The sequence below is a fragment of the Apteryx rowi genome, unplaced genomic scaffold (assembly GCF_003343035.1).
Source record: "Apteryx rowi isolate R43461 unplaced genomic scaffold, aptRow1 scaffold_552, whole genome shotgun sequence".
In the NCBI taxonomy this organism is placed as follows: domain Eukaryota; kingdom Metazoa; phylum Chordata; class Aves; order Apterygiformes; family Apterygidae; genus Apteryx; species Apteryx rowi.
Window position 1 is genome coordinate 316,280 of NW_020450819.1, and position 144,179 is coordinate 460,458.

The 144,179-nt window shown below is 36.5% G+C and overlaps 1 protein-coding gene across 1 annotated transcript; it reads right to left on the minus strand.

Annotated features, from left to right (window-relative positions):
• Positions 1-25,420: 25,420 nt before the first annotated feature.
• SIPA1L2 (signal induced proliferation associated 1 like 2) lies at positions 25,421-118,428 on the minus strand. The gene is made up of 20 exons (XM_026081536.1): positions 116,942-118,428; positions 111,643-111,776; positions 110,072-110,260; positions 103,909-104,083; positions 98,980-99,083; positions 92,095-92,252; positions 89,906-90,482; positions 84,166-84,440; positions 64,368-64,625; positions 60,668-60,763; positions 58,975-59,075; positions 58,445-58,548; positions 55,250-55,638; positions 51,687-51,911; positions 48,764-48,917; positions 45,686-45,905; positions 39,235-39,366; positions 31,283-31,406; positions 28,460-28,541; positions 25,421-26,660 (listed from the first exon to the last, which is right to left on the minus strand). The coding sequence occupies exons 1-20, from the start codon at positions 118,404-118,406 to the stop codon at positions 26,514-26,516; spliced, it is 5,109 nt and encodes a 1,702-aa protein (XP_025937321.1). The 5' UTR covers positions 118,407-118,428; the 3' UTR covers positions 25,421-26,513.
• Positions 118,429-144,179: the final 25,751 nt, after the last annotated feature.

The following is a 144,179-nucleotide window of genomic DNA, read 5'->3' on the forward strand; positions in this document are numbered from 1 at the left end:
GAGGAGGAGAGATCCCTCTGGGCCTTGCTTTGAAAGAAATAGCTCAGAAAACACTGGAATAGAGCAGGACAAATGACCTCAAAGGTGTCCAGCTCCTACACGGGGGCAACATCAGTAGGAAGGAGAGGGGAGAATGGGAAGAGTGTGGGAAGAGCTGAAACTCTTTCACACTGTGTTTAAGTGATACTTGGTGCCTCTGTAGCACCACATTTGAAAAGTTCAGAGGTCTTTGCAAGTTTCCCACCATTTGGGTGGAGTAATTATTGCAGCCCCCATTGCTGGCTGCATAAACACGGATGTGATTGGGCTGTATGTAGCTCCCAAGGAAGGCAGTGAACAGAACCATGTTAGCTTCCTGGGCTGTGTCAAGCCCGGAGGGATAGCAGAGCCTATTCGGTATAGCTGTGCTGGAGCAGTAGTGACAGATTTCAGACCTATCATCCCCGGCGCCTTCCAGCATTGTTACCTCTCCTTGTTGGGAAGGACTCTCATGGTCTCTCAGACTAAGGCCCAGGCTGAACTTAATGCTGCACCAAGCAGCACTGTAGTCTTCCCTGCAGTGTGGCTGCTTCGTGACCCCTCTGAGGCTCAAAGCTGGGATACCCGGCTACATGGAACTGGCTGATGTTATTCCTTTGTCTATGCATGCTTGTATTTGCATATTTATGTGTGTCTTCAGYCCAGAGCGTATTAGGTGCCTTTGGCAACACTAAGGTGCCTTTGGCAACCGAGAGAGCGTAAGGGTTCTTACAGATGCTCAGAAAGGAGCAACTGAAATTAGACTGAAGAAGGACAGGCAATAGCAATTTTGAAGAAAAACAGTAATAATTTCAACAGCAGTTGATGCCCTGTTAGGAAAGATGGTAGAAATATTTGTTATCTTTTCTGCCAGAATGGCCAGGTGCTGGTTTATTGATGTTATCTTGAAGATGACAGAAAAGCATATTAATCAACCTGAAATGAGACTCTGTGCTTTGAGAACAGCAGTTGATGCCTTCTAAGGGACAGAGTGATTGAAATCAATCACATTTTATCACTCACAGCAGTCAGTTTCTGTAAGCAACTCAAAGACCCAGCTACCCTACCTCTACCAGTTTTCCCTCAATGGCGACAATCCAGCTGACAGAAATAGCTCTTTAGCTTGGTGTTATCTTTGCAGTGATGGTGGCAAATGAGCAAAAAAACATTTGGCTCCACCACACAAACATCTGACCAGATGTGCACGAGTGCAATGGGGAAGAGCTGACTCAAGGTTTCTCAGGCACACAGACCAAACCATTTTTCATCCCAAGGCCAAGACATACAAGCCGAGGTGCCCCTGACACAGGCTAGAGGAAGGGAAAGAAAAGGGACAGAGACAAGCAGGGTATTCCAGATGCTACAGGGGGAATGGGAAGTGACAATCTGAAATACAGCACCAAGCAATAATTCCGGTTGAAAGGAGCCTCTGGAGCTTGTCTAGCCCAACCTGCCACTCAAAGCAGGGCCAACTTCAAAATGAGAACAGTTTACTCAAGGCCTTGACAAGTTGACTTCTGAACATCTCCTGCAGGGATGTAGGTCCTGCAGCCTCCGTGGGCAGCATGTCCCAGTGCTGAACCACTCCCATTGTGAATTTTTTTTTCCTAATATCTAACCACTATCCCTTGCTGCAACTTGTGCTGGTTTCATCTTGTCCTTTCTCTCTCTGCCTTGGAGAACAGTCTGGCTCTGCCTTTTCTATAACCCCCATCAGGTAGGGGGACACTGCAGTTACTCCCCACCTTAACCTGCTCTTCTGCAGGCTGAACAAGCCTAACTCCTTCAGCCTCTCCTCATCCGTTATATGCCGCAGCCCCCTGGTTGTCCTGGTTGCTCTCTGCTGGAGTTGTCCCATTCTGTCCAAAACTGGACACTACTGCATATGTGGCCTCAAAAGTGCCAAACAGAGAAGGAGAAAAATCTCTTCTCTCGGCCTTCGAGCTGTGCTCTTGCTGACGCAGCCCAGTATGTGGTAAGCCTTCACCTCTGCCAGAGTGCAGTGCTGACTTCTGTGCCACCTGCTGCCCCTAAGGGCGCCCCAGTCCTTTACTGCAGAACTGGTCCTGAGGCAGTTGGTCCCCAGCCTGTGCTGATATGAGCTTGTCCTGTTCCAGATACAGGACTTYGTTGTTGACATTTGTGAGTTTTCTGTCAGTCTCATTCTCCAAACTGTCAAGGTCCTTCTGAACAGCCTTCTGAACCCTCCAATATACTGTCTGCTCCCTGCCTTGGTTTGGTGTCATCCACAAATTTGTTGAGGATGCACTCCATCCTTTTGTCCTGGTAACTAATGAAGCTGTTAAACATTAGTTCTAAACAGTACCAACCCCAGTATCAACCCTTGAGGACCACCACTCATAACCAGCTGCTAGTTAGATTTTGAACTGTTGACCACTACCCTTTCAACCTGATGGTCCAGCCAGAAGAAATTGTCTTAATGCCCTTATCTCCCTTCTTTCAATTTCTATTTTCCTCCCTGTGTAGTCTTTTTCCTGGTTAGTGTTGCATGTGAAGATGAGGAAAATGACTGACAGAATGTGAAAATTTATCCCAACATCACACATTTTTCCTTTAGAGTGACGTCTCCATCCGTATGTCTGGCAGCACTGCTTGTGTAATTCCCTTCCAGTTTATTAGCACTATTGGCAGAAGACATTGAAATTCCTAAAAGATACAAAAAAACTTCACAGTTATCTCAGCAGGCACAGGCCCCACATGCATTGCACATACTCTTTTCTATTACTAAGGCCAAAAAGGTACTGGTTATTAGTTCTTATCAGTTTATGTACACAGATCATACAGAGATCCAGCTCAAGAGACTCAAAGAATGACATCACTGTTTATTGATAGAAATGGCCAGTGGCGGCAGAAAATCCCTTCCAGCATGTCTCAACTCTGACATCAGGAGACTGTCTAAAGCATTCAGCTCTGTGCTCTGCAGGGTCCCCTGTGCCCCGCTGGGGTGGTTAATAGGTGCTGCGTATCGTGGTGACGTGAGCCAGAGCCAGGGAGAGCGCGAGTGAAAACAAAGGTGCCAATTAGTTCCTGGTTGACGCGGACACCTGTCCACAGTTATGAGGACGGAGGCTTCATTCCTGCTTGTCTGTTTAAAATGTTGACTTGTGCTATTCGTACATACAAAACCTGTCTTCCTGGGCACGCTGATGGCTATCTGAGCCGCCTGCTGTTGGATGTGCAGCTGCAGCCTGAGCTGATGGCTGTGATACTGTATCTCTGACTCCTTCTGTCAGCATAAAGTGACAAACACAGAGTCATGGTAAAATCCAGAGCCTTAATGGAGAGAAAAAAACACCACCTTTGTCTGATATATTTGTATACAGCAATTCTTTACTGTATACGCTACCATGACTGTGCTTCTGAAGTATAAAACATAGGGGTGTTAAGCACGCCCATTTTACTCTATTTGTTCCTCAAACTTCTGCTCAACAGAGATACACCTGATTTACACCAGGCTGAGTTTGGAGTCTTAGAGGGACTAATTTTCAGTTCACACTGTGAATTGGTTTTGAACTAGCAAAAGCCCCCTTATTCCAGTCCCCTCACCCAGGATATGTCCTGGTGAAAAAATGTCTAGAAGAAATACAGATCCAGAAGTCTCCCCACACCTGGTCTGCTCAGCTTTCACCCTGAGGAGTCCTCTGCAGCTGGTGGGGTCCCTTACTGTGGAAGAACGTGGTCAAACATAACTCTGTCCTCAGCTGTGTCAGCTTTGGGCCGCTTTGATGAGGCATGCTGGAAACTTAAAAGTAACCAGCTCTGGGGAGAATATACTAGGGGATGCAAGGAAAGTAATGCAGGCATCAGCATGATGGTGCAGCTGCTGCAGTTCGAACCTCAGCCAGCTCAAATTCACATGCCAGCCTGCTGCACATACCCAGTTCTGAGAGAACTCCTTTGAGAGAAAAGAGTGTAATTACTGAATTAGTCAATAAAAATACACACTTTGCTATTGTTTATTGGTCAGTAGTCATCATATGGAGCTATAAATACCCAAAACCACTAGAAGGATACTACTAGAAAGAACAGACCCCATCCTATTTGTCTTGACATTGGATTGACCGTCAGCCTCAGTAAAGATGACATCAGGCTTAGGAATTTCTACATCTCTGCATGGCCAGCTGCTTTGTTTTCTGAGAATCATTGAACAAATCCAGACCTTCACTTTGGGGAGATGCTTCATTTGCATGTAGATTTGTTTTTGTCAGTCAGGCTGGATGCCTTGCAAACCCTCTGGAATGCAAAGTAGTGCCCAGTCCTTCCTTTSCCTTGTTGTCATTGACAAAAGCATGCATCTGGGGATGTCATGTCCCCACCACCTTCCACCACTGGAGCTTAGTGAAATGGATCCAATCGCTCCTCTGTCCAGCCCTCCCATTTCCACCTGCCCAAGGGTCAGAGGACCAGCTCTGCAGCTGGGAGCTTCTTAGAAGGTAGAAAAAAATCTTGTTATTTTATGCCCTGATGCTTCACAACTAAGGCTGCAGAAACTAAACATTTTAATCCTTCCCATTATCTTTAGCTTGAAGCATGTTGTAATATTCCAGAATGTGGTTCAATTTAGATAGGAACAGCATGCTCATGAATGTGATTCTTCTTGTGCTCTAATGCACTCACTCAATTCTAATATTTAGGGAATTGAGTAATATCAGCAATGTATAGCCCTAATTCAAACTATAGAATGTAAGGGGAATCTAAATTGAATTTCTGAACCTGTTCTTCATTAAATGTAGCTAGGACCAAATGGAAGGTGCTGGCGCATGGCCAGCTAACCAGCCCAGAACTTGGTTTTATGAGTATTGAGTTCCCTTTATCAAACCCTTAAGTGCACAGGATTTGTTGACTCTTTCCAGATCAACACTGGTTATTGTTTGCACTCAGCATTTTCTGATGAACTTATTAGGCCCATGGTATCATTTTTAATATATGACTTGATTTTTTTCATAACTTTGTTTTTGCCTTAATAAATGGAGTTGATTACATTATTTATGGTTCAAATTCAGCCAGAGTTCTTAGTGTGTATTACATGGATTTGGTACACAAAATTTCCCTAATAATTAAGTAATTGCTCTGGATGGGGCATGCATTCAAATGCAATGCTTGCAGTACCTCTGCCCTCTTTGCATGACTCTTCATAAACATGTCTTGTCGTACTACATATCAGAAATGGAAGATGTCTGTACAAATTTGGAAAGGGGATGTCAGGCTGTCATATCATCTCAGGCTCTGAACGTGGCAGACACTCAAACCAACTGCAAGTCATTGGGCCTAAGGCAAGAGACATTCTTTGGCCCTGTTTGACATGGGAGGTCAGACACGGTGAGTGCTGTGCTCCTTTTGAGCCTGATCGTTTATGAATCAGCTATTGTTCTCTAAGGAGAGCCAGATCTGATTAGTACACAGAGGGAGAACCTCTATAAAGCCACATTAGTGACTCACAGGAGATGACTCCCTCCCTCTGAGAACACAGGTGCCCTAATGGAGATGGGGGCAGCACTACACCAACCAGCAGCCATAAGGTCGCCAGAGTTTGTTATACGGCAGCACCTAAGGAGGAATGCCAGACCCTACAGTATAGCTATCATTGAATGTCTTCTGCATCCATAATCCAGGGTAGAGCTGGATCAGAGACACAGCATGCCCAAGTGTGGGTAACAGATTGTGGTACGTGATTATGTGAGAATCACCACTTTCTTTTTGGAAAAAAAACAAGGATTTTTTTTAGCCATGCCCATTACTCAGGGTGGCAAAGGAATGTAGCCAGCAGTGCCCTGCAACCAGTCTGCTGCTTTTTATTTGAGGTGCTTCAAATTCTAAGCCTGACCCTCAATTTGCATACCTACAATCCCTTCCTGACCCCTATTGCAAAAATCCCCCCCCAAATCCTACACTCTGCCCCTCCCTCTCTTCTAAAAGGAGGATTGAGGAGAGCCCAAACAAGCTAAAACAGACAGAGCTGCCTGGGGGAGTTTTCCTGGCACAGGGAAAAACGTAGTCCCTGGGACCTGGCCAGACTGAAAAGCAGAGCTGTATACAAGGGTGAATAACTCCTCACAGCCAAAAAAAAAGAAAGGCATTCTGAATCAGTGAAAGAACAAAATGAAGGCCCTTAAATTTATTAAGATGCATGATTAATTGTACCTGCAAGGGATTCACAGTGATTATATCTATTGTCCCACTGGTATCACTTCAGGTGCTGCATAAGAAGCTACTTGACTGAGAAAAGATGATTATATTTTGAGATTATTCCGGTTATTTCATCCACCTTATCATACTACATGCTGTTAAGCAATGTTAAAGCAAATCATTAATGTTGCACAACAAAACCAGCAAAAGCTAAAACAAAACACAAATTCTGTCCTTACCAGTGTTATTTTTGCAGTTTTACCTGGCCAGCCACTGCACTGTGGGAGGGAGGCAAAAGGTCCTGAGACAAAGCTGTGTGTGACCAGACCACAAATGCATCCATGTTTCCAACAGGGCAGAAGCAACCAAAACACCGGCTATTCCTAACTTCTGGGAACCCCATTAGCTTAAACATGCTGTTTCGTACATTTTTAAACAGAAGAGGCTTCAAACAATTTATTACATAACACTGCAATGAGCCTCCATTCCTTTACCCTCATCAGCCTTTTAGGACTGAGCTCCCTTATTCAGTGGCAGAGAAAGGTGCTCTCAGGATCTTTGCACTGACTGCAATATCCAACTGCAGCAAAGGCTGCTGCCTTGGAAAGGCAATCCAGATGTTCATACCATGGYCCAGCTTCCTGGAAGATCTAGGGGAGAGCAGACAGGCTTTGCTCTTTCTCCATCCTTCGCCACCTTCTATACATACAGGTGCTGAAACCTGCACCTTGTGATGCCATGATCACTTCTTATTTTGGAACACTGCCAATATTTTATTGGAGAAGGTTAGTGAAGGAAAATAACATCCATAGCAGCGTATAAGTGAGCTAATTCTAAAACAGATTTTTCATGGATGAAGACAAGGTATATCTGTAGATCAACATCTCTCCAGATGCCAGATTCTAACCATCTGCTACTGGCAATGGTGGAGCATAATCTTTTAAAACATCTCTAACACAGGAATGCATGCCACAGCCCAAATATATAGGTAGCTATCAGCATCCCCCAGACTATACCTTTCAAAACCGAATACAGGGAACTGAGGGGGAAAGCACTACACAAAGCTCTTGTTTTATTTTAGTTCCTGCTTGTCCAGTTCCAGCTGAGACGAGGCAGGAAAAAAACTGTGAATGAAAAGTAACTTAGACATTTATTTAAAAAAAAATACAAGTCAAGTTAGCGAATGTGTTGTTTTTGCTGGCATACAGATATTCCAGGGCATTGTCAGGGGGATTTGAATCTTTCATTGCAGCCCACTGGCTCTTTTCGGTAGCTTTCTCTTGAGTGACGTCCACAGCTATGTACTAAATGACAGGCAGTGGAAATCCCAAATAGGCAGTACTCCCACATGAGTGTTGGCGAAACCACCCTGTGGTCTACAGAACTTGTGTTGTGCGCAGTTATGACTGAGGACAGGATCCACAGGGCTGAACCAGAAAGCTGGAGATGAGCTCTTCAGGCTGGCACTGAAAAAGACCAGAAAAACAAATAAATACAAGGAAAGAAAAAAAACCTGCTTGTGAACTGTATGTCACTAAACATTTAACAGTGTATTTTTAGCAAGGAGTCCTATGATATATTTGTGATAGTCAGCTTTCTGCATATCTCCCTCCCAACATGCACATACATATACTTTAAGATATTCAACAGTATACAGCTTTTTTGTGTAGTTGTCAGATTGCATTGAAGATTACAGCAAGTAACTTTACTAAGTTATTTTTATTGCCGTTATTCAAGCCACTCCTTCTTTAGAAGTTATGAAATATAGATTATGAATAGAATCTCAAYAAGCACATATTTTCTTTGTTATGTTAATAGCCTGGATGAATTTCATCAAAAGAGGTTTGTGTTGGTTGATGGTTTTGTTTCAAACCTCTGGATGCTTTGTATATACAGGCTAGGAAGAGGCCATTGTGCACAGATCCATTCATCTGATGATAACTTGCTCAGGACAGTAGCCCTGTTTTAAAATTATTTTTGATCAAGACATTCTTACCTTACTGAAAACAATCTAATAATTGACACTTGGAGAAAATTTCTCCTAGTAATAGGCAATGTGAGAGCTGTCTTTGGGCTCCTCCTCCTATAAAACAGCTTATTTCTTATGTTTTTCAAAGCCTAATCCAGTGACAGGAGATGCATCAGTAAAGTTACAGGATCACATGAATGAGCCAACTACTCAGCTGTTATAGCTTCTGTGATGTGGAAACTTGCCCAGACAATCCAAATACAGTTAAAGTGTGAGCTAAAGAGATGGGTGAAATTTCTAAAGGTTGTTACCTAAAATCCCATCAAGCCATGCCCACCACCTTGGTTTAGGAAATCTGCTAGAAATAGAATATTGTACAAGGTTCACAGCATTTTTGGCCTGATTTGAATAACACAGCAGTGAGATTGGTATATCTCAGTATCTCCAAGTCTCATCTTGGTGTCCTTCCATTTCAGCTCTTCAGCTGATCAGCATCCAGGAATATAATTGCTTTTTCTCAGACCCCAAGCTCTTAGGAACCAGACAAAAGACCAACATGAACAGTTTTTCCCAAGAGGGAGCTGGTCAGACAGTATGCCTGAATCTCATGAGAAGCTCAAACACCTGGAAACAGAGAACGCATAAGGTGGCAGAAGTAACAGTCTTTGAAACAGTAACAGTCTTTGAAAATTACCATGAGGAACTGAGATAGTTTCCTGAAGTGTTCAGACAGGGCAAGGTCTTTTCATCCACCAAGCAGTCTAGTGAACCCCAGCCATCTGCTACGGTTCTGGCAATTTGCTTCAGAAGAACTCACAAGCTCATTGCATACAGCTGAATTAGTAGGAGAAGCTACTCAGATAATTCCTCTTGAAACACCTAAAGTTCACCTCTATACATGCATTTACAATGAACCATCATAAACATCTGATCAGAGCCTTCTGTTCCCAGTGGTATGTGAATTCAGGTTTTTAAATACACCAACAGCCTTCACTTTTGTTTTGTTGACATGAATTTGGAGCTTGTTCCACACTGCCAGCCCTGACACAGGAGCACTGTGCACGTTCACACATGTGGAGCTTGAGCAGCCAGAGCATAAATTCTCTTACTCAGTGCCATGGCCATATTTCACATCTGAATGGAAGGAAGCACATTTGGGTTGAGCATCCCATCTTTAATGCAGCTTTTTGCCTCTCTTTCAAGACTGACAACAAAAATGTCCACTAGCACCAGTTGTGGTATTAATAACTATTAGAGACAATTCTAAGTGCCTAACTGAACTATGACAACATACTGCCTCACCACATCTAGGCCACCAAACCCCTGCTGCTTTCTTCTCTCTCTGAAGCACAGGGAGGAGTCCAGGGAGTGGGGTGGGGAGGAGGAGGGAAGACTGCTGTTCTAAACATGTAAGGTACAACCAAACCTCTGAATCCTCCCCTTCCCCTTTCCTGTACTTTATCCTTGAGCCAGAAATAGTTGCCATCTTTCTGAGCACAATGTTAAGTCATCAAAGGTGTTGTGCCTGCCAAATTACTCACTGGAGATGGAGTTCCTTTGACTGGTGCTCCTCTGGAGCCATTGCCTCCTCAAAGCACAATGCTGACACCACACCAGGGAAATAAATAGGAGAACTAGTTCCCAGGCTTTGCAAGCTGTGGGATCTGGCATCTGACTCTGTAAATCAAAGGTAATGCACATCTGTGAATGACCTTGGACCAGGGCTCCCAAATGGAGACATTCTACCTTGGCTCCTAAAAGGAGCGGACGCAAGCCCTTGAGCTATAAAAGTGCAAACCATTTGGTCGGTTCTCACATATACGTTTCAAAAGACATAAATACAGCCCTGCAGTTTCACCTCAGGGCCAGCCAGAGCCCCTGTGTTCAAGGGAGGCACCTGGAAGCGTGTTAGCAGGAGAGATGAGGCTGGTGAGAGTGAACCGGGTTAGACATTTTCCCCAAAGCAAATGCTATCTGCCGTGCCAAGAATGCTGCTTCACCTGCCATGTCCTGCCTGCCTGCCTGCTCTTCTGTCCTTGCAAGATCCCAAGCTTTCTCTCAAAGCAGGCGCTGGCAGAGGCAAGTGAAACTCTCTGTCTGAGCCATACTGGGGGAGATAAGCTTTCTTCAAGGGAGTTATTCTACTCAGAGACTCTGGCAGTTCTGTAAATCACAAGATTAATGTTCATTGTAAATTAAGGCAGAACCAGCCAGGCAGAAAACTCCAATGGCTGAACATTTCACGCGTTATAAATAGGAGTAGCTGCCTTGTACAACATGAAATAACCAAGAAACAACATGATGTCCCTTACATTGTAGCTACAGAGACTCCTTCTATGCACCCGGAGGAAGCATGCACTGTAATAATGTCATTTATTTTATGATCAATACTTATGCTTCAAAGAGAATTTCAGCTCCTTTTTCTTGACTACTCTCGGGTGAAATTGAGTTTGTTGTTGACTTCCTGCACTACAGAAGGAGCAAAGCCCTATGCATTGTTCATCTTTTAACACCATGGAAGAGAAATAGACATATGGATTTAAATTTAACATTTCCCTGGCTTCATTTCTTATCAAAATGCTATTGAACATGCTATCAGACTGTGGCTTAATGACATATTTACACTAACAGAACCACCCAAATCAGACTCAAGGCTTCTCTGGAGTCAAGAGAGCCCTACAGACCAGGCTTGGAGCAAGCTGTCAGCAGTGTACATGGTAAGGATGGCAGTGACTCTGGCTTCCAGGAGGGTCTCCCCATCTTCTGCTCAGTTTATCCTAGTCCCGTCTCCCAGCAGAACGAGCCTGGCTGCCCAGGGCTATAGCCCAAGCAGAAAAAACACTGAGGCAACACTTGTTTTAACACCATCACTCCCACCCATCCTATCCCAGCTGTTTGTGGCTTGAGGCAGCAGAAATCAGCTGTGTAGGAAACAGATATATCTCTGGAAGGAAGTCAGATGTCAGATGCTAATGAGTTGTGTCACTGTTTTTTCATTCTTAAAACAGAGCAAATGGTCCTTGGGAGACACCTGACCACAGCAGTCTGTGTGTTGGGCACTCCTGGATAGTGTGACAGCCTGCCCCACTTGGGACTGAAAGCCACATGGGACCACCAGCAATGTAAAAGCACATTAGCCCAGTGCTCCAAGAAGAATAACTGAACAGAGTCTGTTGGTCCCACGCTCCTCGCTTTCCATCAGATCCCTACTGCTGTAGCTGTGCTCACTTCCTCACAGCCGCCACCTTCTCTTTTTCAGGGTGCTCTAGAGGTTCATAGCCAACTGCCTTTGAAACTCCCCTGCCCTTCCCATGCATGCACAGCTCTTGCTGGCAACTGAAATGATGAAGTCAATGGTCTACAATGTGAGCAGTCAAGTCAGAAGTCCTCATTGCAGCAGTTCTAGTTGAAGTCATAGGAAAATGCCATTCCTGCCTGAAAAATGTCATTCCTCCCCATTCTCCATAGGGAGATCATTGTCTCCGTGTTTCTAGGGATTCTCCGTATTTTCTCCTCACTTGGCTTCTCTTTATGTCCTAGATCTCCAACTTTTGTTGGAGACCATGGACAACAATACTCAACCAAAAGCATGCTCAGGGTAATGAATATAGTGCTTTGCTCTTCTTGTTGGTTTCAGTTTGCAGCTTTTTAATTTCCCACAGTTGACAGCAACATCAAAGGGTCTCACATTGTTTGCAAGCCTTGGGTGAGGTCCACAGTTTGAACTGTACCTTTTGATACACCCACAATTTAGCTTTGAAATGAAAACTGACCTCTACCAACCCACACTCCCTGCTAACCACTGGGGTCTTCACAAAAGATCCCCCCAAATCCACAAAAAATTGTGTCTTCCATCTGTGAACCTAAGAACAGAGTTCAAGAAAGTTACTAGCAAGCACAACACCAGCTCAGCAGATATAGAGGAGCACCCTACAGATAGGCAAAGTGGAGACAGCGTCTTTGTTTTGTAGAATACCCAGACAATATGTAAAGATGAGTCTATGCTGGAGAATCTGCTATGATTGCCCATTCGTGTTTTTAGTGGACTCTATCAGTTCATTCAGGTTGTCAGCTGGGCCCCATATCTGAAGAACTAATGTGGTGTGTGAGGGACCTCAAAGTTACAGCAACCAGGGAGGTACTCAATTCCACTGCACTCAGTGGGGGTTAGGCAAGGGGGACTATGCAGCTCAAATGCTCCTGCTGTAACGTGCGATGTAGCTTCACATGACTCCTCATGTATGACACAGAGTGCCTTAGATCTGTTAGCCAACAGATGCAGTGAAGTTACGCACCTGGGGCCACCACTCCGTTTTGATTGGGTGGGCTGTGGAGCTGCAACGGCAGCATGAGAATTGGACCCCTGCACCCTCCCACAATATGTTAATAGGAGAAGTGGAGATTGAATCTTCTATTTCTCCTCAGTAAATCCCTGTCTAATCATTTACAGATTCATAAAGCAGTTTTTTTATTATTATTATTTTCACTCTCATCTTTGAGTATCCCATTTGCCTCAGCAGCAGTGCCACTCACTCCAAGACTATTGATGAATATTTTTAAGGCCTTGGGAGATGAAGTCACTCTGCGAAATCTTGCAGCCTTTAAAGCTAAAAGGACATTTGAATATGGCTAATTTAGAGATTGTTATAAAACATTAATGTTTGGTCCCACATCTAGTCTTGGGAAACTCCTGCATTCATTCCCTAAAGGATGAAAAACAAATATAGACTGGAAATCAAGGACAGCTTGGTTTTCCATTCTGAAAATAGGACCTCTGTCATGAGACCAACACTACGTATTTGTACTTCACAAGAAAATCTTTTTTCTGCCATGGGAACCCAAAATATAGTATTCAGGCTTCAGCTGGATTGGCCTTCTTCCACAACAGTGCTTGAAACAGCCTTCTCAAAATGGGAAATGGACATTTGCTCAGCAATGATCAAAGAAACTCATTGTTATTTCACAGAGACATTGTGACTTTGGCTGTCATATGTGTATAACATGGCAAGTAATAGAAACAGCATTTCTTCTGCCACTTACATTTTCAATATGCGACTGCATTCACCTTACATCATCCCCTATATATTGGCCCTAACACAGTTATTTAGAAAATCTATGGAAAAAGTGTGTGACCAAAAACCTGAAATGTAGCATAATCCTAATAACGCCTTGATAACCTTACACAGCTCTTATCACAATCTTCTCTCCACTCATTTGATTTTGCTACTAAACTCCTCATGCTTTCCCAAGCAACGTATCCTTGAAGGCTGGAGGTCAGGTTGCATCCAGAGTGGCAGATTCTGCTCTGATAGCATGTCCAATATGAGAGAGATTCCCTACCTTCAGCAAGTTTTTCAAATGAGATTATTGATTTCACCTTGCAACCGAATCAAAGTAGATCACATGACTAAGCACACTGGGATTTCATTTGTGGGGCAAGGAGAAAAGGTGAAAGTTTTTCTGTGGAGTACCAAGCAGAACAAACAAGCAAAAAACCTTCTAGTTTTGAAACCCCTAACTCTGCCTTAGGGGTTATCAAGGAAAACAGGGAGTAACAGAAACTCCAGTTCTTTGAGAAGTCCGTTGTGATTGCTTAAAATGATTTAAGATTTTCCTTGAGACATTCACCTAGTATAAGATTACCCTCTCTGCACTGATAATCTGATCTAGGATCTGAGACCACTAAGTCCAAAATGGCCTTCATGTTTGAGTATGTGGAGCACATGGAAGAAAGGCCAAATCCAAAACTAATGAGGAGACTTTTCTCTGAGATTTAACATATTAACTTTTACACTGTCTCAGAATGTTGCTGTTCCTAAACCCTGCCCTGGATAAGTTACTGGAGAAATACATATAAAAGAAGGCATACTCACAGGTGGATAAGCGGAGGCTTGCAGAAAGGAACTCATTTTGGAGAAACAAATATGGTTGCTTTCACAGTGGGTACCTCACACRCTGTTCCCATAATCAGATTATGGGTTATGGATTATGCGTCATTTGTACCCCCCAAGCCACTGTCTGCCACAGGTGCATTCATCCTGGGCTAATGGGCTCTGTCAGCAAAACAAAGATGCTCTGTTCTCTGGTTTCTAGAGAGAGGTAGAAAACTTTATGCTCCCTAGAGCTAGACTAGTTTTCCTGCTGCAGAATCACTGCAGCATCAAAGGCATAATGTTCTCTCACTCCAGATTGAAGGTAATGCCTTTTGACGGCTGCTTCTGTTTGAAAAGTACATGTATTTTTCTCCAGGCTCTGAAGAATGGAGACTTAACCCAGCAAGYGCAGCAGCATGGCCTGCCCAAAGACAGATCCACATTACCAAGTCAGAATAACCACATTCCCAGCCAAACTTTTCTATATTTTCAAGTGGGCAAGGGTTGCTCAGTTACAGGGGACTTCAACCTCTGCACAGATCAGTGGCTATGGCACTCCAGGCTCTTAGGATTCAAACCTATGGCACATATCCCAGGCTGCAGCAAGGGAGCCCAGAGCATGGAGAGGGAGAGGCAAGCAAAGTTACCTCTTTCAGCTACCCTGGCTCTTGAGGCCCTGGCTCTGTTCCCCAGTATAGTTTATAGTACCTTGAAGAACGATCCAAACAACTCCAGTAGCATGATCAAAAGAGTATAAAAAAGACCCAGAGGTGATTCAGGATGTTGGTGCCATGAAGGCATAAACGCACTGACATATCTCAGTCCTCCACCTTCTCCCCTGCCTCCCACACAGCTGGTGGAGCCACCGGAGGGGCTTCTAAGCACCAGCTCCCTTTGCAACAACAGAGGCGACCGTTATTAGAAAGTATAACTTCCATTAAGATATTTTCTACAGTCACTATATTTGGCCACTAACTGTCCCCTTTGGCAAAGGCAAACCCAGAAATGTTGCAGTGTTTCACATTCAAATGTGTTAGAACTAACATCTTCTAGAATGGCAGTAATTAATTTCCACACAGCTTATTGGGGTTTGTTTATTTTTGCTCTTTAAAAACTTTCAGTTGTGGAGTGTAAGATAAAGATCTCTGTTATCAATCACTCTTTTGTTTCATGATTCTTCTGCTGTGCTGTTACTGTCATTTTAAAAATGATCAGAATAATGAATTTATTTATTGGCTACTTGAATCATGTAACCTATTAAGTTTCATTACTGTAATCTGGAAGAAATTTATATTCAGATAAGCCTTCATGGCATTAATGTTCAAGGATCAGTTTGGCTCACAAGATCAAAAAAGGTCAGAAATTCAATGTAATGTGACAAAATTCTATTATTCCACTTATTATTATGGCAACATGCACTGGTACCACTAGTGTTAAGGCTTGCATCAACATTTCCATTTTAAATCTTATTTATAGAGATCTGTAGCTCAGTCATAGAAATTTGCTGTAGGCAGAACATGTCATACAAAATATTCATCTTAGAACTAATTTTCTTTAACATGTTTTAACACCTTCCAAAACAAACAAACAAGCAAAGACTTTGGCACTTTTAAAAACAGAGTCCTCTATATCTTAATCTAAACAAAGGGCTTGATTCAACGATGAGCTGCTCTAGTTTGAGGCTAATATAAAGTATAATAACATTAAGTGAATTGAGTTACTCTGGAAGTAAACTAGAATAACATACTGGTAGGTCAGGCTCAAAGACTCTTTGTCTATTGGAAACTCTATATACCTTTAGCAGATTCTATTTTAACATCAACCTGAAGCCCGCTGATTTCTGCTTCTCACAATAACTATTCAAAAAGGATAGAAATCCTGCTTTATAAAAACCTGTTTCCAGATGATCATATAGCATTAACTGAGGCATCCAGCAACACTCCAAACTTGTCTCAGGCAAGATAAGTTAGGTGAGTGCATCTCACATCTCCTGTTTTCATTTAGTCATGATGAAAAATGACTTTTGAGGGATAATGCTTGTATAGAACACAAAACAAGATTGACTTCAAATAATCTGAACATTGATCTTACTTCCTAGGGAGATCAGGATGTTTTTCATTTCAATCAAGATGCTCATAACAGCTAAACATTAAACAAAACAACAGAAAAGAACAAGTAAAAACACTAGAAAACAGACTATACTGCAGAGATCTACATCTGAGTTCCTTTTTGATGCTGCTTTTATATTGAATAAAGAGAAATAGGGCCTGTCAGAGGGTAACTCAACTCATAGAAGCTACATGATATAGGTCAGCTGAAACACAGCCTGTAAACATCTGCTTTTCTTCTTGCACTATAAAGAGAACATACATGATTAGTTCAAATGCAGGAAGCTTCATTTGGACAGAAGATCTCTGTTCTTGGGAATCTGTAGTAGAAAGATAAGTGAGATGATAGCTACCCAGCATCCTACTTAGCTTAGCATAAATAGTTATGGTGTGTTTGAGAACTGCCTTAAACAAAAGACAAGATTACATTCCTTCCAATAACCACACTGCTTTGGGGAGTTTTAGCTTACGTGGATCTCACAGAAGGTGTACGTACGTGGTTTTTTTACTTTTTACATCTGTCTGACATGAACATTTCTGACTGTGTGTATCAGGACCATGTGTGCATCTGTGCTTGTCTTTACCCTTGTCACCACCTCCATTGATGACATAAATAGCAAAGCATCTCCTCTTCTCAAACCCTAGCCAGACAAAATCCCAGATGTGACAAAGCCCCCTCATTGCTACATCGCCAAAGAGGATTAGGATTGGTGGGAAATGGATGGAAAATCGTAGAAACCACAGTACCACATACAGTGGCAGAAACTGCTGTGCCCTGCATATATTGGGTAATTAACTGTACTGGTGAGGTGACACCTGGAGTATTGTGTTCAGTTTTGGACTCCCCAATTCAAGATGGACGGTAATAAACTGGAGAGAGCACAGCAGAGGAATACTGAGATAGTCAGGGGCCTTAAGCACCTGGCAACAAGGGACAGTTTACAGAGTTGGGCCTGTTTAGTCTGATAAAGAGGAGACTAAGGGATGATTTAATAGCAGCCTATAACTATTTGTAGGGTATTTACAAAAATGACAGAGCCAGACTCTTGTTAATGCCAGATGATAAAACAAAGGGCAATGACCACAGATGGGGGCTTGGGAGATTCAGGTTGGACATTAGAAAAAAAATCTTCACTGGGGGGTAATGTAGAATACAGGTTGTCCAGGCAGGCTGTGGAATCTCCACCCTCGGAGGTTTATGAGACGTGGCTAGACAAAGCCATGCCCGACCTGATATAGTGCTGGTGATAGTCCAGGAGGTTGGACAGGATGACCCCCAGACATCCTTTCCAGCCAAGGTTTCTTTGACAAATTATAAGCCTTGTTAATTGATAGTAACTGAAACAACTTCAGAAAGAAATGTGGTTGCTCACAAAGGAGAAAAAAAGTCTATGCATGTGTGAAAAATGGACTCTGGACCCTGCAAATCCATCCAGGTGAAATGAAGAACATGTATTTAGAGATGAAGGACAGCACTTGTGTTTCTGGCAAAGTTGTCTTAGTGGAGTTTAAAGTCTTCAGGTAAAATGAATAAAACAAAGCAGTTTCACTAAAAACTGGAATTCTTTGTATTTCCTGCTGTGAGTTGGGATATAAAGTCCCAGCAATCTAAGGGTCATACTGGAGAGTTTTTTTAGAGAATATAATACCCTATATATATTGGGGTTAAAGATTTCTTCAAAGGGATGGAAGCTGTACAGCTGACTGCTTTTGAATGCCAGAAAAGATACTTTGCACACATTGAACATAACTCCTGTGGTTACATCCAAAATAACTTAAGAAGCCTGAACCAATTTGTTTGCCACTAAGTAAATTTCTACAACCAAGTTCTGAACTCTCTCAAGGCTTCTGTGATAGTTTATTAAAAAATAAAACCACATTAAAAAAAAAAAGGCCTATTTAGCCTGTGAAGATTGGCTGGCTGAGGAGTATATTTTTTACTCAATATATCTGAAGTTTCTTGAGCTCCTTCTCCCTGTTGATGGATTTAATGAGACCAAGCTGTTTACATTTTTTCAATCCCACTTTATTTCCTGCATTTCCAGCTGCAATCTACAGCTTGTGCTTAGTACTGGTAACACCAGATTTTCCAGAGTTATCACTATATGACTACAAGTAAATGTTTCAAAGACACTTAGGTAACTGGGAAGGTGGTATCTGTTTTATTTGCGTGTTCACTGTTTATTGTATGTGCATTGCATTCTAGGTACAGTTTAAAAGGCTGCAGCTAGACAGCAGAAAAGAAGGCAGCAGCTGGCACACTTTCTGGCATGCAAGCAAGGAGCTTGCTGCTTCACACAGGGCAGGTGAAAACCTCTGGAAGAAGGGGAGGGACAGAGAGCAGGGAGCCTGCAGGCTGACTAGAGGCTTCTGAAAGGAACAGGAGGCTTGCTTGTGACGAAGACTCATAAACAACCTTCAGGCTGCCAGCCAGGGAAAATGACACTTTCCTGGCGTGTCAGATGGGACYGCGCAATCCAGGAAGCTGCTCAAAGTTTCACAGAGCAAGCAAGAGAAAAAAAGAAAAAAAAAAGTCTTCATGGGCAGGGAGCAAAGATTTATTTTTGAACACTGAAAAAATCTCTGTCCTTCAGAGGATCGGAGTATCTCTGTCAGAATTTGCTCTCATCTGTATTCTAATTAAATCCAGCATTAGAGACTGAAAGCCCTTTTGGTATTTCTGGCATACTCCCTTCAAGGAAAAGGTGTAGGAATATCTGCCTCTAAGCTCTGAGCATCTTAGGATCCTGTCAGAACAGCTTAGCAATCTAAGTCTTATTCATGACTCTGACTAAGGGGTTCAGGAACTTTATACCATTAAGAAGAAGTGAGCATTTCCACACCACTTAAAAAATGCAGCTTGGGTATTTCTGAAAACTTTCCTTGAGCTGAAAAATAGTGGAATTATGGAGGGAATTTGTAATATATTTCTTCTAAAACATGTGGACAAGTCATTAGTATCAGACTGTTACTCATTTACTGTAATGTGGTTTGCTGTCTGCACGGCTTGGGAGAACATGTGGTGCATTCAGGAATTATCACTGGCCTGTTCAATACGCAAGCCTAGTTATTCCTCCCTTTTTCCTCTCTATGAGGATTATTAAAACATTACTGTGATATTATAAAATATTTAAAATGGATGCTCATCTGTGCTAGTCTGAAAACTGATTTCACTTTCTCTCCTTAGCTTTCTTTCAAAGTCTCTTCTATTTCATGTTTGTTTTATAACAAAAAAGCAGCAGCTGAACTATGCTGGGTTGCTTTGCAATAACAAACTAGGACAGACTTGAAAGGAAGGTACCTATACACAGTCTTAGCAAGAATTCACACTTTGAGTTTCCAAGAGGATTTTATGCATGAACCTTAATAAGGCTATTTAGAGATGATGAAACTCTCTTGTCAGCATCCCTTTTCTCAGTATAAATATCAACAATCTTGCAGGACAATTGGCGAGACCTTAGGAGGTTTACTGCATGCTGTGCTGTGAAGCTCTCTAGTTTTAAAGAGCAAATGACTCATTTAATAGATATGGTTCTGTTGAAAGAACATTCTTCAGAGCTTAGTAAGCAGTTTAAACCATATTAACATTAGAAATCAATGAGCCAACAAACTGTGGACTACCGAGGTCATGGTTAATAAAGAAAGACTTCAATTTTATTTTCATATCCTGTTTTTGGATTAATTATTTGACCTCATTTTTAAGCAGGGTTTGGATATAATTCACCATTCCACACAGAGACTAATTCTTTTTCACTTGTGCCAGTTTTACTCTCTTCAGTAATTTCAGTGATATTAATCCTGATTTACAACAGAGGAATTGGATGTAACAGGGAAACTGGATTTGCCTACATGTTCAAAGAAATCAACCACCCAGTACATACAAGCCCACAAAATACAGTCCAGTTCAATGGTGCCATTTGGAGTATTTCTGTCTAAACAATATACAGCTTCTGCTGACTGCACGACATTAAAATACATAGTAATGAGCCCATCGTTTGCTCTCTCCTTTGAACGGCAGATGCTTCATTCCTCATTGTCCAAGCCAAAGTGGACTGGAATGGATAGAATGGCATTTCCCTCACTGAAAACAAGGTTGGCTCTGGCCTGTATGCTGACTGAAAGAATGTTGAACAACTTTTTATATTAATTAGTGCCTATATTTAGGTCCTCCACTCATATACAAGTATTTAAGTAAACAGGCTTTGATTTGTTGAAGTGCTGAGCCACTTTGAAGTTCCTCTTTAAGCTTCAAGACAGGAGAATGTATAGGAAAGAAAAAGATGTTCATATCCTTAAAAAAATGTATTGTTCACCAAGTGAAGACATTCCAAGTTTAAGTGAAGCAGCTTTTTGCTGCCCCTACTGTAGCCCCTACTGAGAAACTCTTAACAAAGGAAGGGAAGACCAAGAATTGGAGAGCTGTGTGGCAGAATATAGTTAACAGCCATAAATTTCAGATACAGATTCATTTTTAAACCTATTAGGGAACAACCTAACCTACCTTGTGCACAAACAGCTTAAAGTTGCATGCATTTTGCACTAGTGGTAAATTATAGCTCCTGGAGCACTGTTTTTGCACACAAAAGAAACATTTCTTGTTGAAACGAAACACTGTTTATTGGGTTTGTGAAAGGAATGTCCATCACCTTGAATAAAATGCCAATGTAGAAGGAGAAACATGGGACTGCTCAGAATGCAGGTATCTTTCTTGTTTCCACAAAGATTTCTTAAGAAAATATTATCTACCAAAGTTCCTTCTGAGCTGGAAGCGAGACTGCAGTGCTAGTGGTAATGAGAACCCCAAATGGCTAGATTAGTGCTTAGTACTGGGCCACCCTACAGTGTGTTATTTTTCTGTTAGTCACTCAAAAAGTCACATACCTTCACAAGCTTCAGATAGGAAACAAAGTTGGTAAGCAGCAAACTTCTAACACTTTAAATGCAAGTTCAGTCTGACCAAGTACCACTGCTTAGATATTAAGTCCCAGCTCTATGGAAACCAAATTCTGTCAGATTTCTGGTCAGTGCTAACTCATGACAATAACTTTTCCTGAGGTATTCCCACAATTGCTTCCGGGTTCCAAACAGTGGGTTTACAAAAAATAAACAAGTTACATTATATATGTCCAATTTTATTAAAGTTCTAGTGTTTTGGTATAGATAGAGTCATCCCTCATTAATAAAAGCACAGCTCAATATTGCCCATGATTTCCAGTGGTGTATTTCACATCCCCCACTTTCTGACATAACACGTTCCTGCCTCCTTAATCTCCATCATCTTTCCTCCAATTTTTTTAAGCACTCCCAACTGATGTCTAGACACAAGGACATTTGAACTGATATCAACAGCATATTCAATAATGCATTGTTTTTTATGACACTGTTCAGAAAAAGTCCATCCACGTTTTTCTCACCTTTTGAGATTTAATGATTTACTATTGTATGGCAGGCACATAGAAACAAATTTATAGCCTTTTTTGCAAAACTAACTCCTTTGTTTTATTCATGTATCAGCCTCAGTTTGTTCCAGTTAGGACAAGGTCAATGTGACTATTACTAGATTAATTCTGTGATGCTATATAGCAAAGCAGCCTTTAAATATTGTTGTTCAGCAGAGGAAAAGGCTCACGTTTTTAAAAATGCAATAAAGGACATAAAACTATTTCCCTAGAGAAGTCAGTAAAGTAAATAGGATTCCAACACTGAAATGTTTGATATCTTTGAGGGATTTCTAAAATGGAAGGATACAAGAAATTTTGCCCGTTCATTCCAATTTCTGGTCCTGCTGTGTCCCCATAATTTTCTGCAACAGCTAGCAATGTTGTTTGCCTGTCTGAAAGGAGAAACAAGACAAAACCTAAGAAAACGTGCTCTCTGCACTTCCCTCCTCCCCTGTTCTTCCTTTCATTGCTTCCCTGGTAAAGATTTCAGAAAACTGCTTGCTACAGTAAGGCTGGAAAAGCACATTCTTGGCTGGCAGCTTTACTTATGACTAAAAACCTGATTCAGAAATCTAGCACTATGAAAAGACAGTAACATAAGAGTCTGCAAAAAAGCAAAGATCCACATTTTGCAAGGTTAGATTGAATTGTACCTGCCTTGCTTTCTGTTCCACAGCCACCATGGAGAATTATATAGAAGCAGAGACTACAAAATGTTTAGGACCTGCCTCTTTATGGCTTTGTCTAATCCCACACAGACCTGGTCCCTGGCTGTCCAGATCAGGGATCTTTTGGAGCTCACTAAGTTTTCCTTCTGGCTCACGTGCTTGGATTCTTCCCAAGAGAAAAGCAGGGAAACAAGGGGTGGGGAGTAGAATTTTCTTTTCACTCTGAGGAAGTGTGCTTCAGGGGGAATAGAATGAAAAACACAACCTGTGTGCATTGAGAACAGTGCACAGATTAAGATTTATTTTCCTGCCAAAGTCTTTTCCAGGATTGCTAAAGTCTGTATTTCCCTCTCAGTTTGCGTAACCTGCTCCCAAGCATCCAGAAGCAAGCTTTTGTCTGCAAAATGTTACTTCTGAGTTGAAATTCTTTTCCTGCTAGTCTTTGCAGTGAAAGAGAGAAGCTGGAGTAAAGAATAGCTTGTCTGGCAACAATTTGATATTTCTGATGCTTTCAAATAATACAACACTAGCTCCTGCATTTCACTGAGCTTCTTCGATGTTAGAACCAAAATTACAGCATAGAGCTCAAGAAATGCTGCAATAACAGTATAATGCATGTAACAACCCTTTTCTTTTTTTGCAGACTAAAAACTGCTTTCTATGCAATTGCCCTACAATAGCCTAGTTTGTTTATATTRCAAATACTTTAAGCATTTTTTCCCAAACAACCGGATTTTGGGCACAAAAAGATGAAGAACTAATTTGGGAATTTATATTAAGTAAGGCACAGAAGATGTATAAAGCTTCTGTATAAAGCTATCACATTTCTACTAATAGGCATCTACAATATGATTATGTTCTCAGAGATAGAAAAACACCAAAAATTATCTGTGATCTTTGTAATAGCAGTCTCAGAAAACAAACCATTTACTAAAATATGGTCTACATTGTGAGAAATGTCTGTGAACCATTTCAGTATGGATCTGCATGGAAATTAAGGGTCTCACTTTTAAGGCAGAAGCAGAGCGTTTCATGATCTTACCATGATTTGTACTTGTCCCTTTTACAGAAGTAAACGCCCGAGTTGGCTCACATGTTTGGTTTCTCAATCTCAGTACTTCACAGCATGGCCTGTTGTGCTGGAAAGGCTTTGCTGACATTTAAAATACTTCCATATTACTGTTTTAGTTCAGATCAGGAGCATGTCTTTGAAGTGAACTTCCCAGTCACCCCCCGCTTAATATGCTTGGGTTCATATTGTGGATTGGCTTTAGAGCCCAGATTCTTTTCAGATGAAATTAAACCAGATCCCACCTAATGAACCACTCCAACCACTAAAGGGTTTTCAGTCATGGGAATGGACAAGATAGTCTGAAAGAACTCCTCCCACCCCCCAAAACTGGGTCCTCAACACTCTAAAGTTTCCTCGTGTTCCACATTAGTTGCTAAAGTAGACAGCCTTTGCCTCTACTTCACTAAAAGAGGCCTTTTTGTTAGCAATAAGTTGCTCTGAGAGGATTATTCTAAAAAAATCAGATAACAGAAGTGCCCAACAAAATGCACATTACCTATGTCAAATCCAATTACGGTCTCTGATAAACACTGTATTCGCACATCATAAAAACAGTACCAGGCCAGACTAAAAACTCCTTCTCCCGGTGAAAGTTGCTTAAGGAAGAACCACTTGCCTCCAACAAAATCGCTTTAGTGAGTAACTGCTCACCAAAGGGACTAAGAGATTTGTAGACAAAGTTTTCTATCACTTTTGGAAACAAAATATTTCAAAATATGGGATGGAAAAATAAGAAAGATAACTACTGAAAATCCTTTTTGCATAGGTAATTATAATAATGTGTTTTCAATTACTGAAAGATAAAGAGACTAATGGTGAAATGAACATTGTACTAATAAACTCTAATACAAACTCAGTAGCATCCCTTCAGAAAAAGTTTATTCTCAAGTTTATTTCAGTAGTGCAGCTTTTCAAAGAGGATAAACCTATCCTCAAAGACACACGTTCACAGACAAATTGTGCAAGTTGTTCAGCACTGCTATTTGGCAAGGTCTCCAGCCAGATGGGTTTGCTAATGACTCTTGCAAGGTGTTTAAATCAGATTTTAGTGGAACACATGACTGCCATGTTTAATTACTCTAAGTTAATATAACTTAATGGACATTATTTGGTATTTAAGAGTCAGAGTTTTTGATGGAAAGTACAAAGACAAAATAGTCTTTTGCATTTGCTTCTGTACAAAGATAAACAAATTTGGCATTGTACAAYTGATTGGCTGGCTCACACCATACATGATTTCAATAGTTAAGCAGTATAACTGTTTTAGCTGAACATCAACTATACAAAATAAGGATACCAAAGCCTTGATTCCCTGCTTATTTATAACCCTTCCTAAGAGAAGTCATTCAGAATAATTATTATAGCAGAGGCAGACATTTGTTCAACTTACAAAAATGTTTCTTAGCCAATATATAGTAACAATGGATACAGACTATTATTTGTATCAGCTGAATATATATTTGAAATATTCTGTGATTTTCTTCAGCTTTGCCTGAATGCATTGAGCTACTGAAAGGAAACTGAGATCCAACCATAATCTTTAACTATTTCTTCTCCCAGAAGCATAACTTCAAAGATGCTCATTAGCTTCACTTCATCTTGTAAAAACTATACTTTTTGGCACATTACTATATATGAAACCGTAGCAAAATAAAAGGAATATAAAATAGTCCAAGCTATTATCATCCTGCTTTCACATCTCACAGATGCTAACACTGTAATCAAATCTTTGATTGCAGACACAAGTGGATGGCAAGCTACTTGCTGTTATGATTAATTTAAAATAATAAGAGAAAATCTGACACCTTTTGAAAATGTTTTCTTTAGGATATATTTTGGGGTAAAGCAGTTTTTCTCCTAGGTAACTAATCGATGCCTGCGAACACTCAAGATGATAGCTTTTGTCCCTTGACCTGTAAAGCTACCTCCTCAGCTGTATGACAGCACACAGCAAAGAGCTCAGCTTTCATAATGTGAACAAGGGAGCTCTCGAGGGCTGGACTCTCTCTGGACTGGGAAGCCAGGTAATCGGGATTCCAGGTGAAGGTGATACTCGCAGTGGACTGAGCAGAAACCTGAGCTAGTAGTGATGGCATTGGTTGTAGACAATAAAAGATAATGTAATTTTCAGATTTATATTTTTAACATTTATTAAAAAAGCAAGATGTATGTTCATTTCAAATTAAACAGTTAAAAATGTTAAAGCATACAAACAAATCAGTTGTGTACTAGCAGCATCCAATTGTTAGAATTTTCTAGAACTCCTCAGTACAGTCTTGGCAAGCTAAAAATATTACAACTTGCAACCAACTGACCTCACCATAGTGCAGATAAAACAAACTTTATAAAATTAACAATTTAAGGTTAAATAAGCTTAAATAAAGGTGTTAAATACAAGACACTTGATCAAAGCTTCTGTACAAAGATAAACAAATTTGGCATTGTACAATTGATTGGCTGGCTCACACCATACATGATTTCAATAGTTAAGCAGTATAACTGTTTTAGCTGAACATCAACTATACAAAAGTAACTGAAGTTGGGAGTGGGCTAACCCCTGTGAGCCATTTACAAGGCATATGCATCTTTAGAAAATCAGAACACTGTTTATATTCAGGCACCATTTGTTCCTGCAAATAAATAATCTCTAATGTATCTGCATCCAAACTAGTGTTAAACACATCAGTGCTAACATTTTATAAACACAGCTTTGTGACTATTCACTATACCTCCATTCTTATTGCTATGACAATGTGGACTGTGGAAATAAAACTACTGTACATACAAAAAATAGAGCACCTTTTAAACATTAAAGTATATGTCTGGTTATTCTTTTTATCTTACAATACTGAAGCCCAAGCTAATGTAAATTGCTTTAACATCTTCACCAATGCACCTGAAATGCAGGAACTAAAACCCCAAATATTCCTCTGCAGGCAAGCCCCAGCCAGAGCATCTTCTAAAAATGTCTAAAATGACACCAATAATTTTTACATTCATCTTCACACAAACAAACATCTGCTATTCTCTGCTTTCTTCATATGAATTTAAAGACAGATTACCACAGTTTTCTCTCCTGTTCAAATGAATGAAGCTGGATAGAGAATATAGCAGAAACACCTAAAATGGATTGTGAACACAGTGAAATTATTACCCCTCTAATTCAAAAATACAGCTGTTACACTGTTGAAGTAAGGATTTTCAAAGGGCCCAAACATTAGGATTTTTTGTCTATCGTATTGAAAAACCATTCTGTAAATTTCCTCAGCTGAGCAGCTGCCGTTTGAGACTCCTCTTGAAGTCTCATGTTATCTTGTCTCAGATGCTGTACCTCTGCTTGGAGAACTGCTTTGTCCTGTTTTTCCTGGTTAATAAAAGGTAAGTTGAATCAAGTGAGTAGCCATGATGACATTTATTTTTGTTGCTAATATTTCCGTGTAAGTCATACAGCTATATTTTGTTAAGCTCCCTAATCCATTGTGACAGCTACTAACCGCAATCTGAATTCCAAAATGTGCTCCAATGTTGTTTTGAAGAGAAAATATTGCAGGCTAAAAGAAAACTAGATTCTACTTCAATACAAGAATTTTAGAAGTTCATTTAACAAAAGACTCTAGCACTAAAAGAATAAGAAGCTCTYAGGTATCACAAATGATACCTGAGGGGTCAAGTCACAGAAATTTGATTTTAATCATATATTAAGTAGGAAATATAGCTGGTTTCAGAAATTTCCCTTACAGGATTATTTTCTTACCAAACGTGGTCTCTTCTAGCAGTCCTGGTACTGTTTCCAGCTCAGGAATTAGACAGTAAATGAGGCACAGGTCAAATCATTGTTAAATGATCAAGATCACAGAATCACAGAGTGGTTGAGGTTGGAAGGGACCTCTGGAGATCATCTAGTCCAACCCCCCTGCTCAAGCAGGGTCACCTAGAGCACATTGCACAGGATTGTATCTAGGTGGCTTCTGAATATCTCCAGRGAAGGAGACTCCACAACCTCTCTGGGCAACCTGTTCCAGTGCTCTGTCACCCTCACAGTGAAGAAGTATTTCCTCATGTTCAGATGGAACTGTCTGTGTTTCAGTTTGTGCCTGTTGCCTTGCGTCCTGTCGCTTGGCACCGCTGAAAAGAGTCTGGCCCCACCCTCTTGACACCCTCCCTTCAGATACTTATACATGTTGATGAGATCCCCCCTCAGCCTTCTCTTCTCCAGGCTGAACAGTCCCAGCTGTCTCAGCCTTTCCTCATAAGAGAGATGTTCCAGTCCCCTAATCATCTTTGTAGCCCTTCGCTGGACTTGCTCCAGTAGTGCCACATCCCTCTTGTACTGGGGAGCCCAGAACTGGACACAGTACTCCAGATATGGCCTCACCAGGGCTGAGTAGAGGGGGAGAATCACCTCCCTCGACTGCTGGCAACACTCTTCCTCATGCACCCCAGGATGCCATTGGCCTTCTTGGCCACAAGGGCACATTGCTGCCTCGTGGTTAGCTTGGTGTCCACCAGCACTCCCAGGTCCTTCTCCGCAGAGCTGCTTTCCAGCAGGTCAACCCCCAACCTGTCCTGGTGCATGGGGTTATTCCTCCCTAGGTGCAGGACTCTGCACTTGCCTTTGCTGAACTTCATGAGGTTCCTCTCCGCCCACCTCTCCAGCCTGTCCAGGTCTCTCTGAATGGCAGCACAGCCCTCTGGTGTCTCAGCCACTCCTCCCAGTTTTGTATCGTCAGCAAATTTGCTGAGGGTGCACTCTGTCCCTTCATCCAGGTCATTTACCACAAGGCAACACAGACGACAAATCTGGTGTTAACTACTCAACAATAGTGCCTGTGTGCATATTCCCATCCATTGTTAAATCCAAGATACCATAAATGAAATGGAGATAAAGTACCTCATATTCACTCTGGGATATGACTGTATGTGGGCTATTCTGGAGTAGTTAATGACCTGTAAATCTGTTAGCCTTGCAGCAACTTGTTTACATAACCATTTCCACGGGACCTTCTGCGCCTCAGTGTACTGACCAACCACTGAGCTCTACAATTCATTGATTATCCTCATGTTATCTAGTTTAACTGATGTATTTTTTTCAAGCCCTTGATGAACTCTGCATAAAAATATAGCTATTAAAACTGAAGAATAACAATGCTGGTAATTTTTTACCTTTCTCAGGTCAGTTTGTAGCTGCCGGAGGATCACCTCTAGCTGGTTTACTTTTCCAGTCAGAGTAGTAGGAGCGTGTTCCCTGTAAAGTAAGCGACTACCTTACTCTGGGTGAGTTAAAAACATTTCCCCCCTGCCAGGTTTTGCAGAATAATACTTGTAGTGATAGCAAGGGAAACAAAGCAGTTTAGGGATAGCTGGGAAAATACAGATGAAAACAGAAACAGTGGAAGCTGAAGCATAAACCATTGCTGCGATACCCTAAATATGACACTGCCTCTCATGCTACTCAGGGAGAAATTAAAATAATTTTAAGAAGGAATGTTTTAGGAATTATTTGCACATACTTTCACAGAGCAAGTCAAACCCACTGCTAAATCGTGTGCTCAGTACACTTGTTAACAAGCTGCTTTCTGATAAGGACTGTACTAATCTGAAGCAAGCTGCAGCAGCAGTTATGGCAAATCAAAAGAGCTGTTAGAGTTCTTTTGTCTAGTCTACAGTTGTGCCATTTCCAGTAAAAGATAAACCTATGACTTTATGAAGACAAACATTTTGTTTAAAGGTCAAAACACATGAAATATTGCCACAGGTTAATCAAATACATGACTGAAGGAAAATACTGAGAAGAGCTTCTCTTTCTGTATGACAATGAGCACTCTGGGAGAGAGTTTCATATATGTTATAGATGAAATTAGACATAATGTAAATTATTTTGTCTAGAAGAGAGAATATGTAGTTGTACACAAAGCTGAATCAGGTGCTTCATGCAAGTGTGCAAATAGGACAGGTTTGCCAATGTTAAAAGTGGAACATCTTAAACAGCCTTTTGCAATCCTTACTGCTCACTAGCTGGTGGAAAGATGTGGTCTTAAAAGTCATTAAAAGAAATGTGCTTTACCATGTAAGCAAGTTAAGTTGTGTAAAATTGGTTCAAATTAAAATGTGATAGTCTAACAAGCATGAAGACTAAAAGCTTTATTTTCCCTCCATTTCCTTTCTTCCAATCCTGCAGTTGAAAAGCAAAACTAATCAAAGAAGTGTTCTTCTTTTACGGTGTACTAATGGACAGATTCTACAGTTGAATCTCTATTTTTAAAACAAGTAAACTCCCCACACAGAGAAGATGGGAAAAAAAAAGAGTATAATTAATTCTCTCTTAGAGCACCAGGTGTGAGGAATTAGGACAGTTATGACACTAAAGTCTTCTTCAGCCCTCAGTCACAATTCTCTTGATTCATTTCTCTGTGTATAAATAGAAAATTATGGATTTGCAAGTAGTAATTTTTGCTTGAACATGTATTCATGTATTTCCTTGAACAGTTGCAAAAGTTAGACCTGTTGCACGGTCTGAGACATTTGCTACAGATAAGGTTATTGCATACTGCAGAGTTATAGGTCCTGTTCTCTGTTCTGTTCAGATGAAAATAGAAAAAAGCACAATACAAACTATTGTATAGGAGGAATACAATGAAAAATTCAACTCTGAGGTGCAGTAGATCAGTGCAAAGTGACCAGCCAAAATTCTGTGTACCTAACTGTACTCTGTATTAGAGGCCTATTTCAGAGAGAGCACTTTTTCTGGCTATACTGCAAAATTCCTRGATGGAACTGCTCTGATGCTGGTTGCAAGAGACGACATTTTCCAGAAGCAATTTAAAGGCATGTTCAGTCAAGGCAACAAGTCTATCAACAAATAACAGTGAAGTATGTATATAGACAATTAGACATCATGCTTTTGGAGATAAAACCCTATGACCCATTTTCATAGAGTTTCTCGAGAAAGCTTCCTGGTATGGTCATGTAGATGGCAAAAATATTTATGGGATATGTGGTTATTATGGTACATCAGGATTTAAGGAAGATGTGTTTGTCTAGTAATTCATGATCTAATTCTAACTGATTTCTTCATGATGTGACTTCATGATCTGCTTGCCTTGAAAGCAAGTTTTAGGAATTTTATTCTTACAGCAACTATTTTGCAAGACAGTCTCATTAAGTGGCTTTTTTGAAGCTAACAAGCTTGGCAGTCCCCTGTCAATAAAGCCTATCAGCTGATGAGCTGCAAAAGTCATTCTTAACTTTCATAAAGCAGTAGTTAGACCAAAATAATTCCACCCAATGTTCTATTTTCTTGACAGCTCTTCAGGTCTTACAGACATTGGGCTAATTTCTGAACAGTTTCAATCAAATTCTAAACTTTCCATAGTCAAAGGTCATGCAATAAACTATACAATTACATCCTGAAAAGGCTGTGTTCACTACTACCCTGCAAGTGTCATATCTGATGTCAGGACAATTTCAACATTCCAGTGTGCTGATCTTGAATAAGTATTTCTCTTTCTAATTTTCCTTATACAGAAAACAGAAAAAAAGGAAAACAAGAGCTTTTTTTTTTTAATGTAGTACATGTAATTTTAAAACCTGAACATTTTCAGAGCAGTAGTGCTTTTTTTCCTCCTCTCCTTTTTTCACATTATTGACATGTTGACTTTCCCCTCCCGTTTTGATTTGTCTGCCCATATTACCCATCTTTCYCAGTTTTGTCTCTCCACTTCCTTTCCTGTCCCCTCCCTTTTTGGGGGGGAGAGAGCATTTAATTTAGCGAAAAAAACATAGCCCATCTACTTTCTGCTGTTCTGAGAGCAGGATTTGCCATCTTCCAGCTGCAAAGGGAGTCCCTCTCTTACAGCTATTTTTCCTGTACCACCTCTACCACAAGGAACAGGAGGGGAAGAGAACTCCCATCATCATGTAACATGCAACATTAAGAGAAAATATTTTTTTCTATTTTTTAAGAAATTTGCTCTAATTCTGACATACCCAGTAGCCTCAAGGAAATCTTTTCCATCTGTGGGACTCTCATCCAATGGTAACTCTTGTACTCCCTCCAAATCCTGAGCTTGCTGCATATCATTCAGGGTACAAAAAGATGCTACTCTCTGATCTGTAAAAAAAGTAATGTAAGGATATGTGTAAATATGGACATATATACCAAACAAAAGCCTATATTATAGTTGCTTTCCAGGCACAGTTAGAGAAAGGGATGTAGGTTTCTACATCATAGTTTTGAAGATAATCAGCAGATATAAAGTATATTCCAGTTAGTTGGTTTCCCAACATCTGCATCCAAAGGCAACCTCAAAGCCCATTGTTTTGCATGTATCAGCAGAGTAAAACAGATTTGTTGCTGATTTAAAGAGTAATTTGGTCTTGATGAAATCCCTAGAAAATCTTTGAGAATTCAGGGCCACAACCAATGACAATAACAATTCAGTGAAAAGGTTTGCATTTTCCATGGATTCAAAACCACCAGATTCCTCAGAAATCTGCACTGTTCAGTTTGTACTGTTTTACTGGCTCAAGTATTTGCAGAACCTCCTGGTAATCTGCATACTTGAAAAACAATAAATTAATGCTGTTCTTATCAATTGAGTTTTTGTCATTATTTTACTACAACACACCATTCTCTACGTTGCATTTCACTGGAACATAGTCTAACAAGCACAAATATAATTACCCATGGATATACAGTGCAGTTGCCAAAATACACCAATCACCACATAATAAAACTATGCCATGCAGATCATCATTGCACAGAACAGGAGTAAATGATGCATTCATTATGATTTAAATTTTCTTCTATGAACAATCCATATTCTGTGGAGATTGATTAAAGTGATTTCTGTCAACAAAATCCATGCCTATAAGTTTGTATAAATTCTGTGCACAACATGCCTGCCTTGCCCTTTCTCCCCTCGCTCTGCCACCCCGCAGGCCCAAAGCTTGCATCACCATGCAAACGTGCAAACATAGCAAATATTAAAGAAAGTTTACAAAAGGTAAAAGTCATCAATCCCAGATCATCACCTAGAAACGGCGTGTAATGACAGAGCGGCCCAAGTTCTTCATCTGAGTCAAAACCTGGAATAAGATTTAGAACGTTCCTATAAACAAGATAGACCATCTCCACTAAAGTAGCTGTGGCCTTATGTTAAGTTCACATAATGGAACACTCCCAGTGCAGCTCATGCTGCCTGTCACCGTCCACCTTTCAAAAACATTTTTACACAACACCAGCATTACAGTAAAGCATGAGATTTCATGCCCCATGTTTCTTACATTAACACCCGGTATTGTAACACACAGCATGACAACTTGGCACAACACACAAAAAAACAACCCCCCAGACTCTAAACACCCCCCAAAAAAGTGAATGTAAGCCAGATCATCTTAACTAGGAAGAAAATTCTGTTTTAAAGGTTTTATCAAATAAAAATAGGAAAATAAATCACTAAAGAGCTCTTTAAGGAGATTTTTAAATGATCACTTTTAAGGATTAGCAAAGGCTGACAACTCATTATATAATAAAGCTAAGCTGCATGCCATTTTTTTTCCATTTTTAAAGATCACAGGTGATTTCTCCTCATTTTATCCTATTTCTGACTAGCAATGGATCTCAAAAAACATGAACATGACTTTTTCATATATATTGACAATAAGGCAAGAATATAATTTTAAACTCATAATCAATTACATAACTTTGAGAACTGAAACACCTTAGTTTGAATAGATTTAAGTAGTACAGATAAGCTAAAACTAGTTTCCCTACTCAAATGCAGTTTGTAGGCCTGAAACAAGACTGTATAAACAATCAGGCTGACAAAGGCATGGGGCATAAGTCTGATGTACACATCTAACTCTGTCTCATTTTTATACTTTGTTCACATTTTCATTACACTTGATAGAAGAAAACAGTCAGCAACAAATATTACACTACTGCTATTTTTTCTATGTTATGACTTCATTAATGGCCAATAATATGTGACATGCATGACACTGCCTCTGAGACAATTCTACTCCAATATAAAAACCTGAATTTTTCTCCCACTGCTGAGTAAGCTTAATTGAAGAGAATGGTCACTTGTCTGTCTCACTGCAGTTAAGAAATTACTTTGTCAGTTGAAAATGTTTTGTGAGTTTGTTCTTCCTAGCAGTATTTGAAAGTATCTTTTTCTTGACGGATAAAAGCATGGGCATAAAGGGATACATGCAGCCATTAATGAAATCACGATTAATTTTTTTAAACACAATATTTTATAATATTTTCATATTACTTCTAAGCACAACAAAAAAGTATAAAAACACAGGTGCTTGCAATGAAGTATAACGAAAGCATTAACTTTTTCTTTCTTGCATAATTGCTAATAAATTCCAACTGCACATCATTTAAAAATAATTAACACATAGAGTAGGAAATTTACTATTAAACTCTTTCTCTAATTTCATGGTATAAGTTTAAAATATTTTTCCAGTATTCAGTTCTTTATAAAATATGAAACCATATTCTCATATTCAGCAGGTGAGGAACATTGATGATCAGGTGAGGGCACTATATGGTCTCCTATCATATAATAAACAAGAGTCTCCTATCATATACTATATAAATTTTTGTGATGCTCCTCCAAGAACAGTTATTTAATTTTTAAAAGCCAGGTTAGTGTCAAATCTGCTCCCTCAACAAGTTAGTAAAAACAATAAACTGCTTTAATAACTAGCACATCAGCAAGATCCCTGAGTAGCAAAAATTTTTGCCTTTGAATAGTTTTTAATGTTATGGAAAACAGAAAAGTGAGCAACCAAATAGGATTTTTCCTAAGCATGTAGTTGAATGACACATTTTTTATTTTCAATAACTATATCAAGTCCCACTTATCTCCCTATAAATATTCACGTTTAGTAATAGTTTTACCAATTTGTCATTTACATCAGAACTTTTTTTAAACTTGAACTGTGGTTAAAGTTGAACTTGTGCTTCCATGAGCAAAATCTTCTTATAGATTTTGGTTTTATTTGTTTYTAACAGAATGGGCTTCATGTTCTACACATGAAAGTGAAATCAAAGCTACCTTCATTAACAGTTAAGGTTTTGAAAGAAATCAAGTCTGTTTCTGACTATGATATTACAGACATAAGCTCTGTTTTCTCCAACCTGTGAGGACATCTTCAATTCAAGTGATGAAGTGCAAACTAAACAGAAGAAAATACATGTAATCTCAGAGCTCTAATTTTTGTCCAGAACATCCTTGTAAAGCCAACAAGTAGGAACCATGCACAGAAAACTGAGAAAATATATTAGTGTTTTTATCAAAAGCTTAAGCAACAGATGACTTGTGAAAGACACAAAGATGAGACAAAATTTGTCTCACTTGAAGGTAATAGAATTGTATAGTTGTAACCACACAGAATTTGAGCCTGGATTTGCATTGTTTCAACCTACTAATAATAGGCCAAAAAACTTCAGGCAAATTTCAGGTACTGGAGATCAGAAAATGCTAAAATCAGTATGGTTTATGAAGTAGCCCTCTCATTATTAAGGCAAAGTCTACCCACAAGCATATACTGACTTACACACTGAAGCAAACACGAGTTATGCATGTATGCATTTGAAATGACCAAATGTAACCTAAATATTTTCAATTTCTATTTTTCTAGAAGTTTAACATACTAAGTTGGTTAAAATATCTATCTCTTATGTTGAATGCTTCACTTCTTCCTCATTATGTTTTCCGTAGCATTACTTGTATTACGCTATAAAGATTTTAAATGGAAATGTTAAAACAATATTAATTATGGTAGCACAGATGTTTCTGCAAAGATAAACTAGAATTAAGAAATACTGCATTCTGATTAGCATGACTAGTAGACAGTCATAAAAATAACCTGGAAAAAAATCAGTGGTTGAAACTACCTGTTTTAATGAATTAAATCAGGGACATCAGAGGGACTTTCTTAGGCTGTTTATCCCCATAGTATGATTTACRAAATACTTAACAGTTTTTTAAGCAGGTTATAACCGGTTTAAAGTAAGACAAATAGTACTAAGATCTATTTATAATAACAACATATTTGTTTGTGTCAGTCCTCTTTTCCTAGAATGACAGAAACAGCTATGGACATCTGGAAAGGCTTCTCCCTTTGCCCACCCCAATTTTTCTACACGATCCAAAATTAGCTATCATCAGCTTTAACATAACACACGTGTTCAAAGCCTGTCTTTCTTTCCTCCTAGCTTTCCAACTTAGAAGGATAATACAAAAAGAGAATCAAAAAAACATTGTCTCCTTCTCCCTTATTCTTTTCTGAGATTTCTTTGTTCTCCCTGCTCTCATTTGGCTCGCCAATTTATTCCATAAATCTCCATATCTTTATCTTTACTCAGTTCAGCATGTTGCTTTCTCTCTTGGTTTCTTTAACTTCTCCTTTAGCCCCCAATTTCCCTCCCCCAAACCCTGCCTTTTCTCTTTCRCTGCGCAGTCACACCCACTTCTCTACCTATTTTTTATTGCTTGCCTCAGGAGTGGATACAAAGGTATTTGCCCATTGAACTAGTGTGCCAATTGCTCCCTGCTGACTCTCTCTCTGTAGTCCACACCAAAATAAAAATAAAGGAACTGGAGTTTCCACTTTCACACTTTCCACATGTGAAAGAAATTGAAGGGTACCCCTTGCTGTTGACTGCATGAATGATAAAGATGATCTCTGTGCAAACCTTACAGGCCTGCAGTGGAAGGCAGTGCAAAGACTTAAGCAACATTGCACAAGGCTCCAGCTTATACACACTGACCCTCAGGAGAAACAGCTCAGACTCAAAACCTTACTCACGCAGCTTCTGGAGCTTGTGGAGCAAACCCCTGCACAGCTCTCCATTGCACTGTGAAGACCTGTCTTATGAATAATAAAGGATTTTCAGGAAAAGTTTGAAGATAACATTCAGCTCCCCACAAAAGTTCTTGGAAGCAAAAGCATTTAAAATGAAATCCTCACAATGTGAAAAGCAGTACTCTCATTGTGCCTTTAATGCAAAAAAGTCATCACAGCTTCTGGAGCTTTTTCAGAGCCACTAACTCCACCCTTGTGGACCACAGTTTAGAAACTTGTTCTACATAAGACCAAGGCTTCAGTAGGATGCAAGTCAATACTGATGAATAAACAACTTTCCCAACTGTCCAGTTGAGAAAAAAATAGCTAAAAATGATCCCCTTCTTGTCTCATCTGTGAGTAAATTCTTAGTTCAGATGATGGTTGCAAAAATCTTGCTACTGTATTTAATTCTTAATCAACTAACTCCAATATTATAAACCTCTAAAAAAAGGCTATTTATAATATATGATATTAACCTGGGTACAACTACATTTTAAGAGAGACAGAAGAAGATAGTGAAGTTTGCATTATGGATTTTGAACTGATAAAAATGTTTGGGTTGCCTGTATACAGACTGGAGAGACCGAGGGGCGAAAATCCTGACTTTGGAATCAGACTGGTAATTCTAATGAGCTGACATTAAGAAAAGACTTTTTTTACAAGGAAAAAGCCAAAATGAAGTTTTGTGTCCAGGTTCCAGCACAGAGCACAGCATTTAAATATCAGCTTGGTAAAGCCAAACTAGAGATAAATTCTAACATTAATTTATTAGCTCAGTATTAAGCCCTATCCATTTTTTGATCCTTTTTAATTGAAGGGATTTTTTGGTTATTTTAGGATTTTTTTTCAGACGGTCCAATACAAAATGTGAACACATTTCCATCCAGTTTATTAGAAAGATGGAAGTAGTTTTATATTCATAAGTATATGATCTTTAGGATCAGCCACTCTTTTTCACATTGATAGAATGCAGATCAGTAGTTCCAAGCTATTTTTAAATACCAGCTTCAAGTGACTCCTCAGTTTTGAAGGACAACATTAAAATACACAAGGAAACAGCATCTGCCAATTCATATCCAATTATTTTAAAAGCAAATCATAAGCCACATTCCCTTCCAGTGAATTTTTCATGATATGCCAATCAGTTATTCTTATTTAAATTACTTACTAATTGTGAGACATAGTACACAGGAAGTTGACCAACGGTGTAAAAAAAATTCTATTCCTAGTCAAAAGATTCAAATTGGCCTACTATTTAGTCAAAATATTTTATAAATTATCTAACATATGCACAGATGTCTCCACTGAAGAGTCCTAAACAGAAAAGAATTCTATTTCTGCATACAAAACTAGTGTATTATTTACTCTTCAAATTCTTCTAAGAATTCAAAAAAAAAAAAAAAAAATCCCCAGTAACACAGTTTCTATCTTGTGACTCAGGTTGTCAGTTCTTTGTTTTTAGTTACAAATATATCTGAGATATTTGCAATTAAAACCTAACAAGTAAATACTCCCTCCCTAAAATAGAGCACTGTATTTAGCTATGTTTTTCTACCTCTCTCTTATAAATTCAAATGGTAATTACATTCACATAACACTTTCAAAGTGAAATTCTGCAAACTGATTAAATGAAGGATACTTTTATTCTAATTCCAATATTAAGAAGTAAAAACAAATAAAATGTATTAAAGGTTTTTTTWWAAAAAAAAAACTTCTTGAAAACAGGAGCATAATTAGTGCAGAATAAGAGTTTTTAGTTAACTGAACTCTCAATTTTTATATATAGTAGTTAAAAATATTCTTCATGTACAAAATTACAAAGTCTGTCTTGTACGGATCCAAATCTATTTTCAGCTGTTTAAGATGCCAATAACAAATACCAGAATTTTCCCTGAGCAATTAAGCATACAAACACATGGGAACAGTTGTCAGACTCTCAGCTTTACAATACTTCCTACCAGCTACAAGCTCAACAGACATGTTTAAGTACTACTGAACAGAAATTCATGAATATAAAGTTAATCAGTTTAAGAAACAATACAGTACTTTAGATTGCTAAACATCACTGTTCCATAGATTTTTTGAAATGTTAATGTTGACATTCAAATTAGTATAGTAAGGTGATCTGAATAGCTTTTTATCAAATTGAAATTTAATCACTTCATACTTAGAGAAGAACTCATACCAGAAACCCGATTACCACGGTTGCTTCTAGTTGAAAAAAAACACAAGAACATCTCATCACTAACTCCACGAACAGTTTTCCTCATATAGGTAATATGTGCATCTTAAATGATAATATGATTGTGATAACATCACTGTTGTTATTTTCGGTTCCCTTTGACTTCTCATACCTTCACTAATGACAGTAATACAAGTTAACAAATGGCAGAGACTTTAGGACAGCACAGTGACCTAACCAAAACATCTCACAGAAACAACAAAACACTTAAACATATAACTGTATATATCCATATATACATTCAAACAAACATCCACCCCTCTCAGTTTATAAATTAAGTATGTGTATGTAAGTTTAGCCGTCAGAAAGCTGAATGAGGTTTTTTCTTTAGTTAGCTTGGTTTTATAATTTAATAATGTAAACTTAGTCTTGCACCTGAAATTCTACTACTGGAAAACATAGCATACATTTTTGATGTTTTTTGAGAGCTTATTATGAAAACTGAGAGGGACCCATTTGGATAACACATTCAAAGTTTATAAACACAACACAATAGACCCAGAGAAGTGTTATTCCCGGTCTCATTTTAAGTTTCTAACTTAGGTGCTTTGAATTGCTCCCTCAAAGCACCTGATTTTTCCAATTGATTATAGAGGGAACTTAGGAACTTTCATCCTAAGTGGATGAATTACAGCTAAGATAGATACTGAAAGTATCACCCCAAATTGTCAGTGACAATCTTCTGAATTGAAAAGTGATACTGCCAAAAGAACTAAAGAACTACGGAGACAAACATTGGATTTTGGTGATTCAAAATGTGGCTACACAATATATTAAAAAGAAAAGTTTCTGTATGGAACAGTGATCTTTATTGAAGTTTTCCTGTTACCTTCAAACGCTCGTGCAGCATCTACCAGGTGGGACCAGTCTAGCCCTGTGGCAGTGTCTGGCAGGGGCATCAGGCCAGGATCATTGAATTTGGCTTTATCAGATAAGGACCCATCTGAGAACCAGAATTCATCTAAACAATAAACACAATAATTAGTCTTCCTATAACAGTGATGTACAACTAATTTTGAAACTATTATAATGAACTGTTAAAATTTATAAGCAAAGCATGCTTATCCTCATTTTCTTTGTTTCCATCTTTTCCTGTTCAGTACTCAACATGGGTGGAACAATTGTTAAACTCAGGCAGAATAAGATGGGGAGCATTTTTAAAGATCTTTTTGTGCCACTTTACCCATGATGTGTTCTTTGCATTTTCCTGTGAATGCTGTGCGAGTAGGCAGCATCCGTTCTTAAAGTATACCATATTAAACCTGAGCACTGAGTAAAAAAATTGCTAGATATACAAAATAGTATTTTTAAGAAGGCTGTGAAACAACACCTGAGATTTACATGCAGAATTTTATATTGAAACTGAGACGTTTCAGTTCCAAAAGCAATTTCAAAAATATCGCCTGCTCTTAATATCTTTGTAATTTCTAGCCTATACTCAAACTCACTTTCACATTGAAAATACTACTCTATCAATTTAATATTTCTAACTGTACATCCAAGGATGTAAGACTTGTGTACTGATCTCTAAATTCCAGTGAGCTATAACTCACAGTATACTAAAGATACTGTGTACATTTTGATTAATGTACCATATCTAAAGATAATTTAAACACAGCTTTCAGTTATGCAGTCTTTTAGAAAGATACTATGCACATACATCTTAGCAGAGGAGAAGATTATTTTTATAACTACCTTAAATATTTTTTTACATTTTCCTTTTCTAGCTATACCAATCTTTGCTCGGATCAATGTGAACACAGTAAAGTGAATACCACTGAGTAGGCACATAGATGTTTTTAAAATTGAATCTAAAACAAATAGATTATATTTAATCAAACTTCATCYTAACCATAAAGTTAGTGATACAATTTTGTACTTTATTAAATACCACAGTCAGGAAAAAAGTAATTTTGCTTCAGATGTATCTACTTGTATTAAATAAAAAAGGTCAAAATAGTAAATTTTCCCTCAAATATTTCAGATATACAGGACTTTTTTCCTTCCCTCCAGTTATTCTAGTGATCCAGACTATAATACGTATGAAGAATGTTTCTTCCAGCAAAACACCAAACACAAAATCAGTGAAGGAAACACTGCACACATACAAGTGAAAGACGCATTATATTGTAAGAAAATGGCATGTTGCCATTGTCCTGATACCAGTGAAGAAGAATAGCAAAGTCTATTTGAATTAAAGCTTGCACACCTAAAAATCCAATAGCCTGTTATAGCACATTCTATTGCACAGAGCAATGATTAGAGCAAATCACATTCTTTGTAGAAAGTTTTTACCAGGAACAGGATAGTAAAGGAGGTTTGCAATCCTCTGTCAAAAATTGTGAGTCTCACAAATCAAAAGCAATGCAGAAGAGGTAGAAATCCTGTATACTGTGGAATTTGTGTTCTACAACTTATGTGCAAGATGCAGTATTGTTACGTTACAAATGGAAGTGGTTTGACAAACATCTAAAAATCTCTTTCTCAATAGCCACTCTTGGTATGCAAGAGTAGAGGTTATATATTAAATGAAAAATGCAGTATACAAATATATTCTACTTGTACCTCTGTACTAATATTTTATTTTCAGTTCCTAATAAACATACCTAAAATTTTATCTAAGGTCACCTTGAGATGAAAATACATTGGAAGCTCAACCACAGAGCATTCTGTGAACTTTTCTATACAATCTGGGATTTGTAAGAACCTTATTTATGCAAGTACAATTTTTTTATATATCCCTGTCATGGAAAACAGATAGAATGCCTTACTTGAAAGCTGGCGAGCCAGCTTTTGGTTCTAGACCAGTAGGCAGGCCCTAAGGGAGAGCCCTTGCTTTTGTGTGATCAGCCTACAGAGGCTGATTGTGAAATCTGTCAGGAAGATGTCTGTTCCCAGTACGATTCTGCTGGCTTTCCAAATTAGAGTGTAGGAGTGATATATTCACCAGTAGTCATCCTTCATTATGCATTGTCTTTGTGAAAACCTCAATTCACCTTAGGGTGGATCCTATTTGGCCCTGTAGAAGCTTTGACAGAGTAAGTCAACTGCAAGAAAGCCTGCCAGAGTAGAAGATTTGAATATTGATAGCTCAGAAAACTGAAGTGCTCATGCTGATGTCTGAATTATCAGCTGGAATAACTGAACAGGCATCAGTATGCTACCACCAAATAAATCATTTTCAAGATACGAATTGTATGTTCTTAGGCAACAGAAAAAAAGAAGGTTCTCTAATGATACAGGCCTCTTTGGGCATTCAAATTTCAGAGAATATTGTCTGTATTTCAGGAATGCTCTGGGTGAGGGGAATTATTTCTAAAGTACTGTATTTGCATTTCCATCCTGCTCCTCTTACCTCCCTGTTGCCTCCACTTTTTCTTTGTATGATTGCTACATCAGCAGCTTGGAGGCTGCCTATTGTTTCCTTTCTGATTTGTGCAAAGGTGGCAAGTTATGCTTGAGCATGCACACCTCTGCATGTCCAGGAGGGTATGCCTAATCTCATAGGCCACTGTCTTCATTGCCCCTGAGGCTGGTTTTGAAGCAATACAAATATATCCTTTATTTCCTTTGAGGAAACAAGTGTTATCTTTTATTTTTAAAGATTATTTTATTGTCTGTACTCCCTTTTGGCACAAAATCATTGATTTTGTATTTTCTGGTCCTTTCATTTATGCCACTCTCTTCCTGTACATAGGAATTTCATTTTTTTATTTTTATTATTGTTACAGAAAAGTATTAAGCGATATTAAGAGGCTATTCCCATTTTCACCAAAATTATATAGTAAGCTCAGTTTCAAACAGAGATTTCCTTAAATTGACTGTCATCAGTCCCACATACCTTTGTATTCAAAGAGCAACTAGTTATACAGAATGAAGAAAGATTCACCTGACTTAGCCTATGCCACTTGTAAAACAAGTATTTTGGTTCAACTGGAACTGCTGCTTCTATGAAGAGATCTTAGATCATGAAAAAAAATCTCTTAGCTACTCCTCACTTACTGCACTCATAAACTAGATATGGTTTCCACTAGTAAGTGGATTATACTCAAAAGATGCTGCAGCTTAAGGAACATTTCAAGTCACATGCAGACATAACTCCTGGTGACCACTTCCAATTCTTCTTTCCTGCCATCAGCAATTCTACCTCTAAACTCCTTTTAAACAACAGCTTCTGCCCTTACCTTCTTCAGTACTATCTAAGGTTGCCCAAAGTCTCCCTTCAAAGATGTGTAAATATGCTGGCCTGCTGAGAGACTTTCTCATGAAAATATGTTCATGTTACTGTTAGAATACTGGGCACCTGGCCCCAGTAGTTACTACTTTTCCCTTCTCTTTTGCTGTTGAAAACATTTTTATGTTCTGCTATGGTGGATTATTCACTGCGTGGGAGTCTGTAAGAGTCAACATATACACTCCTTTGGTTGTGTGGATCATTTAATCAACAGCCTGCTCACTGGCAAACTGACTTCCAAATAATTCAACCTGTACAACACTAATACACAGTGATAATTTTTCAGTTTAATATTGCTGCTTATCACTCAGGCTGGTTTGGGGTTGCAGCTAATCTGAGCAGTAAACCAGTATTAAGATAGCCATTCATCTAGTAGCATAGTTTCAGATACATCAATTGAACTTCTAGCAGCCTTTTCATATAGCGTGTATAATCTGAAAGCTTTTAGATTTGCTAGARTATCACTGCAAAACATTCCCCTCATTATGACCCTCTTCGCTGCAAGTATCCTGCACCTTGCTTCTTTCTTCACAGTGCTGCAATATCATGCCAGGTTATCACTCACACTTAAGCACTTTTCCTTCCCCCTTCGTGTTGTTTTTGACAATATGGGTGGACCACGGTGCCTGCAATCTCAGTCAAACTGTCTCCATGTGTGTTCCTGGGTTTCTCTGGCTTGTGTCTGTGTACTAGTTCTGTACCGGTAGTTCTCACTGTTTTCATTCTTTACCTTCTAGTTCAGCTACAATGAATTTGCAAGACAGGGATAGATTTGTACCTGCAACAGTATATACTATGTTAGAATCACTCAACACAAACAGTGCTGTCTCAGTTAGAGTATCTTCARTGTCCCCAAGGCAAAATTCCAGAGTTCTCAGCTACACACGTTCTGCTTTCTGTTTTAAGTTAAAAATAAGATAAAATGAAATAAATCTTTCTACAGTTGCATACTGTGTGCAATCAACAGTATTCAACTATCAGAACTTGCAGCATTTCAGGCGTTACTGAAAGCAACTCTCTTCTCACTTAATTTCCACCAGTAATAAAATAATAAATCCTGTAGCTTCGTTTTCTCATCTTCTTCCCACAGTGAACACCATATACAGTTTAAGATCCTGTTTCCATATTTGCAAGGTCATTTTGTTCAATAATTCAGAATTCATTGTAATCTGAAACTCTTCAGGTTGCCCACTGTGCTTTGTTTTTGATGCTACCTTGCTTCCATATTAATCACACTCTTTTCCTTGTGAGACGGTCTCGTGAGACTTGCTGCAGTATTTTGTGTACCACATGCCGCGTAATAACATGCAAGAATGTATCTTTCTTAAATGAATTCCAGCCAAAAAGAAACCACACTACCTCCACTGACTTCTGGAAACATTAAATATTGTTAAAATTTAAATGTTTTAAGAATGTAAATGTATGTATTTTACAAAAGACAATACTATGACAGCTAAGAATCTTGTTATCTGAAACAGCAACCTCAAGCTAAAATTACAAACTTCTTTCATCCCCATTGCAACTGAATGGGAATATGCACTTTGCACTGATTGCAAGATCCTTCCCAACTAGAGCCAAAGTTAGTTTCATATATGAAGATATTGCATAACATCTTTTTGAAAATAACGGTGGGCAAGTCATGTGTTTATTTTCAGAGGACAATTACAGATAAGCAATTATATCTTCCTCAAGACTGCCATCATAAAAGATCCTGTATCACTGGCATTGAAAGGCATTAGCGCTTTTATAATATAAAACCAAAAGAAGAAAATAGAGATTGGATATGAAAATAATGTGAACTACCTTGGATATCAACAGTACTAGTTTTCATGTTTTTCTCCTGTGATGTTTTTTCCCCTGCTTAATTATCCTTCTCTAAGAAGCAAGAATGGAAAATAACATATGTAAGACAGAACTAATACTCTAAACGCACTAAAATTTGACTGCTRGAGAGGAGCAGTATACAGCTTGAGTGTACACCATTAACTGCCTTGTGTCAATCTCCAGAATAAAAGCACACTGAAGGTTTGATCCCACTTAAGATTTATATTTACATCAAATAGCTCTAAAAACAGAGGCCTAACATAGTGTAAGAAGAAATACTATCAGGGAGCTATTTATACACAGCTCCTTCATAAACAACAAAAGCTACTGAACTAGTCTCAAACGAAACAAAATATGTTTTCATTCTCTATCACTAAAAACAGAAGGATCTTTTCATATTAAATTTATGGAAAAGAGTTTCACTATGATGGAAGAAGAATATTTTTAGAATAGCACAAGTTATGTCAAGCATGCATTCACATCTGAAGTGAATTTAGCACTTGCTTATGATACCAGTTTTAAATTAACCAGTGATTAGTGAAGGAAGCTCAATCTCATAGCTGAAGCCACTGTAACTAGAAAAGTGATTTTTCCATACAAAACTTACTTCTGAAAGTTCGCAAGTGATTGTTAGTTCATGAAGGACAGATCACAGAAAGCTCTATTATTATTTCTTAAGTCATCTGTTTATCTTCTCTCTGAACCGGTGCCCATAAATCTCCTTAATGTTTTCAAAAACTCCACCCACAGCTTCTTAATATGGGCTTTAGAGTTCATAGTTCATACCCCATTTATCAATTACATTAAAAATATTCATGAATATGTACATATTTCAATAGTTTGAATGCACACAAAAAATTAAGGCAATAAATACACTAAGACAAAGCAGGCCAGCTTGGCTTAAATAGGTCACCACTGGTTGCAAACAGGAAAATAAAATCAAAACAAGAAATATCTCCAGACAAATGTTTGCTACCCATCACTCGTATCATGAAAATTTGGAGAGGAGAAGTAAAGTGAATGCTGTTCCCAAATATGATAAATCTGATTTGATCACTAAGGCAAGCATACGCAGGTACTGCTTACCAAATATGCTTTTTACTAGGATATCTGGAACACTGGTTTGGAATTTCATAATTTTGCCTCTATTTAAATAGTTGGTGATTCATTTGAGTTTATTAATAGTATTCTAAACTCAGCAATAACAGAAACAATTACTTACTTCTCAGATTTCCCATTCCAGGAGTCACGCTCATTCTGGGAGGCAATGTGCTGTGATATGGTGGAGTAGTGCTGAACAAAATATCATTTGGCAAGGCCTGGTCTAGCATTGAACTTCGAGAACTAGCATATGAAGATCCTCTTCGATTGCTACATATACTCTCATCAGATAAGGTACGATAGAGTGTCCTCCGTGGAGAAAGGTTCCCATAAAATGAAAACTAAATATGAAAATATGAACATGGAAGAATATGTATTCCTGATTAAATTAATTCACATTCTATCATATCCTATCATCAATTCTTGGAGTATTTTTCTGGGCAGGCATTCTGGGATTCTTGAGCTAATAGAGAAGATCAGAGATCAATTCTACTGGGGCCTCAAAGGAGTTACTGAATTGGATTTTCATACATCTTCTTGATATTTTACAAAATATCACCATGAATTAATCAGATACTGTATAGATTTATTAATTCTGAAATGTTAAACAAAATCTCCATAACCATATGACAGTAACGGTTTCCAGAACCATATATAAGGTTACCATCTCTGGCAAAATTTATTCAAGACCATACATAGAAGTACTTGATTTTGATTTGAAATGACTGTGTTTTAATATTAAGCATTTTAAACTGATATAAGGTGCAATATAATTCATTTGATGATGAAAGTGATTTGAGACATTGTAGCTCTTCAGAAAACATGAAATAGGCTTAGAAGATAGAGTTCAGTGAAAAYTGTTTATGCATTTCAAAAAGTTACTTAAACTACAACCCAAACACCTACAGTAAAGTAACTAGTTATTGTATTGTAAAACTGGCCCATTCCACTTCATGACTCATTCTTCAGAACTGCAAAAGCAGTTATTTTTCACATCTACCAAGGCCAGATATTGTCTAAATTATTTTAACTGGTTTGTCTTACATATAACAGATTACTGTCCTATCCTATTGTCCTTGTATTTAATTATGAATTGCACACTCCCTGTGCAGAATGTATGCTTAGAAGCAGTAGCTTTTTAAAAGATCGAATATAGCATAGAGTTAAAAATATCTACATTGTTATATTTCTGACAAAATTTACTTACTGGCGATTACTTTTAAAAGGAATAGACAGAAATACTCAATCATGCACAGGCAAACATAGCCTTTACAAAATGGTTTAACACACATCATAGCTCTAGTTCAGGAAAGCATCTATCTTGAGGACAATAAAGAAGTATGCTTAATTGTTAGAATGCTTAGCTCTGTCCAAAAGAAAATTGAGGCAATTATTTGGATTCTAACCTAGGAAAGTATCAAAATACTTTGTAAAAGTAAAGTTAAAAAAAAAAGTAAAAAAAAACCCACACCAGGTTTAGAGATTTGACCAAAACAGAAATGGGTTATGGGAGTTAACATCAGACCAAAACTTTATTATAACACATACGTAAAATAATCACAATGACAGACATAAGCAGCATCTCTAAATGAATGGAAATAGGGTATCATTTTATAAGCAGTTAGAAGATTACCAAAAATCCCTTAGAAGATTACCAAAAATCCCTTAGACTTCTTAGGGACCATGTCGGGCAAAGGGTTAGAAAACTTCACCCTCTGAATCAAAGGGTCTCCCATCCTCTTTCCTACACTCAAGATCCACAATGAGCATCCTGTTGTAATCTTATCTCTTACTCAAGTCTCCCAACCTCAAACTACATCTTTTATCTAAGAAGGTTGGTCAACAGCTATCTAAAGATGTTAAAAGCTAATTGCTGGAGCTATGGAGTTTCCTTTCAGGGTGTGACAGAAATTAAACAGTGCCTATTCTAGAAGGCTCATAATTCCCTGATGCTATAAACAAGGTAACACAAAACAAAACCAAAGATGAGATTTGGTCCTGTACAATCTCACCCACTCAGAAAAATTCCTTTTTGGCTTTGCTGTCAAAGGCAACTGTTCAACCTGTACCAAGACTACTACCCTCTGCATAATTGAAGGCTGGACCCTCCTGACCCCATGGCCGTAGAGATCTTCTCTGAACCATGGTCTATGGTCTCTCCCACTTGCAGCTTTACTTACTCAACGTTTATTTGGGTGTCCTGGGAGGGGAAGGGGACAGCAGTAATTTACCTCAGGATGGTCATATTTCCTCACTCCTTGATGTTTCTTATTTGGGTAACCAGAAATATGGGCAGCTCTTGAAATTATCACAGAAAACCAATTATTGTATCAAGCATAGATCATAAAGACCTCTAAGACATTATTCCTAAGAATTCCAGCTCATAAAATAAATCCTTAACATACTACGTGTTAAAAAATACAATCTGAATTTTGAATTCAGCTCTGCACTTAGAGGATTCCTGTGTTACTTTTGTTCAGACATTATGATTATGCTATTTAGAACATATTATAAACATAGTAGGTTAAGATAGCATTGAGTTAATATCCAATTATAATGATTATCTCAGGTAATTCAATTGCTTTGTGCATTATTCCACACTAGGCAGAGAATTCAGAACCATTTATGCTTTGCAGAATATCGAATTTTAAGTTTTGTATGCACTTTTCATGAACTTTGTAATATTACTGATTGTCTTCATGTGACGAAGATCAGCTTCATGCTCTCCACTAGCACAGTCAATTATGCCTTTTGAGCAGTTAATGCTGGTATTTACATGAAATTGTGATTCAGGCTACAAGCAGAATTGCTGGTACTGAGTATCATGGAGCAGGAGAAAGCAGGCTATTTTTATTCATATGCTTAAATATGGTTTGAGGCATATCAGTTTAGGTACCCAACCTTGAAAATGTTACTCTAAACCTTTGAAATTATAATTAACTAGCCCAACCTTTACAGCTGAGCAGAGGCATGTTCAAACAAATACTGGATTTAATACATAAGCATCAAAATAAGTATCGTTTTCATATTGTGGGAAATTATATTATGGGAATTATGGTCAGTATTTATAGCCTCCCCATGGAATATATTTAGTTTATACAAAATTATCATGCCTTCTCTATACTAATTTTGGGAATACTAGTAAATCATTTCTGGAAGATTGTGTCTGAGTGATACAGAGCCAAAGAAAGTAGCTAACCTTTCTTCTCCCCTCCTCCACAGAGAAGTTGTCTGGCAACATCAGCTTCAGAAAATCTTCTTTGGACAACACTTGCTGGCTTTCGACAATGGCATTCCTCACAGAAGTCTGAAGTGGACTTGATGCAGACATGGCATCAATATCACCATACACTCTGTTGAGACAATTAGCATGGTAAGTGCTATTGGATTTGCAAGGCTGCATTTATTTTCAGTCACGAAATAAAATTCGTTAGAATTATCTTCTGGCGTAGCACACTGTTATTCAGAACATTTTCCAATCATTTTAGGTATATTAAACTGTTTGTGGGTCCAAGATGAAATTCTTAAACCACCGAAAAAAATCACTTCTTGGAAATTCTTCAGAACAATTTAAAAAACATAATGTTTATTCCTCCAAACTTGCCTCTTTCTTTTTTCACACTATACTTCTTTATTTTTGAACTTGTATTTAGATCTACATTTTCAATAATTCATCACAGATCAAAATATTTTAACTTTTACTTCTTTAGCAAATAAGAAAAATAAATATTTTGTGGTGTGACATTGTATCCATCTTTACAATCTGACAAAATTACCATGGTTATCATTGGTAGTATTTGAAGTATACTGTATTTGTAATCAATTGATAATATCTGAAGTATATTGTATTTGTAATCAATTGTACCATGTGCCAAGGGTGTTTTATTATCCACAATTTCACAAAGCTGCTAGATAAATAAAACAGCTGTCATCTTTAATTATCCACAGATAAAAATGTATTTACAGTCAACAAAAGACTGTCAAACTGAATTATCTTTCAGCTTTCTTCCAGTGAGAAGGGAGAGAGATAATTTTAACTGGTTTACTTTGGAAATGCAATTTAAGGAACTAGAGATTCCAAAACACACAGAACATACATTTGAAGCCATTACTTACTGCCAAGTGCAGCATAATTAGTGACTGTATCCTCAGCAGAGAGGTAACAGGCTTGGCTACAGTGAGTTGTAATTCTCAGTGAATTATATCCTATAGTGGCACAGCCTCCAGCAATTGACCTGATTTTCATCACCATTGCTAATTGGAGATATTATTTTATTCAATATAATTATCTACAGATAGAGATTTCCTCTCTGGGATGTACAGAAACCTTTCCTAGAAAGAAAGAGGTGAAGCAATGCTCTGTGGCATGGAAGCAAATGAAAATGTTTTCTGATACGTGAAGTGCTGCCATCTTCAATTAATATTTTTTAAATAGAGATAGTCCTTGAAGATGCTTTTCAAAATTGCTGCAGTTTTAGTTTAAATGCCATGCTTCATTATGCAATTTTGTTTTAAGGTTTTCATCCAAAATAAAGAAAAATTATTGCAGGAATTCATCAACTTCATAATGAGGAAGCTTGTGGGACCAATGAAGCTGCCACTTTTCTATGGCAGCTTCTACTATGCCTGAAAAATAACTGAACAATTTAACAGATGAAAACATTGGGGAAAAAAAAAAAAGGAAAAATCTATAGTACAATAACAAAAAGAACACTATGATCAGGACTGGAGGGTCATAGCACCTACTACTTCTGAAAATCAGGAATCCAAGAGCTTAACTTTAGACTCTTATTTTTTAATACGTATATTCTAGTCTATATTTTTAAATATGAATCTTACTATAAATATGCACATATGTGCAATACAAGATAATACAGACAAACATCTCATTCCCATTAAACAAAGAGTAAACCCACAGTACACATTTGAAAATCAGTTACTACATGCCACCTTGCCAATTTATCAAGATACACAGGGCCGACTACAATTTATGGAGAGACAGAACTAAACAGCTTATGCACAATAAGAAAGCAATGAGATTATCAGAGGAGATGATTTTGAAGATAACAGGAGTTTAAAAGCTGATTTTTAAACAGTAGATTCAAACATTATTTATTATTGCTACAGCACTGGGAAAGATGGAAAGTATCTACATCTGAGGTACTGCATCTTTTCCTTTGAGTCCAAGCCTTTTACTTCTGCCCAAGAACACCACATTCCTCATTAGCTATTCCTGTGTTAAGCTGGAAATACAGTTGTTCATTAGAGCTGATCAGAAAATTTTTGGCTAAGTGTCACTTGCTAAAAAAGAAAAAAAAAATGTAGTTTTGGTGAAGCCTACATATTTTGCAGTCTCTTGAAGAGAGGGTCGCATAAGTCACACTTAATCTTTCTTTCGTGGGATGATTAGAAAACCAGGCTGGAGTAAAGATGATATGGGTCCAAATTCCTGTTCTGGGTAATCTGGTTAATTCCTTTGAAATGGGAAGTGGAAGGACTTGAAAACTGGTACCTAATATCTGTCCTGTGTCCTAATCACCAGTTCCTATCTGTTCTTAAAAAACAAATTCAGAAAAAGATATTAAGAACCCACCAAACTACTTCCAACTGACACTTTTTTTTTTTTTTTTTTTAACTATCTGCCATAGACCGCTGCTAAGTTTTTGGTCATCTCTCTCAACTCTAATGGATTAGCGTGTATAATACATTACAAGGTTTAACAAAGAATGTCAGAAAGTTAGGTACTTTTTTCAATTAACTGTAAGGTCCCTGGGGATTTCCAGAAGAGTTCTTACCTTCATAAAGTTATGGCTTCCCAGTTGTTTTCTAGAGATTCAAGAAGGAAAATCAAAATATCTGACACAACTATAACTTTTTGCTTACACAGCAGTTTCAGTAATTTCCTTCAGTTTGCTTTATTTTAGACATGGGAAAAAGACACAATTGGATAGAACAGAGGAGAAACAGAATCCTGCAGTTATTACCTTTTTTGAGGTGAGAAATAAAAACCCTCATACATTTAAAAGTGAAAGGGAAATCTGTATTTTTTCGTTTTTCTATCCTATTTTAAAATTTATTTTCTTTACCCTTCTTCTCCAAACAAAGTTAAACAGACTTCTTACTCATGGCATTCAGAAACTTCAGATTCTTCAGGTGTAGGACTACCTTCTGATTTTTTCCATCCAATGACGTATTTACTCACTGCTCCTTGTCTGTGGTATGGTTTTGAAACTGACCCAGAAATCTGTTGACCACTATTCTGCGACACTATATAGACTTTGGAGGTATCTAGGGAGCCGCTCTTCTTAGAGCAATGTGTTGATGGGCTTCCTGAATGATGTGACCCACTGAAAAGGCAAAGAAAACATACAAAAGCAAAAATGAAATCTGCAGTAAAACAACAAATCAGAAACTCTTCACCTAATAGTCAGCTATAATTTTTAATGTTAAGTTTTTCTCAAGGTTAAGATCAGGCAACAATATCAATACAGTAATTTCTTGGATACCAGTAGCATATATATTAAAGCTCTGATAATACATACATGCACATACAAATGTGCACAAAGTTGTGATGAGTTTCTAAAATGAGTAATGTATATAATTCAGCTTGCTGAAATGCCAAGGCAAACTGATAGGAATTAAGATTAAAGAACTTAGTTTAATACATATATATGGGATAAGCATGTGTGCAGTTTTCAGTATATATGTACACACAGAGTATATGGTATAATTCCATTTATGTCAAGAACTACATAGGGAATTATTTTGGCCCCAAATCTCTCTCTAATGTTAAAACTTCCATGCCTTTCCACTTCATGTTAATTTTGCCAGTCCACATCAGTTTAAGCTCAGTCCTTCATTCAGTACTGTTGAGAATGTAATATTACCAGAAGTAAATTTTAGTTAAACAAAAGCAGTTTCCTGGATGATTTTAATACAGTCTTTTATTATGAATAGCAGCACTGGTAGACTCTAATGAAACCTTTTACTGAAGACACTAAAAATATTTTAAAATAAATTAATGCAAAGACTTATTTGAAGAATAAATTTCTTCTTTTCATCTTACAGGTGAAGTAACTGAAGTATTCATAAACCAAGTGTCTTGCCTAAAATCATAGGCTGGAACCTGAAGCTGCAGCTCCTAACTTTCACTGTTGTTTGCCAAATACCAAACACAGTGCTATATTTTATTTTAATCCCAAGAGCATTGGATTCATTCACAGAGGATCAGAAAGTGTTGCTGAAAGTGCAACACATATGTCTACTTTGCTATCTATGTCATTAGGTCAAATTAAAATTCCTACTGTGGAAGAAAGTTAGATCATTTAAGGCAGTGGATTAATAATTTTGATCATAGCTGGTATGAACATTTAGCTTAAAAACAACTAATTTTCTCTATCCCTCTTCCTCTCTCTTCCTCCCTCAAAAGTAAAAACAAGATTATAATTTTCTTGGGAAGGTTGACATTAAAAGCAATAAGGTTGCTCCTTTACTTGTTTTCCTTACAAATACATGAAGAAATGATGTAAAGACATCATGGTGAAGAAAATAATTTAGTTATGAAAACCTGAAGTCTAAAGGTTAAGCAAGCAGAATGTAGAATACATATCAGATTGACACCATGAACAGTATCCAGAGGATTTTAGATATCTATTTGTAACTAAATTTAATAAAAATTGAGCACCCAATGTTCCTCATACCAGTCTCATCTGCAGGCTTTAAATAAGGGAATATTTTTCAAAGTAAAGAAATAAAATGCCTACAGAAAACTGGTTTTAGTTAGTGAGGTCAATGCAACTGTCTGAACAACCAGTACATATTTTTAGAAACTAAAAAGTATTGACAACCTATGTAAGAAACAATGCAAAAATGAAGGCAATGAGGCTGTTTCAGCTACAGGAACCTGAAGGTATTTGATAATTCATGCGTGTAATGAATATACAATAGGAGAGATCAAAACCATTAATAACACAGCTGTGAGACAATGTTTTGCATCTGTCAGATCRATCCTGCAGTGTGAGATATTGTTTCACACAATAGGTTTAAAACTGTAGCCCTTATTCAGATACTACAGCATTAGTCTTTTCAGGGGGTTCTTTTATATGATGAAGTTCTAGGATCGGGCCAGTATTTCCAACCAACATCTTTCCTGTGTGTTGCACTTCATCTATTCAGTAAACAGAATACAATTTTAGTAAGGAAATGCTGCATTTATAGATCAACAATTTTCCACCAGTCTGTGGGCTCATTTCTTGAGGTTTTACGCTGTTTAGCTATTACAGAAGTTTACTATTTAACACTTCCAATTTTGAATAAATGCCTCAGTCAGGTTAGAACTCCACTGTTATAGATTATAAGCAAATATAAACTCAGTGTCTGACCAGTTGAAAAATATATATGGGATTTGACTGTAGATGTCACACTTTTGGCCTAATTTGAAGGACATGTAAGCAGAGTTTAAATAAAACAGTTGAGTCACATAACAAATTTGCTGTTTGGTTATTTTCCTATACTGGTTGACATTGAAAATGGAAAAATCAGAGGGAAAGAAGAATAAACAATTTCCTTCCATGCTTTACAGAGCAAAAACCTTAACACGTAGACGAAAGCTTCAACTTCAAAGTCACCGTAAAATGGGAATTAGGAGATAAAGGCAACCAGCTGTAAAAGTGTACTTTCACAGTTTGCTTTACAACAGATGTACCATACATACATTCCACTGGTAACAAAAAGGATGAGTGCAAAATCAATCATAAATTCCGTTCAACAAACTTGTAAAGAATACATCACAATAATTTAAATAAAGGGGAATGGTATGCAATGCTGCTTTAGTACAAGGAAAAAATGTCCATTGCAATTTCTTTGATTTCCTTCTACTTTAACTCCCAGGTGATTTGTTGCACTGTACTAAGAAGTATGCAAAGTCAAGTTCCAGGGACAAAAAAAGACATTAATAAGACTAACTGGTGTCAAGATAACATGACTGGGGTGTTTTGACCTATTAAACTCACTATAATGGGGAAATGGAGGAGGAAGTATTAACGCTAAACTCATGCTAATAATGCAAAGCATAATGAAAGCATGTTATGCTGATGCCTGCTAATTTACAGTTTTCTTCTGCAGTGATGAAAGTAAAGTTGTATGCTTTCTAATATTTTATCTATCAGCTGATTACTGGTAAAATAGCTTGGAACTGTCAATGATTAAATGTAGTATGTTTTAGTAAACTTTTCTATAATGTATGCCATTATAGTCACATGACATGATTTCTCAAATATGAATGAAATTATTCTTAAAACATCTCCCAGAAATAAATAGTGAAAAAAAATTTTTTTTAACATTATGAAGAAAAACAGAAATGAAGAATTTATTATACCACTTTGCTTTGACTTAGGAATGTTTCCCAACTTTGAAAATCTAAGCAATGTGCCCAAGGTCACATTTAAAGTCTTCTTTGGATTTGGGAGCAGAGCTAATTATGCTTTTTCATGCAGACTCATTAAAAATGCTTGAAAATTGCTACAGTTTCTCTATAGGTATTTAAATACAGCAAAAATTGAAATCAGTTAAGTGCACTTACAAAGAAAGGTAAACAGAAAAACAGGAAAAAAAAAAAGAAGAAAAAGAGAGAGTTCTCTGAATCTAATCTACAACCAAAAATCCCTGATTGGTAAGAAACACATACCTGGAATGAGAGGATATTTCACTTAGGTCTCCCATACTGCCTTCAGCTGTATGACTGGTAGAAATAGCAGAGGCATAGCTATGAACAGCATAGATTTTAGCTGGCTCATCATCTGGCCCAGGAGTTTYAGAAGATTCAGTCCACTGCTCAGTGCAACAATGTACTCCAGACCTGCTGCCAGCAAGGTGTAAAGGGGCCAGAAGCGGAGCAGGCATACAAGGAGCTGTATCAATGCCACTGTCAGTAGAGGCCCCTTTTATATACGTTAATCCAAGCAGTTCAGGGTCCATCAAATCTCCAGAACCAAAATGCTTTTCATCACTATTGCTGGATGTATTACTGGATAGAGTATTGCTGCTTGAGTGGCTGGAACAGCTTTTGTCTCCAATCTTAACGACAGCAACAACAAAACAAAGACACCCCCCCCCCCCAAAGTTAAATAGTACAATCTTTATTTTCATATACATTTCTGAATTTATGCTTTTCAAAGATGACTTAATTCTTGTTACAGTATGTTATAATTGCAAAATATGAAAAAGGCTAATTATACTCACCAGTTTTGATGAAGTGAATTACATGACTGGCTAGACACATTAGAAGTTGATGTCATTCCAAATAAAAGTGAATATTAGGTTCCAGTTACATCTTTTGTAGCAAATCCTAGTATCACACTTGAATTTTCTGATTTAGGTCTTGCTTAACATCCATAAAATTGTATTTCAGGACAGTTAAAATAAACATTTGTTAAAGCTAGAAGCATTGGTAATTATCTGTTGAAACAAGTTCCATAGCAAATCTGAAGAACACTGAAGACTGAATTACCCTTGGCCTTTTCTCAGTGTGGGTGAAATATGCAGTTTATTGGATCAAATCCAATTGGATGTGTGGCTACTTGAATCGAAGCCAAGTGCAATGTATGTGTACCAGCTGAAAGTAACTTGAGTCACAGGGCTCTAAGCTAGGCATGGCTATTGAAGTGGAAGAATTTTGTCAGGCATTTGAGTCAGAGGATGTTCTTTTTAAGAGGTTTTATAGAGAGTTGGATTAATTTAACTATGCAACAAAGCAGCCAGAAGAAGGGTAGATGGACCTCTGTTAGGTAGAAGGGAAGTGGGAAGGGAGACTAGCTCTTTTACGTGATCCTSCTTCTAGCAGATGTATATGAATATAGGTGTTGCTTACACATTAAAGCTGTTAGACAAGGCAGCCTTTCCAGAAGTGACACTTCTATTTCATGTAGGAATCAACAGGTTTGAAAGCTTAAGAAATTGTTTAAAAAAGGGGGGAGGGGGACGAGGTTACATTTGCATTCATTCTGAACCTTGCACAAGATGGTTCTCACCTTAAAAACAATAAACCAATTGATGAAAATGAGCAGCTTTTCCAAAGAGAGGGACTTAGGGAAAGGTGTTTGGAGAAAAGGGGCATCACTTTGTACTGTAAATGTAAAATGGAATCAAAGTGGAGTGAAAAAAAAGGAAAGGAAAAAAGGAAGGGAAAGAAAGGGAAGGAAAAAAAAAAAAAGAAAAGCTCAAAGGCATAAAATCTGCCTTGGAAGATATATCATGTATGAACCTTTCAAAAAATTTCTTGTATGCTGCTGAATGTACATGCCTAGGCACTTTCCTGACCCTGTAATCGGTAGAAAATCTGGACATCTATTGACACAGACATATTGAACTGTTCAAAGTTCACTATGGCCATAGGTTGGGATCATTTTACACATTTCCTTGTGCCAAGAGAAATTTTTATGTGAAGGCTCAGGTTGGCCCTGATTGTGACTTCTTGTTAAACATTACGTCATGGAGCAAGATTGAAAAAAAAAAAAAAAGTAAAATCAGCAGGAATATAATATTCATCCAAGGGGTCAGGAGAACAAAGAGAGCTTGAGGATAGCCAGTGAAATTTCCTCCCTCTCCCCCCACAAGTTAAAACAGATAACAAGACTGCAAAGATGTTTTTCTAATGCTTAAATATATTACAGAGTTCTTGTTCATTTGCAGTAGCCCTCAGTATGAATTTCACTGGCCATCCCAAAACTGGAAGAATCACGTGGCAAATTGGGCTGAGCAAAAAAAGGGGAGCACAGGAGAATGTTACAAAGACCTCTACAAGGCAATGACCTTTTTTTTTCTGCTTTACAACATATAGCAACTAAATAGTCTCATCTTGTTAGTATTATCTTTATAATGAAAGTGCTTTTGTTTTGTACAATATAGTTCTCTTGCACCTGTACTGCACATATGCATGTGCATGCAAACACAGGCTAAGTCTACTAGAAAATTTTCTATTGAGATCCCCACCATCTAAAAAGCATAAGAGCTGCCACTGGCATAAAAATCTGATTGAAGTTCATCAAAACAAGTATTTAACTTTGGTATTCATTCTGTATTTAATGCTGATTGTTACCTATACTGATTCCAGCTTCACATTGACTTTGACTTAACTTAATGAGAAAGAAAATACTTTTGTCTTCATGTGCATAATTATGTAGCATGATTCTGTTTATGATAGTACTTTTTTCAAGAAGTCTCAGGTTAGATTTTCTTAAGGTATCAATGTACACCAGATGAGAATCTGTCTCCAGAATAATATCAGTATAAGCTTACAAACAGCACACAGGTTCCTACTACGTATAACAGGATTCTCCTGTTACAATAACAAAAATAATAGAAAAGAACAATGCATATCATTAGTACTTTCTGTCTCTAAGTCACTGAGAATTTTGCCACTACTAACGACAAGCCTCTAATCTAGGTGGATCAATAATCCTTTCACCATTCCCAATATAGAAACTGCATTTTTACAGCTATTACTTATAATTACAGTACATGTGTATTTCATACAACATGATAGGAAGTGCTATGGTGAATATAATTTCTTTATTTAGTATGAGAAATACTTTGGAGATTAAACAAGCCAATATAAATGAAGCTGTAAACGGACAGCAGAGCATAGCCTATATTAGATAGGCTTTTATCTCCTCAATGCCCCAGACCCAAGTCTTCTTAAAGTTCTTAGTTTACAAACACAGATTAAGCATGTTCAATTCACTCCAGGTCTAGATGACCATACTCTTTGCCTCCCAAAACCTGCACTGGCTTTCCTAAACTATCAAAATATATTTTTAAGATACATTTCTTCAAGTCCAGATTTTTTTAAGAGTTTTGAATGACATCCACGTAAAAGACTTACATGTGAAAGTTTGTTTGGAGAGTCCTTGCCACTGCCTTCTTTTTGTAAAGCCCGGTCTTTGTAGGAACTCAGGATTTTGGTTGATGGTGCATGCCACTTGGTTTCTGCCATAAATAATTGTGTTTTAATTTCTGACTGCTAAAAAGATGAGTATACTGTACAAAGAAAAAAGGCACATGGCTTAGTGCTTTAAAGATCAGGTTTTAAACCTGTACACTCTTTGGAAACAGAGATGAATATCTTTACAGAATTTCCTAAGGTCTAGTTTTTCAATGATAATTAAACAGAGTTCAACCTGCTTTCCATAATTCGTGAGGCTTTCAGAAGTTCAGAGGTAGTTTGTTTCAAGTATTATCTAAACATCCCACAGCATATTCTGTTAGACTGTCCATAACAGTCCCTACTTTCACTGGCATATTATGTGCTGTTTGGGTATCAAACCTCCACATCAGAAGTGGCTGCACTTCTGATTCTGGTACTAGTACTGCATTGTAAAAAAACATTTTTAAGATATCGTATTTAATTATTACCAGAATGTCTGGTTCCTTCCAAAGTTTCCTCTCGTTCTCTGCCTCCTTCACACTCCAGTGAACCTGAACCTTGGTGTTCATGAAGTAAAGGGGATTGGCACCTTTTAACATAAACAGAAAATTAAGCTGTTGGGGTGGGGGTTTTTTGTTTGTTTGTTTGTTTGTTTTTAGGAGACTAGTTACATGATGAACACCACCACTTTTTACTCTTCAAAGCAAATATTCTGTGATTAAACAATCACACCAACCAACCCACCAACCTAGAAACATTTCCAAACACAGAACGGAAATATTTACATGCAATTTTCTCAAAAGCACACTGTTATGTCTTAAGTGTGAACAGACCAAAAGACACTAAATTTTAAGAAGAAGTCAAGCTTAGGGTTATATAGCCAAAGCTTTTTGCAGTGGGTGAATTATGGAAATGCAAGCTTAACTGCTTCATAAACCAAACCCCACTGAAAATGACTGTGCATGTTATTGCAGAGTTTCACATTCAAAACATGTATGCAAGCTGATACTAGATCTGTTGCTTTGTTTTTTTGCCATTTTTACTTAAAATTATGAATGATGCCTCTATTCACTTCAGATTTAAAAACTATGTGAGATTCTTTAAATCTTATAATCTGAACTCCAAATTATCAGGTACATACCGCAGAAGATAAATTATTTCACAAAGCAACACACTAAAAACAAGGTTGCTATTAGTAATTACCGTATTGGAAAAATGAAACCAGATGAATTTTCATGTGTTTCCTGTTCCAAAAAATTGCTACAGTTTTATCTGAATTATTAACATCTATCTAGCTGCCAGAGATTTGAGTGAATAATCTGAAATTCCTTGAGGTGGATCCAAAATATTTCTTGTATCTGTTACATGGGGTATTTTACACACAAACATACATGACAAAGCAATATCCTCCTTAGAAACAAGGAGTCAAAATGATGTTTTCAGTATTCATATTTTTCATAAAAGCTTCAAAAAACCAAGTGGCAAATCTGGAGAGCTTTTAGATTATGCTATGTAGATACTGCCATATCTAAGCATCTTATAACAGAAATGTTTTCAGCAGCTGTATTTGTACCACAAAGTGATACATTAAAGTAACCAGTAACCAGGAACAGATTTCTCACATAATATTCTTAAAATATGTACAGTATATTGGGGTGGTTTCTTTATTCACAAATAGTTAACTTCTGAAACCTTTAGCACCAAGGGATTAACAGGGATTGAAAAGAACCATCTGTATACTGCAACAGCTTGACAGGGAGAAGAGACTTCAGAAATACTGCTACTTTTCTGAGCAAGAATGGAGGCCACTGGAACAAGCACAGTAGGAAATACAGTCTTGTAACAACAGAAGGATCATTACCCTTCCACTGAAACAAAAGGAGGAGAAATGATAATTTTATTGTAGTTCTGAGTTACTAAGCTGATTTGTGTCTAGTTACTGGGAAAGCAGTGCATGTTATTTATCTGTAATGTAAAATAACTATTTGGTCCTAAAGAGTTAAGTAGTATAGTTTTAAAATTATATTGGCATACACATTACATTAAAGATTGGTAGATTTGTGCTTCTTAAAGTTTACTAATAACCTTTGCAAATTAGTCTATGATATATAGCATGCACATAACTTTTGTTTCAGAAAGATGATGCATGAGAGCTGCAGCAAGAAATAAAATCATCAGTACCCGTCACATCCCACTTGCTGTCTCCACTGGCTACTCCCGCTGGGTCCTGGGTCACTGGAGGAGGACTGGTTGCTTGGTGAACTTCTGTAATGTTGACTAGAATCATTAACAGTGCACTGAAGTATTTGTGGAGTTTCAGAATTGAATGGGGCTGTGTTTCTTTTACACAAATAAATCCAYGTTTACAATTAAAAAAGAGTCACACAGATGCAGTATGAATACTTAGTGTATATTAATTTGGGGAATTTATAGTTTTATCCTAGTTTCCTATCATTTAAGTGAGTATTTTTTTAATATTTATTTCATTATTAACAAAATATTTCCAAATAAAAATTTTTAAATGGGCATAAACTTTAAAAGGACAAAAAGATAGAGACTAACAGCCAAATCCTACTTTCCTTATATCTACCTTTACTTCTGAAAAAGTAGGATTACTCATGAGTCACAGCAGCTGGATTAGGCCTCAAAATTTACATGTGGGAATCTCTTGTAGTTAATCAGAAGTAATCATTAGTCTCTTTGCATGTATTCCAATTTTGAACATAATAATTTAGAAAAGGCACAACTGATACTTTTATTATATTTTGTTCTAATAATCTTTGACATAGAAGAATAACATGAAAACAGTTTCATGAATAATGTTATTTTGTGCTTATTATTTAAAATTTGAGCCTTATGTCTGTTCAATGTCTCCACAATTATTCTTCCTGGATTTTCAGACAGCTGAAATATAATGTTCAAATTTGTTCTTGATCACCCTCCTTTCCTTCACTTGTGTGCATATCAGTCCAGAACTCTACAACCTAATTTCCCTCTGCAGCTGTATTATCTTGAATTCCCTGTGTTTCCTTCTTTTTTTTCCATGTTTTTTTAAAAGACAAGGTAAAAATGARTTTGCGTACTCAGGCAAGACTTGAAAAGAGGTAGTTTTGGATTTATGCACAACATTTGCCCAAGGATATGACATTCAATAAGCATTTTTACTGTTCAGCTTGAAAATCTCCAAGACACTTGCTATTGTATTTTGTCTAACAGCCAAACACATATATATTAAGTAGATGGAGCAACGCCTAAATCTTGTGTGTGTTCCTCTCTAATAAGGATGGACAGGACTGAGTGTCTCACAGTCAAGTGAATTAGTCTATAGGCTACAGCTGAGTTCAGTTGTGTGTTGCTGCTTCTCATCACCAAGAACTCTGCATCTCTTCCTGCACAGCTTAAATCATCCAGCTTTAAGGAATGGGTAGAAGATGACCCGATCCCTATCCAGCCTCTAGACTGGGACATGGTGCTCAAAACTGAGACATTGGTTTGGACTGTTTTAGGCTGGGAAATGTCTAGATTCCAGGCCTTCCAATTCCTAGACAAGTGTCTAGCCATTAACCGACTAAATAAAAGGCATCTACAAAAATTTCCTTTTGAAACCACAGCCACGGAAGGCTAGTCAGAGAATGCCTCACACGGTTCCTTTACAGAACAGTTGCAGCTGCCTGTTCTCAGGAATGGATTCTGGACTCCAGGTGAACAGACAGACACTTGCCAACAACTCTGACTCAAGCACAAAAGTACATGGAGACTTCTTGGTGTGAAAAGCCAGAAAAGTGAATCTGACTGAAGCTTAGGTCTTAGGCATTCACGGAGAAGCTGTCACAGAATTAGGCATTTCGTAAAAACAAGAGTGGAGTTCAAAGATATCCTTGCATTTCTTGTCAACTAATTATATAAAACCCCTTGATCAGCGCAAGAACGTCCGGCTTGCGTTCTCAAAGCACTAAACTCTCCCCAGGAGCTGTACTAGGAGTTCAGGTGTTCAGGTCTCAGTTTTTGATTTCACTCCAGGGACTGGGCACCTAACTGATAGGTATCACAGTAGTTAAACTATTGCTGCTCAAGTCTTTTACTATATCTAGCCCACAGGTCTCTTACTTCTTCCTCTTTTTATCTCTGAAAATACCCATTATAAAATGACTTCAAAGTTAGTTCATTTTCAGGTCAATTACTGTAAMTTCCCAGTTTTATCTCCCTGCTTCTCCCTGCCTGCACTCCTCTCTGGTTTGTCTAAATTGATATTGGGTCTCTGACCCTTCTAAAATCTCTTCATCATTTTCCTAGTCTGAGTACATATTTTCACCCTCAGGAGACTATCTGTAATCAACCTTATTTTAAACTTTAAGCCATCTACTATGCCTCTTCTCATGTGGAAAGAGCTTGCCAATTAGATACCTTGCCTTTCATGTTTCAAGACCCACATGTCACAGTACATCATTCTCCTCCCTTTTCATTATTTGCACTCCATAGCATGTCTTCCCCAGAATAGCACTTTTGCATTGCACTTGTTTTGTTTAAGTGATACAGAAATTTCTTCATGACAAGGGATGGTCTCTGTCTTCTAAAGTTTTTTCACATGTTTCACTGAGTGTTAGGAGATGTGCAAATTATGTTCGTAATTTTTTTTTTTTAAATGAACAGCATGCCAGAAAGCTTTCTTTTTTTCCTATACATAGCATGTAATATGCGTAACAGAGCTTCATAAATCCTGAAGTATTTCTAGATGTTCAATATATTATCTACTTATGCCAGTATTTTACCAAGAATTTTGGGAACAAATCATTAGGAAATGCTTAAGTCCTGTAATGCTAACAAATGCACCTCTCTTTGCAGGTGTGGGGAGGGGCAACGGAGCAAGAGAAACAAGCAAAATACAAGTGATCTTAATTGGGAGTGTCCCTTCCCCAGACCATGATATAGACATATTTTCAAAGATTTGTTACTAGTAACTGTATATTTTTCAAGCAAAATCTGAAAAATCACTAATTGTTTTCTACTAAATTAAATAGTGTAGCAATGGCAGCATTTCATGATTTCAGGCAGAATTTTTTAAAACAAGTTAAGACTAATATTTGGATTTTGTATCAATTAGAGATTTCAGGTAAGCAATATTTTTGCCTTGGAGATTAGAAGAACTATATCATTTCAGAGAAAAGGGCATAAGCAGAAATAATTGCAAACAATAAAGAGTAAATTAAAGGACAGAGAGTTCTGTTCAAGACACATGGTTTTTCTAAATAATTCAGAGGTCAAATGTACATAGAAATTTTAAACTTGAAAACAAATCGTTCCCTTATGAAGAAATATGATTAAATTAGAACAGACCTACTATCCCATCATCTAATAGGTGTCATTTATTCAAATCACAAACTCCTCTTTGTTTAATTAAAAGCAAAGCAAAGCATAAGGACTGGTAATGAGTTACAGAACCCTTTGAAACTATGCCAGTAGTGTGGTAATGAGATTAAATCGTTCATTTTTAAAGGGATGAGTTCTTTTTATTTACACTCGCTATTTGTTTAAATATGCTCCCAAAAGATGGGGGACAGTACACTGTTTAGATTGAAAAGTAACAAGCCAGTTTTACTGATTTGGAAATAAAGGGGAAAGGTTAGCTGTCTTCATCATTAGGATCCTGAATACAGTGCGCTATCATCACAAACAAAAGTCACTTGTTTCAAGTAGAGGGAACCATGATCAGTGAATTTACTTTCATATGACCTCAGAATTAAAATTTCTATTTAAACTCAACAAAATAACATGAACATTCAAAAAAGGTTTAAAAAGTAAGCATACCAAAGGTCTAGAAAACAGAGATATCTAAGTAAGGCACATTAGGAAAATGACAGGAATTAAATGGAGAGTATATTACCTTGCACCATCTGGCAGTTTTCTATCAAAGGAAGTGCTGCGAGGAATGGCTGTCTGAGCCTGCTGGAGAAGCTGCTGGCACTGCAGTCTGTCAGATGTTCCTAGGATTGGAGAGGCACGAGAGAGAGGCTGCCCAGCGGGAGTCGGCACCCGATGCCAAGTAGTATTCCTTCTGAAAGGGGTTTTATACTCACATGGGGTGCCTTCACTGTCAAGTTTGTATTCCACCATGGGTATACGACAAAGTTCTGAACAACCCCTGCAGAACAAATAAAAAAGCTAATGAATCTCACTGGAGGGGACAGAAAAGAAATCTTGTTTCCTACAGCAGGAGTATATGCACATTTTTCTTCAAGATGCTTAAAGGTGTTCATATAGCATCATACTGCCATTTGAATGCTTCAAAACTATAATGCCATTCAGGAAGGAAACACTTCAAAATAAAGGATTTGCTGTCATGCCATCAAAGGTTTTTGAGCTTTCTCATTGCTCTTCAAAAAGAGAAAATATTAAGCTTATATAAATAAATCTGCATCTTAAATTTTACATAATAAAAACTAATACAAAYAAAGCATTCAGAATTCAGGAAACACCATGTCAAGTTCTTGTGTAACACCTCTACTTTGCTCAAATTTCATAAATTATTTCTTAATGTATAAAATTCCACATCAGAAATTATACACGCTTTTTGCATCCCAGCAATCTTAAAAGTGGTATTGAGAATTATCCTTTAGAGTCCCATCCTGTCCCAGCCAAATGACAGAATCATTTGCATCACACATGACACACATTTGCATCACAGTATATACGCTAAATGGCATCTAAGTATTTTTCTATTTATTTGTAAAGGGTACTTCCTAACCTCTCTCTTTCTGGGGACTTCTTTGCCCAGAAGACAAATGGTGAAGGGGAAGGACGAGACAAAACCAAAACTGACTGGCTGACGTCTGCTTGAAGCCTACAGTGTGAGTAATTTCTAACACATTCCCAGAAAGGTAGACTCAGGTGAAAGCAGTGACAATATTCCCCAAAAGATCAGTCTGTTATTTGGGACATTTGCAGACTCAGGCTGGACTTGAATTAAGGACTACTGTCTAAGCAGTTAGTTAACAGAGGTTTCAGGCCCACTTTAAGTCAGCGCTGACTATTATTGCAGACATACTTTATAGTCTCACAAACAGCAAGGTTATTTATCTGTTTCTGACAGGTAGTGCGTACTACATTAACTTCTATGAAAAAAACCACCCTAAGTAATTCTAATACAGCACATTAAGTGTAAGAAAGAAACAGTGAAAGAGTGCTTCTTTGTCTCAACTAAAATTCACTGCTCTGTCCCTTGAACTGAGTCTTAATCAAGCTTTGCTTTTGTTGAAAACTCAACATTCATCATTGCTGACTAAATTCAAAACACCTAGAGAAATTGTAAGAGTGGCTATAATGTGTTTACAATCTTATAATCCTGAAAATGCTTCAGCACAAGTGACTTCACACAAATGTGCAGTTCAATTAAATTGTATAGATTCTTGTATGTTAAATTACTGTGTCCTGAAGCTTCTGAATCAACCCCCAAAAGAACATTTTCATTGTCAGTATTCCAGTAGGCAGATGAAAAAGAAAGTATTATAAAAATGGTAACTACGTTAGTCAAGGTCGTTGAAAGAAGATCTGTGTGCAAAAGTAGCAACTATATTCTGTATTTTCTGTATGTGCCCAGTGTGATCGAGCCAATTGCTTCAGGCTGCTGAATTTTTGTGGCATTGGAATAGGCAAACTGTCAATCTGTAACATTAAACTTTAGTCCCTGCTGGCACTCAAACATATTAAAAAGGTAAAGGAAGTACTTCAGTCAAAATTCACAGGATAAAGCACTGAGAGTGGAGATTAGCAGTCAATGTAGGGCAGAAGATGCTGTGATGAAGACAACCTGAATAAAGGTCACTAGTATACTCCAAAAGAGAGCTGAAAATTCTTGATTTTTCAAGTTTTTTTTTAAAAAAAGAAAAACTAGAAGATCACGCTAAAACTGTACATTAAAAGAACATCAAGGTTGCAAGCTTAAGAACTCAGAAGGCAAGAAGTGTCAAAATTAACGTTACCCACGTAACTTTAATTTGTCCTCTTTCTGTCAGTGGAGTAAAATTCTATGCTTTCTCTTCTGCTTTTTGCAAAGAACTCTCTACCTCATGCCATGCATATAAAGGACAGCATTCATTGAAGAGATGCTATTCAATACATAATTATCATTATCATTTGATGTATGTCAGATTTCAGTTGCATTTTTCTGCACTCATTTCTCATGAGAAATTATTTGATAGCTGCCTACTTTCACTGGGTATAAAACTCATTTCTTCCCCGCTCCTCTTATCACACAGCATCAGAGAATTTCACAAGAATGATTTTCTGGTTTTAGCTTCCCTATGGAGGTAAGAAGACAGGTACAGTCTCCTTCCACATACAGAGAATGAGGGTATGGAGAAATCAATGTTACAGAATTACCACTTAATTTCAGAAGATCAGTTTGATATGTCTATAGACTTATTTTTTCAGACAATACCATGTTTATTCAGACCACTGCTTCAAACTACTTCAGTTCCTTTATTTTTTATTTATTTTTTTTAAACTGTTTTACGCTTCTGAAAATCATGAAATACACATAGTGAGCTCTTAGAAAAATGAACACAGTGGAAAGGCCAAGTTAAGTAAATTGCATAGAATCACACAAACATTTCTACYGCAGAAGCATAAATAGTATACACTTCTCCAGGGCACTATTCAGCTGCTTATATCCCAGGACCATTCTTCTCTTCTTAAGGCTCCCTGCCTCATTTGCTGTACATCTTCCAAGTTTGCAGTAAATGAGACCAAGGTCTAAGAGACAATAGCCCCGAGCAATACAGCCTTGATTCATTTCCAGAGCAGGTCCATAATGTTAAGTGAACATAGAAGGTTCATAAAGAAAAAATCACATAAGATTGATTATTCAATTAAAGCCTTTCATAAAGCTTTATATACAAAAGGAACAGAACAAAGAATGCACAGATGACTTAGCAATGTTAATATTACTTTTGTGCACTGTATAATTTCTTGTGTGGTCATCTATACAGTTGGTCATTATTTGATCAGGAAGTTGAACAGCTGTGTATTTCAGTTATTCCTCTGCTGAATTCTTAGTATCACTTCACTCCCTCCCTTGGTACCATAATCCTTAAGCGTTAGAAAGAACTGCCCCCTCCGCCATCTTTAATTGTTGGGATATTGACGTTACAGTTTTTTCTTAGTAACTGGAGAAACGTATGTAACATGTAATTGTTATTCTATCCCTCAGCAGATACCCCCCCTAAAGTACTTAAAGTGCAAGAGCAGTCACAGGTTTTGAAACACAAAGTGATTGTTACTACTACTGACTCAGCTTGCTAGCTGGATAACTAAAGCATGATATAAAACCAGCAAACAACAAACTTTCCTAGCAAAGAATAATAACTTCAAATTTTGTACAAGTTTGTATGTGTTTCCTTCACTAAAATGTATGCCTCTAACTGACAAAAGACAAAATAACTCAGGGCATTGTTCCTGCAAACAAAGGTTTACAGAACAACCCTATTACAAACCACTGTAAAAATCTAAAAATGTTACTTTTACATTCAAAAACACATGAAGTTGTTACAAGTAATAGTGCAAGTGGAGTCTCAACATGACCCTTGTAGCTTGCAAAAAAAATAAAATCCATGGTGAAAATGAAACTACTCTATATGGCTTCCCTTGTCATATAGAATTTATTTTTTTAGTTTAAAAGTACAAACCTTTAAAAATGGTAAAGGCTGAACATTTAAATAGAAAAGCAGTGCCTAAAGAACAGATATTGCAGCATACAAAGAAATGTAAAATCATAATTGTAGCTACTTCCTATTGGAAACAAAGGGAATCAGTTACTGCATGCCTGCAATCCAATAAGTTTTTTTTTTTTTTTTTTTGCTTTGGATCAAACTGCAAGTTATCTTGCATGAAAAACAACAGATGAAATTAAATACAATTCCCCATTAATATTTAGTTGAAATGTTAACTAACTTACAGTATCTTAACTTATTCCACTGGATGAAGAATATATATTGGCACTGATATTGAACAAAAGCTTTTAACTCAATTTAAAAACTATATAAAGACAAATCTAGATCTTATGGTCTTACAAAGATATTTTAAAGTTATGTTAAATATGTATAGGATTTAAAACAGCTTTTCCAATTATACTTGATATAATGCTTTTTGAAAAAATGACTCAAAAAGACTCATGTTATTTATGAAGCAAGTGTGACCAAGTCTCAAGTGCACATCTGAAATGAGAGCATTTCCTGTCCTTCACTATAGTTTGCAATTAAGTAAATCAGTCTTCCAACATACAGACACAGACTCCTACTCTCTTCAGTTCAAGATCCATACTATCCTATAAATAATTTTGTTCATAAATTAGTATAGTTACATAGAATATGCCTCAAAGATACAGCTAACAGATGATGACTGTATCTTAAAATGTAAGAGGCCATATAAAAATCTGCAATATTCAAGTGTTACTGCAAGGAACACTGTGGTCTGAAACAACTTTCAAGCACTCTGTAACAATATGTTATTAAATTTTTAAAAATATGCAAACCAAACCTTTCAATATTAATTCAAGATTCCATACATAGGTTTTGTAAAAGGCTCCCTGAAGGAGCTACATTAGACTAACACACTAGTTAAAAAGGTAAATGTTAATCTCTAGAGAAAAGTTAGAAGCTTTCATGTATTATGATCAAGAGTTTGCCACCCTGATGACTATATGACAGCCTTGTCTTTTCTGTTATATCCCACCACTATCAACTGTTCAGTATGACTTGCATATTTGGATCCCAATGATATTGGGCAACTTTTATGAAAATAGTTTCCAACACCGTAAAATTCTAGAAACGAAAGGATACAAAAAGCATGGCTTGATCTGATAAAGCTATCATATAGACACCAATTTATTCATTTGAAAAAATATATTTTTGGTTAACATTATTATCACATGTTTAAGTGCCTGTAGCATTTGTGGTTCCTGAGAGATGATAAAAACATGGCTTTTAATCTGCAGATTTCATACATCATTATGACTGATTTGTTACCTCAATAACAAAACTGAATTGCTTACAGTTGAACTTTAGTCCAAGGCATCACAGATGGCCACTAAAGGGGGATATGGGCACAGAGACACAGTCACTGTTGTTCACCTTTAATTTTGTATTGTACTGAAAAGGTCTCCCTTACTATCACCGTTTCAATGCAAAACATTCAATCTTGCTCAGTAAAGAGTCATTATCTATATCTAGCAATACAATAAGTAATTGCATTCTTCTAATTCCAACTTTGAGTTTAAAAGTAAATATTTCTGTTACAATGCATGTTTGTTCTTATACTATAGCAGTTTCCAAAAGATGCCAAAACGAGGCTGAGGACCCATCATACAACTGATTAAAGCCACATAACAAAAAATAGATTAATTTCACATAATTGTATGAACTTAATTGAAAAGGAGAACTTAGTAGCTTAGTTCTGCTTAGACCCACTGTGTAGTTTAAGACAAACATTTCCCCTTCCCTGACCCTCTGAAATGTCCCCTGGAGGGGACCATCTACTCCAYTGACTCTCCACATCAATTACAGATCAATTCTAAAACTTTGGAGAAGGTTCAAAGGGCTGAGAAAAACTTCGGTCAAAAAAAGTCAAGGAAAACACAAGTTATGACACCAAGGAAACTTATTAACAATAGTCCCTTTGTGCCAAAAAAAAAAAAAAAAAGTCATTTCAAAAATAGTAAATCAATTTTACTTTAAAATTGCATAGCATGTTAAATGCACACTATTCCTTACAACAACCTCAGGTGACAAGGTTGCTGCCCACATTATCACTCCTGGTTTTGGGGAGGGTTAACTGTCTGATAGTCCCTTCAGAGAAATATAGAGCTGAAGCAGACAGTCCTTCCTTTACGAAGATCACAGAATGGTTCAAAGTGTCACAGAATGGTTGAAGTGGGAATCTGCACATCATCTGGTCCAACCCCACTGCTCAAATAGGGTCAGCTAGAGCACATTGCCCAGAAACCTGTGCAGACGGCTTTTGAAAATCTCCAAGGATGGAGACTCCACAACCTCTCTGGGCAACCTGTTCCAGTGCTCAGTCACCCTCACAGTAAAGAAGTTTTTCCTCATGTTTAGACAGAATTTCCCGTGTTTCAGTTTGTGCCCATTGCTTCTCTTCGTGTCACTGGGCACCTCTGAAGAGAGTCTGGCTCTGTCTTCTTTACACCCTCCCTTCAGATATTTTATACACATTGATAAGATTCCCCCGAGCCTTCTTTTCTCCAGGCTAAACAGTCCCAGCTCTCTCAGCCTTTCCTCATAAGACAGGTATTTCTGTCCCTTACATCTTAGTGGCCCTTTGCTGGACTCGCTCCAGTAAATCCATGCCTGTCTTGTACTGGGGAGCCCAGAACTGGCCAGAGCACTCCAGATGTGGTCTCATCACTGCTGAGTAGAGGGGAAGGGTTGCCTCCCCCGAGGATCCCTAAAGGACCCGCTAGCAACACGCTTCCTAACACAGCGCAGGATACAGTTGGCCTTCTTTGCTGCAAATGCACACTGCTGGCTCATGTCCATCTTGGTGTCCACCAGGACCCTAGGTCTTTTTCTGCAAAGCTGCTTTCTAGCCTTACTGAAGTTGAGATCAACAACATCCACTGCTCTCCTCTCATCTGTCAAGCCAGGCATCTCATTGCAGAAGGCCATCAGGTTGGTTAAGCATATTTCTTCCCTTTGTGAATCCATGCTGACTACTCCTACTTCCTGCCCTTCATGTGCCTCAAAATGGTTTCCAGGATTAGTTGCACCACTGCCTTCACAGGGATCGAGGAGAGGCTGTCTGACCTGCAGTTCCCTGGATCCTCCTCCTTTCCCTCCTTGAAGATAGGAATGACATTTGCTCTCTTCCAGTCCTCAGGAACTTCTGCTGATCACCATGACCTTTCAAAGATGATTGAGTGGCTTTGCAATGACATCAGCCAGCTCCCTCAGCACTCATGGGTGCATCCAGTCAAGGTGCGTGGACTCGTCCAGTTTAAGTGTTCCCTAACCTGCTCCTCCTCCACCTCCTTGCTTCAGACTTCCCCTCTGGTCTCCTGGGCTTGAGATTCCTCAGGGCCGGTCTTAACCAGTAAAGACTGAGGCAAAGAAGGCATTCAGTACCCCTGCCTTTTTGGTGTCCTTTTTCACCAGGACCCCTGCCCCATTCAGCGGTGGGCCCACATTTCCCCTAGTCTTCCTTTTGCTGTTGATGTACTTACAGAAGCCTTTCCTGTTGTCCTTGACATCCATTGCCATATTAAAATCCAGGTGGGCTTTGGCTTTCCTAGCCCTGTTCCTGCATGCTCAGACAATGTCCCTATATTCCTCCCAGGTTACCTGTCCCTGCTTCCACTTTCTGTACACCTCCTTTTTACTGAGTTTTGCCAGGAGCTCCTTGTTTATCCATGCAGACCTCCTGCTGCCTTTGCTTGATTTCCTGTTTGTTGGGATGGACCATTCTTGAGCTTGGAGGAGGTGGTCCTTGAATATCAACCAGCTTTCTTGGACCCTTGTTCCCTCTAGGGCCCTACACCATGGGATTCTTCCAAGCAGGTCCCTGAACAGGCCAAAGTCAGCTCTCCTGGATACAAGATACCCCCAAGATATGTTCATTGTCTTCCTGATTTTTGTTCTTATTCAGTTTTAAACAGAATCTTTGCATTGGTGAGCTGACAAAAAAGTCGGAGGCCTCCTTAAAGCCTCTGCACCTCCATTGTTGTATGAGAATGACAGGAAAAATAGACAGGACACATGTGCTGGATGAGAACAGCTAGCCAGGAAACAAACAAACAAACAAATGCTACAAGCTGATCGGCTTACTTGTGTGACTGTGAGGCAGTACCAACCCCTGCAGTATGGGTTGACGGAAGCTAGGACAGAAGCAGTGCAAGTCACATTTCAAAATTCCAAAGAATAGGCAGACAAGGCATCACATCAAAAGATAACAATTATAAGGAATAAAGGCTTGAGAATTTATTGGCAAGAAGGAAGAATCTCTGGGAAAACAGAAAGACGAACAGGAAAAACCTTCAAAATCCATTATGACATTGTAAGAGGAAGGACTGTTGGAAGACCCAGGGCTGGGAAAAGCAAAGGTTAGGAAGAAAAAGTTGTATGAGGCTGCAACATAAAAAATGGAAGTGAAAAGTAACAAGGAAGAGAAATAAAGTAGGGGAACAGTACCAAAAATACTTCAAGTCTAAAAGGACTGAGTTTAGAATGGAACCTGATTTTGAAGTAGTCTTTAAGACACTGGAGAGACAAGACTGGGAGGAAGATGACATATCAGGAGGAGACAAAGGGATCATTCCTAAAGAAGTAGTAGCTAAAGATATTTTACATGATTTAATCAATTGAATACAAAATACAAAGGCAACTATAAAGCTTGACTTCATAGATACACCATTTAATTATTTACCAATGTATCTTCTTTGATGAACAGAAACAAATCTGCTGACTTGACTCAACAAGAAAGCTAAATACTAAACTGCATGCACTAAAATATCTTTCTAGGTCAGAAATGGCATTTTTGGAACCCCAGTAGTTTTAAAAATGGAAGGAAAGAATAGGAGGATGTACTGACTGAACCACCAAGCACATCTACAGACCCTTTCTTCATCCCTCCACCAATCAGATTCAGAGAGCAGCTGACTCTTTCAAGCTGTAGATTTCAAGGCTATTGAGAGTCCTTGGAAACATTACGCTCTTTACTTCAGTAGGAGGATCTATCATATTCTTCCAAGTAACTCCCTAAAGCAGTAAAAAGGCTCTCAATCTGCATTTTCTGCCTTCTTTATTTGAGAGAGCAGAAAGACATCAAGACATGACTATGATGACATCAGCAAATTTCAGCAATTACACATACCACAATAATCACCTTGATAGACTAATCTCAAGATCAATTTAATGAAATACAGTTCTGGAGGTGCATTGAATTTTGCTACGCAGAACTTTCATCCATTCCTCTTTCACAAAAGATAAATGACAGATCAACCATAGTTCTGATGTAGAAAGATAGAAATTCCTCAAACACGATCTAAATAGTTAAGATTTTACTTCAACTAATGGACCAAATGAGCAATGTGAAGCCCAAGAGCTTCTGAGACCTGGCATCTAGTATCCAAATTGTCAGAATGAATAGTCTGAACTCAATGGATAGTCTCTGTATAGTCCTTGTAAGCCATGTTCCGGATACCAGGGTCCATCTATATGAATACTCCAAGTGTGCTCCAAGGCTCACAGTGCAGTGCCTGTCAGCTACAATTCCATTTAGATTGCTCAGAATCATGAGTGCAGGTAAATGAGATGGCTGATAAAAAATTTGTCCACAAGTCTTTTCTCTGCACATCCCTATAGATGATGTCAAATTAAAGGTGTTTTAAATATCTTTCTCCACTTCAGCAGAATATGTACATGCTGCATAGTAAAAGCTTTCCCAATGATACCCAGAACTGCTTGACAACTGAAAGAATGTTTGTTTGCAGGAGTCAGTAGGGCAATTTCAATAATGCTGTGAAGAAGAGGCACCGCTTCAAGCGGGACAGGGAAAAGATTCAAAAGGATGTTTCTTAAGTTATCATCTGGTGCACAGAATTTATCTCACTGATCTACATTATTTCCATACAGCAGCTACAGATGACACAATCCAAAGGGGGGGGGGGGAGAATCAGTGGTAAGATTCTTGAGAGCGGTAATACTGAATGGACTCTGGCAATATTAAAAGGGGTAGAGACTCACTGTATCACAAAAACATCTTATTTATCCTCTAAACATTTGGTCTGCCTTGTGATTTTGTAGAAAATACCCTAAAGTCTGCTAATATAAATCAATAAATGAGTCACAGGCACCACAAAATTTCAAAATCAGTATTAAAAGCTGGCCTATTTTGGAAAGAAACATGAATAACATACAGTGCTATCTAAAGAATTTTTCAATTATCATGGAGGAAATTATGCTCAAAAGATTGAAGACAATTAACTCTTCAAGACAATGCATAATGACTGAAATATAAGCGCTAAATTTAAGGAGAAGAAAAAAAAAATCAATGCATGTAATCTTTTCTAAAGAGTCCTGGTAAACCACTTAAAGAACAGTAGTTGCTAATCGAGTTCCATGAGCAGAGCAGAGGGAAACATTGCATATTAACTGAATACAGTAATCAGCTCAGTAGGCTGCCGAAGATGGAAACACTCCTCTCTCAGAACAGGTATTTCCACCAAAAAATAGACTACTCTACTGCCACAAAAAAATAACATGAGCAGGGACCTGTGTGAACTTTTATAATGCACAAAATTCTTATGGGATTCCCAACAGATTTCTGTTTGATAAGCAAAATTAAAAAAACAAAAATATAGTTGTTTACCTAAGCACAAATAAATGTCGATTTTCCAATTATAGGTCCAAACCTATTGTCACATATTTAAAAAGTAATAGGGAAGATGTGATTATTTAAAATGGGACTATGAAAACATGATGAAGCACACAGTTTTCAAAGCTTTTCAAAAGGATTTAGCAATGTAAATTCCTCTGTTATGAATGTTATTTCACAACTTTGCCATAACTCACTCTGAAAATTTATGACAGAAGACTTTCTCCATTGATGCAAGCCAGCTGTATCTCTTATTAATCACACATAAATATATCAACATAGTGAATCTTCATAGGGAACAAGAAAAGATCTCTTATTCGAATGAATATGAATTTTGAAGAAACAAAATCAAATTTCTTGAGGTTTTTAGAATTTTATTCCGTACTCTGAAGTACAAGATCCTATCTGTAACGCGCTAACTGCAATTGCCCTATCTCCTGATGTTAAACACAGCTTGTTTTATCAATACAGAGTAAATGGTTACAATTTGTAAGTTTGACTTATTCGTATGATGGAGCAAACTATTTGTGCATACAATTGTTCTTTGTCACTGTGGTTACTGTTACTTTAAGAAAAGTGAAGAAAAACTTTATTAAGTAAAATCAAACTACAGATGTGATTCGATGACAGTTTCTTTTTAATATCCTTTTGATACTTGTATCAAAATTTAAGTAAGGATCATTTACTTATAATAATCATTTCACTAATGTTTTTTTGCTGAAGTAGTCCCTTAGAAGTAAAAGCACAGTTCTAAAAGAATTAACATAAATCATTTCCCTTTAAGAAAGTTTGTTTAAACACATACAATTTTTGCCTTACAAGATAACATGCATACAAACATAACAGCATGTTACATGAGTTGAAATTCTGCTCTCAGTATGAACAAAATGTAAATGACTCATTCAATTTGCATTGTTATACCTCCTAAAATTTATTTTTTTCAAGAAACTTGCCAGATACATGAAGGACAGAGAAAGGGGAACTAGAAGTCACTCCAAATTGGCAAATGGTCTACCAGTAGAGATGAAACTCCCTGTTTGATACAGCTAGACCCCGTGATATTCTTTCCATACTGATAGCAAAGCGGGAAACCTTTAAACCAACTAAAACGGGATGTTACTTAAATAAGCAGTAGAAGACTGTTTTAACTTGAGTTGCTAAGGCTTATGTTGCAAATTATCGAGGAAAATTGCTTAGTCAATATTACCAAATAGCCATTAGGGTTGCCCAAAACAGATCAGCTATATTTATTGCATAGAATAAATCATACACACACACACACAGAGATTTCCTCTCTGTTCCTTTCTGTTGAAAGGACAAAAATAAAAGTATATTAAATATTATTTCTTAAGAAAACACAGAGAGAGATGTGCAGTCTCCATTCTTGGACATTTTGAAGCCCTGACTGGATAAAGCCCTGAATAACCTGGTCTGACCTCATAGCTGACTCTGCTTTGAGCAGGAGGTTGAACTGGATAATCCCGTTAGACCCCTTCCAACCTTAACTATCCTATGATTCTATGAACCAAAAAAAGTTTTCAGTGAGGTGAAGATCAAATCGGTTGCAATCTCTGCAAAAATATCACACATTCTGACCCAGACATATCACTAATGCATGCTAAAAGATGTTTTATATAATGTTAGGTGCATATATACCAAGATACAATCAAAAACTTTTCTGCTGACCCAGAATCAAGGAAACAAAATAACAAGTTTCAAAATGCCAAAAGCATGTGGTTCTCCTGAGTTGTTTAAATCATGTTGAATAATAGAAGGAAAGAAGAAAAAGAATCTGGAACTCCAATTTACATGTCTCCATAGAGAGAATCAGAGCTTTCCTGGTAGTTTTGTTTTTTTCTTGACTGCAATAATAGTACACATAATCAACAACATAATCAATTACATAACATAATCAGAGGCCATAAATGCCTCTGCTAAGAGTATCATCCATAATCAAGTGTAAGGAAGACTCAAGGATTTTTTGTTTGGATCTGAAATATGATAAGCATCAGACAATTGTTTTCGACTTTGTACCTTTTTAGCTTTTAGTTGTTTATTAGAATCAGATTATTTCTGGGTGTAGAAGAGCATATGTTATATACATTCACTAAAATTTCCTGAAAGGCTAAATACAAATCAAAATAGAAAAATATTGCAAGTACAGTAAAGGTTCAGCTCCCCAAGGATTATATACTTATTCTATATAATACTTATTCTTACTCTCTTAAGTACAAAGAATTTAAGAGAACATMTTAAAATGCAAATTGCATGTACCAGCAAAGGCCAACTTCACACATCCTTTTCTTTAAAAATCATAATGAGGAAAATGAAGCTAAAAAGGATTTATAAAAAGGGACAGTTAGAAAACAATTTCTTGTTTTTTTTTAAAAAAAATAGTCTTTGTGTTTTCTTGATGCAGAATGAAACCATCATGTCTAGGTTATTTAGAGACAAGACAAGACAAACACTTTCTATAGCCTGATGACAGACACATTAAAGCTGGAGAAAGAGGAAAGCCCATTCCATATGCCTAAACACTGTTGTTTGCTGGTGCTGCTGCTCTGCCAAAGGCAGAAGGAGTGGTGGAAAAGTTCACAGTGAGGGGGACAGCCAAAAGATCTTACTGTGACATCGACCCCTTTATTAGGGCTTGCACTTAAAATGCAACAGCTCAAGGTTAAAATCTCTAGTGCCAATCAGAGTTCTAAGAGGATTCTTTTTCGCCAAGAGTCTCCCTACATCGGGCTACACATGCCCTGAATCTAATAATGCTATAACAAACACAGTAAGTCTGACAGGAAAGAAAGCTAAGCACTTTCTACCAGCTTTATTTATGCTGTGTTTGGTACAGAGAATTTACTTTTGCAAGTGATATGGCTTCACATAAATAACATTATATTTTMTTTCTATTGGTTCTTTCAGTTATCTCTAAAAAAATATTCTAGAGCTTTCAAATTACAATTTTCAGGTATTTTCAGCCTTCTCAGGTTAATAGCAGTGGTTGTAATTCAAAGATTTGGTACATCAAACTCTACTTGTACAACCAAAGTTTAAAGCTTCAGGTTTTTCTGCTTTAACCTGCCTCAAATGTTGTCAGTCTGGCAGTATGATGCCAGTGATTTTAGACTGCAAGTTCCTTCTAGCCTGGAATGCTTATCTTAAGAAACTATTCTACCTGCTCTCAAGTCCAGGGATCAAAGAATGGCCTACAAACAATCCAGCTTATGGCAAACTCCCTGGAAAGATCTGGACTCTTCCACTAATTAAACCCTCCCACTTCCTAAAAACATTCAACAAAACAAAAACAGACAAACAAAAAAACCCCTAGAACAAGATTGTTTAATAAGATCACAATCATTCAAGAGGAACAAGCTTCAGAACTGGAAAATGCAGAATGCCATTACACTTATTTTAATTGTAAAAAAGAGTTTGTAAAGTTCAAGAGAATAAAACAGCCTCAAAGAAATGCAGTAGTACTTAAGAATAGCCTGCAGGAAGTTTCAATTATAATTTACAAATATTTAAGTTTTCAAAATTACCTGCAGCAGCAGAAGAACATCCAAAAATCTTTTTGAACRGTTACTTGCTCAAACAAACAGGTGAGAACTACCACTGCCACATCTCTGACAGTGACTGTGCTTGAGCTTTTGTTTCTTGTCCATCACTAGAAAATTCATTTTTAGTTTTGTTATTTTTTTTTTTAACTTTCTGGAAACTGTTTCTTAAGAACATTTTCAGCATACAATGGAAGTTGAACTAAAACAGACACACAAGCTTCCATGCAATAAGTAAGACTCTAATGGAATGCCCCATCTTTACAGTTTAAAATGGATTTTAGAACTACATGAATTCCTTGATTACATTTGACTGATTAAAGCATATAGTATCTTTGAGCATTACTGTGACAATACCAGTGAAAGAAAATTAGAACTAATTCCATTAATTTCCTGTTAAGATACGTATAATTCCAGCTTACACTCTACGATACGAGGTAAGAGTGACAACAACAGAAGAACAAGTCAAAAACTCCAAAGGGAAAGACTTAACATAGAAACAAATATGACACAAGGATATTTATTCAGATCCAAACACACTGACCAGCATGTTTGATCTAATACTGCACTGTAATTGAAAGAATTAATGTTTTAAAAAAGCAATTTCTTCTTTCTATTTAAATATCAGCCTAGTGCCATACAAATAGTTATGATTTCTCAGTTTGTGTGTGATTATTTAATTGCTGGAGCAAACTGACAACAGTAGGAGCTTTGTTCATTAATTTTACAGAATAACAAATGAAAGGCCTTATCCCATGATTGCTTTTGCATATACTGCTATCAAGACTGAACATAGAAGGATCTGTGTTAAGATAGTAATGAAACACATTTATTGAGCAAATTTTTCTCTGATATATTGCATAAAGTAATTTCCTAATCACTCTGCAACATTAATTTGTCTTCAATATTTCAAGTAATTTATTTTTGCGATGAAATAAATTAATACCATGTAGTTAGCAACATAAAATAAATTCATTGTTAATAGTTCTTTGCTAATATTCTTAGTGTATGTACACTTACATATATATATATCTTTTCATATAAAGAGGTAAAGGACTGAGGATTATATTGTGGGTAAGCTATCATAAAAAAATCAAGTTAAGAACTTGATTAAACATCTCCACTTCAGCTGATATTTTTCCAAGGGACTGAGACTGTTTTGGAAACACCCTTGAATACTTGAAAATCATTTTCACTTGAAGGGTGTAATTCCCAAGACACTCCATGGCACTCATATCCAATCTGTGTAAACTCACTTCAGAATTTGATCCCAGCAAGGAACCAAAGCTAATAAGCAGCCCAAAGAGAAAGTCCATGCTGTTCTGTATTCCTAAAACTCAACAGAGCTGAGCAGCAACTACTGCTCTTTCAAGCAATGGAAACCTACTTATTACCTCAGTAATTAGAAGATAGGCATTAATAAAACAATAAATGGTGTATTCCATGAAACGTACATTTTGAGGGGGCTAGAACTACATTTATGTCCTTATAAATGAGTGCCAATTTTTAATTCAGCTGATTCTTGTAAAAACAAAAACACTGATGTAAATCAATATCTACTCACTGATGACAAAAAGATAAGCTTAAGCTAGTGTCTGAACTTGAAATCCCATATTTTGGCATTTGAAGTAATTATGCATGAACAGAAAATTTATAATAATCACCAATATTTACCCTGAGGAATAAGACTGAAACACAGAGAAAAGAAAATTCCCACTCTCAGACCATATGCTCAGTAGAACGAGTTAAACTTTCAAGGTGCTTACTTCAGCCCTCAAATCCACTCTTCTACACCTGCCAGATAGAATGAAGTATCATATCTTAGAAGCAAAGCTCTAAAGCCACCTGTGAATGAAAGCAAGAATTCTTGGAACATAGATGTGAAGCTTTCTCCTACTTCCATACCATTCTTCTTCTACACATGTGCAGGTGGTATGGATCAAGGATTTCACTATACCCCAAACTTTGAAGGAAATATGTCTGTTTTGAGTATTATTTGGTAATTATTAGAGCTACTTKACAGTGGAAAAAGTTCTCTCCTGATGAGCAGGCACACCTGCCTTAACTGGAATAGGTTGCCCAGAGAGGTTGCGGAGTCTCCATCCTTGGAGATATCCAGAAGCCATCTGGATAGGGTCCTGGGCAACCTGCTCTAGCTGACCCAGCTTGAACAGGAGGATTGGACTAGATAATCTGCAGAGGTCCCTTCCCACCTCAACCATTCTGTGACTCTGTGAACACTACTAACGTTGATGAATATACAAGTAGAAGAAAAGCTGAATTAACTTTTCAGGAGGAAAGAATCACCTGCAAAAGGTTTTCACAGCTACTTTAAGGGACAAAGTGACCAATAGTTAAAACAGGCTGGTTCAATGTTGAAGCTTTCATTTATAAAAAGAGAACATATCATTTCAAATGCTTTTGATAAATGTTAATGAATTCAATTTGTGAGCAATGTAGTGAACATTAAAAATTCAATAAAACAAAAATCCAAGAGACTAAACATAAACAAAGGTGGAAAAAATAAGCTGACCTGGAATTCATACACAGCCATTTTATTAAAGCAACTCATGCCTACTTAACCAAAAAGTTCCATTTTTAAAAACAAGCAGGCTATTTCACTATGACCTTTGATTATTTTTATTTAGATTTTCCAGTTTTCTCTTAATAGCTTGGAGAGTCACTAAACTTCTACTAATTTTCATTCATGCTAAAATGGAGAAAAAGGAAGGAGAGAAAGACATTTTAAAACACCTTATTAAAAAAAAAAAAGCTTCTTGATCATGATACCACGCCAGTATTTTTCTGGAGGTACCCAATAAAGCAATGTACCATCATTTCAAGAATTCAGAGGACCTACTCCTTAAGTTTTCTGCTTGTTTGTTTTTTTACAAGCAATAGAAGCAACTTAATTTTGCTATTAACTTTAACATTTAAACTGTGATAAAAACAAAAACCAGTCAGTTTTGACCTCCATTTATATTAGCAGTGAGACCCAGAAGAGACTAAAGCCTAGAAGAGACCACATCTGGAGTACTAAGAGTACTAGAATACTGGAGTATTTTGAGATCACATCGGCAGTGCCATGGCCAGTTCTAGGTTCCCCAGTACAAGATAGACATGGATGTACTGGAGCAAGTACAGGATAAAGACCACTAAGATGATTAAGGGACTGGAGCACCTGTCATATGAGGAGAAGCCAGCTGGGAGAGCTGGGACTGTTTAGTCTGGAGAAAAGAAGGCTCAGATGGGATCTTATCAATGTGTATAAATACCTGATGGGAGGGTAGAAAGAAGACAGAGCCAGACTCTTCTCAGTGATAGGTATCCAGTGAAAGGACAAGAGGAAGTGGGCACAAATTGAAATACAGGAAATTCCATTAAAACATTAAATTTTTTTGTTTTTGTTTTTTTTAACTTTAAGGATGATTGAACACTGGAACACGTTGCCCAGAGAGGTTGTGGAGTCTCCATCCTTGGAAATATTCAAAACCCAACTGGACACAGATCTGACCAACCTTCTACAGTTAACCCTGCTTTGAGCAAGGCCATTGGATTAGACCATCTCCAGAGGTTCCTTCCAACCTCAGCCACTCTGTGACTCCATGATTCTAAAAGACAAGACATAGCAGATGACTAAGACAAGTAATTGAGTTGGGGACAGCAGGATGGATTTGCACAGGTTTTAGTAAGTAAGTAGCTGTAATTACAGTTCAAGAGACTACCCTCTTTCTTCAAACCTCTGGTAACCTGTTCCTTTCTGCCTTCTCCTCTCTCTGCCTCCCATTAATATATTTTATACAAACAGTATCATAGGTGGTGCTTGTCATCTGAAACTATCGGTCTCATCACTTGATATGTATACTGCTTTCTGTCTGCTCCATTCAGACTGTAAACATTGAAGAAAGACAAGCTCAAAACTTTCTGGATATCAGATCCTTTTCAAATTGGGTAAAAAACCCACAACACTAGTCATACTCGGTGGGGGGTAACAGATGAGGGGCTTTTTGTTTCACTGAGAAGCTGATATTTGATAGAAAGAGGCATTAATGAAGATTTTGTTGTCATATTAGAGAGATGAAGCTAGAAGGAATTGTTTTTCACATTTTAGAACAGAATATATTTTAAAAAATAATATATACCCATGTCTTAATAATTAGTTACACAGTTTTAGAAAAAACAAAAATTTTATAAACAAGAACAGCTTTGCAGATGATTTTTCCCAGTTCAGTGTCACTCACTTAAAATTCTTCCTACACATAGACTGAGTGCCATGTATCTTATACTGATTTGGGATTTTAACATTTTATTTCTAAAAATGTGTCAAAGAAGATATAAACAGTTCATACAGTATGTATTTTTCTATCAGAGACTATAAAATACACGTTGTACCTTTAATATAATAGGATTAGMTCATTAGGCTCATATACTGTAAACAGCTTGGAGATGTATACTAAACAAGCCAGCGAAAATTCATACCCAGAAGCAGATGGTGAGAAAAGCAAAGCTAAGCAAAGAGAGGCTTAATTGCAAATTCTATCCAACTAAGCAAAATGGTAGTATTCTATAATCACAGACATTTTCTGCAAAAAGGAACCCAATGCTTCAACATGCAGGTTGAGGCAGGGAAGGGCACTGCTGTGTCATTCATCAGGCCAATGACTACTTGGAGAATTGCCACCAATTAAATGGAAACACACCAGTATTCATGTATAGCTGGCACTAACTTCATAGTGCTGCATGCTATGTAAAGTTTTATGGCTTGTTGTCTTGCCAAGAGCAACACAGTAATGCTTTTTCTGTTAAATTAAAAATCAACAAGAGATTTAAAAGAGGCCTTCTAAAAGAAGACAAGTAAGTAATTCAATTTACTCTGGTACAGTTCTCATACAGAATGAACCAAATTAACAACGCCTAGATAAAGTATGAGAAATAAGGTCAGATTGTTACAAAGTTTTAAATGTTACTGCCTCTTTATCTACCACAATAATATTCAAAATGGAAAGAACAAAAAATAACCTTTTGGTCACCATAAAAAATAAAGGAACACTGACAGAAGAATATCGCATTTCATCCCTGAAAACAATAGTACAGTCATTATAATCATCTTTATTACACTGTTTTCCTGAGTGCGTGCGCTCATTTATTTCATGTTGCAGCAAGATTTCTTAGCTTTAACTGATGATTTCATTGATGTGATTCAACATTTAATATGAATAAATCAACTATGTATAGAAAATGAGGAGGACTATAAGGCTTGATACCATAGATAATCTGAACCCAATGTATCACTAGTTGCTTTGTTAAAATTTCAATATAAGAAATAAAAAAGTTCAATTTCAATAGTTAGGAGTCAAAGAAACTTGAAAGAAAGAAAACATATATTTTTCAGACAAGGATTCCCAATTTTCAAAATTAGTATTAAGAGATAATAAAATAAAAATCCTGTGGCAGAAAAGTCATCACATCAGGTTTTGTAACAGTTCAGGCTCACTTCTTACCCTTTCAAGCTGTATAAAACTAAGTTTCTCACTAAATTTCTTAGAGGATCCCATTTTATTTTCTATTTCAAGGCCATATGGGTTTTGAGGAAAAAAATCGCTTTAAGAGTCAAAATACTATTATCGCCAAATACAAGACACAATATTCATCTCCTGAGTGCCTCTAATAAAAAAGCCACAGGCAAAGCAGCAGCAAAAGAAAAAAAAATATGAAAATGTCACATTAAGGGCTGTTACTACTTACCTTCTAGGTGCTCCATCCTCGTGTGGCTGAATAATTACCACCTTTACTGTGACCGACGTGCGTAACAGGTCAATCATTTGTTCATGAGTCAAAGTCGCCACAGCCACTTTACAGATCTCAACCAGGCGGCTCCCTTGCCTTAAGCCTGCCTTCCATGCAAAACCAAAGGGCTCCACATCCGCCACTATCCCTTCAAAGTTCACGTGGAATCCAAGCTGGCCCAAGCCATTCCTCCGAAGGGTCATTTCTGTGGTTTCACATCCTCTGGTCACTGTCTAAACAAGTATCAGATTGGCAGGCTATTGTCAGGACACTCATTTCTTTGGACACATAAACAGATCTATTTTCCAATACTATAAAGTCATGTATGGCTTGACATTAACTATCCACAGTATACCAATGCTAACAATTATTTTGACATCTGTGGTTGAATAAAGTTTTCTGCATAAAACAAAATGAACAAAGCACTTTGCAGTCCTAAAATCTGACATCCCTGGAGCAACCAGCTGTCCTGTGTCAAATTCCTCCCCCTTCCCCCACCTCAACACAAGACCATTTTTATCTTATTGAAATCTTAACAGCTGCTTCAGTCTCCAAACACAAAGCAAAATGCAGGCCTGTCAGTTACTCCATTCTTGCTGGCTGACTGACTGCAGGTGTGCAGGCATGTTTTCTTCAGTATTTAACAATATTAAACTTGATAAGATAAGCAACACTGAATGAAAAGCTTCAGTTCTAGCAGCTTTTCTTCCTCCAGCCCTTAGCAACAAAGATCATATTGATTTATTTTGCCTTGCAATCAGATTCCTAACTAGTACCATCTCCAGATATAGACATCATTAAAATGGGATAAGATTGCTCACACCACTGGGAAATTTAGAACAAGAAAACTGAGATTTTTCATATTCAATTAGAAGTAATTCTGTCCTTATATAGAGTAATCAAGAACCTTCAAATTCAGATTTTGCTAAGCAGGTTTATTTTTATGTACTATCTAACAAATCCTCAGCAGTTTTGTCCAGTAAACCATAATCATAAAACAGTGTGTATGCTGGGATACTGCACCAGTCTTTCACCTCTCAGAAGACCAAATTCTAGTTCACATTACAAGCTAAGTTTGAGTCACACTAACGTTCCCTTCAGTCAATGTCACAAAACCAGTACCTATTTTAGCTCCACTGTTACACTTAAAACTAAAACTTAGCAATCACATTATCAAAAAACTTTGTTCATAATGCATATCATTCAAAGATCTCCAAGTGCTTTACAACACTCCTGCAAGGCAAATATCTGCCCTTTAAAGATCCATCTGTTAATGATACAGGTCAAGTGATCTTCTTAAGTTTACACTGCATTAAGAACAGTTCTGCAGCACACCTTATTCCACACTTATTCATGCTGCTTACAGTTGCTTTTAGCATGCATTACAAAGGTACACACATTATCCAACTTTAGGCATCTAATTTAAGGTGTTTAAGTTAGGAGGCTAGTGTCCCTGTTTCGTCAGCTGTATAGGATAGGTCTTTCCCAAGGCTGTTTTAGAGCTTGAGCTTAATGCAGGAGCCTGTTTTTAGAAGAGTCTTTCTCCTTCTCCATTGACTTTGTGAGCAGGCATCTGGGGAGACTAGCTCCCTAGCTTACTGCGTGCTTCCCACAAGGGTGTTATCCAGCCTACCTCAGGGGTGCACAGCATCAGCAACTGTTGTGAAAGCRTGTCCCCACCACCACCAAGGGAAATTAGCATACAGGAAGTATTAAGCTGCAAATTCCCGTTGCAGTTTCCTTTGTACACTTCCTGTTTGAACAAGCCTTCGTTGTCCAAGTCTGTTTTAGTGTCAGGGACAGGAGGTCTAATTTCTACTCCCTTCCCAAACCCAGTGGCTGACTGGAAAAGCTTTGGAGTGTTTACATAACTTATGCCTGTAACCTGGCCTGCAGAAAGTCACTGTTACTTTATAAGTAACAGCACTAAGGCCGTAAGGTACAGTCTTAGTAAGTTTTAAAGCACTACCACTATTGCCTTTACAGAATATTTTCCATATGGTATCTGTCATCCAGCAGAAAAAATGAGAAACTATACACATGAGAATAAAGTGCCACAGGACAATAAGTTRCTGTATGTTTGCTGATCTGAGGGAGCTGATCCATGCTCGTGCTGTTAACCTGCAGTAAACTCAAGGCAATGAAATCCAGTTACTCCTCATTTACTGTGGGCTAATCTTCATGGAGTTCTGAAGTACTTAGACAACTTGCAAGGGCCTGATACTCTGAGAATCACTGCTTGGCAAATTCAGGCTACTTAAACTGTAGCAAGCTGAGTTCCTAAAGCCTCCAGTTATTTTTGAAAATATGGGCTTCAAAGTTGAAATGTGAAAGCCATGATTGAGATGTCCAAAATATATTCTGTAGTTTTTGTTTACAAACAGTGTTCTGRGTCTTTCTTTTTAAAATCAGCAGTGATTTCCTTTGTCATCATTCAGCTCTAAGTTACCAGTTTCTTTTAGAAGCTTTCCATCTTAAACACAACTTTCACTAACATTTAGTAAGTGCAATATATATTAATGCCACATCAAAAAGTTTCCTTAAATTTTTATAAAGATAATCTGATGTTTCTAACATAATTGTGCATATAGGATTAGAGTTATTCAAAAGCTGAAAGCTTTAAGCTTTAACTCTTTTTTTCCAGCTCTGACCTGTATCAGTCTTGGCTAATTTTCAACAGACTGTTTCAAAATTATAAACTAGAAAAGTAAAAAGTTAAAATTTTCAGGTCTTCAAAAGTTTCCCTACACTTCTGTCACAAGTTTCTAAAATATATACAATATTTAGTCATGCAGTGAAATGGAGAGTCAGGAGTCCAGCTGAGAGATGGAATTTTATCTTTACCAAAGTACACAGAAATTCTTCTTCTGAGGCAGACACCTCTTTGTTGTTATGTCACGATTATAAGTTATTGCCAAGGATAAATACGCTAGCCAAAACATACAGATTTCCCCAACTTAGAGCTTTCAGAACTCCTTCAAGTTAGTTAAATATTCAAAAGTTAAAAGAGAAGGAAGATAAACATTCCTGCCATAGATTCAGCTCGTTCCAAAGCAAAGTAAAAAGGATTCCAGGAGACCTCAAGTCCTCCAAAGGTACAACCCCTAAAAGGTGACATTGTAAGTTACGTAGTAATATCACATGAAACATAGTGCTGCTCCACTTCAAAATAGTTCTTTTTGTTTRTTTGGTTATTTTTCTGAACATGTGGTTGTGCACGATCTAAGAGATGGCTTCTCTGCAAGCCCTTAATACAGATGAACTTAAAATTGATAAAGGTACTTTAAATCCCTTAAAGAAAATGAGAATTTTTTTTAGTGTACAGGCTTCTAATGAACTGTTGTCTGCTCTAAGATTGATGTCCAAAGATCCATTCAGAGTTTTTATTTAATCTTAAATCACTCTTAAATCCTAATGCTCAGATCCACTACTTTTTCTGTCTTCAAACAGAGCCAGCCTAGTTTGTCTACACTTTGCTTTTCCTTTCCTCTCTCCATTCTATATCACTAGATATTCTCCCTCACAAATGCAGATTTGACTCTAGCTTGACAAACCCCAGCTGTTTTTTTCTACTCCTGAACTGATTCTTTTGGTCCAAAACAAAATTACAATCTGCTCCTCTGCAGTTTTTCACATCTTTTCTTAATCTGGATATTCAGAAAGTCTTCCCTATTCATCAGCACAATTTAAAGCCAGAGAATAAAATGTAGTTATCTCCTCCAAAATCTCATTTAGTAACTACAATATTTTATTCTCTTTTTTTATTCTCTTTATATTCTTCTTTAAGAAATTATCTTATTAGTGGCTGGAAAGGGTTAACCTTCTGGTCACTGAAGTTTGATAATTACATCACAGTTTGAGCTTTCATCTTTAGCCTCTGCTGGCACACATGTTTGTTGATCTTAGCTGTGTTCTGAGCCAGTTAAAAGGGTTTTAAAGTATACATCTGCAGTGTTGAATTAGAGTTTTATATAATTTTTAGTGTTTGTAAAGGTCACCGCTGAGCTTCTGTGTCTAAATGTATGTAAGGACTGTTTAGAAAGTATTCAACATCATAAAATGACTAAATATTAATATTCAGCTTTCAAAAGAGAGAAGGAAAAGCAGAGGAAAAGGAGAAAAACATGAGCTAAGAAAAGAGGGGAAGAACAATGTTTTTAAACAAGTATGACAGCTAATCTGTTTAAGCAATGTGAAAGTTGGATTTCTAGGAATGAAAGAGGAGATGGTCAGGGTTCATGAGAATAAATACTTGAAGTTAATATTCTTGGAAACTTAGCAATAACTGATGCTATATTTTTGAGGCTTAAAGCCAATTTGAAATTATTTAGGCCAAAATCTGATCATGAAAAGAGGAAGTATTTGAGCAAATTAAACAATACTGTACTGTAACAGATGGTTACTTCTGAATAAAGTAGGAGACCATTCAAATCAAAGGGTGAATCTGCAATAACAGTTGTCTCAAAGTTACCATTTTTATAGATAACCACTTTGTTTGATGTTTCTAACAGCTGAATTATAAAGATCTATCCTCAGCAATTTAAACATTTTAAATAATTTTAATATTTAAATAATTTTACATATTTTGTGACAGAAGAAGTGATAAACAGCAAAATAAATTGTCATCACTGATGACAGCAGAAGTTTTCACTACAGCTTTGAACCTTATCTACTTTAAGCAATTTATATTTTTTAACTAGCAGCACCTTTATAGCAGTGGACTAAGAGTACGCTGTTTTTCAGAAGGAAAACATCTGTGTAAGGAAAGTGAAGGTGAAGACCCTAATAAAAAGGATAATGTAACAGTGACAAAAGGGGTCTAAAGACATTAGTCTATTGAAAGATTAAATATACTTCGGAAAAAAAGGTGATTATTTAAAGCATGATATTGTGCAATGCAAACATGAACGCAGAACTAAAAAGGCCCTAAAACATTAGCTCTAGTCCTGCAATCCAGCTCTTCCAATGTGAAAATGGTAAGCATAATGATTTCTTTTCAGTAGAAAGCTTTCTAATACAAACAAAAGACACCATTAAGATCACTTAAATTAAGGCCAAAGGGAAAAGTATAACCAAATGAAGAAGATACCTTGGAGCTCCTGTCAGTTCACTTGTACTGACTGGAGTAGTTACAGGACAGTTTTGCTAACAGGGTCATCAAGTGCCTGAAAAGCTTTATCCAGTCAGCTGTAAAAACTGGAATTAATTGGTCTAGTTGCCTTCATTTCCTACAGTTGTTCAGCATAGAGAAGCAAATCAGCAGTACCACTTATATAAATTGTTCTGCTAATGTTCACATAGGTTATTATAAAAGTCAAAATGAATGTATTTTATGCATTAAGATTTTGTATATTCTTTAATTAAGGTACATTTCTGCCTATAAAGGTGTGATTTAAAAACAGACTACAGCAAGGGAAGACAAGAGCTTAGCCTTTCAATCCTGATTTCAACATTAAAACCACCCATAGCCTTGGACAATTCTATCAAACTATCAGTATCAGATTCCTCATCCCTCAAAATGGGTTGATAACACTTATCTCATATGTTGTTGTTAGGATTATTGTCTGTAAAACTCTCTGAAGACTGAAAACACTATTCAAGCATAAACATAGGACATTTTTAATTACATCTCAAAGGGAATGTTTACAAGTAACTGTTGATAAAAATTTTGGTACTCCAATTTAGAAACAGTACTTACTTCAAGTCTTTGAACAATTTCTCTGATGTCTTCAGTACAATTATCTGCTGCAGACAGAAGAATACATTCTCCTCTTTCATAAAATACTTTGATGCTCATTAATCCAGATGTCCATCCAATAACATCTCTGCAGGAGCAGTTAAAGACAACATTTTTTGATTCCTTTTCAATCAACATGATAAATTCATTGGAGATTCCAAGGAGACATTCAATGTCAGCAGACTGGCCAAAATCTCGTGCAATCACATTCCACATAATTGCCCCAACACTGAATAAATGCGCATCTTTCCTTGGCTTCACTTTTTCTTTTTTTTTTGCCCCTAAAGTAATAAAGCTAAATTTTGCTGAAGTATCCACTGTAGCCGTGGTAACAAAATTTTCTGCCAGATCTTTCAAGTATTCTTGACGGGTCCTTGTGGCCATGGCTCGAAATTTTTCCGACTTATGTGCTGCATTTTCAGCATTAATAACTTTGGCTAAAAGGAAGTCCCTAAAGACTGCTGATTTGGGGAAGGTTACTCCCTTAGGAATGGGTGGACCAAATGGAGGTACATCTTTTGATCTTGAAACACCAACACTAGAAATAAAAAGAGACAATAAAATGGATAAATCATTAGAAAAAAAAAAGGCATTTAGATAATAAGCAGGACTATAACCTATATAGTCCATTTATACAGATGAGTTTAGCTTTGACATGTCAATTTTTATACATTTTATATAGACAAAATTTCAATAATTAGGTTGGGAGAAACACTTAGGAAACCTATTAAATATATTTGCTTTTACATACCAAAGAAAATTGAGGGGATGGTCTGTTTTACAATTGGCCTTTTTGTTTTAAATATATAGCAGACACTGAAAATGTGTCTTAGTAAGACAAAGAACATCAAGGATGACTTTTTAGAGTCAGTGTCTCATTCCTTTTAATGGAATAAATATAAAAATGCTTTGCAAGATACTGTTCTGTAAATGAAAGATCAAGGATTTTTAAAAGTGATTTCTTTATGTAAATCTGCCTATCATTTTCAGTTTTCACTCAGCTGCGTGATCTTAAAACTGAGAAATATATAAACACAAATAAAATTCATTTCAATCCTCAGATATCTTGCAAGAACAAATCATGAAAACAGAGGAAAAAGTACCAGTGTCAAACACGTCTATAATAGTCACATTCTGCACCAGTTTAAGTTGCCTACTCTAAGTTGATGGAATTTCAAAATACCTGCAATTCAAATGACGGAATTTCGAAAATACCTGGACAGTTCATAGCAAGATGTAAAGGAAGTAGAAATATTTGATACACAGCTACACCTACAATTGATAACAGATTTCACACACAACATGCACATATATATGTTATGACACATAACATATTTCAAATGAAGAAGGATTTCCAAATAGAGTGGAAACTACGTACAACCACTAGTAGTTTGACTGAAGTACAGTCACATTTGGGATTACAGACAGCCATCATTAAGTAATTAGAAAAACATAACTTATGAAATATGCCATGTATTATTTAATAAACACAAAATAGTTACTTAAACAAACCCAGGTTCTAAAAGAAAGCATAAATCCAGCAAGATACCTGCTGAATTGGCAGCATTACTCTTAAAGTCCTGATCATTAATTGGACAATTCCCAACTAGTTCAGAATTACTCTTCCACCCAGGTTGGCTTGCTAGAACTCATGATGCCTTAACTTAAGTGTGAGAGTTACAGTGAACTGAAATTTGGGATGTTTTGGTGCTCCCCAAAAGCCCCGATTCAAGTGCTTAAAGGCAGTGACTCATCCTGGTGTCATATAGTCAGTCAGGGATTTATATATATGTTAATAGCCTTCTAAAATACTTTATTTTAAATGACCTTCTTATTCTATGAAAAAGGAAGCATGCAATACAAATTCTAAATTAGTTTCTATTGTTGTATCAGTACGTTTTATTTTCACAATATTATTGCCCCTTTTTGTGCCTATACATCAGCAAGACAGAGGTCTGTACACACTTATTTCAGCTTATGTCCATAATTCCAAATGCATGCAAGGTATTCACTGGAGTTTCAAACTTGCAGAAAATGAAGCAGGAATTTTAAAATTGCACACATATCTCTAGGAAATACAAAACTGTTGGAACAGACAATTTCATTGTAGAGTTAATAGCAAATGTAAATATTTATAAGGCTCTACTCACCTATAACACACATTTTCAGTGCAAGGATTATGCACTTTGACTATGACAAATACATGTTGAAAGTGGGAACGAATATTTTTTGGAGTAAAAGGAAGTGCTCCTGGCTCTTGGAAGACAATGGTAACTATATCATTTCCTATATGCCTTTTCCTTAGCAGCTGGACAAGAAACATGCATTGAAAAATTAGTTATTAAAAAAATGACATTTTCTTTCATTTTAGCAAAAAACAAACAAATAAAACAAATGAAGCTTTTTTTTCATAAAATATCATTTAATTAATCGTATGCTGGATAGCTACAGGTAAAGGATATCAGGCTGAACTGCAAAAAGACAGGGAAAAGAAATTGGACTAAGATCACAAAAATACCAGTGACTTCTTTCACATCCCCATACTAGTTCTGCTCAGTTTCTGCTGGTTTTATTTTTTATTTCTCTTATTTTAGTGCATCAGTGTAGTAATAAGAAATATGTTACATCGCTTAACTTTTATCACTATGTATACTTCTGTACATCAGTGTACAGTGTAATGTACAGTGTACAGTGTACAGTGTAATGGCTGCTTTCATATGAAAAATGTAATATTGCTTTTCTTTTCCAATAAACATTCCTTTTGCACAYTGCATTTTTATTAAACATTGCATTATTACAAAGAATTAATATTATGYTCCTAGCGCTTTTTAAAAATAGCTTATCATGAATACTAATCACAGTTTTTAACTACTGTGTACTTGGGAATGAAGCTGAGACACGGAAGAGTTGTGGAGGAAGAACAGCTAATAGAAACTCATTTATTAATTAAAAACTCATTCTGGTAACCAGTACTTTACTTTTTTATGATGAAAACATACTTAACAAAAAATGTAAAGTACTATATAATTATTACAGTTTAAAGAAAACTAATAAAAACTACAAAATGTGTCCAGCAATAAGGGACCACTACTCTCACCAAAAAAAAAAAGATAAAATAATATTTACTTTCCTCATGGAAGTAAATAATACCTTTTACATTTTTTACACCTCTTATTTTAAAATAACTTTGCTTAGAAAATGCCCATTCATGTCACTAGAGGGAAAGAAGTAGTCTAGCATGTGCTAGGTTGCAAATCCCTTATCCACCTAAAGTGTGCAAAAGAATTTGCTTTGCCAACAATTAGCCTATAGTTATACCTTGGCTCTTTAGCATTAGTGTAACTAAAAAGGATACAAGAATAAGTTTAATTGAAAACTTTAAGGCAGAATAAGGAAAAAATTCTACACCAGGTTGGTTTTACAGAATATAGTCTTTCCAGTAAAAGAGCATTCACTTGTATTTTCTCAGTTGCATTAAAAGCTAGTATTTCAGCTATCCACAAAAGAGGTAAAGTTGCACATATTAAAGCCTAAGACCCATAAGTATTTTTCATTACATCTGCTAAAACAACACAGAGGTTTTTATTCTAAAGCTAGTGAGAATGGCCAAAACCACAGTTTTAAAGCACTCAGTTAACATATCTATATGATTTTAAACATAATCAAAATCCCAAATGCAATGTAAAGAAACTAGACTAATGATGAAACTTTAGAACAGATATGGGAAATAAAATAATATTTGGTGTAAGGCATGTGACTTAGTCATGTTTTCAGATTTTTAAGATTAAAAACAAATTAACTGACTCTTTGAGCAACTTAAGATGTACATCCCATTGCATACCAATTACAATAAAAGCCCACTATGGGGAACTGATCACAGAACTAGGTATGTCAGCTATACTTTAATTTGTTGAGCTGGTTTATACAAACATTAGATTGTAGTAGTGAAGCACAAGTTCATGTTTAGGGGTTATTATTATCTCACAGGTTGGAATTTAAACTGCGGTTAAATTTGTGAGAAACCTTCCAATTATTAGGTATAAGCTGATTCATTGCTGCCTTTGTTATATAACTGACTCTTCATATAGCAAAATTGGAAAATTAGAAAGCAACATCTTGTTTAAAATTAAATTCATTTCTCAAGACAATCACTGTTGTCAAGAACATTTTCTGGTTTGGTAGACGTCTTTAGGAGGTTCTACTTGCAGTTCTAGGTTGCTTAAGCAAAAATAACAATCACTTACTAAGGGACAAGTTTTAGAAGTGTTTGAAATTGTACTAGCAATAACAGTCTTTTTAAAATGAAGGTAGTACAATTGTTTTAAGAGCTTAAATCTCTAAAAAGGCACAAAAAATAGTAAATAAGAAGTCAGGTCACCATTTTTAAGAACCTTACCAAGCTTGCTGAGATCTGAGTGACTTCTTCGACATTTTAAAATAAAATCAATGTAACACTGTTATAAATAACTGTCATGCATAAGTGGTCAGTGAACATCAACACAATGCAAAGGCAAAATACAGTCGTGTTTGTGTACAGGGAATGCAAAGAACCGGAAAGGGGAGGGAAGTAAATTGGAGTGATCTGGGGGATGGAAYGTAGTGCTCTGGATAGGACAAAGGAATAGGAGAAGAATAAACTATTGAATAGAGAAAAAGGAGGGAACGCACACTTCCCTAGAAAATGTAAATAAAGACTGCATTCTGAAAATGAAAGAGGAATTGAAGGAAACTGGAACTAAGCAAAAAGACTTATAACAACCCTTTTTCTAGTTTCTATGCTATGATCTGTATTTTCCTCCCAACTTTCACCTCCTAATTTTTTTTTCAGGTTCTCAGTTTCCCCTTCCTCTCCCATTTTGATGTCTGCTCAGGTTTTTCCTTCTTCTTCTTTAAATCTACCTTTCTAACATACTATAAAGAATCTCATGCCAATGCATAGCACAGTAGGAACTCTCAACAGGGTTCACAGGTTAGAGGATTACTTACAGTAAGAAGATACCAAACACTCCCTGACATCATTCTAGTATCAGTCTAAACCAGTATAGTAGAATATGCGCAYGAACCCAATACAGTAAGATAGGCAGTCAACAGAAAATCAGTAAAGAAGTTTTCATGTAAGAATTCAAGACACACAAAGGGGAGTCCAGTAAGGAAAATATGTTAGAAAAGCAGAATCCATTAAATTAAAAATAGTTATACAAAATAACAGTTACTATATTAAATATGAGATCTTAACTATGATAGTCAATTCTTAATTTTCAGATATGCATCTCTAAGAAAAAATATTTGTTATCATAAAATGTAGCACATTTACAAGTTGTGCAGAGCCATAGAAATCTACCCATTTCTGAGGAATTTTAATTGCCTATTCAAACTGCAAAACAATGAGGAATTCTCCTTGTAATAGGAGTGGAAAAATAATCTTCATTCAATTAAATGATGAGATGCTAAGAGACAAAAACAAAAACCTTCAAACTTATTTTAGTACGTTTCTAAAATAATTGGCTTTAAAAAGCTCTAATTTCAATTTGGGTTATTAATCAGTACCAAAACCAGAATAAATGTCAAAAGATATTTCATCAGACCTGGTTAAACTGTGTTTGGTATAGCCATATGCCTGGTTATCTCAAAGATCTTAAACTTGTTGAAGCTAAGTTACTGTTATTTCACTCTTGCATATCTGTTTTATTTTTAAGTTTTCATTAAACCAGATGAAAACTGATGATTTGGATTAATCAGGTCTGACTATGTGCACACAAGCACACTGCAAATGCGTGAATGGGAAACTTGCAAGGGAATGACTTGGAAAGGGACTTCGCAAAGGTAAAGTTTAAAGGGGAAAGCCTTGAACTATGATTTCAAGAAAAGGCTAGTAAAGGAAAAGGAACTGGCCACACCAGGGCTGGTAGTGCTTTCTGTCCTAGGGAAGGAGCAGCTGATTTCAAATTTCCCAGCCTATRTTGCAGCCAAAATGAAAATTACCTTGCTCTTTGGATCTCCTGCTGGCTCTAAAACTAGAGGGATGTCCTGATCAGTGACCAAGCAGGGCGTAGTTAAGTCCTGGAAGAAGCAATAAACAATTCTGGTGTGGCCTATTTTTGGCTCACAGGTATTTGGAATCTAAGAAAAGCTTTGTGCTTGCTCATTGAAGGTCCTGTACCTAGATGATGAAGATTGGCTCAATATCTTGCCCAGTCATTACTAAAGAAGTGACATAGGGATAAGATGCAATAACCTCATTGCCAGTACACACACAATATGCCAGCAAAAAATAACTATTGATATGGGGGTCTTCATTACTAACAGAATCTAAAATGAAAGATGCTGTGGCCTCTAAGTTCCCCTAATTTGGGTATGTAGTGTTACTGAGCCAAATCCTGCAGACAAAAACAACGTTCATATTCCATGGCACCCGTAAGTCTCTCTCTGTCTTGAGGACATGAGCAAGTACAGCTGCGGTCTTCAGTATCTATACAGTCTCAAGGAAAAAGACCTAATCCAATTTTATCCTAGCTTGTGAGAGATAACACTGTTGATACATTTCATATTCCAATATGTATTTTGAAACTAAACAGTAACAGAATAAAATTAAACAATGATTATTGCACATTAAGGCTGGCTAAATTCTGGTCATTTGGGTGTGCTTGTCACACTTCATTAACAGTGTCCATGCTGTGCAAGTATGGCTGGATACCAGCATCTAAAAATAATGTGGTGGGTCTTCAGATAGGCGTACTGCTTCAACTTAGAAAACTGCCACGTTATTTTGATCCCAAGAAACCCATGAATCACAACATGATGCTCTTATTAAATACTGAAACTGTTAATCAGACAATGACTCATGAGTGCCTACTAAAACACTGTGGAAAGGAGTGTTCTTTGCTGGGCAAAATCATGAAATTAATATTGGAAGATTTTGCAATATATAAGAATTGACATCTGTCTATAAAGAAAGACACATAAGGAAATGAAAAGAATGAAAGGAAAGCAAAGAAAGAAGGGCAAGGACGGTAACAAGGAATGGCTGAACAACACAGCAGTGAAGGAGACAAACAACAAACATTTATAAGAATTAGTGGATCACGGCAAGAGGATATCCTATTCTCATAAATAACAGAAAGTTATGGAGGACAACGACAAAGGTAATAAACTCCACGTAAGGTCATATTTACTGTCAGTGCCTGTGATTAGCTATGAAAATATTCATTTTTCATTATAAGGCAAGCTCATTCAGTGTATTATATCTTAATAGTATACAGTTTTCCCTATTTTTTTCAGTCAAAGATCAATATATTCAGAAATATTCTACTATTGCAATGGGTTCTGCATCTGTGCCTTGCAAACTTGTAAAGTTTTTTCAGATAAATATGCAAATTATAGCTGATTAAAAATATAAGAATATTTTGAACTGTCTCATGTGATTTCAGAACCTGAGTCACCAAGTTCTTTTTCAAAGGGCACCGTATCTCAAGAAAACCTGAAGCATTTTTCAATTATGTGTAAAAACAAAGTATTCTTGTGTGTAAATCAAATTAAAATATACATTTAAACTAACAACTAAAGCATTTTGACTGATTACCAAACAGAGCAACTCTTAGTGTGTTTAATAAATTAATCCAGTATAGTAATATGGCATAAGTGAAAGTTCAGACAAACAAAGCTATTTCAAATCGGTGAAAATGATCCAGTATCTTGATTACTAGATATTAGCACAGCTTTAGTGCGTGATAAGGTTGAACATGTTCTCCTCTGAAAGCCATATATATTTTAAGACATATGATTGGTCAAAACATTCATATTATTCATACTGTGGAGGATTTCTGCCTTTTGATTCCTAACATCGTTTCTTTAAACCTTATCTAAAGTCCAAGTGTAATGGCTTAAAACTTTGCAGTTATCTTAACTGCTCAGTCGGAACAGTTCTTCAAACAGTTCAGATCATGCACTAACTACTTAAAATACATAAATGCATTATATACATTTTTCCATTTCAAATTTTCATTTATCCTTTGTCAAGAATTTTAATTGTTGTCTTTATCTTTTGTTGCTGCCTTGACACATCATTTTTTCTTCCCGCAAGACCTATTGATAGGGTAGACATGAAAGATGCAAATCACATACAGTTTAACAATCAGTAACCCCAATTTTTGTGTGCTGCTCAAAAACAAAATCAGATAGCATCTTTATTTCATGACAATCCTCCAATATGACTGAAGAAATCTTTGTATCTTGCACTTCAATGAGAGGATATTCTTAAAAATTCTCTTTAACGCTTATTTCTGCAGAAATAGAAAAATGTAGAGTAGTAAGGCAGAAAGTTACAGGCTTATCTTCAGTCTGATCTATGAGCAGCTCTATCTTTCACCTTTTTTAAGTGATAGTTTTGATATACTGTACCAAATGTGCTCGTACTTTTTAATTCAGTCAGAAGAAATACCTGAGACAGGCAAAGACAGAGTAACCTTACTGGTGCTCTTCACACTTTGGATGCTGTGCTGTTTTTTAGCCATCCTTAATGCTTTAAAGATATTCTGAGCTATTACATAAGCAAAGTGAATTCTCCAGAAATAAAATAAGTACACTGCAGTTTTCTGTCTTCACAAGCAGATGCCTTGAAGGATATGGTGAGGCATTTATTACTGAGCTGGTACATTAATAAAAATTTCAAGATCTGTAATAGGAGGATTATGTGGAATCATTTTAAGATCTTATTACACATATTTTAACCATAAGACTACATTCAATATTTAAAACATACAAAGGATATAAATCCAGTTCAAATTAAAGATACTTCATTCACCACAGGCATCAATACTGTTTAATAATATCATGAAATGGAGGAGATAGGATAAAGATGTGTTTAAAAAATGCTATGAGCTTTTTAATACCTTATAGTATTTCAACAAACAATTCCAATTAAGAGTCATACTTCATATAAAACAATTCAGTTTTATATCAGTATTATTTCAAACAAAAGTATATCCAAATATTTATAATGTAAAATTACTATGAAAATGGGAAAGGTAAAAACATACCTGTTGCCTATTATTGGGCATATATGGAAGCATTGTCGATACATGAAACATTAACTCATAATCTTTATAGGTAGTATAGAGGGAATGAGTTCCTGTTGAATCAGCTGAAAATGAATTAAATTGCAAGAAAGTGGTCAGTGAAACAGAGCATTCATACTACTTTTTAGGATACCATTCTTTGCATGCTATGTCTAAGAAACAGTTTTAAATCTATAAATGCAGTTTAAAATTTATTTCAACAGATCTATAACATTTCGCATCAGCTAAAGATGATTAGTTTCATACTATAACATAGATGGTTCCTGCAAGAAGTTGCCCAAAGAGTTTGCTGTCTGTGAGATTAGGACCTACATGACTTAATTTTGAGTATACTGGCAAGCACTATAAAGTCTTAGTATCTTATGAAAAGGAACAAATCACTTGGCTACTTAAGTTTAGTTTTATATAGTTTGTATTTTCTGTTATTTAAAAAGTTAATAATGACAATAGACTAATCCTATACCTTACCAAAAATAAATTACTGATAATGTTACTCCAGATCTCACATTAAAACACTTACTGCAGATGAGACTTTAGAAACATAAAATATATGCATTATACATTATGGTATACTGTAAAATAATTTTTCCTGGGAATTTTCAGACCTTTTAAAATTAAGAACATTTTCAAATATGATAAGACTTTCAATATTTTTATTTAGAAAGTTTAGTAATACAGTTTGCATTTAAGAATTTTTACAGCAGATTAGATGGGGTTTACTTTGTATTCATAACTTAATCCTTTTTCTTCACCTTCTTTGATGTGTTTGGATTATTTAGGTAAACACATTTAACTTTAAAGCAGGAGATTGGGAAGACCCTATTGAGAGAAGGCAACTATCAATTATTCTTCCCTTTTTCAATGTTCGCTCATTTGTTTTAAATAATTTTATACTTTCTACACCAACAAACATTCTCCAGCACTCTTCTCCACACAGTATTTTTTTTAATAACTGTATTCCTAAAACAAATTGTCTGTTAGTTCCCTTGTTCAAAATACACAAACATACACTTAAATGTAAAATTCAGCAGTATACATACTGTATCTGCAGCCCTAAATCTGAAAAAATTTATGCATGTGCATAACTTTGAACACTTCTGTATTACAACAGGCTTCATTGGTAGTATTTGTACAAAATTAAAATTAAGTTCATTTATTAACTTTCAAGTAATATAAACTATAGTTACAGACTAAACAGCATAATTTTCACTGAAGTTTCTTATTTAAGTGTTGCTAAAAAAGAGCAATAATTATTGCACTTGTCTATTTGAAAATCTTTGTTGAAAATATAATTCCATCTATAACCTTTCTGTGGCATTTTAGAAAGACAGACTTTACAAGAGACAAAAAGTAGAAGGGGGAAAACGAATATATTATGCAATACAACTGTCTAAACTACATTGAACAAACTCCCTGAATCCTTTTGAAATTAGATATTAAATAAAGTCAAACTATCTTGAACAGATATTGCATAAAACAGTCCCTTTACATACTTATTACAGAAAGCCAGATTCCTTACCCTTAAATCAATTCTTTCTTAACACAACATTCTACTTAGCTGAATATTTTTGATTTAGCACCTTGACTTTGGAAATGAACTAGCATGCTTTCCTTGTGAAATTTAGGCCCTTACATTAAGCAAGCTAAAACCTTCTAAATCAAAAGATGCTCTACTAAAGACCTACTAAGGCACACTGTGAATAAATTTTTTAAATTACAAGCACTTTTCTGCTTATATATATTTTTTTAATATTGTACCTGGTCTGACATTTTTGTACCTCATTTCTTCTTGAATATTATTTTTTTCCATAAAGATTGAGAAAAATTGGCTAAACTTTTTTTTGCATTATGGAGGAGTTCTGCCTTTTCTTTTCTTTTTTTTCCAGAAAAGTATTTTTTACCAAACAAGAGTAAAACAGAATTATACCTTTCTCAATTTCTTCCAACTTTATTTCCCTCCTTAGAGGTATGAGGAAATTAAATGCAAAAACAATCCCAATTACTGAAAAACTCACATACTTAAAACTGAACATTAAAAATGAAAATTTTAATGTTCCAATAACAGTATTTTCATTCCTCATTTCTAGTAGATTGGTATGTTTAGAAACATACAATACACAAATTATATAGTGTTGCAGAATTGGTAAAGTTTCCTCAAATCTTCCAGTTTCTTGATTTTGGAATTTTGAATGGGGTGACATTAAAAATTCATTAAAGAAGGACAGAAGAGAGTTTGCAGTTAATATATTCCACATATTCTTCACATTCTACATTCTATATTCCATAAGGAATGGATCAGTTACATTCATTTCTTCTTAGCAAAATATTAAATAAACAGACTAAATGAAAAGAAAAGAAACTTTTTAAAGAAAAAAAAATCTCACAGCTAGTCAAGCTTTCGGGAATAGAAAAAAAAACAATAAATATAAACCCTACTAAAATTGAACAAGAAATATTACAGAAATGTTATGCTTACCAAAAACGTAACTGCTAGAAATGAAATTATTAACACTATTCTGAACCTTCAGGCAGATCAGTTTATTCTCCAGTTATAAATATGACATACAGAAATGCTCACTGTGTCATTATATTAAAAAATATATATAATACAAAAAGGATGATTATAAAGTCAATATTTTTACATATAACAATATCAAAGACTACAGCTTTGTGAACTCTCTAAATTCCATTTTGTGTGTTGCAAACAGTAAGAGCATATTATGATAGGTTAATATCATTAGAGGCATACAGCATAGTAAAACACCAAAATTATGTTATTGAATTATATGTAAGCAAAGCCAATCAGCAGTGTATGTTCTTACTGAAGCACAGCAAATATAGAAAGTGCATCTGCTCACAGGCCAGCATATATATTCATATGTAGAAATTACCAGGGGATATTTGGTCATGCTCTGACTGGGGAAAAAAAGGAAAAAGAAACACCTCCCACAACCCTTCAAAATTTTCAGACCAATGTGTCATTTCTTTCCATAGTCTTGAACCAAACCTAAAGAACTGACAACCACAGTGAGTTAATAAATGCTTCTGCAGGTTAATTTAAAAAATGAATGATTAGTCTGTACTGAAACAGGATGCAATATTCAATATTAAGCCTGGATTATTAAAGTGAAACGAGCAACTGTAACTTTAATAAATGTGGTGCTTAAGTGCATTGACAGGGCTACAGAATTGCAGCTTTTCCACCTTGTAAGTCATAAAATGGAACAGTTCGTCCTAGGATTCAGCTCACCTTTTTCACTATTTCCCCCCTGAGTACTGGGAATGGAGAATGTGAAAGATTCCTGGAGTTGCAGAGCTGGTCTCCCTTCATTCCAAAAGCCTGAGATTTATCACCAGCTTCTCAGAACTTTTTACCCGTTGGAGATCGGCCTATTGGCAGTTTATCTGCACTGAGTACCAACCATAAGCTGCACTCACTAGACATTCCCCCAAATTTCTAATATGAATCATTAAGTCTCACTCCTAATGCTGTACAGCAGATGACAGACCATCAAGGGCACTACCAGTTTGATACCAGAACAAAAATTCTTTTATGACCATGACACCGGTCAGCTTTCAAATGTACTACTTCAAAAACAAACAAACAAACAAAAAAAACCCAGAGGTATTCCAGTTGAGACTGATGATGAAGTAGCAAAACATGCAAGATGTTCCTAAGAACCAGATTAAATCAGGTGGATAAGGAGCAGGAGGAATGTAGAAGCAGAAGAAAAGAGGGCATGTCTATTCCTACATCTCTCTGACTAGCCAGAAGGCAAACATCTACTGCAAGAAAAGATGATCTTCCCTTAATTTCCTTTATGTACATCTTTCTAAGCTTCCTTCTTGGCAGCTTATTTCTAGCAGTTCAAGCAATTTTCCCATTTGATTAGAGGGGTAAATAGAATATGTAGATGAGTAGCAGGATCTAGTAACTTAAAAAGATGTACTTGGCTAATGAAAATATTCCATTTTTGTTATACTTAGGCCACGTATAGTATGCAATAAAACTCTATTTTCAGGATGTTATAGACATGCTACAGAAAAAAAAAGCGTATAACTCAAACAGTATGTTACAGTAAAGTAGATGAGTAGATGATWCCCCCAGATCATACCTCACAGTGATCAGTTGTCAAAATTTTGTTAACACCACATTAAACTAAAAGAATGAGTTAAGTTAATGATGTACTAATTGATCAGCTGTAAATGAAGCTCAGAAAAACTGAAGGGCAGTAACCAACAATGCAAATGAAGAAGAGTGTCACCATATCACTGACTTTGTCAACAGCAATACTTCAGTTTCCATCTTTGCTTAAAAAAAAACTGTACAGATAATTTCTTATACTATTGCACTGCTCTGAAGAGGTAGAAATAACACAGTAGTTAGGGAGATGAATGTTTGTTAACTGCAGAATGGTAACATGTTTAATGTGCTACTGAATACTTGATTTCTCCTCAAACATAAACACTAAGGTATACGCTGATTAACAGAAATGCAGAAATCTAAGAGGAATAAGGAAAATGGTCCATTTTATGACTCCACATTTCAAAATATGTCTTTTTAAAGATAAGATAGTAAAACATAGCTGCGAAATTCTGAATAGATCAAGAATCACAGACTTCGTAGTACTGTAGTAAGTGCAAGAAAATGAAATAAACAAGTTGTTTYGGTTTTCCAATCTTTTTTCTGTCACAGCAAAAGTAAATAACCTTTCAGACAAGGTGTGATGCATATACTGTTCTTATCAGGTACTTGATCTTCCTCATCTAGCCTATAATCTTGCTAGTCTATCCCAAAGTCAAGAGCATGAGAACACAAAACAAGATTTGCAGAAGATGCTTACCGCTGGAGAATTACAGTTTCTACCACAGATCAGAAACAAAACTTACTTTTATTATCTAGCTGAGCTCTGTATTTACTAAACCCTTTTAGCCGTACTCTCTGGCCCAGGAGATCAAGGAACTCTTCAAACGCTGGCCCTGCCATCTCATTGTTATACATTTCTTCCTCTGTGCTTTGGCCTGCTTTGCAGTAAAGGATACCAATCTTATGTTGAAAACTTAGCTGAAATAAAAAAAGAAAGGAAAATTACAGAAGCAAAAGAAAGCAAATACTAAAACAAATATTAAATATTAACAATGCCAGTTACAATGCCTGGCAGGAGTAACCTGAGGATGACAGAAATAAGTGTTGTGATTCAGGAAATTAAGTCACCACAGAGAGCAAAGAAAATTATCTTGAAAGAAAACTGGATTGTCACGATCCAAACACAAAAACAGTCGATGAAGACTTTTGACTTAACCAGTTGTTTATAGAAGCATACTCTTTTGCATGTTCCATAGTGTGAGAATTTTAATTGGCAATTATCGTATTGTAATCTTCTCTCTCAGATACAAAACAGGGTGAAGAGTTTATTTTCCCTCATTTCTACTTTTTCAAATTCAGCCAGACAGTTCCCTGCGTGTGAAGTTCCCTCCCGCCACCCAATAACCTTTCCAATTACGTAAGAGCAGCCGTTCAGAAGACCTGCTTTTCACAAGGCACTGTGAACAGACTCTCACAACACCAGTTTCTCTTATATGCATCAATAAATCTTTTCTCCTCCCCATAAAACTGTTTTCTGCAAAAAATCATTCCCCATTTTCAAAGGTTTTACCATGTAAACACAATTTGACCAACATACAGTAAACTTTAAACTAGAAATCAGATTGCAGTTGAATAGTTTTGTTAAATGAATGAAAGTCAACTCTAGAATATTAGTATAAAAAGAGAAGATTATATCTGGACCAAGATATTGTCTTCTTTTCTTAGCATTTATACATATTTATGATGACAAACAGGAAACCGCCATGTGAATAGATTAGTCCTATTATTCTTACTGCCAAATGCTAGAGCTTCGCAAACTGGCAGAGACCATCAGTCATATCAGATTCCCTTAAGACTATATACACTACTCAAATCAACTCTCCAGCTGTACAATCAAACTTAATCAAACTTCAGGATTAGTGTCTAAAATGTTCCAAGTAAAGATCGTACGAATACCACTTGTATTAGAGCAAAGGTGACAAGAATAGTCTGCTTCACCTTAGACATGTAACACAAGGTCTGCAGTGTTAAGCATATTGCAAAACTCAGACTCATAGACGTGCTATTGCACTGATGTTTATCACAACAATATCTAGGAAAGGCTGCAAGACAGAAACACTGAAAGATCTAGTCATAAAAACATACATACACGAAAGAAAAAAGTATCACAAACATAATTCTGAACTTCAAACAATGTTTAATCTTCCCACTTAAATAAATTCTGCCTTGCTCCATTGTAAGAACAGTGTTGCATGTGAGGTAGTTACCAAGAGACAAAAAACAAAACAAAACAAAAACACCCACGTCCTGGAGGAACAGAATGGTTTGAAGACCTATTTCAATCAAAGTTAGCCCTGGCTTGTAGTGAAATTTCTAAACACTGTTACACAGAACAGGTAGCTCCATGAGAAGGCTGTTCTTATAACAGTTTCCTGTAGCTAGATTACCCAGTTTCCAATAAGGTGTCAGCTCTCATTCAATCTTTTCTGTAGTTAGAGTGTACGTAACCTTTTCCCTATCTGAGTTTTCTGATGCCCTATACAGTCGAACTTATGCTACRGCCTTTCCCTTGAACTCTCTTTCCCTTATCCAAGTCATAAATTTACATGACATCTGTCAGAACATAATAAGTTTAGGACCTTCATCAGGTTTAAYTGAAACTGGCCAACAAATTCATTTATGAGGACAAAAAGATCTGCAGAATAATATATATCCAATACAAAGTGATTTCCTCATCTCAACAGAAAATCAAACTTTTTTTCCTACCTAAGTGTATGTAGATTTAGTACAGGATTTGGGCACTCAAAACTTCCAATGATAGCTTCTTTTTTTTTTTTTTTAAAAGCAAGTTCTTTCAAATAACTCAGGTCCCTATTATACACAGAAATAAGAAAAGATTCTAGGTTACAGATCACTGTAGGAGGTGCCTGAGTCAGACCTCTAAATTCTGGAGAAGAGCAGCATTAAGACACCAGCATGTTCTTGGTATTTCCGATTGACTGGCGTTAGACATTCTTCATTCAGAGTGCTTGCTAGTTTGGTCCCCATTTTGAAGCACTGCCTGGAGAGAGGCAGGCATCTAACAAAAGATTCCAGATTCCACACTGGAGACTATTGTATTCAGTGGAAAACGAGCATGGACAATTCATGGAGTAGACTGGAAGAGAACTGCTTATATAAATATTAGATTATAGGAAGTGGTGCCGTTACTTGACACTTCCCAACAGAGACATAGACTGCTTGTGAGCACACTGCCACACTTCTGTTCCAGCTCAGCGTCAAATAGTTTAGCTTAAACCATAGGGAGTTTAAGTTAATTTCCTYGACTTTACACTACAGTTAAGGACTGGAGAAGTAAAGTGCTGAGCCACCAGCAGCTGGAGCAGCAACTACCAGCATCATATCTAACAGTCTAGTCATGCTACACTAAAACCTGGTCTCCAACTTGCCCTAGGGTGCTGGGAGTCCAGTGACTCAAGTTAACCTGGAATGATTTGATCATCTAGTTCAGTAGCAGAAGGAAGTGGGAGAAGACAGATCAATTAAGACTTCAACAATATGAATGAATGGCAAGTTAGCAAATCACCTGGGCAAAATATTCAGTGTCGAAATACACAGTCACTTTCCTTCATCCTTTCTCAGGAGACCAATGAATCCTGAATTAGCTCCTGAACCCCAGTACAATTTCAAGCAGAAGTGGAATATATCTCTATCCTCCAATATAACCTATCACCTTGGGGTTAAAACACTGTCCTAGGAAACAGCAAAGATAAGGATCTGAAACTTCCCAAGCTGAGGAAAGAATTAATTCTGGGTTTTCATTTCATGGACAAGTACTATAAACACTAGGCAATTACAAACAAAGTTGATTCTACCAATAGCACTCCCCCTGACCAGGGCAGCAGCTGCAAGCGCATTTGCAGTAATCTTAATCCCCTAACAGTGTGCTAGGAACACCCACACCTTTCAGAAGACTTAAGCAACAGAATGCTTTGCTCTGATTCACAGAAATAGCCTGTGTCCGTCAGCATAGGCATGTGCAGTAGCAAACATCTAGGTACCTTTAGAACTTAGGACCTAAGAAAGAAGTATCTAAATGAATTTAGGCAGCATCTTATACATGGCATTTAACCTGCATAAAAAACATCAGATTATTTAAAATTAATAAATTCTGAGAGTTTTCAAATTGTATTCCATGTTTGCCCCAAGTCTTCCTAAGCAAATAATTTCAGACATGGTTCTGATTTAATGATTTCTAAATTAGGAATCTTACATTTAATCTGAGAATAATTTTATAATGTGACACTAGAAACTATTTTCTAAACCGTTTAGCTACTTAGGTATATGATTTGTATTAAAAGTGCATAGCAGTCCTCCCTGACTCAGAATGGCTATGTTCTAGTCAGGATCACTCACTACCAAATCTTGGCAGCTTTTCTGCTTCTTTTAGAGTACATCCTTTATCACACAATAACAACTTCATGACTTTTATCACATGCAGATTTTTGAGTTTTTCTGGCAAGGAACTTCAAGAAATTAGATGCTCAACTGCCACTAAATATCATTGCAATCAAAGCTCCTAATTTCTATGGACTTTTTGTAAACTTCAACTTTTGTCCTAGAAAGCAGTGAACATTCCCAGAGGGATATGAGGGGGACCAAAAACATACACAGATTAAAGCTGATTTCTGCCATTAGCAGAAATAGGCAAGTGGAACAAGGGGGAAATTAAGAGTGAGCAAAAATATTCCCATCCATTCCCACTGTTATAGATAAACAGTTGACTTTTCTTGCAAATTTATGTTCAAATCTAATGCAGATCATCAGATGCCAGAATAACTGGGAAAATGCTGATTCTTTATTTACACTCTCAAATTAGGTCAACCATCCAATTTACAACTACTTTCTACTATCATTTTAGGAAAAAAGTTTTAGCCACACATTTCTTCCACAACCCATTCATGGATTTCACTGAAAACAATGAAACTGATATAAAAATGAAATCAAAACACTACCTACAGAAACGGTCTTCAGTCTGCTGAAGAACTATGCAGATACTTAATACACCAATATCTAAAATAAATATTACTCTGATGACAATATTAATCCTCTAGGTCATGATTCATATTTTTTAAATTCATGACACTTCAGTCAGTCATTACCTTCATCTGCCAAGAATAACTCTCTTTATATTTGCTTGATTAATAAAATCAAAGCATCAGGCAAATAAGGTAATTAAAAGCATAAATGGATTGCATGCCAGTTCTATGCACAGCTCTCTGTCTCTGTTCAAGTAATTATCTCATAATAAGCAGCACACAAGATACATTAATATTACATTTTACCTGGTGACAGTCCATTTCACAACAGATATGAATTTTCAAAATTGAACACCCAAAATAAAAAAAAGAACTACGTACTGCCATTTCTCAAAATTAAGAGCTGATGATTAAAAAATCACTTTGGTCAGTTCAATGGACAAACTCTATTTCCAGTTATGGGCAAAGATAGTGAGTTTGGCAGACTTTACATTCAGGTCAAATAAAAAAGTGCTCTACACTGCCTAGAGCATAGTTCTCCTCTAAGCATTTAATATTATTTATTAGATGAACCTAAATTCACTCTGAAGCTCCAGCGACAGGAGATCAGGAGCTCTTAGATTCAGGACTGACAGTGCTTCTAATTTCCCCTTATTGTTTTATCAGAAGCACTGACAAACACAGGAAAAAATAGGGACAATTGGCAAAATGAAATTTCAATTAAAAGTAAAGTTCTCCTCAAAGACTACAACAAACAAAAGGAATAAAATATACATACAAAACGAGCTTGACAGTCCACCCCAAAAAAGAAATTCTCTTCCTCTGTCTACATTTACTTGGTTCTGAGCAACTGTTACAAGACAGAAGAATTCCGGTAGACACCAAAATGTTAGACACAATCACTGCATTTGAAACTGATTTAGCACAAAAATTAATTATACAACTGTTATAATCAGCTGGATCTATCAGCTGATTCAGCTTCAACAGACAAATATTGACTTTTGCATAGAAAACACAATATTTCCTTTAAATGAACATTGTTTAAAACATGTCCTTTAAAACTGTATTAGAAGCCTGCACATGCCTGTCCTTCACAAATTATTCAGAAGCTATAAATTTCCTTGCTAGTTTTTGAACGAGGCAGATTCACGTCTCACTGCACCCAGTAGACCTCACCATTTTTCTCTCTGAATTTAAAGCATATTAATCTGTTTCATTGCTGATGCAGTGTCAATTTAGTAGATAGTTCCAATTAGAATTTTGGCTGTTTGAACCCGGAAGCATTCCAGTCTACAAACAAAGACTGCTCCAAGTGAATCAGAAAGTGTTAATGTGTTAAGGAAAGGGGGGGGGGGAGGGGAGAGAGAGAGAAAAAGAAAGAAACTGTGAAACTTTAGATGCAGAGACTTAACACATTATATCCTCAGGATTTTGCCTCTTCTACCTAAAATCAATATTAATAAAATACATTAAATTTATTTTCATTTGCATTCGGTGTTTCATCATACARAAGGGCAAATACAGATTGTAAAAACCACTTCTTACATGAATTAAAAGTTTAGTTGTAATATTTTTCTCACTCTCTGGTCTAAAGAGAACCTTTATAGACTACTCCTGTTTTGCTAAATTTCAAAGTATTTTAAAAACAATTTGTTTAGAAAATAAGTCTATTATTTCTAATTTTTAAAYACAATTAAAGAAAAAAAATGATTTCTGTAACCATAATACCATTACATACTGCCATGCTGAAAAGCAAACCTCATTTTATCAATGAAAATACACAGCTGAGGGTAAATATCTCCAAAATCAAGGAAGTGATCAGTTTGTATCATAGATCCATGTTTATTAATATCACCAGCAAAATATTTAAGACAAAAAAACTTAATCTTTCAAGCTAAGTCTCTAAAGAGAGTCATATGCTACATACCCCTTGTTCATCCAGTTTAAGCAGCTGTTCAGGGACTTTGGGGGAGTTGGAAGCCTGCCTCAGGCACTGAATGCTCAACTCCGGTATTACATATTCTAGTACCTCTTTGAGAGGCAGGCCTCTTGCTGTGCCATGCCTAGCAGTGGATGGTATAGCATCTTCTAAAATTGCTCCTCTAAGTGTAGTAAGCTGCAGTAAAGATAAACCATATAAAATATTCTTAATTCTAATACTACGATGACTTTTAAAGATATGATCTTCAGGTGATAAAAAAAGTATGGAAGAGAGAACGAGTGGGAAGAAAAACATCCTTTTTTTTTTTTTTTTTTAAACCTGCACAAAGATTAGCAAGTTACTTTTAAACAAAGAGGATACAGGCTCTTATTTTCTCAGTGACAAGTACGATTTTTGTTTAAAAATTACCTGATAATCATCTTAACTTATTCTAATTTCTATTTCTTCTTTGAAAATAAAATTTTTTTTAAGCACTGGGATAACTAAAAATTGTTAGTTATAATGCCACACTACTCCAGCAGACACAGTAGYTTGAATGTGAGGTTGGCTAGGTGAAGTAAACAACAGCTAACAGCAGCTTTATCCCGTTCACTATGCTTTTAAAACTACAATGCTTTATCCCCATTGGATTCTGCAACAAGAGAAATGCTGCTTAGAAGTTAGCCAGCTGAATCACCACTCCCCACATACATATAGACACACCTTTTTGAGTAATGAACGAAAAATCTAGCCTGAAAAACCTATGTATACATATGTTCAGTAAAAACACACGAGCCCAGATATATCAGGAAGTCTAGCTAATGCTTCTGTGTCTCCTAACGACAACAGAAGGCAAAAGTCCAACAGATTATGAAAGCTTATAGTTGCTTGCTACAATGGTAACATTGTACATTTACATACAAACCAAAGTTAATTGCTGTGATAGAGAAGAATTTACTTTTGCAAAGGATACAAATTCACCTGAAATAGAAGTTATGGTCAGGCTTGAAAAGTGTTCTTTCAACATTTATTTATTAACACATTAATATTCCCGCCACAAATTATGTATGTACAAGAGAAGTATACGAAAAAGGAATTCCTCACAGAAAATACAAGTTATAATAAAGCATATTTGGAAACCAAACATACACAAATTCACTTAAGTGGTAATACTAGCTTTCATATTTCTCCGTTCCTTTTTTTTCCTCCTAAATTTCTGCATCTTTTACTCCTATCACAAGAAACATCAAGCACCTGGATCCAAACTTATCTTTGATTTTGTTCTTATCATCTATTTCTTTGCTTGACCTTTGTAGATATATACATCTTCATCCAACGAACCTCCTTTTGGGTGTCCATCCAAAAAGTGAAGAATTTTATGTAGCAGAGAAGAAAGAAATTGTGTTCCAGGGGCCAGCTATATTTATTAATGGTATAAGAAATATCCCTTTCCCATTCACAGATCTCCTTTCAAAGTTAATAATCTATCCATAGACAAATGAAAGGAGAAACAACTATTATCCTAAGCTTTAAGTTATCTTTTCCATTCCTTTGCAGCATGAATGAAAGAACTTTACCTCACTTGTCCTGAAAACTATTCGATAGTTGAACTGAGATCCTTCTTTCTCCTTTAAGTCTTCAACCTTCTCCCTTCGGATGCTGACTGCTACAGGTCCAAGATTTTCATCTATTCCAAAGTAGTTCTGATGCTCTTTTGCAAAACAGAAGGAATGAAGAGAAAAGAGAAGAATGAAGTATGTGTCTCATAGATGATGTTCATCAAAAAATTTTGCTGTGAGAAGGAAAGTATTAGTTGTATCTCCATGGATCACACAACAGCTTTTAAGCATTTGAATTAAGTTTGACTAAAAACCACAAATTCTCTAATTGAGCTATGAGTCTGTCAATACACTGGTTTGTGATCTTCTGTACTGCATAGCAAGTGTGGAAATCGCAAACTGCTAATTTTGATGAGATCAGGATGGTCAGTCATATCATATAACTCATAATAAACTGCAACTGCTTAAAAACTGCTACTATGCAATAATCATTTTTTTCTCTTATGCAGTGATGAACTAGTTCAGAGAAACTGTATCAAGCTGCAGTATTTAAGAGTCTTCAAATAAATAAGGTGTTGTGTAGGGTTAGCTTCTTTCATTTCATTCAGTTTATTCTTATTCTTACTCAAAACTTTAACATTTCATGCAGCAACTCAGTTTTGACAACTGAACTGAGGATAGAAACTTTTCAATCTATGATGAATTGTTAGGTTGGTCCTTGAGCCAACTGGCACAGTTATGGGGGAGTGAAGCATTACCTACAGAAGAGGAAGATCAAGCAACCTGGACATACTCAAGCCCATGGGACCAGAAGGGATAAATCCAAGGGTGCTGAAAGGACTGGCCAATGTCATTGTAAGGCTACTCTTCGTCATCTTTGAAAGGTGCTAGTGAGTGGCAAATGTTTCTAATGACTGGAAAAAAGGCAAATATTGTATCCATCTTTAAAAAGGTCAAGAAAAAGAATCTGTGAAGCTACAGACCAGTCACCTTCATGCCTTAGTCCCCATGGAGATTAAGAAACAAATCCTCACGGAAGCCATTTCCAGGCACATGAAGGACAAAAAGTCGATTAGGAACAGCCTGCACAGATTTACCAAATGCAAATCATGCCTGACCAACCCAATTGCTTTCTATAAGGAGATGACTGGCTCATGGATGAGGAGGGAGCAATGGATGTCGTCTACTTGTACTTTAGCAATGCCTTTGACACAGTCTCCCATAGTATCACTGTAGCTAAACTGAAAAGATATAGTTTGGACACACAGATTACAAGACAGATATAAAGTGACTGGACAGCTGGCCTCAAAGGAGTGTGATCAGTAAAATGAATTCTCATTAGTGGCCAGTTACTAAAGGGTTCATCCAAAGTTGACAGTTGTGGTGGTACTGCTTAATATTGATCCAAACAATGGGGTGGAATGCACTCCCAGCACGTTCATTTAGAAGACAGAATTCTTGAGGGACTGCTGATACATTGGAGGGTACGGCTGCTGTTCAGAAGGACCTTGACAATTTGGAGAATGGAACTGACAGAAAACTCACAAATGTCAACAACAAAGTCCTGTATCTGGAACAGGACAAGCTCATATCAGCACAGGCTGGGGACCAACTGCCTCAGGACCAGTTCTGCAGTAAAGGACTGGGGCGCCCTTAGGGGCAGCAGGTGGCACAGAAGTCAGCACTGCACTCTGGCAGAGGTGAAGGCTTACCACATACTGGGCTGCGTCAGCAAGAGCACAGCCCGAAGGCCAAGAGAAGAGATTATTCTCCTTCTCTGTTTGGCACTTGTGAGGCCACATATGGCCTCTAGACTCTAGACTTTTGATGCAAGTCTAGAAACGGTTATTCCACAGTTACTAGATTTGTCAGCTACAGCATTACTACACAGAAAGATTCAAGTTTGGTAGACTTCTGACTTTGATAGACATGAGAGATACAAAGCCAAAGAAGTTACTAATGTATATTAAAAATACACTTGGTGAACCAGTTTCAAGAATGGGATTCAAGAAGCTGAAGTAAATTAAAAAAACTGGCTACATGGCTACAGATATTCCAGGATTTAAGGAAAAGATTTTTAATTCAAGGCACTTTTTTAAACTGAATGTTAAAGTACAAAATCATTATGTTCATTTAGATGTATTTATGTTCATTTAAAAGTAGGAATCGGAGAGAAGAGGAAAATAAGCTATTTTCTAGCTCTTTAAAGACAGATCATAAAATATCCCTTATTTTTAACTTTTTAATTTTGAAGAATAATGGACAACTTTCCTTCCAATAAAAGGTCTTACTTATACTGGRCAAACCTCATATTTGTAAGATTAAATCTGCAAGGAAAAGAGGCTGTCTCAAAGCTGCAGAATACAAAACTGAGTTAATATTGTGAGCCTGCTAATCCTGTAAAGTTCTTTCCAAGACATTTCTTCAGTTTCATATCAGCGGATAGATACAGTAACATATTAACAAGTGGTTGCAAGCATCCCACAAATAAAATGCATGGTATTAACAGTCAGTCTTGGGTATTATGAGGATAATTGCAAAAAGGCAATAGACAATGATAAYAAAAACTTGTTTCAATTATCCTTTTAAAAATTAAAATACCTTTTTTCCCCTCCCATCTTCTTTTATCCCACAAAAACATAGTTCAGGAGAGGACACTACTAATAAATCAAAACCATGAGATAAAATAAAACATTCTAGCTTTTGCAAACCTTAACTGAAAACTGAGAAGATATTTTCCATAAACATTAACATATTTTACATCAGTCATGTTGGATTTGATTTTAACAATAGTTACAAAGCTTATAAATATGCAGTAAAAAACTACAGCTCATTTCAGAAGACGCTGAATTCCAAATCTCTCATTTCTTGAAAGGGAAGGGAATAATTAGTGCTGCACATGCCAGGGTGTTTCTTCCATGCATCTTAAAACAGAAATAAAACTTGTACGTTGACAAGTGCCAATTATAAAACTGTGAACTAAATCAAATATGCAGAAAGTTATTTCTCTTTCACAGATATCTTGTTAAAGGCAAAGAAAATCAGTGGCATTGCATATGTCTTTATAAACAAGTGACTATTGTTTGCTAAATTTTTATTTCATCCTTCCACAATTATATTGCTAAATTCAACTGTGCTATTAAATCTACAATTCAATGAACAATCAGCTAGGAGATTTTACTGTCATGGAAGAGCATCAAGTAAGACTCAGTGTGCATATAAATGTCACTTTTTCTTATACAGGAGATCAGCACTGTAGCAAGACATTTTAGTGTCCAAGGCAAAATGCACGTTTTCTCTCCTGTACCTAAAATAAATTTTGCTTAGATGAGAGCCATGTTCAGTTGGAAGCAACCTGGAGATTCCCTGCATGCTTTATGCTGCATGCTTTATTCCTTTTGGTAATAGATACTGAAAATGAACTATTTGGTTCCATCAACACATTTGCCTAACTTGCTGTTTCCCCTCATAAAAGCCATCCAATGCAGATTTCTCTCATGTAGCTTCTGTTACAGCTCTATAGGAAGACAACATGAAAAAGGGAATGTCTTGTATATCATTGTAAAGGTGAGAGTATTACTGAACATTATTTGTCACATATGATATTTACTCTTGCAGARTTCTACCTACAGAACAGTTGATAACGTAGACAATAACAGCTCAAATTTCCCAATATTTTACTATATGGGATAAAATTCAGATAATATTTCTTATGTTTCTAATACTATTTTAACATAAACATACCTTATTTCTAGTTAGAAGATCATATATATGTAACACCAGAACAGAAGTTCATTAAAACTAATTACATCTTTGTATCAGCATTCCAGAAAAGTCTTTAAGTTTGTTTATAGTATGCTAAAGTGGTTTTAAGTATTGCTTATGTTTTCTTTATCTCTCCTACAAGATTTTTTATCACAAAAAATGCTCAGCCCTTTTGGAACATGTAACTCATCTATTCTAAAAGCATTTCACAAAAAAGTTATCTTATATTTGGCTTAACCTTTGTCTTTGTCCATTTTTCTTCTCCTCCACTACCACCTTGTCCATTAACAACTTTCCTTTCATTTACATCAAAGCCAATCCTTTCTTCCCTCAGACCCTCAAAACATATGTCACCTCTGTGTCTCAAACTTCCCTTCATTCTCTTCCACCTGGACTCTGCCAACACCTCATCCTTTACAACTTATCTAGCTTAAGAACCATTTTGAATCTTCAAATTTACTGCCCTTCCTTGCATAACTATGGGTCTTTTTCTTCCTCCTCCATCACAAATGCAGATTCTTTCTTCCTTCCCTTTTAAATATACTGTTTTTACAACCTATTTATTCTAGGTTTCCACAGCATGGTGAAGACAAGCACTGTACTGGATCCTCTTTTGAGTCCCTTGCAAAGTGTCACAAGAGGAAGCAGTACAGTACAGTGCTTACTGCAGTATTTCCTGCTGTTCAGATATAGTTAGAAAGCAGAGAGGTGCGATCTGAGGAAGACTCAGGCAGGATCAAACAATCTTTTAAGGACAGAGCAAATTTCTTTTAATAACAGCAAAAGACTAAGCTGTAACTCATAATACAGAAAGGCTAGAGAGAAGTATTTTGGGGCTCTCCCCACCCACAAAAACAGAGATTACAGCCAGCCAAAGCAAATCACAAAATGTAAATTGCTTATCTAAATAATGATTCAAGGTAAGTTAGTTTACTCTGCTGAGAAGAGTACCCTGCACTCTGCAGTGTGAATATATCCTAAAATAACGTGCAAATGGCTTATAGGAGAATGACATAAAACAACCATCTTCAAGCTGAAAAAAAACAGRTATCATCAGAAGCTCTCTGCTTAAGGTGCTGACAGAAGTACACACATGTGTATACAGTATGAAAGGCCCCAAGAGACACTGGAAGACAGCAGAATCTGGAAGAAGGGGCTTAAAAGACTCAAAAAATAAAAGCTCCTCTTCTGGAGATATCTTTTAGGAAATACTGATATCCAGGCTGGGTATCAGTAATTACAATGCATTTACTGGATGCAAGTATCTTCCTTCTCCCCTGCCCTCCCAGAAAGTTTGGTACAGAGAAGTTAATTATTTTCTACATTAAACTACCCCATGTTTAGTGACTTTAGGGAGGCACTGCAGAGCTTTATAACCCACTGGTTGTTAAATCTTGCTCTTCCGGGGGATATTAAGAGGCTTAACTTTCATAAAATGTTGCAAGAGCCTCAATAATACTTAAGTCTTTCTACAGAGAAGAAAAAAATCTTTAATAAGCAAGTTAATTCTAATGCATGCATATCTCAGAATAGTTGCATGAGAAAAATTTACCTTTTCCATAGAAGAACTTGCGGTAATAATATGCTCCAAGATCAATATGCTCTATGATGTAACGCTTCACTTTCTCTCTGTGAATTGACTGATTTTCTCTTGGTACTTCCAGTACTGAAACACCAGCATTTGTACAATGGGAACTTAAAGAAGACTCAAAAGAACAGCTTTCACCTGAAGAAAAAGATGCTGAATTTGCCCTAGAAAGTGCAATCCGTCTATCTCCTTCCCCACCAGTTTCATTCCTGAAGTAAGGGCAACTCAATACTAAATCATTGCTTTTCCCATCACCCTCATCAGCGTCTAAATTCTCTTTTGAATTGAGGTCCTCTTTGCTTCCCAAAGGAGATTCACAGTTTCCCATTTGGCCTGCTGGCATCTGAGTTTGTGATGCAGCTGAAGCCCCAGTGGTTATATTTTTTCTTTTTCCCACATTTACTCTGGTAGCCATTGCTTCATTTATGTTAAATAAAATGCTCTGAACATCATAATGTGCAAAACATTTCTGACAGTTCCAAGAACGAACATTTCTGTCAAGCCTGTCATCCAGATCAGATGAAAACTTAAAAGTTTCATGCTCACTTTTAACTGTTCGCAATTTTCTAAATAGAGACGTTTCTACTGTTTCTGATTTTAGTCTCCTCTTGAAAGATTTTTCCCTGTCTCGACCAATAAGCAGGGCACTATCCATATAATCCAAGCCAGAAATCCTGACAAATTCTCCCCTGGAAATCTGTGCGGCAGCATGAAGACTTGGAGAAACTGTAGGATCGCATTGGAAAAACTCAGAAAATCCAAATGGAGCAAGGGTTTTATGTTCAAAATTTTCCACTCGATATCCCCTTAGCATTGCAAAAAAATTCTCTCCAGACAAGCCCTGTCTATCAATTGAAGAAGTACTGCCATATTCCCTATGGAGGGCTGCTCCAGTATTTGGGTTAACAGCATTCTGATCTAACACATCTTCAGCATCAATATCACTTATTGTAACATCACTATTGCTCCTTTGCCTTATGGGATGAAGTCCTCTTTGAGGAGAACGAACAAAAAGATCTCCAATAGTGTATTTGCCCTCTGTGAATTCCAATTCTAGCTCTTCTTGCTGCTCATCACTTTGGTCATTTTGTCCATTTGGAAGTATTGATCCAACACTTTCGTAGCTGGTTTGAGGTCTACTTTCCCAAGCAGCTTTACTCAGCTCCTTGGAGCAATCCTTTTTAGGAGGCCACTCAGATACCCTTGCTCGAACACCCATTTTAGGCACAGCTGGTGTACCATTTATTTGATTATTTTCAGTTTTGCTAGGTGCATTTGAAGAAACAGGAGGACCCATGCTACCATTCAAAGCTTTAAGTTTTCTAGCAAAATAATCATCAGATTGCATGCTTCTTGAAGACTCCCTGAACTTCGAGGAAGATCTGCTAACTTTGTGCTTATCTTCTTGCGAAGGCCTTTGATCACTCATGTCCAGTCAGTGGGAGGGGAACTGCTAGTGTTACATAAATTACTGTTACTTTTGTTATTACATTGTCATTTATGGAGCAGTAAACTGTAATATAAAAGTGCAGTTACAGTCTTCCCAGAAGAGCAAGCAGAACCCTCAGTATACCATTTTTGTACAACTTCTGTTAGGAGAGCAATCTTAAAGCATTTCCTTCGGTTCAGAAGCATTTAGTTCAGCAGTAATCCAGACAAATTTCTTGTATCTGTTTATAAAAGAGAGAGAGAGAGAGAGAGAGAAAATGTATTAAAATGTTTATACTCAATAACAGTAAGCCTCCGATACCGATACAAAACAACACCCCATGAAACTGGAACCAATGAGACTTGCTTTCCGTGGTTTTGTATTCTTTGTCTCCTAAATCCCCACAAACACAATTATCCCAGTTTCCCCTATGATGCCTGCAGGCTGTGAGCAGTTTGGACCTACATACTTGCTCACGTGCCAGCCGGTGCCTGCACACTGAATGGCAGACCAGGTTCTGCCAGACAGAATATATAATCATCCAGTGCTCTCTGCCTTTCCTTCAATGGTGATAATAACTTAGGTGCCTATTCTCTATCTAGCCACCATTTTTTCCATAACATGAAAGAACTTTATTATCTCTAAGGCTTCTACATCTTTTTCAAGTTTGCTTGAAAATGGCTGATAAATGCAGCAGTGGGAGAAAGCAGATACCCTTATAGAAAACATAAGCAAAATATATGGAACAGATGGGTCATTAGACAAAGAAAAATGCCTTGCCTCATTTAAAAAGAACATTTTAGAGTGCAGTAATCTTTCCACTATGATTAATTCAGTGAATAAATGTATTTTTCACTTTTTCCAAAGAAAAATTTCTTTACATTTCATTACTTGGAGTGTAAACTATTATTTAGCTGGGGAAAACAGTTATGATTGTTTCTACTACATTATATTCCTTTGGTTGGAAATCTAGACAAATACCCACTCACAATGCTTGAGAACATGATTACTTTCATATGATTACTGTCTTCCACAAATTCAAAAAAAAAAAAAAAAAAGTAGCCGTATTGATAAGTGTTAACTCACAAAACTGGAAATGCCTGAACATCAGAAAATTGAGTTGTTTTTAATGATCTTAAGCATGACCATGACTTGTGTTGTGAAGATGCACTTGCAGACAGAGCCAGAGCTTTATCCCATTGCATAAAACTAGATTAAAAATGAGACACAACTGTATCCTTATCAGCTTTTCTTCCTTGAGCAAAAACAGCAACATCATGATCTTTTAAGATGCTGCAAATAAGCATAATGTGCAGTTATGAAAGTTATAAGAAGCCAGGTCAAATTAGATTGAAATATGAATTCTCCCCCTATACCAGGGAAGATATCAGGTGGCAAGAGGAGCTCAGAAAATAACTGTTTTTTTTCCATACATTTAATGCTATAAAAATTCCCTTTCAAAAATAAAGGGGGTGGGAGGTGTCGAGAAAACAAAGGAGTAATTTAACTTAAAACTTCACACAGTATTTTATCTGCCTGTCAGCAAAAAATATGAATTTGAGGTGTGCTTGATACAGCAAACTTGAAGACTTTTCTACAGACACAGGTTAATGAACACAACTTAGAGAGTTATAGTATTGTCACGGTTGACATGGTTTCTGTGTCACTGTATTACCAAGAATGGATCACAGTACTGATAAAAGCATATCACCACATTTAATTTTCACTATATATGAATTCCCCAGAACTTCCATCTGACAGCCAATGCTGTCAATTAAAACAAAGGTGTTGGTTCCTTAAAATACCCCAAAAACTGTTTAAACAATTGATCTGTTCAAAAAAAATCTTTCAAAAGGAGCACGTAAGATTTTTAAACATGGACTTATGAAAACATAATACAAAAAAGGAAAACATCAGTCAATATGCCTAATATTTTGGGGGGCACTATTACTATAGAGTACTATTATAGAGATGAAATATAAAAAAACTTCTGTGGGCTATATATGAACATGAGCAACTGACAGTATAAAATGTGCTGGTTTTTTTTATATAGTCTCTGATTCTTCTTTACATAATAGCAATAATGTAAGAAAACTTTGCCACTGAAGAAAGGCTAAACTATTCCAAAAACATCTTTCTGATTTTGCAAGAATATAAAGCAGTAGTGAGGGCAAGAAAGGTCAATTTCACATATCTGGAAAGATATTTAACTGTTTATTGAAGATTAATTTGATTTTCTTTGAGGTTATGATGAATTACATCTTCTAGACTTCTTACTTATTCCTACACAAAAAACATTCATAGAAGTCATTACTCTACACAATTATTACTATTTTTTTAACATCAAAATTAATCTCTTACAAAATGAGGAAATGCACAGAAGGCCAGGAACAGTTACCCTGCAACAATTCCATTCTTTTCTTCCCTAGTGTTAACTGTTTGCCTGTCATAAGCATCTGTGCAGAAGTAGTGAACTGGATCAGAGATATAATCCAGGTTGAAATCAAATTGGGGATGAGGTGGTGCGAGTCAAGAGGGAAGGGCAACAAATGGACACCTCCCCCTTGTTTATTTGCAATCCAAATCCACAATATGGTTTGCCATTTAGCCTTACAAACACCTTTATTTGTGCAAGGCAGGAGACAGCCTGAAGGCCACAGGAAAGCAGGACTGCTTCTTTTGGAAGTGGTGTTAGTTTAAATACTTCATTAAACTAATGGTACAAGCATTTTCAAGCAGAYGTACATTGCAAAAGGTAGTATTTAAAAGAATTATTTTATTTCACAATGTAAAAAGCAGTCAATACTACAGTTGGTGTGAAAGATGACCAAAGAAATGACTGGTATGGAACTGTAGATTGACATTATATTGGAAATACTAATATTTGAAGAAGTTGTGCAGTATATTTAAGTTATACTAGTAAATAGAGCATTGTGGTTTTTGATGTTAATTTTTAAAGTTCTGCAGTTGGCCTAACTGACAAAATATGCCTATTTTTAATATAAAATGTGTATGTTTTGTTACTGGCCGTTCCTGTAAATTCCTGTAACTCAGTAAAAGAGGGTGTTTTGGTTGACAGCTGACCTACGCTGATAAATAGCACTCTATTTTCCTGTATTTGTTGTTTTTCTTGAATAGTTTTTCTTTCTCTGTAATAAGAACTTAGCGACTTGCACACACCCACTTACAGATGATGGTGATACTCTTTGTTATACAAGGCTTTTGTTTGTTGAATTTAATGAACTATTACTTCCAGAAAGAATGCTGTCAATATAATCATGAATATCCTCCCCTTGAGACCTGTAAATCCTTTTGGTCAAGCTCTTCACTTCTCTCTTTTTCGTCTCATCCTAGCATTTAAGAATGGAATCACTGGCAGATATGGCCAAAAGATAAAAGCTGGATGCCTACCCTGCTGTTGTGCTCCTGCCAATCCTTCCCACTAAGGCTGCTGGATGTTATGCAAATAACTCAAGTTCCTTCCACACAGCTACAAAGACTTCCTTTGGAGCTCAATACAGCAGCTGGTTTGTTAGCCACAGTTACAGTTCTTTAACATGGAATGTTTCCAAGTTTCCTGGGGACCTGGACACATGCCCACAAATGTTCCTGTGCCAGTAGCAGAGCAATGAATAAGAACTGTACTACTGGACTATCCTGTCAAAAGAAGGCTGTTCGGTAACCCTGCCTCATGTCAGCCTTGATAGACGGAAATGAATTATTTAAGTCGTCTTTCTGCGATCATTTTGTTGATCAAGAAGCTGGAAATCTGCCCCTATTATTATGTAATGCTATCATCCTAAAAAGAATGTGTAATTTGGATGAAAGCATTCATCTCTGTACTATTTATCAAGATAACAATTTTATAAACCATGACTCTCAAGCTCTACTAATCTTAAAAAACGGGAAGTGCAATTTGACAAAATACAAGTATAGGCAGGAATAATACGCCAAAAGCTGAAGATCAGACATTTAATTTGCATTCAGCATTTTCTGTGCTGAAAGAGTTCTGGTTAGTTTCCACCCTTCAGAGAAACATGCTGGAAACCAGCAGCATTATGTACTTTGCCAGGATAGAAAAGCAGCAGTTACATAAGGGCTACGTTATGGGAAATCCAAAGTTTGCAAGAAAATTCTGCCTTCAGGTCCACGCTTTTAAGTGCAATGAAAAAGAACAGTGCAAAGTAGAAATGCACATAGTTTATAAATCACCTTTATTTTCAAATTTCCTTATCAGACAACCTATAGAGCAAATCTGATGCAGTATTTTAGTTCCTAAAACTAAGCTTTCCCCTTGGAAAAAAATAGGTAATTCTTGAATAAAAGGAAAATTATGGGGAAAATATACAATAATGTGGTTTTTATGCAAATTCAAAATCGATCTGTTTCATTTTGCTTGTTTTTAAAAACAGACCACATCAGTAAATATTTTTAGATTTAAGCATTTTTAGCATATCTGTTAATAGTATTTATTTCTTAAAGTTGCAGAGAATGTTTCTGAATTGGAGTCTTAAATCAAAGCTACCCCACTTTGAGGCAAAATGAGGGCTATGCCTGATCTTCAAACCATGCTACTTATTTGTGTGTGAAATTTTGATCACACCTAACTATGATATCACAGCCCTTTCTATGACAGGTGATTATGAGGTCACACTGCAGAATTATTACCCTATACTGGAGTATGGAAAAGGAAAAATTAGGTCTTTCAGGATTTGTTTTCATGCAAAAGTCTTTAGAAAACCATGATATTTAAGCATAATTGTCTTTAAATAGAATATTTCTTTCAAAGTTTTCCATGAAACATAGTGAATGTCAAAGGATAACACTAACTATAATTGAGCCACTTATTCAGATTGCAGCWGTGCAAAATGGATTGAAAATAGTAACAATGAACAAATTATGAGTACAGTTTGTGAAAAAATGGTTCAAATTATTATACATCGAATTTACAATTAAAGCTATAAGTACTACAGTATAAATGGTTACTTCTCATATGCATATTTCAGACTTTTGATTAATATGCAGACACGGACGAAAGGCAGAAGACAGACAGGAAGCCCCTCATTTGACTAATGGGAATACCTATTAGCTGCTGCATAGTGAATATTTGTTACACACTTCCTCAGTTGTGCTCTGCTTCTTCACATTTATAGTCTTTGGTTGCAAGACAAATATAAGAGTAGAAAATGAAGAGAGCCCTCTGTTGAAATAATAAAATTTCATAAATGTACCTAAAGAACAGTCTACCAGCATTCTGTATTATACCACAGCTTAGATGATCTGGGAGGGAGGAGGGGGAAGAAACAGACATCTAAGAGTGATAACAGTCTATATGATTCTCAAAACTGGTGCAAGACCATTACAATTTTTACCAAAACAGTGGAATTACACTGGTTTGGAACAAGTGAAAGAGCTTGGGCGGGGGGGGGGAAGGACACGCATTTTGTTTGTTCTTCCACTATGGTTCCCTTCTCTAACAAAGAAATAGCAGGCACATGTAGACATTGAGACAGAGATGCAACAGTTAATTTTGGAGCAATAGATCTTTAGAAAAAAACCTTGAATTCTGTAACTGCTCTGTACTCTTAACTGAAAGGTGCTTTAAGGAAACAAAGCACCTTCAGAAATCAGAACTATGCTTTCTTTCAGGCTTAAGAGAGAGGGTAGGATGAAAAGAATCTCGTCATCATCTTCTGGAATAATTGTTTAAAATTTAACAGTAAAAAAATCCAAACCCTTAAAAAAGTTAGACTTATGCTTGTCTTATGGACAAGATTTCTGTCTGTCATCTTTGATTTTCCAGAGAAAATAATTTATTAAACCATACCTTCCAAATACTAAACTCATTGTTATTATTTTTTCAAAATATCCTACCGCCACTTTTGAAACAGAACTAAAAACACGGTTACAAAATAAATTCTTTGTTTGGTATAACTCGTCATGTAAAATAATGCCTATCAAAGTTGTGTCACCTTCTCTTTAGCATATTTTCTATTACTTTCACTAAATTATCATCCTTAAATATTGTAGCTCAATTCATATTTTTTTAAATCAAAAATACAGTTGAAGTTTTTCATCAAGCAATTTGAATGATTTTTCAGGTAATACTGATGTTTTATCCAGAGCTATTAACCAGTATAATACTGCYACCTCTGTTTTTAAAATTTCAGTAACAGAAGGTGATTTCTCACTAGAAAAAGTTTAGATAAATTTCCGATTCTGTTAGCATTGTATTTTCTTAGAATATTAATACCAATATTCTATTGTTCCATTAGCAAAAGTTTTGATACCTGGATAAATTAAGGCTAATTGAATTTCCAGACCAAACTGGATATCCTGCTATTCTCACAACTCTAATATAAACAATTTAATTATGCAGCCTATGCAGAGCTTAACTATAAAACTAGAACTGAAGTTGTCTTGCTCAGGTTGAACCATGCAAAGTAAAATCCCAATTCTGTTGAAATCAGTAGAAAAACTACCACTGACATACACACAGAGAGATCTTTCATTTGTACTCTTGTAATTTAGTTCAGCTATTTTTAACTGAATCTATGGAACTTAACAACAATACACTAATGCTTATAACACAATGCAGTTTATGAGGTAAAGGAGAAACATCTTAACATGAAATTCTCAGATCAAGGATTTTTTCCAGGAAAAGGTTGAAAAATCACCTGCAAGCACTGATCACTTATTTTGTCAGGAGAAAGACAAAACAAAACAGAAAAACCTAAACTCCTCTCAGATTATTGTTAACTAATGCCCTTTTCTTCAGCAGTCTGACTCTTTACTAATTGCAAATGAAGGCAATATGCCTGTCAGTCAAGTTCTTGTATCAGAGAGAATTTTAAATAAACAGAACCCACAAAAGTGGCTTTGTTGCCTTTCATTCTTTCCATTCATCAATCCAGGTGTCAAAGATCAAAACAAGAACAACAAAAATAAGAAACCTACTTATTTAGCATTAAATAATCTATTTTCTACAGTGAGACTAAGATGACATCCAGAACATAATTTATGCACATTATCTCTTCAGGACAGAAGTATGGCAGACTGGATGACTTAAAGCATTTAGATGTTCTTATCTCTGTGCCTGCGATATTTTGTTACAACTGTAACTTCCTTGTAAATATCTTTATCCTCAACTAATCATACAGAACTTTTATTCCAGTTTTATCTTTGAGAATGAAGAGCCTCTAATACAGAATGATATGGGTATGCCATCAAAAAGATATCCACAAAGAAATAACAATCAGCAGATAAACACAGGAAAATTTTTAATACTACTCTACATATTCAACACAGTTCAAGAGCTTACAAAGTATGGAGTCAAAAGCTGTTTGCAAGCTGTGAAAGGTGACAAAGCAACTCTCTGTAGAAGTGCCATGGACTTCACCTAGGCCACTGGAACCTATTCACTAAAGAAGTCAGGTCAGACAGAGCAGCACCAAATCGTCTTCTAGAACTTTCAGTCACAATACTGAAATAGTGCACTGAAGTAATTTCCACTCAAAAAATAAATAAGTAAATAAGGTCATTTTCCTTGTCCTCCTCAAGCAACTTGCATAACCTCAGAATCCTCAGCAAGAACAGTAGCGTTTACAAGCTCAGAAATTTTCATGTGTCCCCTGATTCTTAAACTGCTCCTTCCTGCTTGAATGCATGTATTCTCATTTAAATTGGATAATCTCCAAGGCAGGGGCTACTTCTTTGTCCTGTTTCAACAGGACCCCCATATGACAACTCCATTGTACAGGATGCTGAATACTATGATAATCCAGTTAGTAAACAACTGTACCAAGTCACTTCCAGAGGCAAGGCTTAGAAACATAAAGAGAGGATTTCTGCACCACGTATTCAACTCATTTGAGCACAAGGAAAAGGACTATCTTGTACTGATTCTAAGCAATCATATTTGCATAATCCAAAAGGAAAACCAGTAGTTCCTGAATAACCTGTCACATGAAGATGGAGTTTTGACAGACAACTGTATGGGTTGGGGTATCATTCAAAAGAAAGCTTCAGCATCTGTAGAATGACTAGCTGAAGACTACTTAGAGAGAACATTCATATTACATGCTACACGAGAAAGGAACGTACTACATCATATTGTATATCAAAACAAACATTTACTTTCAAGTTGTTAATGCATATTAACAAACACTAAAAATGCTAAAAGTTAATAATATAGTTCTTGTAAAATACTGGCAGAAACAAAATGCGATTCAGTGGGTTAGAAAAAATAATGGAGTATATTCTGTTATATAAAAACACTGAAAAGAATATATTCTACCTTCTCCCAGAGTTAGTCACACCAGAAATTATCATCTTTCTTATAATTCTAGCTTAGTGCACAGGACAGTTATTCCAAATCCAAGGGAAGACCACTCTGCTCAAGAGCAAGCACAGAGAAAACCTACCAAAAGTCCACAGAATATTAAGAAGGGTTCTGTCCAGTTTAATAAAAAAGAAAATGCATTTGCATCATTGTATGATTTCTAAAACTACTTATCACAGTAGTGCTGGGGGGGGTAGGRAGGAGGAAATAAGGATTATTTCATTTCTATTTTAGCTCTCCTCATGAGATGTCTGAAGACAGGACCAGAATCTGACAGAATATACAGAGAAGTTATATCTAGGTAAAACTGCCCACTCTTACATGCCCTATTTTCACAGGCCTGAGGAAGAAAACTTCAAGCAGATTGACAGGAGAGACTGAAAGGTCCTGAGAAAACTGGGAATGAAAGGAGGTTAATTTTGGCTGCTCGGGGTCTTCCTTCCTCGTAGACATAAAAGGAGAATGTATCAGAGTAGGAATAAGAATAGAGAAAGAAGAGAATACCAGTGCTGTTGCTAGGCTGGTGCAACTGCCAGTTTTGAAGTTAGGAAGGAATTTTTCTCGAAGACAAAAACAGCATATGATAGGATTTTCAGCTCTCCTCACAGCAATCTGGGGAATAGTTTTAGATTAGCACTGAGAAAAGATAATTACTGTACATTAATAAATCAAGTTAGTAATTCTAACACAACTTGCAGACAGCATTCCTTTTAGAGAGTCTCTAAGAGATTAGACGTCAAAGATAACCGCATGACCCTGTTAGCCTGAAGAAGGAAAAAGACACTGAGATACTGAAAACTGAAGTGCCCTTCACACATATCTTCATTTAATTAACAGGAAGTTTCAGTTGGAGAACTGAATTTTCTGGGCTGGCTGGATTTTCAGGGCTAAGGTGAGGTGGGGTAAAGAAAGAAGGCTATTTAACAGCATACTAATTTAATATTTTGAGGAAAAAGATTGGTCATTTTTTCTTTTCCCCATGCCCCCATATTAACACTATCAGTCGAGGCTTCACTTTTAAAATCCTTTCTTGAGTCTGCATGATATTCTCCTACCTGCTTAATTTTCATTGTTAGGACATGATCTAAAAGTGGTAAGTTATCATTCAGTACCTTTGAATGCAGAACAACATGATTCAGCCTAGCATGCCAAGCCTAAATCCGACTACCGTGGATTTTTAAAAGTGTAAAATATATCTGTGTATGTATGTGTATATATATATATATTTCTTATATAAATTAAGGCAATATGGCTGCTATGCTGCCCATAAAAAGCCTATTTTTAAAATGAGTTTTATTAAAGTCAGGCTATATTTTTCATTCTGCTTCTCCCACAAGTTACTGTTTCACACCATTATCCAGATGATCTTGATGGGAGAACAAGAGATCCTCTAAAGCAGGAAAGTTATTATCTGTATTTCCTTATCTTTACGTGGTTTACAACCAGCGTGACTGAAAAAGTCATTTCATATATGTCATGACCATATTTTCCCATTGTTTAGCTCAGAGTTTACAGATTTGACTTCAAATCAACGTAGTTGTAAGCCTTGTTTTGAAGTCCAAATGCACTTAGTGCTAAAAGACAGTCTGTATAAGAGAGAGTACAATGTATTGAATAAGTGTATTGCAATTTTCTGTAAAGGTTCAAATTACGAAGGGACAGCTTAGGTTATTATCTGAAAAGAAAATAATGCATTTCTTCTGCAAAACCCTTTTGACATAGTACTTTTCCCACTGGATTTTGATTGGGAAAAAGCTTGCAATCTTCTCTGCTTACTGCACAATCTCTCCTCTTCCAGCTCCTGAGTCCTTATTCAGCTTCAGTACAGCTACCAAATTTCTACCTCTGACTGTGAAATAATAGTCAAAATTTCTTTATCAGCCTTTCAGTAACAGCCATTTCTGCAGATACCCCAGAAGGATCCAATGCCAATAATTTTAATGTTTTTTTCAGAATAATCAAAAGGAATTGCATGCAATATATGACAGCCTTATACACACACATCCCACCTACTGTTAGTGAAAGCTAGCATAGATGTCATATTTTCTCTCCTTTCTTAAAGCRTTTCAGTACTCAACAGCATGTAGCTAGGTTGATATTTAGTATCACAGCCACCTAAATTCATAGATATTGATGCCAATAAGAAACTTTGCTACTCAAGACTTAATTCCAGCTCTTTTCAAATTCAGGCAGACATGTCAATACTGGTTATATTCTCTTTTCTTACAACTATAACAAGTAGTTAAATTTCTCATTTTCATAATAAATCAATACTTTGCAGGACAATTTAAGTCTTTCCAACCACCTCAGCCTTCTAGTTGTTAAATCCCAAATACGGTGTATGCCATACCTGTAGGAGAAAGAAAAAAGAAAAGCTTCTACCTAGATGATATCAGAGTTCAGATTAATTTGAATCTTACTTCATTTTGCACTTCAGACAACTGCTGGGGAGTTACAAGTAAGATCAAACACCTTTGCAGTTGAAGCCCCTTTCTTTGGGGACTGACTGTTATGTACTGAAGAAAACTTCCACAGTGCTTCAGGTTCTCATTGCTCCCAGCTCTCTTCCTCACTGTTTTGCTATGTATTATTTCCTTCGTAGCAGGGGCAGCAAATGTAGGAATTTATAGGCCTATTTGCAATCCTACTTTCATCATCAACATAAAGACAGCACAAACTGAAATGCAGAAGGCTGACAGGCAGGCAAACATTCCTTTCTTTCAGCCCAAGTATTGGTTGGAATCCTTTGGAGGAGCAATGACAGTCACCGACAACTTCAGAGGAGGCAACACTAAACTGCCTCAGACAGAGGTGGTACAACTAGTTATCAGACTAGTTGTGTCTGATAACCAGTTGTGTGCTCTTCATTTGAATAAAGAAGGTACAATACACAATCCAAGTGACACAGGACTCTTGTTAGGAGATGACAGAGGCCTTTTCAGTTTTCAACAAGATGGAAAAAAAAGGATATACACTATTAGTATACTAGTCATTCCTTCATCATGAAGCAGAAGAAAAGTGAGGTAGTGGCAGCAGGAATCTATGTTCTACTTTTAACACTGTGCATGGTAGGACTTCAGAATTTCCCCTATGAATCTCAGTTATTTTATACTGGTGTGTTTCAAGTTACTTATCAGGGTGATAATACCTAGTCACCCCAGAATTAAGGAGGCAATTTCTGTAGTGACTTCTGTAAATAACATAGATAATAATATTTAAATATGTATAATGCTCCTATCACATCACATCTGTAGCAATTTGTTATATATTATGAGGGCAAAATTCTTACACTGTTACTTCGAAATTTGAAGCAACTTTGACTTTCAGGGTCAATAATATGCAATAGTTCACGTTAGGCAATTGCACTTTTTATAGGTCTACTATAGYGATGCCCAAAATAAAGCTTTTTCATCTACTGTTAAAAAGATAAAATGATAAACCCAATAAACACCTGACGCTGCCTATTTCAAGAAGCAGGTTGCAGATTCTGACAGTTAAGAGTATTTAAAAGAGCTTTGGAAACCTACAATGCCATTTTTAGCTGTAACATGGAAGTTCTTTTGTATGTAACCATTATAAACCTGTTTCATAGTAAAATGATACTTCAGCAGAAGCAGAGAGGAAACCAGCCCTGTTCACTTCAAAAAGGTCAAACTATTTCCATTGTCTGAAGCATTTACCTAGATCCCATGGTATGAGCCCCTGTGCTCCTACATTAGGCATCGTGCCCTGAGATTATCCAGTTCCTCCAATTAGCAAACCAGTTAGCATTAGAACAATATCAATGTTGTTTCCACTGGAACTACTCTCCCATTATGATATAATATAATATCATGAGATGTACTGCATATGAATTTTTAAAGGCATTTCATTTCTTGAAATAGGAAGAACAGTGATATTCCCCTACTTAAAGCAGAAGAGACACCCAGTACATCTATCAGTGATAAAGATAACAAAGAGAGTGCCAGGATTTTGATCATGGGGACACTGATGCAACAGCTTGAGTCTGAGTAACAGACAAATTCCCTATTCCATTCCAGAAATCCTCTGTTGTGATGAACTATTGTCAAACAATAAAACTATGTTAAGAATGTAAGTGCCCAAAGGAAATAGACATTCCAGAGTGGCTTTGATGGTATAAACAGTAAGGACAATAAGAGGTAACTGAGGAAAGGTGGATATCTTGTTATGCTTATCTTCATGAGAAATGGGTATGTCATCACACAGGTCTCCATACACTTACTTGGAATAGACCTTGTTGGCTGATAATAATCCTATTTTTGCATTTAAGGCCTATGTACAAGAGGAGTAGAGTTTACAGGCAATCTTCCAAAGGTCTATCAACTGTGTAAAACTACAGATAGCACAGAACATCTGTACACAACATTAACACTCCATGCCTACAGCTTTATAAAACTATGGGTAGCACAGAACGTGTATACAACATTAATGCTCAGTGCCTAAAAAAATTACAGATGACAGTTACTCATACTGTTTTATCCCATGCCCCATTGTTCTTAGGCATTTGAGAAAAAACTGCAATGATTAAAATAAGACTTGAGAAGCTATGCTAAACATAGATTTTGTTTAGAGTTATCCTCATATTCCCCCCCCCATGAGAAGTATAAAAGACATTTTAATATTATTTGTGAACTATCCTGTAATAAAGCTTGGGAATCTGTTACTCAGTTTGGTCTACCACAGGTGTCCAATTTGTGTATCTACTAAAATGGTTCTCACAAATTTAAGTGTTTCAGCTTCTTCGGGGGGGGGGGGAGGGGGAAGTCCATAAAAACACTATTTTAGTGATGCTCTGGGGCAGGTCAATAGAACCGCTACATGTATAGGTCACTTATCCTGCAACAGCAGGGGGCCACCCTCCACCTCCTACCCTGTCATGTTGCTTACGACAACAGATGGACTGTTGAAAAACTCAGAACATCCTAGTGTAGACAAGATCTAAAATATGCACTAAGAAGAGAGTACAGAGTGCTTGTGAAAAGGTGCATTTTATGGAAAAAAAAGAAATACTAGCTTTGCTTCTACTTCCTATGTTTTCAAGAGAGTAAAACAGACATAAAACATGTTTTATGATAAGTCATTTGGCAGTAAAATGCCTCTGATGTCAGAGCTTTGAATTATTCTTGGTAGYAAAGAAGGAAGTAGTTGATTAAAATAAAATAAGCTTTAAGAAAGAAAAAGGAAACATTACCCTTTATATTGATTGTTTTTTAATGGAAGCTGCTTTAGTTTGACCTTAGCTATTTATTGACTGTGTGAACTGTGAGGCAGCATAAACTGAAACATTACTGGCCAATCTTCTGTAGCTTACAAAGTGACTGGAGTTCTGCAGTTTCAGATGTCAGCAAGTAATTTCTCATATACTTTTGCATCACTTTTATTTTACAAGTATTATTATGATCAAGTGTTATTCCACATCACTGCACATCAAGATCTTTTAAATAAGCTCTTTTCTGACAGGAAAGATTTAACTTCTTTTCTTCTATCTTTTAACAAGGTCTATCTGAATCAAAAGAACACAAATTACATATGGAAAGAAAATATGCTGAAATTTATGGTGACTACAATGCACTTAATTCATACAGTCTCATTGGATAAAAAAAAAATTTGTTCTTAATTTTACAGTGTAAATTTGGAAAGCTGATTTCATAACATCAACAAAATACCTTGAATATTTTTGTAGTTACCAAATAACTTCATAAGGTTAATCATGATTCTTTTTTAATGGAAAGGAAAAAAAACCCCTTTCATTTAATTTTAAATGAAAACAGAGGTAGGGGAACTAGAGTGAGAGATTTGCCAGCAGAATATTGTTCTTTCTTTATTTCTTAGCAGTCCATTCAATTCAGCACAACTTCATAGCAATGAAACACCATTATCATCTGTTCAGTGATTATTTGATGGCTTATCTAGAATCAAGTTGTTGTCTGAAACTAACTTGTTTTCAGTGAGACTTAAACATGCTGTAAAGGGAAGAAAATTTTGGTAAAATTAGTTTTCTGTAAAACTTTATTGCAGTGCAATGCTTTTTAAACACTTCCTCCCTCCCTCACCCAAAAAAGAGTTTAGATAGTGTAACTATTGCTCTACAGTTTTGCCTGGACTATATTATGTTAAAGCACATATCAGAGAACTCTCAAGGCTTCCTGCTGAGAACGCATGCTATATATTTTCATTTCAAATAGGAAGAAAATAACTGCGTTCAAAATTACAGTGTGGAAGTAACACTTCTTTCAGAAATTCCCACACAGATCAGCAAAACAGTCTTGCTAACTTCTCCCAGTACATACACTTTCTTAGACAAAGCCCCAGTCATGACGGGGTTAAGGAATACAGGTTCAATGTTATGTTCCTTCTTGTTGGAGAGACATTACAAATTTTTCCATAAGCCTTTCTTGATATTTAGCATAATGACAAGGGAGTAAAATAGACTTTTAAAAGCTAAAACCTTAAAAATAAACTCTTAATATTTCAAGAAACTTGCTTCTCCACCCGCCCCCAGCCCTTTTACTCCCAGCCTTATCTCTTTCTTCAGATTCCACAAAAATTCTGTATGGGATGACAACTGCAGGCTATCGTAAGTGTGATACCATCTCCCTAAATTCCCCTCTTTATGACACAGGGTCAAAAGACAAAAGCTTGGGGGTGGGCGGTAAGAAAACTTACTTTAAGAGATGACTTATTGAAATACTGAAAAAAACAGCTATCGGTGACACTGAGTGACCTAATGAACACATCAAAAGCTTAAAAGAGTCCCAATAAACTCACATTTGTAATTTGCCTTTAAATTTGCCTTTAAACATTTATCTGAACAGACAGATATGAAATAACATCATTAGGAAGTATGAATAATGTAAGTATGGTCCAGTGTTGGTAAGCACAGGGAATGCTAATTACAGGGTCACATTCATCTAGAAGATGATCGCTTTCTTTTACTATGGCCAATTTTGTTTTTACTTTTGCTTTTTAAATACTGATTACGTAACACCCCACCCAGTAATTCAGAAGCAGAATTTTGTATTTGACTAAYCAAGTACTGGCACTTATGTAAATTAAGGTGTTCAAACAGCAGGGTGTGATTATCTGATCCAAACAGCTCATGCACTGGCATAGTAATGCTCTGTGARCAGTGAAAAATTTGCCTCTGAATTTTATTATTGGCCTTGATTTAGCCTAAAGGTTCTGCTCAGCCAAACTGTATATCATTAAAACAGACTGCACGTTTCTGGAACTATGTTTTTACTTGGTGTCAGTGCATACTTTCCTTTTTTTTGCAGCATATTTACATTACAGAAACAGAAACTACAGAGTTGATTTCAAAAATCAAAGCTTACAAAGGAATAGCCAAAATTGTTAAGCTCCTGACTCTTAGAAAGCTCATATTAATTATACAAGAAACTATACATTTGACATRTAATTAAATAAATGGCATTCTTTCTCCTTCCCAACTCATACTCATCATCTTTTTCTGCAAAATCCACAGATTTTTTTTTTCCCAAAAATTCAGGACATTATCAAAAAAAAATCAAATTTTCTTGATAACCTAGAGAAACATTTTCCTCCAAACTGCATTTGCATATTCTTCAATAAACTAAAAGGTCAAAGACATTACAGTGCCAACATTATGTACGACACTTCAAGAACAGTATCTTTACTAGGACAATTTATAATGCAAGTGTTTGAGACAAAAATGCACTGTATATCTTTTGAAATTATAGGATTTTTTAAACAGTTTATGCAGAATATCAGCAATGAGGTCTTTAAGGATTTTCTACAGCTTCTGCTCAAACAGCTTTTCCACATTTTTTAAATAAATGCACTTGTGAATAAAAGAAAAAAAAMATCAGGACAATCTGAAAAAGTACAAAAACATCATCCGTACAATAAGGTAAGGAATTTCTATTGGTGTGAATAAAATACAATCAGTAGGCTATTGTAAGGCAAAAGGCAATAAAATCAAAATAGTCAGAGACTGACTAACTATCAATTGCCATCCAATTAATTTTTACATTAAAAAAAACTAAACTCAAAGATATCTAGAACTTTGATAAATACTTATGTTTCTCTGCAAGTATACAGTTCAGTACTCAATGTTCCAGTTGCTTGAATTTCTTCCAGCTGATCTGTATGCAAATAAGTTTTGTGCATGTTCAAGGCAGTATTCCTCAATATGGGCACTCACATTACAGTGCATGTATAGTATAAGCAAAAATATTTCCACATATACATGCATGTATACTCTATTAGTCTGTAGGTCCATGTTACCATAATTTTGAAAAAAACAGTATATGCAAGTTTTAGTACCATCTTTAAAGTAAAAAATACTTTAATTACAACCTCTCTCTCACCTTATTCTTCTACTACTCTGAACAATGTTTAATAGACTTAAATTGAACTAAGCAAAAATTCCATAAAATCTATAGAATATTTTCAAAACCCGCANGGGGGGGGGGGGGGGAGAGAGGAGGCAGCTTCTCTTCCCTAGAGGATAAATGCCTTTATGAAAATGCAGACTAAAATTTTGGTCAACAGTTTCAATTTTACAGAAAGCAAGCCAGTTGCATTTTTCCCTTTGCTACATAACTAGGTTAAAACAAAAAGCACAGGCAGCAATCCGGGCCAAAACAGGTGCAAACCTGCTAACTAATCATCTACAACCATAGTCAGAAAACTTAAAGGCTACTTGTATTTCAGCAGGTTTGACTACATGAAGCCTGCAGTGGCACCTATACGAATTTACATGTAAATTGCAGCAAACTGCTCTGCGAATGGCAGGGGGAGGGGGAAAATCAGCTAAAACTATGTTTTAAGGATGACATTCTGCTTAAAAGAAGGTTGCACGTTTTCAGACATGCATCAGTCTTATTTATGAATCTCCTTGTATTTTCTATCAAAATTTCAGGTTCTGAGGAAAAAAAACTGTGCCACAAAGTCCCACAAATTGTTCTTCCAGCATATAGCAGCATTCAAAAATTTACATTAACTAGGTTGTCCATATTTCAGTGGGAAGATTTAGTAATGCAAATTCATATTTACAAAACAAATAGAATATGTACATTTTCCCCTCCATTCCAATGATTTATTAGCTTTCCATAAGGAGAGATGGTGTGTATTTGCATGCCATGTTTGCCTCTCACGATGCAGTTCTCATCTCTACTCCATCATTTCCCCTCTAATGAAAGTCTTTGGCTCTCCCATTTTTGCCTCACATGCCGAGGATGCTGTGTGCCCCTTCACTTCCTCTTTCCCCATTTTCATATACCGTGTATTTTTTCATTCCCAATTCATGCAACATTTCCCTTTTCATTCCATAGAAATATCATTCTCCTTCTGATTACAAGAAGGACAAGACAGCTAGATTGTGTTTACAACATGACCTCCCATCAGTCTGCAATGAGAACGTTCACAGACAGCAGTTATTCAGGCATAGCTATTCAGTATGTGAACAGGCCCATAAGGTAAATTAAGACGCGAGGCAAAGTTAGAATGAGGGGTATCATTAGACTAGAACATGCTAACAGTTGTCATCAAACAGTTATTTAATTTTCAAGTGATTACAGAGATGGTAAAAACTAGCAGCTTTGCTAACCACAAATCAGAAGCTCCGCATGTCCACACTATCTTCTTTCTGGTTTCCACACAGATCCATAGGGTTCTGCTCACTGATGCCTAACACCATCCTGGAAAACTTAGAATTAATCAGATCTCATGTTTGAAAACATCTGTTACCAAAAGTCATCCGAGCGAGGCCCTGCAAGTTCAGCCTCCTATAATATCTTGAAATCAAAAGAAACATCTTACATCATACTCTTTCCCCAAGACCATTTCTTCCTCTTATATAAATATCCATTTCCTCATTTTTTCCATGGTCTACTACCCTGAGAAAAGCCCAGCTTTCCAACCTAGCATTTGAGTTCAGTTGACTTTACAAGCATGCCTCTTTTTTCAGCCGTCTTATCTAAAAACATTCACTTCAGGTTCTATTTCATTTTTCAGATTTACTACTAATTTTCCCTTTGAATATTTTGTCCTCTTTGATCTCACTACTGTTCTTCCACTGCCTCCTTCCTTTATCTCAATATTTTTTCCTTCTTATTAGTAACTTCCTAAAGTATCACTCATCAGTCCTTTCTATTTTAGCCAGGTCCATCTTTGTGGTATCCAAGACAGTCAGATGACACACTGTACATCACTAGCATCCGTTGCAACAACTTCTGACCTTACTTTCCTCTATCCTTCTTTCCAGGAGATGAGGGAAGCTATCCGATTTTTTTTTTAATTGTGCTGTATGCTTATACATGTTGTTTCTTTTACTTTGAATAAGAAAGGTCTGAACCTATGCTCAACAATTAATACTTTGTATATGTTGGCTTACACTTTAGTCCATTCATCTCCTGTCAAAACCCAGGCAAAATGAATATGTCTGTCAGTGTGTCCTTAAAGTCAGCAAATGATCCATTTCAAACAACAGTCTAGAGAGAAATCCAGGGAACAGAGACCCTCAGAGAAAACTCTGTCAGCACTCTTTCAACTACAAGAACAGACAAGCCTAGTAAGAAAATAAGTACAAGTAAGATCTTATAAATTATAGTTATAAATTATAAATTGTTAGTATGGATAAACTAGAGGGAGATACTGACATGAAAAACAGAGAATGCATAGCGGCCCTGTGGTACCATATCCATACAAGTTTATTTCATTAGAAGTATCAAAACAAAATTCATATTTCAATTTTCAGCTACTATATTTAGAAGAAATATAGAAATACTTATTCTTTGATTTTAAAAAATATTTCAGGACTTCCAAAACTGAAGACATATTTGAAAATGGTTCAATTAATCTTTGAGTTTAAACAATGACATTATGTGAAAAGCTCACAGATGTATATTGAAGCCACAAAAAAGTTGGAACGAATGGAACACCTGTATGAAGAAAAAAATAACAACACCTGTATGAAGAGAAAAACTTAAATAACTATTCTGATTCAAACTACTGTATGAATACAAGAATTCATCTTGAAGATAAAATGTGAATCTATATTAGTTTGCCACATCTTCCTGGAAAACTGAGTTTCATAAAAGGAATAATGTGTTAACTGGATTTGCTTTTTGCTGCTAAGGCACTTCAAAATAGCTGTTAAAGACTAGACTTATTGTTCCAGTCAAGACAATTCTTCCACTGATTAAATGAATGTGGAGTGCTCTCTACTCTTAATAAAACTTTTACTGAAAGAAATAAAGGCCTATTAACCAATGATTCAATCAGCTCTGCCATTCTAATAAAAGACTTGGAAGTCCTAAAATATTTGAAACTAAGCCAAATATTATTCCCTACCAATCAGCGTGAGTTTGATAGAACAAATAGCATTAGTCATAGCAACAGGCAGCAGACAAGATTCCAATTTGTTAGTCTTTGCAGAAAATTTAAAAAGAAAAATCTAAAGTCGTGTTTTTCAGGTATGACAGTGACCCCTCCCCAATTGTCTTGTTCAAATCTCCTCCTCCCCATTTCAGATGAAGGTATCTCTCCTATTTGAAGAGACTCGCACAAAAGAACTTCAGTTTAGTACCAACCGCACATGAGAGGTGACCCTCCTGTACACAGGAACTACTCAGTGGGGAATTTTGGAGGGGAATAGTTCTTTCCTGCTGTGTTTTTGTCTAGGAATGTAATTTCTGTGTAAGTCTTTACAAGCAGCTAACATTAAAACTGCCACAAGTCCACCCATTGTTTCAGATATATTTGCCAACTCATCTGGAGGTAAAGCAAACTGTCCATCTAATTCCCTCCCACCTACTTAAGAAAATAAGTTAGTTAACTTTTTTAAAATATATGGATAATTTAAGGTTGTCTTAAATTGTTACTAGAACTGACCTTCCAGTTAGGCAAGAGCAATTAAGAGTTACAAAAACTAGGTCAGCTTAATGCAACAATTCTTAGTTTTTGGTGTTCTAATAATGTACACCTTGAATGAGTATTTGTTGAACCTGTTTTAATTTTTAATAAATTTTAACAAACCTAAAATTTTTAAAAAGATATCAGTGATAATATTTGTAACTCATTTTTAAAAATTCCCATTATTAAACAAACTTGCATGTAAATTCAATGCATTTTACTGATATACGATTAATTGTCCTGACATTCCCAATGACTCAGCATCAGAATGAGACAGAATCCAATACACCATGCAAGCTGATATGCACACAAAGTTAGATAGAACTAGAATAGTAGCATATTGTGCTTAAGCTAAACAAGACAGGCATTATTTCCTTGAACTCTCTACAACCCCAGTGACAGTTGTGAAGTGACTGGGGAAAGAGCTCCCATTAACATAAAAATTCTGAGTCTACTGGAGAAAAGCAGCTTTATGGAAAAATGCAGAACCGAAGAAAGATTATCCAGTGCAGCTACAGAGTACAACACAGTGAAAACTTCCTGAAAGACAGGCTGAAAGACAGATCGAGTAGAGAGACAAGGAAGGAGATGACAGAAGAGAAGTCTGGGCAATGGACATGTATGCAGTACTTTTCCAGAAACAAATGCTTTCAGAGAAAGAATGAATACCACCAGAGAGACCATGTATGTGATTAACCGAAAGATTTTTTTAACATGAATCAGTATCAAAAACAGATGTCTTCTGATTCAATTAATAAGCAGATTTCAAAACCATTGAATAAAGGCAGCAGCATGTACATTATGGAATCAGTAAATTAAGAGAGAACGATACACTGCAAAGATCTATCCATAGACTCCATGCAGACACATCTATCCTGCTCTTGTCAGGGCACTGCTTGGAAGGGAGTGCAGGAGCCAATAGTGCTCAAACAAAAGCAACCCCTCACCTCCAATCCATTGTAATGATAGCTTTCAGAGCATGGGATACCCAATAAGGCCTTCTTCCATGCTGTGAAACAAGGCAATTTTACAACATTCTGTAATTTAAAGATAAATAAAGAAACATCTGTTTACTTTGTGCTTAGCTCTACTTCTGCAAACTAGACAAGAAAACACAAGTAAAAAAAACTATTTTAGTAAAATCTTCACTGATCAGTATACCCAACACAGTTGGCTGTTGCTGGGAGAAATACTTAAGGGAAACCTACTCTGTAACAAGAACGGAGCATGAAGATAGTAACACTTGAATCAAAATCATGGAGGTTGCTGGCTGCATGCAAATCAACATAGTTATCAGTGGCTGAAAGGAGACAGTAAGTATATTCTGACACTTAGAAATTAGTAAGAGCAAAACTCTGTCAGTTAAAAAAGTATGTTCTACTTTAACAGTCCAGAGCAACGGAGTATGGAGAAGGGGGGAAAAAGTGGGAGAAAGGGGAAAAAGAGGAACAAGAAAGTAAATTAACCATAAAGAACTGCAAAAGAAAATATCTTTAATAAGATTAGAGAGTTAAATTAAGCACTACCAATTCATTCCAAACAAAAATTATGATTTCCTTACCATTGCTTCTTTCTACCTCTATGCCTACACAACACACAGTGCCCAAATCCATTTTGTGGTCCTTCCATCCAGGGACCAAGCAAGACATGATTGCTTGATCACTCAGGTGGGGAACTACATGAACACATATGCCTAAATGTATACACCAGATACATATGTACGTACCAGTATGGCCAGGCAGTTTGCATGTTCCAGCTGTGCCACTTGGCCAAAGATCACCTCTTTAGCAGCTTCATGGATCAAGCACACATTGCCTTTTAGCTTTACTGGAGCAAAGGGAAAAGAAGCTCTTAGACAATTATCTCAAGGAAGGGACAAGAGACAGGAGGGAGGATTGCAAAAGTGGGAAAAAGCAGAGAGTAGAGGGAAATACTCYGCCCTATCACCTATCCTTCATCACAATCCATTAAGTTTGTGGCCAACACTGGAGCTGGTATGAGGGACTGATTTCTCTGCCAAAAGAATTAAGAAAAAACCCTTTCTATTTAGTTAAGATTTATTTATATTTCACTCAGCACCAACATAGATTAAAAAAAACCAACAACAACAAAAACTAATTTTAAATCAACCAGATGAGGAAAACTTTAATGCTACATCATCCATTTTGGTTGGATATTCACAAAGAAGAGAGATAAGAGAAGATATTATGAAATAAAAGATTTTATTGGATGAAACTCCCCCTTCGTCCCAAAACTCCAAGACACCACAATCTCCTGATAATGCTCTACACACAAAGGTTTAAATCTTGTGCGACCCTAACAAAACACATTCTGTCTCACCAGAATATTCACTGGAATTTGTTTCTACAAGATCTTCCTAAAATAGTTACCTTTGTTCACTCTCATATTACAACTAATACCTACGTTTAAATCTCCTTGAACTAAAAGGAAGATTTTAAATTTACTGCATGATGGCTTTAAACATAAGAAATTAACAGACTATTTCTCTGCAGAAAGTTATTAAATATACTCTGTATCAGAGAAGCATCAAAATATGCATCGTTTTTAATTTTTGCTTCAGAAATATAACCATGGGTATAACTTCTATAGACTTTATATTTTCTGTAGACTCGCAGCTGTTACACTGGCAAGTGTCACAATGTTCCTCTATGTCATGAGTGTGTCTGGTTTAAAAATTGTACCTTAGCACAATTTTATCAAACCAAGAAGGCTGAAGTTTCCAACAATGAAGTAATTACTTCAGTGTGTAATTCCAGAAGCCACGTACACGATACCTCATAGTAAACCACATTTAAAAAACACAATGAAGACTACTTCACTGAATGAACACTATTTTACTTTCCTTTGTGAGCTTAGTAACAAAAAGAAAAACAAGGGCAATAGGAAAATAAGCAGGAAAGTTCAAGAGCAAAACCATCTTCAAATTTCATAAAACACATTTCTCAATTACAATATAAACTCAGTTTGTAGTCTGTCAATTTTTATATTTTCATAGTTACAGCAGACTTCTTTAAAGAAACACTCTGCTAACAAAAAAGAGAAAGCTTAAACTGAAAATAGCTTTCCTTTTAACTACATTACTTCAGTATCTTGATATCGAGCATCAGTCCCAACAACTTACTATACTGGTAATAATCCTATGAAGGAAAAAGTTTCCTTTTTACCTCTTCCAATAAAAGCAAATTTTAGTCATTTAAATTCTATCAGGATTGCATACTCTAACCTGCTCCTTCAAGAAAAACAAGTATATCAAACAATTATTTCTATTGCATAGTTTAAGAACACTGTTTCAAGGTCAAACTATACCAAATGCGAAATAAGAGAGACCCAACATTACCTTGCTAAACCTAAAGTAACATAAATGCTGGCTGCCCTGGAGACTGAACTAGCTGAAATGCATACAGCTGTCATATAATCCACACTCTTCCTCCTCCTCAAACAAAGCTACCAACTGCCAAATGTAATCTAATAATTAGCATATGTAAAGCAAAAGGGATAGACTATGACATCAGTTTATCTCCTTCTTAGAAAATAGTTTTGAATTAAGCCTACAGCCTACTCCGACCTTCAAAATTCTAAACAAATCCTACCAAAGAGAAAGAAACAGCAAAGACCACAGCAATCCATTTACAAATGTATTCTAAATTTTAAAATTAGCAGGAAAATATTTCTAAACATTCTCTTCTAAAAAAAAAAAAAAAAACTCTTTCAGGCAAAGATGAAAAGAAAAAAAAAATCAGTCAAAAGTCAAAATCATATACTTTGCATCTGACTTCTAAACATGATACAAAATAGGAAGATTTAATATCACTAAGTCAGAGAAATTAAGTATTGCGAATGGTGCTTTGGAGCCAACTGAAAAACAAAGACAAGCCAGAGCAGAAATAGACGGTCTAACTAAGCTGTCAGTCCCCCAAACATAATTAGCTGTTATCATCATTAACAATAATGAAGATCACTTTTTTGCAAAATCTCCAAAAGACAAATGACAAAAGGGAAGAAACGGCTAAAGTCCTTCTTCCTTCTGAGACTGTTAGTATCTAGGCTTAACAGAAAGTACATGAAATGGAAGCGTGTGTTCTTAACCCTCTCATTTGGAAATAAGCACTTCAAAAAATATTTACAAACTTAGTTTATATTTTGGAGAAAACTTTGCTGCTGCACTGGTCTTCGATCAGCGTTTGCTGGCATGCACCCCTGCCCTTCCTGCAGCTGTCCAGGGTAGGTGATTTCACTAGTCTTAAAGATGAGAAAAAAAATTCAAGAAATTTCAAGAAAAAAGTCTTCCTGCTTATTTTCTGTAAGCATGTTCCCTCACCATTCATATTACCTTCCTCCATTAGCAATAAGATCAAACAGGGGAACTGTGTACAGGCTGAAACAAGCTGCAGTGAAGGATCTGGGGAAATTTCACATCCCACCCCAAATGCATCACGGAGTACACAGGCCATTCATAAGAAGGAATTTGATGAAGCAGCAGATCAGGTTACTAGGCTAAATGGCAACCGTGAAAAGACAAAACAGGGAAAAAATACAAAAAAGCTAACAGGTATGAAATATTACATATTATTAAGAGCAAAACAATAACTTATTAGAGGACTAACAAGGATAGACTGAGTACTTTGAGACTGCTATTTTTGAAGCTAGATACTTCTCCCTTCCCCCCCCATGCCGCCTTTGCAAATAGACAAGACTCAGAGTGTGCCGGGTTAATAACCAGACCAGGTCAGCCTCCAGCAGATTATTTTAAGCTGTCTGCATTTTTTAGATAGGGAGAGGATGTGACAGGCTACCCAAGAAAAGACCAAATATAACAAAAGGTCATCTGTATCAYATTATCGATATTTTAAGACAAAAATTTACTGAAAACAAGTATTTAGACATATCATAGACAGGGTAAAAGCATTACAGTTTAACCACTTTCACTAGATTAGTACACTCTGACAGTTACTTCAGTCAATATTTTCACCCTGAAAAATGCCTCCAAAACCTCATTAAATTTTTCCTAATCAAAAAGTAATGAGCTGAGCCTGAAAAATATACCTGATGTCTACTGCCCTGCTAAGCTCACTAACCAAGGAAAGAATGACCTAAGCATCATGCTTACAACTTGATTAAGAAAGAACCACAAGTGGCTTTGACTTAACCATTTTATGCAATTTGTCCATCTGTTTTAGGTTCTTTGCTGCTTGGAAACTACATACCAATTTCTTACCTTTCCCTATAAAATTTCTCTCCCTGAATCATTTTCAAGTTCTTGTATTTTCTCAATTTTTTCCTCACCTTTCCAATCCTGTCACATGTTCTGTTTCTCTCATTTTCCATGAGAAGTCTCTCCTTCCCAGCTGCATAGCTCTTTTTTCTAACATACCCACTCGTCCTGCACAGTTCTGGTACCAAACAGAATCGAGCTCTTAGGATATGGTTTTGACCTATTCTTCAGTTTGTCTTCAAAAGTATTTCCAGTAATTCTTAATTATCTCAAATATTTGATT